The sequence below is a fragment of the Ceratotherium simum genome, chromosome 26 (assembly GCF_057802395.1).
Source record: "Ceratotherium simum simum isolate JZ-2026a chromosome 26, ASM5780239v1, whole genome shotgun sequence".
Taxonomy (NCBI): domain Eukaryota; kingdom Metazoa; phylum Chordata; class Mammalia; order Perissodactyla; family Rhinocerotidae; genus Ceratotherium; species Ceratotherium simum.
The window spans coordinates 26,293,157-26,414,958 of NC_141925.1; the positions used below are offsets into that span (position 1 = coordinate 26,293,157).

Below are 121,802 nucleotides of genomic sequence, written 5' to 3' on the forward strand. Positions count from 1 at the left end.
ATGCGAGGTGCCTGGAGGTAGTGGTGAGGAAGACCAGGTCATGGAAGCGTGGCTCTGGAGCTCTGGGCATTGGCCAGGGTTAATTTGGATTGGGTCACAAAATATCAAGTGATAATGACAAAAAAGGAAAAAAGGATGGCAATTGATCACCACCCCCAGGGGGAGGGGCCAAGGGCTTACCCAACCACACACTGTGGTATCTTTGAAATTTATTCATTGCTCCCCTGGGGCCCTCCCGCGCCACCCCGCCCCGCCCCGCCCCGCCCCCTCCCGAAGCCCCGCCCCTCCCCGTCTATGGCCCCTCCCCTCCCCGCGGCCCCGCCCTCCGCGCGCGCCGCGCCGCCTCTGTCTCCGCCTGCGGGCCCGGCCTCTCTGGCGGTTGCGCGCTCCGCCCTCTCCCTCCGCGCCCGCGCGCGCCTTCTCCGCCCTGCCGGGCTCTCTCCTTTCGGGGCGGTTGGGCCCGCGCCTGTGGGGGCGGGGCCCGGAGGAGGCGGTCGAGCCAATGGGGCGCGGCGGTGGTGGCGGTGGCGGCGGCGGAGGCGGCGGCGGTGGCGGCGGCGGCTGGGTCGGGCCCCGACGGGCGGCGGCGGCTGAGCTGGAGGCGGCGGGAGGCGGCGGCGGCGAAGGAGGCGGCAGCGGCGGCGGAGGGGGGAAGATGGCGGCGCCCGTCCTGCTGAGAGTGTCGGTGCCGCGGTGGGAGCGGGTGGCCCGGTATGCAGTGTGCGCCGCCGGGATCCTGCTCTCCATCTACGCCTACCACGTGGAGCGGGAGAAGGAGCGGGACCCCGAGTACCGGGCCCTCTGCGACCTGGGGACCTGGGTGAAGTGCTCCGCCGCCCTTTCCTCCAGGTAGCCCGGCTGGGGGGAGCGGGCCGGGAGCGGCCAAGCGGGGCGAGGGCGGAGGCTGGGGGTGGGGAGCGCGCGGCGGGCGCTCGGGCCTGGGGGGCGGCGGGGACCGGGCCGCGGAGGGACCGACGGCGCGGCGAGCCTCGCCAGGGGCCGGGGCCGGGGGGCGGTGACTGGGAGCTCCGGTCCGGGGGGCGGCCCGAGTACAGGCCGCCGGGGCGGGGGTGGCGGGGCCGCGAGACCGGCGAAGAGGGATGAGGTGGCAGAGTGCAGCCGGGAGGCCGGAGCGGACCGGGAGCAGTTGAGCAGGCTGGGGCCGGGCTGGGAAGGAGCGAGAGGGGTTCGCGGAGGGTGGGTCCCGGCCAGCTTGACGGATTTCCTAGTTCTCGCTTGGGGAGGCGGGTCGGGGTTGTGCGACCCTGCCAGAGGGAGTAGCGAGGTCAGCGTCCACCCCTTGTCCCGAATCGCTGCAGCCCGAGGCTGTGCGGCCGGCGTGGGCTCCGGGGTTGCATTTCCCACTGTCTTCCCGGTGCTAGGACAGGTGTTTCCGTGGTCGGGCCTTTTTGTACTCTACAGCGCTAATGAGAATTTGCAGACTTCTTGAAACGGTGACATTTGCGGACAAACACGAATTTGACCCTACTCTGGAAGAAGATACCAGCACTTAACATATCTGATTTTCTGGATTCCCTCACGTATATGTCAGTGTGCCTAGGAGGGGGAAATGGCCTGAGCTTGGGTCTAATTTAAGCTTAATTTGAGTAAAATATGAGTATGTCATGTGTAGTGATGATATTTTGGGCATTAGGTAACTTTTAAACGTTGTTGATTAGTATAGTGGGATACCCACTGAAGACTAAAAATACACGCATTGCTAAACTGGAGGGATTGGTTTGTTTTACTGATAATTTTAGGTTTTTAAAAATGTAGGCCATTTATCTGTTACAGTTTATTTTCTGCATTAGATTTTCTTAGGCAAGTTACTTTGAAAAAAAGAGGAATTTACATCGTAAAAGTGGCTGCTTTTTTTTGAGGAGAGTTCATTAAAGTAGCATAAGTGAAAAAAATGATTTCAAAATTGGTAGGTTACAACTTTAATAGAGACGTACTATGCGTAATATTTTGAATTTGTTAACAGTCAGATTTGAGCAGTTTCTTCTGTTGATCTGTAAATTGCTAGGTAGACAGTAATGTATAGCTCACTAGTTTATTTTGACCTACATGTTAGTGATTACATGAACAAGCTAGCACTGGAGTTTGTCTTGTTACTATTTACAAACTTCAGGCTGCCTGTCTTTTCCACTTAGCCTTTTGCATGGACCAGGTGCCCTAACTCACTTGCCCTTAAACCAAAATCTTGTAGCTTTGTAGTGGGAAAATAGTCATTATTGCTACATTAAACATAATGCGTTTAAAATGTAGGTATCAGTTAACAGTTAAAATATGTCAAAAAAACTCACATTTGTTGTTGGGTATTTTGAACCAAGTTAACAGACTTAATAGACTCTCAGATACCTTTTGAGAACCACTGAGTATTTTATGCAGACATCTTAATGTTATTTTCACTATCCATTGGACAGAACTTTTATACTTAAAAGTACCTTGTACTCAAAGTTAGTTGAATAAATGCATAGTGAAAAGACTATGCAGTATATTTCAAGTATTTAAAAAAAGAAATAAAAATAACTTTTCATAATAGATTAATAGGGAATTTAGGCAGAATTATTACCAGTTTTGGATTTTGGAAACATCGTAGTCTATAATAAATTTAACTGGACCTTTTAACATTTGGGCATGGAAGAGTGCTTTATGTTATCCAAACTGTATGTTTAAGTTCTTAAAATTAACTTTCCTTTGGAAAAGAGTGTTTTTGAACCATGTAGTAAGTATAGACTATAAATATTTGCAGTTATATATCCTGCAAGATCCAGGTTTTTGTGCTCTTTTTTTTTTTTTTAAATAAAGCACCATAGGGCCGGCCCCGTGGCTTAATGGTTAAGTGCGCTCGCTCTGCTGCTGGCGGCCCGGGGTTCGGATCCCGGGCATGCACCAACGCACCACTTCTCCGGTCGTGCTGAGGCCGTGTCCCACATACAGCAACTAGAAGGATGCACAGCTATCACATACAACTACCTACTGGGGCTTTGGGGGAAAAAAATTAATAAATAAAATTAAAAAATAAATAAAATAAATAAATAAATAAAGCACCATAACAGATGTTAGCTCAGGGACAGTCTTCCTCAAGCAAAAAGAAGATTGGCAACAGATGTTAGCCCAGGGCCAATCTTCTTCACCAAAAATAAATAAATAAATAAAGCACCATAAATAACATCAAGTAGTATATCAAAAGTATATGTAAGACTAAAAATAACTAGATCTTTATAGTTTTAAATGTGAATTTAATATGTTGTGACTGAAGCTAATGTTTAATTGTGTAGCTGTGTACTTAAAATATTTTAAATTTGATGCCCCCTAAAGGAGGATAGGTAAGAAATAAGACATGCTGATAGAAGTAAATAGCTTATTTGCCATGTACACAATAAAATTATTTTCAAGGAATTTATCCAGTTTGATCAGCCTGTTTATGAACTAATTTCAAAACCATATATATAATATATGTAATATATATATATACACACACACGTGTGTGTGTGTGTGTGTGTGTATATATTTAATGGAGATACAGAAATTTGGAAATTAAAGTGGCCTGAGTCTGATTTGTCGACCACTTTTCTTTTGGAAGTAGGTAAAATAAACATGATTAAAAGTTTTTATTTTGTCAAAGTGAAAAAGGCTTTAAATAAAAACAGATTATTGGAGACCTCTAGTTCTTTTTATTTGGTATAAGTATTGATTGCCGTTTAGTAGGATTAAAAAATGTAACTATTTTAGGAGAAGAAAGTTTGAATCCAGATTCGAGTGAGTACAACTGAAGATAAAGGATGAGAAAAGTTAACCAGTGAAAAGAATCCTGAGGAAAGTCCTCTGCCAGAATCCAGTGTTGACTCATGTGACTTTGAACTCCTGAAATTCACTTTATTCTTATTTCTCAGTCTTCAGGTGTCCTAATAGAATGGAGATTAATGAGAGAATCTTGAGGAGTGAGTGTGTGTGTTTTGGGAGGCATCGTTGTCGAAGGAAGTAGTTCCCAGACTTTTGGATTTCAAAAGAAATATTTCCCCCCAAATTGGGAGGCTGCAATAGAGTTGCCCATTTTTCTGTTTTGCCAGGTATAGTCAATAAAAACAGCAACAATAACTCACACCACTATCGACTGTCACCATCATTTCATTTAAAAAAAAGGACATTTTAACTCAAATAATTTGAAAGAACAGAATCTCAGAATAAAAGACCTTTAAGTTGAATCATTTAGCTTTATTAAAAAGTTTACTTTCTTCTCCTTATTTTTATATAAATTAGTAACAACTGCTGCAGACCTGCACCAGCCTGCCAGCCAACATTAAGTAACCCCTGTCTGGTGCACTGAGCTCAGATCCAAAGATTCTGGGTGGGCTCCTAGCTCTGCCACTTGTGGGATTGTGACCTCAAACTAGTCACTTATCTTCATGGGGCCTCAGTTGCTTTGTATGTTAAATGGGGATATTAAAACCTACTTTGCCAGATGAATGGTAGGATTAAAGATGATACATCGAATAAATACATGGATGATACCTGGAAAAAAATATGTCCTCAATTATAGCTGTTGTCATTGCTTGGAGGTGTTACTTTTTTGGCAGTGTCTGATAATAAACACCTTTAAGTAGTATAAGTTTCTTGTTTTAGGTATAGTCATTTATGTATTTTCAATGTAAATTGTTCTAGTGTACTTCATTGCTCACTCCATGGCACACTTAAAGTCCATTTCAAACAATTTCAGAAGTGTGGCAAGAGAAACAACATGCAGAATATTTTTTATAAGTATTTCCTGTAAGTTACATTAGGTGCCTTCTACGAAGGGTTTTTTGTGTAAAAATAGTACAGATGATCTTGAAAGATTAATAGACTTGACAAATCTACAGTTCTTAAAACTGTAAAAATAGTGTTTGAAAACCAAGTCCTCAAAAAGCTGCCTTATTTTGCAAAATCTTGGGCTAGTACCTGTCTCCTGTCTTAAAAAAAAATAGCACCATCTATTTTTTTTTTTTTTTTTGCTACCTCCCTCTTTGAGATCATACATTTTTATAGTTAGGATAGAACCTAGAAGTCTTTGCCACTTCTCACTTTTGTCCAGCTAGACTCGGAGGTTAAATGACTTGCCCAAGGTAATGCAGTGGCAGACTGGGACTAGAAGCCTGGCTTCCAGAGTACTTGCTTAGTGTCCCCCCCACTGCCTCCATTTTTCAAGCATTTTTTGAAAATGGTTCAAATTCAAAAGATACTAAAGCATACACAGTGACGTCTCCTTCGTACCTGTTCCGCTAGAGATGCAGTTCTCCTTCCCCGTAAGCAGCCATGAAACTTTCCAGAGCTGTTTTATGCGTATACAAGCACAAATATGACCATATTATTCTCCCCATTTTTTAACTATAAAGTTACCATATTATATATTCTGATCTCTATGTTACTTTTTGCTAGCATTCTTTCTGTCACCACCATACTTTTAAGTGCTTACATTCATATTTGGTGGAATGTTAATAACTACTAGTAAAAGAAAAAATAAGTGCTAGTAAAAAAAATTTGTTCTAGTAGTTTTAACTAAGATGAGTTTAATAAATAAAGTATAGATTCTTATGATATTGTTTCGTGGTATGGAAATTTCAGAAGTATGAGCTCAAAGAGTACAAGAGGAATAGAGAGATATCACAAAGAGGTGAATCTGGCTTGCCGTGTGATAGAGATAACCATTAATACTTAAATAATGCTTACCATGTGCTAGGCAGTGTTCTAAATGCTTTACATATATTATTTCATTCTCATAACAGTCCTATGAGGGACTTTTATCACCTTTTTCCAGATGAGAAAACTGAGGCACACAGAATGTAAGTGAAACTTGATTTAGATAATATAGTGGCAGAGGCCTGATTCTAACCCAGGCAGTGGCTAAAGAGTCCAAGCTCTTTACCACTACTTTAAATTCCATTTAGATCTAATATTGATATAGTGATAACCCTATTGGCCAAATTTTTTAAAATATGCAATCGTTGGTGCCATTATTTTTTTTACATCTGTATGCCAGAAATGCCTAGAGTTTATATTATAGCTTTTGCTTGTTTAGAGCAATCTTTTTGGAAAAGCAGAGACATTACTATGAAGGCATGTATTCAGGAAGAAGTAAGTTCCTAGAGTGTTTGCCTTCTAAGCCTAAACTTGTGAAGATAAGGCATTTGTCACACCTAGTTAGTGAACAGATATGTAGTGGGGTGAGCTATCAGGAAGACTTACCAGAATAGCCAAGGGAAGAAAGATTAAGTGGATCTAGGCACCTGGAGGTAAAGTGGGGAGCAGACAAAGAGTTAGTTTGAATTTGTACTGGGGTGGGGTAGACCTTTCTGAGAGAGGTGTTGAGTAAAATGGACCTCCTGTGCATAGAGACAGGAGAATTGAGCCTAGGGTGTGGTCCTGGCTAAATCACCACTCAGAACTAGAATTTCCTAGGGCCAGCCCGTGGCTTAGCAGTTAAGTGCGCGTGCGCTCAGCTGCTGGCGGCCCGGGTTCGGATCCCGGGTGCGCACCGACACACCGCTTCTCTGGCCATGCTGAGGCCGCGTCCCACATACAGCAACTAAGCTGCACATAGATGTGCAGCTATGACATACAATTATCTACTGGGGGCTTTGGGGGAAAAAAATAAAGAATTCATTTCCTTGATGATTCAGAAGAACTCTGGGGAACAGCGTGAGGAAAGGCAGAAAATGGTGGCCATTTGAGGGGAATAGTGAGTGGTCATATTTGAATGTAACATGGCCTCACCTGGGTTGGGAAAGGACTGGAATCGAGATTGTCCAGAAGAATGCAAAACCAGGCATTCTTGTTAACCACCTATTCTTGTAAACATAGGGGTTTCTCTTCTATGCGGTATTTGTACTAGATTTCACTAGACTTGTACTAGATTATCAGTTTTCAAAATTTGTTCCCCAGAATTCTAGTAATGTGGCAGTACAACAGGGATTTCATAAGCATTTGATTCACATTTTAAACTTTAAAACACTGTAAACATTTACATGCATTCAAATGTATATCAGGCTAGATTTTAACACAGTAAAGACCCCTGATTTGTACTGCCAGGTTATCTCAAAGGGGTTATGCTAGGTGAAAAAAAAAGAGCCAGTCTTAAAAGATTACATACCATATGATTGCATTTATATAACATTATTGAAATAAAATTATAGACACAGAAAACAGATTCGTGGTTGCCAGGAGTTAGGAATGTGGGAAGGAGTGGTGTGGTTAAGGAGGTAGCATGAGAGAGCCTTGTGGGGAGGAAACACATCTGTATCTCAAGAACTACACACACACACACTCTCTCTCACACACACACACACACACACACACACACACAAGCGAGTGCATGTAAAATGGGTGAAATCTGAATAAACACGTCTGTATCTCAAGAACTACGCGCGTGCGCGCACACACGAGTGCATGTAAAACGGGTGAAATCTGAATAAACTGGATTGTACCATTGGGGAAGGTTAGGTGAAGGGTGCTTGAGACCTTGTGCATTTTTTGCAAATTCCTGTGATTTGTAATTATTTTAAAATAAGTTAACAAAAAAGCAATGTATTTAGAATATTTGAGGGAAAAGCAGCAAAAGGAAAAAAATTAAAATTATCCATAATGCCAACACCTAGGATAACAATCTTTGTAATAGTTTCTTGCTTTCTTTGTTCATATACTTGAATTTTTAAAAGTTCTGTTGATATGAAAGATTGTGGCTTTATATTGGTATTTTAAAAATTCAGGGCAGTGCTTGTTTGCTCATGTAAAATTAAATAAGCGTATTCACTACTACAAAACTCATTGCATTATGCAATAACATGTGACTGCCTCATGCATAATATCCTGATGTCACGATTAGTATATATTTTAAGATTATTTTTTACCAAAATATTTGTGATTACCAAGTTTTCTCATTCCTTAATATTATTAGAGATTTAATTTAGAAATGTTCTACTTCTTAGACTTCTGGACAGGTGTAATAAAATCCTTACATAGCATTAATGTACTGTTTTTTTAAAAAAAGCAAAAAACTCTTTATCATTTGCAATCGCTAATCTCTGTGAATCAGGTTTTTTTTTGATACTGTGCGATCAAAACAAAACAAATTTGCCCCAGTCATCCATAATTTAAAGTTTGTGTTCATCAGAAGAGCTTTGTTGTAAATGTCATAAATTTGAGCTTTTAAAATACACTGATAGAATAAAGTACTGCTTTAACTTGTTTCTCATATTGCAGATCCACATAAAACTTCATTTAGAAAAAAGTTCTTTAGCTAAAAAAAATTTTAAAGCCATTGGATTATGATCTATATAGTTTCTTTTGTTGTTAGCATCTATAACTTAGGGGAATTTTAAGGACAGTGTTGTCACAGTTGTGTGATTTTTAGAAACGATCATTGTATATTTGAGAAGTAAAATAGTGGAAGATCCATGACAAAATAGGAATTAAAGTGGAGTATACTCAACTCCACTGTGTTTTGAGAGTTTGATTTATTTCCTCCTGTGCATTGTGCTAATAGTTAAGATCACAGACTCTAGAGCCCAAGAGTACCTGGGTTGAAATCTTGGCTCCATAACTTGATCTCTCTCTCATCTCAGTTTCCTCCCCCATATAATGAGGATAATAATAGTGTCTAATTTAGGATTATTGTGAATATGAAGTGCACCAATGCACCAATACCTGAAACTGTCTTAGCACAGTGCCTGGCACAAAAGAAACTTCTCATAAAACTTCACTATTATTTTGAAACATGGTTGAGATCATACTGTATGTATTTTATATCTTTTTTCCTCATTTAACATGTCACAATTATTTTCTCATGTCGTTAAAAATTGCACCAGTAATGTAAGAGAATGTCTGATGCCCTGTACCTGTGTACCCTTGCCAGTACTGGGTGTTCTCATTTTTTAGATGTTTATCAATTTGATATATCAAGAATGTCATCTCATTGTTTTTTTGTGTGTGTGTTTTTTTTTTGTGAGGAAGATCAGCCCTGAGCTAACATCTGTCGCCAATCCTCCTCTTTTTGCTGAGGAAGACTGGCCCTGGGCTAACATCCGTGCCCATCTTCCTCCACTATATGGGACGCCGCCACAGCATGGCTTGACAAGCAGTGCATTGGTGCGCACCTGGGATCTGAACCCCAGGCCACCGCAGCAAGGTGCGTGGACTTAACCACTACGCCACCAGGCCAGCCCCTCATCTCGTTGTTTTGATTTGCATTTTTCTGCCAAACATAAGAAAAGTTTAATGGTGTTCACATTTTTATTAAGTGTTTACGTTGCTTCTCTTGAGTCTTGCCTGTATAGATCTTAGAATTTTTTATATTGATTTAGACAAATGCTTTATATATTTAAAGGATATGAATATTTTATTATATTTGTTAATATTTTTGCCATTTTAGTTCTGTTTCATTAATTTCTATAGTACATAGGGTTTTTTTAAGTATGTGAAAAATTTAACGATTTTTCTTTATAATTTTTTTCCATAGGATTTAAGTTTAGAAGGGCATTTCTCATTCTGATATCAGATGAATGTGTAGTTATAATTTCTTTTAGTTTTGAAAAAAATTAATTCCTTCATCATTTAGAATGTAGGTTATCAGGTGTTAGATGAGTCTGTAACCTAATTTTTTACAGACATATGTTTAATAGGCATTTATATTTCTTCTGGCTATTGCCTTTTCATATCTTTGCCCATTTTTTCCCTTCTGGGTTGTTCCTGCCTTTTTTTTCTTATTGGTTAGCAGGAGTTCTTTAGATATCACAGTAGTTAAGTTTTTATTATAAGTATTACACATATTTTCTCCTAGTTTCTCACTTGTCCTTTAATTTCATTTATGGTATCTTTGTAGGTTTTGAGTTTTTTTTCTTTAATCTTGTTTAGCTAAATCTCTACCATCTCAAGTTTTTTTTTTTAACTCATATATTTTGTTTGAAATTTTTTTTTCATATTTAGCTCTTTTAGTTTGTGTGGAATTTTTGTGTTTGGTGTGAGGTAGGGATCTAACCTTTTTCTCAATAGATAGGCTTTAGCTTAACACCGTTTACTGATTTGTCCATATTTGAAATGCCACAAAAATTTCCTTATACACATAGGGCCTTTTTCTGGATCCTCATTTCTGTTCCAGTCGTGTTTGTCTGTGTTTCCACATAGTTCCATTACCACATGTCCCCTTCTCCCCTCCCCTGTGACTTCATATAGTAAATTTGATATCTGGTAGGGCAAATATACTTGTTTTCAAAATTTTCTTAGTTATTCTCATTTACTGTTTTGGGTGAATTTTAGAATTGATTTTGTTCAGCTCTAAAAAAAAAAAAAAATCCCCTTGAGATTTTGATTAGAATCGTATGAATTTATAGATGAATTTGGGAAGGAGTCAGTCTTCACTCAACTCTTCCTATCAAGGAACAAACATATGTATCTTTCTATTTATTCTGGAGTTGCTAATCTGATACCATTTTAACCTAGATGCCCATTGTGGTTTGTTTTGGTTTTGTTTTATATGTGATTTATGTGGTGCTAGAAATTGAGAAATTTTGTGATGATATTCTGGTCAGAGATCCCAGGAATATTAGAATTCTCTCCAGTCTACAGTCACTATTTTCAAGTCTATAGAGTCCCTGAGGGAGAGATTTGTATTATATATTTGTACTGGCAAATGAAAAACCAAAATGCTTTGCATTTTATTCTTAACTAGGACTTGGGCACCAAACTCCAAGACAAAAGACTGGAATGAGCCCAGCTGGTTCATGTGGGGATGCTGTTTTTTCAATCTAGATAAGCTTAATTTGTTTCAAAGTGAAACAGGCCATGAGATGGACACCTTCCCCCCTCCTCCCCCCCATCTCCCCAGTTCTCAAACATAGCTAGCTGTTTCCCTTGTGCTGTGAGCAAAGGCTGCTCTAACTCATTCCTATCAATGCTCAGGGCCATGTAACCAGAGAGAGCCCATTTGCCCTGGCTGACTGCTGATCTGGCCTTGGCCACCTGCCTCTGGCCTTTTCTGCCCAAGTAGTAGGTTTGGCCCTGGCTCCCACTTGGAGAAGAGAAAGCCGTCTCTTGAAGGCTTCTCATACCACTTCAGTCACATGGAAAAAGCAGAAAAGCGAGCCCGCACTTGTGTACTGACCTTGTAATGATGAGTCTACCCAGTAGTGCACAGACCCAGTCAGTGCTCTCAGATCTGTCTTCTTCCTTCCTGAGAGTCAGGCAGAAAGAAGAATGAGAGGGGCCTTGATTCCTCACTTCTCAAGATGACACAAAAACTTTCAGCCATTCTCAGAAGCATTGATTTTCTCTTGGGTTGCTGCTTGTCTCAAATCAACCAGAAAGAGGTGGAGTAAAAAATACTGGCTTGCTGAGTATTGCACATAATCCATATCCTTTCTCAACTATGCATCAACTCTTCCCTTGCTTAATGATTCATGGCATGTTCTTGATTTTACTCCTACTGCTTGGTTTCTTCTCAGTTTGTTTTGCTGGCTTATCCTGTACCTGCCCATTAAATGTAGGGCAAGGATCAGCCCCACACGCTCTTGTCAGTCTTCTTTCCCTAAACAATCACATCCACGTCCATGGCTTCACTTATGGATGAATCTAAAATTTATGTCTCTAGCCTGGACCTCTCTTTTGAGCTCTAGATCTGCATATGTAATTGCCTCCTGGACATCCCTATTTGGTTGTCTCAAAAGTACTATAAATTCATCATGTCCAAGATCTAATTCATATCCTTTCCCTGAGAATGCTGTTTGCTGTCTCACTGAAAGGTGTCACCACCCAAGCAGTTGTGCAAGTCAGAAGAACCTGGGAGTTGTTCTTGGTTGTTTCTCCACCCTCCCCTCCATCACCAAATCCAATCAGTCGTCAGGTCCAATTGATTTTTTTAACCTTTTTTGTTTTGATTTGTTACATACAAAAAAGTCATTGAGCTGTGTCTCTTTTTGTGATGTAATAGTTACAAAGGATAACCTTTGTAACTAACATTCAGGTCATTAAATAGATGATTGTCAGAGCTCCAAAAAGCCCTCCCTAAACTCCCTCCTTATCAACTATACTCTTCCTCTCCCTCAAGAGTAACCTCTGTCCTGACTTTTATGATAACCACTTTCTTGCTTTTCTACCTGAGGTTGTATCTGAACTTGCTGGTTTAGTTTTGCCTGCTTTTTCCACTTTATATAAATGGAACCATTTAATTTGTATTCTTTACTTTGGCTGCTTTCATTCAACATTATTTTGTGGTATTCATCCATGTTTTATGGAGTTGTAGTTTATTTGTCATCACTGAATATTCTATTACATGAATATATCACGATTTATTTACTCTTTTTGGAGGGACATTTATTATTATTTTTATTTATTTATTTATTTTTTGGTGAGGGAGATTGGCCCTGAGCTAACATCTGTGCCCATCTTCCTCTATTTTGTATATGGGATGACGCCACAGCATGGCTTGATGAGTGGTATGTAGGTCGGCGCCTGGGATCCGGGCCTGCACACCCCAGTCTGCCGAAGTGGTGCGTGCGAACTTAACCACTATGCCACCAGGCCGGCCTCTGGAGGGACATTTAAATTGTTTTCAATTTGCAGCGATTATGAATAATGCTGCTATAAAAATTTTTATGTATCTTCAATTTTAGTTGGTAATGCCCTGTTATTCCACCTCTTTGCCAAGGCTTGGAATTATCAATCTGTTAAAGTTTTTTAACTAATATAATGGATTTTTGTGTGTAATTGAGGTACGTTTCATATAGAATAAAATGCAAAAATCTTAAATGTACAGCTTGAAGAATTTTTTACATAGGTATGTACCACTACCTGGATGAAGATACAGAACATTTCTATCACCCCAGAAAGTCCTCTCATGTTCCTTTCCAGTCAGAAGCTGTTATTCTGACAATGCTGTTTTGACTTCTACCACTATAAATTCGTTTTGCCTATTGAACTTCACGTAAATGGGCTCATAACAGTATGTACTCTTTTGTGTCTGGCTTCTTTTGCCCAGCACAATAATGTTTTTTGCATTTCATCCAAGTTGTTCGTTCTATTATTCTTTTTTTATTGCTGAATTCCATTGTATGATTATCATTTTCTTATTGGTTATTGTTTCTGGGTTTTGGCTATTGTGAATAAAGCTGCTATGAACATTCTCATGCAAATCTTTCTACGTATATAAACTCATTTCTCTTGGGTGTATATTGAGGAGTGGATTTTTGGATCATAGGGTAGGTGTTTAACTTTATTAGAAACTACGGAACAGTTTCCCAAAGTGGTTGTACTATTTAACAGTCTGTTTTGGTTTTAATTTGCATTTCCCTGATTACTGATGGAGTTGAGCAGCCTTTCATATGTTTATTCCTCATTGGATATCTTCTCTTTGAAAAGCTCATTAAAGGCTCATTAAAGTCTTTTGCCCATTTTTTTAACTGGTGTTCTGTCTTTGTCTTATTCGTTTGAAGGATATATATATCCTATATATATTTATTGAGATATCAGTATTGCAAATCTCCTCTTCCTCTTCCATTCTGTGGCTTGCCTTGCCTTTTCATTTTCTTACAGATATGTTTGGTTAACAGAAATTCTTAATTTTAGTGTAGTTAAATATATCAATCTTTTCCTTTATAGTCAGAGCTTTTTGTATCCTGGTGATGAAGATATTCCGTATTATTTTCTGTTATATTTTACCTTTCACATTTAGATCAACAATCTGTGGAATTTTTTTAATGGTGTGAGATATAGGGGTCAATTTAATTTTTTTCTTATATGACTATTCAATTATTGTGGCGCCACCACTTCTTGAAAAGACCATTCTCTCCTGTTCTGTAGTCTCTCTTGTCATAAATCAGCTGATTGTATATATAAGGATTTGTTTGGGTTCTCCTATCCCATTCTTCTGTTTGTCTGTCCTTGTGCCAGTGTGCCACTGTCCTAAGTACTCTATTTCAGTAGTTATCGGGGGACCATGTGGTGTCCCTGGGACTCTTGGGACTCTTTCAGAGGGTCCTTGATGTCAAAACTATTTTCATAGTAATAAAAAGGTATTTGCCTTATTCTATCTCATTCTCTCACGACTGTACAGTGGGTTTTCCAGAGGCTGCATGACATGTAATATTGAAACAGATTGAATACAGAAGCAGATATGAGAATCCAGCTGCCTGCTATTAAGACAGATATTGAAGAGACTTACAAAAATGTAAAACAATGCCACTCTTCTTGCTAAATTTTTTTGTTTTGGAAAAAAGTTATTTTTCTTTAAAAATATTATTTCTGTTAGCATGTAATGAATGAGTTTTTTATTATTTTTAAATGAATAAATATTTCAAAATTTTTTGTTTTAATTTCAAATGTGATAAATATGCTAGGTAAACTCACGTAAACTAAAGCTCTTTAGAGTCTCAATAATTTGTAGGAGTGTAAGACCAAAAAGTTTGGGAATTGCTACTCTAGTTTTATAAATCTTGAAATCCAGTAGATAATAAGTCTTGATTATTTGTGGCCCCTTGCATTTGCATATACATTTTAAAATCAGCTTGTGAGGTTCCACAAGAATACCTGTTAGGATTTTGATTGAAATTGCATTGAATAAGTTTAGGGATAATTGAAATCTTCCAATTCATGAACATTATCTTTTCCTGTGTTTTGGTCGTCTTTAATTTTTTTCTCAATAATGTTTTATAGATTTCTAAATAAAGGTTTTGCACATCTTCCTAATGAAACTTTTGAAGAAAAAAAGATCTACATAGAAATAAATTTAACGAGAAAATGAGAGAGATCTCTGAAAAATATTGTAAAACTTTACTAAGGGACGTAAAAGAATTGAATCAATGCTGAAGCATAACTTGTTCTTGGATAGGATAACTTTCACATTGGAAAGAGGTCAGTATCCTCTCTAAATTGCAATATTTCATATTGTTAGATACACTTTTGCATTTTCTCATTTCTAAAATTGAGATATGCCTTAAAATTGATGACATCTTTCATTCACTTTTGGCCATGTAGTAGTGGTGAAGAAGTTTTAGGAACATCTTAACCAATTTATTTTACTTATTTTTCTTTCATAAGCACAACTCATATGTGATATAAAGACAAAACAGTATTTAAGTCTAAAAGAGCCCTTTAAATAGGCATAAAATTAAAGTCCTCAGTCATAAGGCAGCATATGTTATAGTGTGGCAATATCTTTTTTAGTGCTACATAAAATAATTGTACATCTTACATTGAAAGTATCTGAGAGTTGATAAAATATAGTCTGTAAATTCAATGTAATCCCAATTAATATCTCAACAGGCTTTTCAAAACTGGATTCTAAAGTTTATATGAAGGAACGAAAGTGGAATTTTTCATAAAAGTTATGAAAATCAATATTCGTGCAGGGAGGATTAGTGCTGTTCAAGTCTGTGTTAAAGCTAAAGTAATTAAGAGCACCAGAGTAGACAGGTTATCACTGGAACAGAGTTGAGAGTACTGAAGTAGCCTCATGTATAGACATGTTATATGTGATAAAGATGAAAACAATGAATTCTTCAATAAATAATATTGGGTCAACTGAGCTGTTTGGGAAAAAAGAAAGCTAGCTTGCTATCTAACCTAAAAAAAGATATAATTCGCAGATAGGAAAAGTACACTCATTTTAAGGGATCAACTCAATAAATTTTTATGTATGTGTATACAAAGTATCCACCACCTAGATCAACATACAGACTATCTCTAGCATCCCAAAGTTCTCCCTTATGCTTCTCCCAGTCAATACCACCTCCCCCAAGGGTAACCACTTTTCTGACCTCTATCTATAGATTAGGTTTGCCTGTTTTTGATCTTCAAATAAGTCGAATCATATAGTAAATCTTCCTTTTTGTCTAGTTTCTTTTCCTTAAAATTATGTCTATGAGATTTATTATGTTGCATATAGCAGTTCTTTTTTATTGTTGTATAGTATTATGTTGTGTTAGTATGCCACACTTTATTCTATTGTTGATATATTTTTGGGTTGTTGACATTTTTTGGCTAAAATGAATAAAACTACAAAGAACATTCTTGTACATGTTTCATGGGCATAAGTACTCATTCTGTCAGAATTGAGTGGAACTGCTGGGTCCTAGGGTATATGTATGTTTAATTTTAGTATATATTGCCAAACAGTTTTCCAGAGTGACTGTACCAGCTTATGTTCCCACTAGCAACTAATGAAAGTTCTAGTTGCTCTAAGTTTTACAAACCCCAGAAACCATAAAGAAAAAAAGTTGATGAATTTTCATAAAGATAGACAAAACCTATGCATGGCAAAAATTAGCATAAACAAAGTTGGAACTCCAAAGATGAACTGGGGGGAAAAAATTGCCCTGCATCGTGTTCAAGGAACTAATTTCCTTTAAAAAAAAACCCAGGAGTCCTTTTAAATAAGTACAGAAAAGACCAACAACTCAACAGACAAGTGGGCATAGGACACTGAAAGACAGTTGAAAGTAAAGACAAATAGTCCTTCAATAGGAAATGATCCTCAATTTCAGTCATAATAAGAGAAAAGCGAATTGAAACTATTAAAAGCATTTTTAATATATCAGATTGGCAAAGATCAAAAAGTTTGATTAACTTGGCTGAAATGTAGAGAAATAGCTACTTCCATATAGTAATGGTAGGATTATTCTTAACTATGGAGAGCAGGTTGATAATATCCATTAAAATTAAGAATGTGGGGCCGGCCCCGTGGCTTAGCGGTTAAGTGTGCGCGCTCCGCTACTGGCGGCCCGGGTTCGGATCCCGGGCGTGCACCCACGCACTGCTTCTCCGGCCATGCTGAGGCCATGTCCCACATACAGCAACTAGAAGGATGTACAACTATGACATACAACTATCCACTGGGGCTTTGGGGAAAAAAAGGAGGAGGATTGGCAATAGATGTTAGCTCAGAGCCAGTCTTCCTCAGCAAAAAAAAAAAAGAGGAGGATTAGCATGGATGTTAGCTCAGGGCTGATCTTCCTCACAAAAAAAAAAAAATTAAGACTGCACATACCCCAAGCGTAGTGTGGATAAATAATGATTTATTTACACAGTGGAATATTATAGAGAACAAGGATAAATTAATTACAATTCAGACACAGTATAGATGATTCTAATAAACATAATGTTGAGTGAAAGACAAAAATATGAGTTCAAAAATAGACAAAATTAATCTGTGGTATTAGAAGTCAGGGTAGTGTTACTATTGGGAGAGCTCACTGAAAAGGAACACAAGAGGGGCTTTGGGGACTTGTAATGTTCTATATCTTGATGTGGGTACTGGCTACATCGTTGTGTTTACATTGGGAAAATTCATCAAGCTATAAACTTAGAATTTGTGTACTCTTCTGAATATGTGCTATACTTCAATAACAATTTTAAATAAATAAAAATAGTGTGTATACACAGTTATAAAGAATGCACATACTCTTTATTTTAGCAATTCCCTTCTATGCTTGTAAACACACACATACCTATATGTACACAGTTGTATATATGGGGGTTTAAATAGTATGAAGACATTCATTGCTGTGTTTGTAATAGTAAAATTTTGGACAAAACTTAATTATCCATCAGTGGGGAACTGGTAAAATAACTAATGGTATAGTCATACAGTGAATTAGTAGCAGCTCTTTTTTTTTTTTTTTTTTTTTTTTTGTGAGGAGGATCAACCCTGAGCTAACATCCATGCTAGTCCTCCTCTTTTTGCTGAGGAAGACCGGCTCTGAGCTAACATCTATTGCCAATCCTCCTCCTTTTTTTCCCCCCAAAGCCCCAGTAGATAGCTGTATGTCATAGTTGCACATCCTTCTAGTTGCTGTATGTGGGACGCGGCCTCAGCATGGCCGGAGAAGCGGTGCGTCGGTGTGCGCCTGGGATCCGAACCCGGGCTGCCAGTAGCGGAGCGTGCACACTTAACCGCTAAGCCACGGGGCCAGCCCAATAGCAGCTCTTAAAAGGAGTAAGGCAGTTCTAGGTGAACTAATTTAAAAACATCTCTAAGATAAATGAAAGACCAAGGTGCATGAACAATATATGTGGTATGCTACTCTTTCTGTGGGTTTTTTTTTTAAGGCATATACATACAAGCATATGTAAACAGAATATCTCTGGAAGGATAGAAAAATATATTAACACTGGATCTTTCTGAGAAGTGGGTGGCTGGGAGCCAAAATGGGAGACATTTCCTCTGTATACTATTTTGTGACTTTAAAATTTTTAATTGTGGCAAAATATACATAACATAAAAATTTCTGTCTTAACCATTTTAAGTATACAATTCAGCACTGTTAAGTGTATTCACATTGTTGTGCAACCAATCTCCAGAACTTTTTCATACTCATTAAATAATTTCTCATTTCCTTCTCCCCCTGACCCCTGGCAACCACCATTCTGCTTTCTGTTTTTGTGAATTCAGCTGCTCTAGATACCTCATAAAAGTGGAATCATACAGTATGTGTCTTTTTATGACTGACTTATTTCCGTTAGCATAATGTCCTCAAGGTTCATCCATACTATTTCCTGATCTTTGAGTTCTGTAACTTGTTCATTTATTACCTATTTTTAAAAGAGCATTAGAATAAAAAGGTATGACCTTATCATTCAGAGCTGGTTAATTTTATGGTAAAAAGTTGCTAGTGTGTATTATTCAGCTCAACCAACATTTATTGCCAGTTTTGGTAGCAAAACAACTTTATGCCAAAATGCAATTTGCTTATTTCACTATGTATTTCTCCTTTTTTCATCTATAGGTGCCAACCAAAATACAGGCTTATCAAGTCCCCAGCCTCTTGACTCTCAGTCTGCTCAGTAGTTTTTGCCTTGGGCTAATTGTCCAACTTTGGCCCCCTCCTCAAAATCTACGTCTTTACCCTGCTGCCACAATCTGGCTCTATGCCAAGGACATTGCTTCCTTTTTGCTGATTTCTCTTGTATCTCTGACCTCGAAAAAAAAGGGGTTTTCATTCTGCTAACTATTCAGTGCTGCTTGAGATCATTATTCTAGAGCCTTCTGCAGTAATATTGTTTTCCGTAAATTGAAACTCATTGTTTCCATTAGGATTGTTGACTGAGTGTGAAGACAGAGGAACAAGTTGAAATGACTCTGAAGTTTGTGGGTGGGCTTTGTGTGGTTAACTAGAACAAAGGGGGACTGGCAGGCTCCAGGTAGAAGATATTTGGTTTTTGAAAATATTGGCTTGAGATGCTGGCCTACGAAACAGCTGGAGCTGTGAGCTAGAAATAGGAATTTAGAAAATAACTTTTTGTTACAAATTTAGTGTGTGTCTATGTGTGCGTATGTAGAAAAGACAGAAAAATATAAAGAAAAAATGATAAAACAGAGATAATCATTCTTAACATTTTAATTGAATTAACTTCTGGTTTTCTTTTTTCTGGTTACATACATATAAAAGTACATACATAAACTCACATTTTTTTTTTTTTTTTTTTTGTGAGGAAGATCAGCCCTGAGCTAACATCCATACCAGTCCTCCTCTTTTTGCTGAGGAGCATTGGCCCTGGGCTAACATCTGTGTCCATCTTCCTCTACTTTATATGGGACACCGCCACAGCATGGCTTGACAAGTGGTGCATCGGTGCGTGTCGGGATCCGAACCCAGGCCGCCAGCAGCGGAGCGCGCGCACTTAACCGCTACACCACAGGGCCGACCCCTATAAACTCACACTTTAAAATGTAGTTGAAGTTTTTCCTTTTGTATTCTGCTTTTTTTCTTTGTGTTCTATTCATGAACGAAGACGTCCAAGGCCAGTTATGTATGGTGCTTCTGTTGTGTTAAGAGTCAGCAGCAAAAGGGGTCATAAATGAAATTGTGGGGTTTGTTGAAATCACACACGGTGAGATCCTGCACAGATGGATGAGAAAATATGGCAACGACAGAACTTTGGAAACTTGCCTGTATTTGAGGATTCAAGAATAAGAAATCATAATCAGAGAAGTAGGAGAATTAAGAGTTTAGTGTCAAACTAAGAGTGGACCAAATTCCAAGAAAAAAGGAGTAGTTAGCATTGTTAGATATTTTAAAAGGATAGAGCTTGATGAAGTCTAAGACGAAGGCTTTAGATAGGAAATTGTGAAATCACTGGTTGATTTACAAAATTTATTCTGTACAGAGATGATGGAATAATAAGGACTGAATTTACCTTTCTATCTTAAACAACTAGGAAACTAGACGATATATGAAATAACAGTTTGCAGACATTGAGTAACAGGCAACCTGGGACTGTGATCACTGAAAGAAGAGAAACAAACCTACTGTGCTCTCTGGTTGCCCCAATTTATTGTCTGGAGGTAGTTTTCAGGCTGCAGAGCAGAGATGGGAAATGCATATAGAGCTAGTGATCTCATTGAGTTGAGAAGACAGGAGTTTGAGGGGACCAAGGCAGCTATATTTTGTGGGGCAGAGTACCAGAGAGGAGGAAGTTGCACAGAGAAATCCAGAGATATGCAGAGGTGTCCCCTTGAGTCTGGCTGTGTGCTGATCTGCATGTGCATGAGAAGAAACCACCTGAGGCCAGAGAAAGAACCCCACTGGAAAACAGTAGGCTGGACTCACACAAAGGTGGGAATAGCCTGTGTTCTCACTAGCCACGGTATATACAGGGTATCAAAAAGGTGTTGCCTTGGTAATAGGGCTAAATTAGCCCTGAATTAAAAGCTGCTCTGAACCTGCCCTAACAAAGCATAAAAGCAAGCCTTGGAGGATCCTGCTGATTCCAGTAAACTTAATTGTATGCCAGAACAAAATCAAGCACTACTTAAAGGAATACAGCAAAATCCAGCACCAAAACATAAAATTTACGATGTCTGGCATCCAATCAAAAATTACCAGGCATGCAAAGCACCAGGAAAATATGACCTATAGTCAGAAAAACCAGTCAATTCAAATAGACCCGGAAGTGACAGTGATGATAGAATTAACAAACAATGACGTTAGCGCAGCTATTATAAATATGCTCTATATGTTCAGGCAGGTAGAAGAAATGGTTGACATAATGGGGAGAGAAATGGAAGATATAAAAAAGACCTAGATAGAGCTTCTAGAGATGGAAATGCAATGAAAAACACACCGTCGGGATTAACAGCAGATAAGGCATAGCAGATTGGTGAACTTGAAGACTCATAATAGAAACTGTCCAAAATGAGCCAGAGAGAAAAACATCAGGAAGATTAATAGATCATCAGTGACTGTAACAGGGACAGTAGTCAGGGACAAAAACAGTGTAACATACATATATTGGAGCCCCAGAAAAGAGGGAAAAGGGAGGACAAAAAAGATTTTTAAAAACAATGACAGGAAAATTTCCAAATTTGATGAAAACTACAAACCCACAGATCCAAGAAGCTCAAGAAAGCCCAAGGAGAATAAATATAAAGAAAACCACACCAAGGCACATCATAATCCAGTTGCTGATAATCAGTGATAAAGAGAAAATTGGAAAGCAGGCAGAGAAAAGACACATTATATAAGAACATGAGCAGATTTCTCATCAGAAATTTAACAAATCAAAAGGCAGTGGAGAGACATCTTTAAGGTGCTTTTTTTAAAAAAACAACTGTATTTTTGCCTAGGAAAATACCTTTCAGAAATTGGAGTGAAGGGCCGGCCCCGTGGCTTAGCGGTTAAGTGCTCGCGCTCTGCTACTGGCAGCCCGGGTTCGGATCCCGGGCGCACACCGACGCACTGCTTCTCTGGCCATGCTGAGGCCGCGTCCCACATACAGCAACTAGAAGGATGTGCAGCTATGACATACAACTATCTACTGGGGCCTTGGGGGAAAAATAAATAAATAAAATTATTAAAAAAAAAAAAAAAAGAAATTGGAGTGAAATAAAGACTTTTTGAACAAACTAATGCTGAGAGCATTTGTTGCCAGCAGACCTGCACAACAAGAAATGTTAAAGGAAGTTATTCAGGTAGAAGGAAAATTATTTAAGATGGAAATTTGGATCTTTACAAAGTATTGAAAAGTACTAGAAATGGTAAATGTAGGGGTAAATATAAAGCATTTATTCTTATTTTTTAATCTCTTTAAAAAAATGATTGAATTGAGAGTGACTGCTAACAGGTATGGGGTTTCTTTTTGGGGTGATGGAAATGTGCTGGAATTAGATAGTGGTGATGGTTGCACAACATCGTGTATTAAATAGTAGCTTAAAAAAGATACTTGGTTGTTTAAAACAAAAACAGTAATATATTGTGGGGTTTACCACATGTAGAAGTAAAATGTATGGTGACAGCACGAAGGATGGAAGAGAGGGAAATGGAAGTATATGACGGTAAAGTTCTTACACTATACATGAAGGGCTGTACTATAGGAAAGCAGAATGATAAGTTAAAGATTTATAATGTAAAGCCTAGAGCAACTACTAGAAAAATTAAATAAGTATAGCTAATAAGCTAATTGTAGAGATATAATGGAATCCTAAGGAAATACTCACATTAATCCAAAAGATGGCAAAAAATGAGGAAAAAAGGAACATAGCACAGATGGGACAAATAGAAAACAGCAAGTGGTAGATTTAAACACATCTATCATTACATTAAATATAAATGGTCTTGAAAAATTCATTCTGGTTAAAAAGACTTTTGCAAAGTAAAGGAGAAGATAAAAATTACCTCCAGTCTCACCACTATTAACATTTTAGTGCACTTCCTTCCAGTTGATTTTTGTCTATACGTGTGTATGTGTATATATTATACATGTATATATGTATATTCATACAGTTGTATATGTATACACATAAATATATGCTGTTTTTTTAAGAAACAAAATTGAGACCATGCTCTTTGTTTTCATTTAACTTTGAATCATAAGCATTTTGACAGTAATAAAATATTCGAAAACAGATTTTAATGTCTGTATAATATTCCACTGAATGGCCAAACTATAATTTGTTTCATCCTAGATAGTTTGCAATGTAGGTTATTTTTTAATTTGCCATTTTAAATAATGCTGTGATGAGCGTCCTTGTACACTGTTATGTAAATCTTTATATCAGTGATTGTTTTCTTAGGCTGTATTTGTAAAAGTGGATTTGTTAAATTTATCTCTAGAAAATTATACCAATTTATGCCCCCTCTACAGTGTATAGGAATGCCAATTTAACCTCATCCTTGTCTACATGTGGTATTAGTTAAACATTGCAAACCAGATTTTAAAAAATTGTAGGTAACTTGATTTCCCCCCGAATGCTTGTAGGATACTTTCTTTATCTTTGAAGTTTGAAAATTCTATCAGAATCTCTTTGTATTAAATTTGGCTAGAACACAAAATGTTTTCATTTATTTTTCCTTCTCCCTCGTTCCCTCCTTCCTTCTTTCCTTCTTCAGGAGTGTAGTTTTCTTCCTTCATTTCTTTGGTTATTACTTCAGCTGCATTTGTTCTAGAATATAAACTTTTCCATGTCTATCTTGTTCCTTATTGTCTCCTCCTTGCCTGGCTATAGTATACTAGATGCTCAATAAATTTGTCAAAAGAATAAACAACTTTTTTTCTTTCTACAACTCCTATTATTGGTAAGGTTGATCTGTATAATATTTCTAACATTTTTTTCTTTCATTGTATTAATCTGTTTTGTCCCTTGGATTAGAGTTGTGGGATAATTTATCCATTTATTTTTTTATGTCACTAGTTTTTGTTTGGTAATATTTCATCTGCCATTCACTGCTTCTGTTGCTGTTTTAAATTTGGCAAATCATGTTTTTCCCTCTGAAAATCTTTTCATCTCTGTGAAATCTTTGCTCATCTTAGATTATTCCCACTTCGTGACAGTTTATGTATGCAGAATTCTCTCAGATTCTTTTTAAACATTAAGTAGTATGCATTTTATTATTTTCACCTCAATTTATACCAGGTATTTGAGACTCTCAGATTTTTATATCTATTTTTCAGCTCTAGTATTTAAACTTCAATATTTAGTACATTTTAAAACACCTTAGGGCTGCGAAATAATAAAAGAAACTGGAGTGTCCATTTGTTTATTAGTTTTGTCATTTGTTCCTATTATACTTCAGCCACCTCGACACACAATAAAAATGTGGTATCACAATTTTTTGTAGTAGAAAGGGCTCAAGAGTTTTTATTTGCAAAGATTGCCATGTGGGTGTACTCTAGACAATATTTACTACTTGAGCTACTTTTTGAGACCCCCAAAAGTGGAGAACTGGATCAAAGAAAAAAGCAAGTAATCAAAGAAAGTTTGAATACAAGCTACCTATTTTTGAGAGGACCACAGATTCAGAACTTCAAAGAATTAGAATTATTCCTTTCCTTAATTATTCACACTTTGGAATTTGGCCCTGGGGATCCAAAGATGAATGAGAGCTCCTATTATCAAGGAGTCCAGTCTAATGCCAAACACAGACAATATAAGCAAAATAAGTACAACAAAATATTGGTGGTGGTGGTGGTGTACCAAAAGGTGAAGGAGATCCATAATTCCTGGTCTATGTTTTCTACTGACGAGGCCAACAGAGGTTTATGCAGAAATGAAGGAGATTTGAGATTGCATTTTGGAGTGACAGACTTTAACCTGGGATGAGTAAAAAAATTACAAAAAAGGCATAATTAAGGGTTTTTTCCTAATTGTGAGAGTCCTTATATAGGGGTAGAAAATTAATGTATTGACTCAAGATAGGTGATTTGAAGGAAAATGGGACTGAGCAACGAAGTGCTTGACAATCAACCTCAGTTTTGTGTATATACTTGCTAGAATCCTTGTTACTTTTCACATTTAATGTGAAATTTAAATCATGAAAACCTTAAGTTAAAATTGAGGTTTAAAATTTTTTCCTCATACCTGAAAACTGTTCATGGTAGCAATATTTCTGATGGCCACAGGCATCCTCTTTCCCAGCACTGATTACTGTCTTGAAAGAGTGGTTTAGATTGCTTTCACATTCCAGAATGACCCACAGTAGACCTCCCAGTGTTCAGTTTTGATTACTGGCAATATATGCCACTGTGAATTCTGGTTTTGTTTGTTTATTTTTTTAATCATGGAGGAAAGGTCTAATATTTTCATTGATATTAGTGAGGCTAATGACTACAGATCTCTGAGCCAAGTGTTTAATTATTTTTTAAGTTCAAGTTTACTTGAACTTCAGGGGGTATGAGATTACAATCAGAACATTTTGATGTTTCCAAAGGCAATTTTGTTCAGCTTGTTAATCTAAGCTAGATAGGTTTTGTTGTTAAGAAGCTCTTCCTTCATCAGTTTTTTTTTTCTTTTATCAGAGACAACAGTTTCATTGGATAGACCACTAGATTAAATATGAAAATGTGCTCTAGTCCGGGATTTCATTATTTACTGTGAAAAACAAGCAAGCAGTGTGTCAGATCTGTTAAATCCTCTGATACATTGAGGCCACAACTATTCTGCATATGAATACCAACAACCTATTAAGACATTTTTCTATACCCTTCAGATTTCCAAATACTTAAAAATTTAAGTAAACTTTGAGTGTTCGAAAAATCTCTATTAATAGAGATTTATTCAGGATTTACATGGATTTACTATGTTGACACAAATTCAAGATACAAGTAGCTACTTAAGGCAAGTCCAGTGGTTCTCAAAACATGGTAAAGGAAGAGTTTTTAAAATTTCCCATTCATTGTGGACTCATATGTTTCGAAAATGAATTATTAAAAAATGAAAGCAATAGACATGCTAAATACAAGCTCAAATAGTTTATTCAACTGACAAAATTACATTTTAATAATGTCTGTAAGACAATAGTAGAATATGAGGAATTATAAAAACTACACGTATAGTCAATTACTGCTGCGAATTTCTTTGTTATTTTGCAGTTGTAATGAAATAGCAATTAATGCTTTAACATTGACATTGTTTTAATGTTAATTCATTAGCAGTCATTTATAATATACTTTTCTATTATTACATAATATTTTTATGTAATATTACATTTTTAATTACATTAATATTTAGCATTTACATGATTTTTTTATGACACTAAACATGCTGTTTAGGGCCGGCCCTGTGGCTTAGCGGTTAAGTGCGTGCGCTCTGCTGCTGGTGGCCCGGGTTCGGATCCAGGGCGTGCACCGACGCACCGCTTCTCCGGCCAGGCTGAGGCCGCGTCCCACATACAGCAACTAGAAGGATGTGCAGCTATGCCATACAACTATCTACTGGGGCTTTGGGGGAAAAAATAAATAAATAAAATTTAAATAAATAAATAAACATGCCGTTTAGTTCAGCTGACTTTTTTTGTATCAAGATTTTGTCAACAAAAGAAGCAATGTGTTGATTTACTTTCTGGTGCTCCTTAATCTGGGAAATTACTCCAGAAGGTTCTCATCTGTGCAGCTGTGCCATCAGAATATTCTCTACAAAACTCCAGACTACTTTTGTTGACAGTGTAATTCTTCATAGTTTTACCCAGTTCAAAGCTAGTTGTGTTTGTTGGCTGTAAAACTAAGAACAAGAATTCTTCCTTCATATCACCATCATGTTCAAATAGCACATTAGCAATATCTGTGCATTTGTCAGGTGCAATGAAAAATGATTTGCTGGTATTGTTTTATGAATTGTTCTTTCATATCATTAGTTTCTAGCTTACAGTGGTGAGCTCTGCTGTCATTGGAAAGGGCAGATTTAGCCAATATTTCCGAGCAAATATTTTTGATGTAATTGTTCACTTGTTTCTTAACAATCGTATTTAGCGTTTTAGCCTTAGCAATCCAGAGTGCTAGGATACTGGGCCGGCTCCGTGGCTTAGCGGTTAAGTGCGCGCGCTCTGATGCTGGCGGCCCGGGTTCGGATCCCGGGCAAGCCCCAAGGCGCCACTTCTCCGTCCAACGCGAGGCCAGGTCCCACGTGCAGCAACTAGAAGGATGTGAACCTATGACATACAGCTATCTACTGGGGCTTTGGGGGGAAAAAATGAATAAATAAAATCTTTAAAAAAAAAAAAAAAAACAAACAAAGTGCTAGGATAGGAAGCCTGTAAAACAAACATTTATGGATGAGATACTAAATATCTCCTCCTTTTAGCTTTTTAAATTCAGTGCTCTTTCTTTCAAAGAATTCTTTTGGTTTTGAGCTTATTTGTGTATACATTTTGTATGTAAATACTCCTTAAATTTTGATGGTTTTATTGCTCCATTAACCAGTGTATCTCTGCAGTTAATACACCGTGATGTTAGCGCTTCACCACCAATATGGCTACCAAACTGGACGCAGTATATGAAAAATCATACTCCTGAATGAAAGTAGGCCTCTTTTGGTCTTTGCCTGTTCAGGAATCACTTCCTTCACCCAGAAATTTGGTTTACTGCTACTGGTGCATTCACAAAAGGTGTGCCTTTTCCACTAAAAAGGTGCTGAAAAATCCACTGAAATTTGTTTGTCCACATGTAAATTAGATTAAAAATAATATAAATTTCACTTCTCTAATTTAGCTAATGTTAAATTATAAATTAAAAAACAGGTTTGATTAAGATTAAAATATTTGTAAAATTAACTAGTTGTAAAAATGAATAAACCGGGGCCGGCCCTGTGGCCTAGTGGTTGAATTCAGCATGCTTTGCTTCACTTGCCCAGGTTCCGTTCCCAGGTGTGGACCTATACTACTTGTCAGTGGCCATGCTGTGGTGGTGACCCACATACAAAATAGAGGAAGACTGGCACAGATGTTAGCTCAGGGCGAATCTTCCTCAGCAAAAAAAAAAAGAATAAACCTGTGCATTTTCTCAGACTTTTATACACCTTTAGGTAGTTGACAAAATAACCTTAAAATATCACATGAAACTTGATTCTGCTATGCCTGACTAGCCATATGCAACTCACCACATGAGTTTGACAACACTTGGATCTGCCTATAATCTGTTCAACAGGGAAAATCCACTAATTATGCACTTTGATGTCATGGCAATGTCAAACTTTTATAAAAGTTTCTGAGTGCTTGCTTTCAGTTTCTGAACTGATCTCATCATGGATCCATAACAGATAGTTCATAGACCACCACTGGTTTGTGATCCATGCTTTTGAATGGCAGTGGACTAGATGATTGTATCACTGCCAGTAAAGACGTAGGCTTTACATACACTAATACTTAAGTCATAGAATATAACCAATTTTACTGCATCTTTTGTTTTTTATTTACTTATTTTTAAGAAGACAGCAGAGCAGCTTCTTTCTTTCTTTCTTTCTTTCTTTTGCTGGGAAAGATTCATCCTGAGCTAACATCTGTTGCTAATCTTCCTGTTTTTTTTTTTTTCCTCCCCAAAGCCCCAGCACATAGTTGTACATTCTAGTTGTAAGTCCTTCTAGTTCTACATGAGCTGCCACTGCAGCATGGCTACTGACAGACGAGTGGTATCATTCCACACCTGGGAACTGAACCCAGGCTGCCGAAGTGGAGCGTGCCAAACTTTAACTACTAGGCCATCAGGGCTGTCTTTGCATCGTTTTTTTTTTGAAGATTGGCCCTGAGCTATCATCTGTTGCCAATCTTTCTCTTTTTGCTTGAGGAAGATTGTCCCTGAGCTAACATCTGTGCCAATCTTTTCCTATTTTGTATGTGGGATTCCGCCACAGCGTGGCTTGACGAGCAATGTGTATGTCCATGCTTGGGATCCGAACCCGCGAACCCTGGGCCACCAAAGTGGAGCGTGTGAAGTTAACTACTATGCCGCTGGGCCGGCCCCTGTCTCTGCATCTTTTAAAAGGATTTATTTGATAACTATTATATGACACAGCAGACCACATTACACACTATTGAGAATTAATTCCATAATAAGATAATATTAAGGTAAAAGAATGACTTATTAGAAACAATAAGAAATACCATAACTTATGTTTAGTCGTTATTGCCCTTTAATTTTCAGGTATTTGACAGTGCATTTGTGAAACAAACTGCAGGCATCTACTGTATTTATTTCGGAACATTTAAAGTAGATGTGAACTGTTCTTAAATGTTTATGAGGTATGAGTTTACAAATTTAACTTATTAGTGATGGATGGTAGAGTATTGTTTCTTCTCCAAGAAGCCATCAAGAACTACATATTGTGTGGTGTAACTTGTGGCTCTTTCCAAGATTATAGTGCTGACAGCTGATACTCTTCAGTGCACATGTATGCCCATGTTTCTGAACTGGCTTCATTGGGTGTCTTCTGATTTATGTAATGGATCAATGAGAATAACCCAACGTTTTATTATGAAAATTTTCCAACATACTGAAAAGTATAAACAATTTTATAGAGTGCCTGTATACCCACTACTTAGATTCTTGCATTATTTTACTGTGCTTGCATTATTATGTGCCTATACAAATATCCACCCCTCTATCCAACCATCGCTAAAAACTTTCTCCTAAATATTTTAGCATGTATATCTTTAACTGGAGTTCATTATTTGTTTACAGTTTGTTTTCTTTTGAGCTAAAAACATACAATGCAGTACATATATTTTAAGTGTGTGTTCTCGGAGTTTTGACAAATGCATACACCTGTGTAAGCCAAAACTCTGTCAAGATGTAGGGCAGTGGTACTTAATTAGGGGCAGTTTTGCCTCCCAGGGGACATTTGACAATGCCTGGAGATATTTGGTTTTTGGTTGTTGCAACTGGATGGGGTAAGGGTGGGGTAGTTCTGAGATCTGGTAGGTAGAGTTCAGTCACGATTCTTTGTGAACCATGCCACTTGTGAGAAATCTTGATATAGAGCATTACCATAACCCTAGAAAGTTTCATCGTGTCCCTCACCAGTCAATCCCCTATCCCTCACCCCATAACCTCCCAGAAGTAACCATTGGTGTGATTTTTTTTTTTTTTTTACTATAGTTTTGCTTGTTCTAGAATATCATATAAATGGGATCAAACATTATATACTTTGTGGCAGTGTTGCCTAAAAAGGCAACATTGCCTATAACTCTTCAGGGAAAGCAAAATTTTTCACCTAATTATAAAAGAAATCTCTTGTGGGGTTTCACATAAGGGACACAATGTTTTCGGCAATATTCTTATAGCAAACAAAGTAAAGGAGTTCATATGACTGTTTCCTTTAGAAATTACCAAGACATAATGCCAACATGAAACTCAGTGCAAGCAGTTTTACATAGGAGAGACAATATTGTCCAAAGGCATAGATTTCTGATGGTCCAGGTTGACTTCAAATTACAGTAAAACCCCTAGTAATGAATGGTGGGGATGATCTCCAAACACTGTCCACAAAGGGTACTTTGTTTAGCCAGGACTTGATAAAACAGGTACAGCATCCATTTCAAAGTATGTATAGAGTGCAGGTAACATGATGTGCCAGTTAAGGGGAAATCTACCAGCTTTGGAGAACAAATAAGAGGAAACTTGCCTTGCCTTAATGTTGGCTGTGGAATTTTTTTCTTGAAGGTGGTATTTGAGAATTTCTGAAGGCAAAGGAAGATTCTTTAAAAAACGAAATAAACAGGCCAGCTGGTGGCACAGCAGTTAAGTGCGAGCGCTCCACTTCGGCGGCCTGGGGTTCGCAGGTTTGGATCCTGGGCGCGCACTGACGCACCGCTTGTTGAGACATTCTGTGGCGGCGTCCCACGTAGGGTAGAGGAAGATGGGCACGGATGTTAGCCCAGGGCCAATATTCCTCAGCAAAAAAGAGGAGGGTTGGCATCGGATGTTATCTCAGGGCTAGTCTTCCTCACAAAAAAAAATAAATAAACAGCATAGTTGTGGTTTCACTCCAACAGAAGCTGAAGTCCCCAAAGTTCTATACCACCTTTTTATCCTTGAGCGCTCTGATGGCTAATGGTCATATGTTTATTAATCATTGATTGATGAATCAATTCATTTATTAAAGGTTACTTGGTAATGTCATTCAATCTCATGACTTTAAATACCACCTACATGCTGAGAACTCCCTGTTTTTGTTTTTGTTTTTTTGGTGAGGGAGATTAGCCTTAACATCTGTTGCCAGTCCTCTTTTTGCTGAGGAAAATTGGCCCTGGGCTAACATCTGTGCCCATCTTCCTCTACTTTATATGTGGGACGCCTGCCACAGCATGGCTTGATGAGCGGTGCATAGGTCCACACCCAGGATCCACACCTGTAAACCCTGGGCCACCGAAGTAGAGTGTGTGAACTTAACCACTAGCCACCAGGCCAGCCCCAACAGCTCCCCAAGTTATATCTCTAGCTTCAACTGCAAAGTCATACATCCAGTTGCCTTACCTAACATCTCCACTTGGATATTTAAAAGGCCATTCAAACTTGATGTGTCCAAAACTGAATTCTCTCTCTGATCATCTCCCCAAAGCCTTGTCTTTTCCAGCTCAGAAAATAGCAACTTTTCTTTCCAGCTGTTCAAGTCAAAACCTTGATAACAGCTTAGACCATTTTCTTTGTCTCACACTGCACATCCAATCTGTAAGCAAGTCCTGGTGGCTCTATCTTCAAAATTTATCCTGAGTCTAACTGTTTCTCACCACTTCCACTGCTGTCATCTGATCCAAGCCATCATAATCTCTTTCTGGGATTATTGCAGTAGCCTCATAACTGGACTCCTTATTTCCACCCGTCTCCCTCATAGACTGTTTTCAACACTGCAGCCAGAGTGATCCTTTTAAAATATAATCAGTGGCCAAAACCACAAATTAGTTCCCTATTTCATTGAGAATCAAAGTCAAAGTCATAATAATGGGCTAAACACCGTACATGATGTGCTGCTACCCTAGCCCTGAGGTTTTTTGACTTTGTCTCCTATTATTCTCCCCTTTCATTTGCTTACTCTGTTCCATCCATACTTCCTGATTGTTCTTTAAACCTGCCAAGTGGGCATGGTTTGCTTTCTCACCTCAGTGATGCCTTCTCTGACCACCTGACTTTAAATTTTAAATTGCAGTTCTTTCAGCCCTGTACTGACTTTTCCTTGCTTTGTTTCTGTTTATCCCCATCTGACATAGTATATATTTCACTTGTTTGCTTGTCCCTCTTTCCATGAGAATGGAAACTCCGTGAGGGCATAGAATTTTGTCTATTTTGTTTATTGTATCTGAGCACCCAAAACAGTACTAGCATATGGTGGGCACTCAGTATTGAATATATTGAGTCCCTACCCTGCTGCATGCTATGCATTGTGCTAGACCTTGGGTAATCGATAGTGAGTGAGCCCTCTCCTCGTGGAGCATAGACTAGTACTGGAGACAAGTAATTAACTAATGTAAACATATGGACAGAATATGAGATAAAAGCTCTCAAGGAAAGGAGCTTGGTTGTATGAGAGTATAAAACCTAGGAAGCTGACAGGAGGGGTGGGGAGTCTCTTCCCTGGCTAAGTGTCAGAAGCTGAGATCTGAAAGAGGAAAGTTAATATAAGTAGCTCTGTAAGTGCCGTGCCCTTTCTCATTCCTGATACAGTTTTTCTCTTTTTTTAATTAAAGATGGGTCTTTCTAGGCATGGATCCCTTTAATTAATCTTTGATTTCTGCTTTCATACTTTTGTTTCCTATTTCATTAACTATTTATCTTACATTTATTAGTTTCTTCTGCTTTGGGGAGGTTTAACTTGCTGTTATTTTTCTAACTTTTTGAGATTGATACTTAGATCACTAATGTATGCTTTTATAGGTTATAGATTCCCTCTAAACACAGTGTTAGCTACATCCCACAAGTGTTGATAGCAGTATTTTTAGTAGGTATTTTTATAGGCCTTTTACATAGTCAGTTTAATTACTGATATATTTGGATTTAAACATAACATCTAACAATTTCCATTACTCCCACCAGTTCTGTGTTCATTTTTCTTTCTTCTCTTGGATCAATCAAACATTTTTTATTATTTCATTTCTCCCCACTGTATTATCTCATTCATTTACTTACTTATATACATTCAGTAATATTCTTTTAGTCACTACTCTACATATTATACCATGCGTCCTTGGATTATTGAAGTCTAGTATAAATTAATATTTTATCACTTCTCTGTCAGTGCATGGACCTTGGAATATTCATGATTCATCTACCAGTGCCCTACCTTTTGTGTCATTATTGTCATTTATTTTAATTCTTCATATTTGTTACCGCACAAGTCATTGACACTGTTTTGTATAGTCAGTATTCATTTAGCTCTCCCTCATATTTCTCCTTTCCGTCTTCATTCCTTCCAGCTTGCAGTGCTTCTGTCTGGGATCATATTTCTTTTGCCCAAAGAACTCCTTTTAGTGTAGGTCTACTAGTGAACAAGTTCAGTTTTTATTCATCGGGAACGTATTTTACCTTCATTTTCAAATGGTATTTAGACTTGAGTATAGAATTATTGGCTGGCAGTTTGTTGTCTTTTGGCTTCCCTTCCTGTTGGCATTAGCTATCAATTTTATTATGGCTTATTTAAGAGTAATGTGTCTTTTATCCCCCTCTCTGGCTGCTTTTTAAGATGTCTAATTTTCTTTTGTTTTCTGGAGTTTTACTAGGATGTTCCAGATGTGTTTTCCTTTATATGTCCTGCTTGTTGGGGTTCAGCATTTCTTGAATCTATGCCTTCGTGTCTGTCTTCAGTTTTGGAAAATTCTTAACCATTATGTATCTTTTCAAATATTGCTTCTGTCCCATTCTCTCCTCTGTTTCTGGTGGCAACAAAGTGGAGGGTTTGATCATGGGAATGGATAACTGAGTTAGAGTTATTAATGGGATAATTGATGTTGTTGGACGGTTCATGTTTGTGATGTTGAAGTCTCTCAAAAAGATGATAGGTTTGGGGAGGAGAGAAAGACAGTGAACCAGGAGCTAAAATCTTCCTTGAGTGAAAGAGTGTGAGAATATGACTATACGTGTGATTATAAGGTTTGTAGGTGGCAACAGCAAGAGTGGTGGCTAGGACATGTATACTTATTTTGAAACACACCTGCAAGGAGCAGGGAGTTTTGCAGGAGGGAAAGAGGAGCAAAGCTCTGAAAGCAAAAATGAGAAAGAAGGAGGGCATTTTCCTTCCCGGCTCTGACAAATGAGGAGTGTGAGACAAAAAAGGGTCCCCATTTGAAAGGGCTGCAGGGGAATTTGTGTCAGGGAAGAGCTAAAGAAGGCAGAAAAGGGTTTTTTAAAAGTTAAGAGCTTATTGATCAATTCTTAGGAATTTCAGAGGACATAATAGAGAGGTTTGGGAGGTGGGGGGAGGAATGAGAAATTAGATTTTAATGGAAAGTACAGAGCAGTGTGAGATTCATGTGATAAGGGATGACTTAGGGAGTTTGACCTTCTAGCAGTAACAGGTGAAAGGGATGATATGAGACATAATGAGTTAGTTTGAGACAAGAGACATAATGATAGTTTCTAAGATAAAGATGGGCAATCAGATTTTCTACCCTGGTTACAAAGGCTTCTTCAGGTACAGGAGCGCATGAGATGGTACCTTCCTAAAGCTTTAAGGTATGGGTTCTTATGAGCCTATTGGATAGGGTGACCTAGCCTAGCAGACTTCCCAGTAGGGACTCAGTATGCTCTCATTCTTCATACATGGCTCACTAAGGCTGACCATAACAGCTTCTCAAGGCTATTCAAGGTTTTGAGATTTTAAAACCCAAAGCTGTCGATCCTGGACCATGGCGAATGCACCAAGTTAAATACCAATTTGTGAGGCGTCCGGTGGCCTCACAATTGGTAATTTTGGGGGCTAGTCTTTACCCTCTGTTAATCTGGACACTCTGTCTTTACATACTGTAACTGCATACTCTTTATCAATAGTGACATCATTCTGGTCAGATACAGGGGTTGGCTGACTGTTTCTTTAAAGAGCCAGATAGCAAATAGTTTAGGTTTTGCAGGCCATATGATTTCTGTCCCAACTAACTTGACTATACTCTTATTGTGTGAAAACAGCCAGAAACAATATGAATGAGACTGGCTGTGTTCCAATTAAACTTTATTTATAAAAACAGACAGTGGGCTGAATTTGGCCCATGGGTTAGAACTTGGCAACCTCTGGGCAAATAAAACCTCCAGGATATTTTTCTCTGGGACCATTGGCAGACTTTGACAGTGTACTTCATGGTAAACTTTTTGCATGCCACGTGGTCTTCAAATTTTGTGAAAATCTATCTAGCAATTTTGCAAATGTGGTAACAAACAAATGTTCAAATGCTTAGTTTTATTTATATGAATTTGGTGGGTGGTGATTGACAGCTATGCCTACCCATTCTTTTAAGTCATGGTTGATCACTAACTTAATCGCCAAATCTAGGAAGTACTTTTTACTCTGTATTTTACTAATCTTTTCCTCAGAATTTGATATTGAATGTTGTATTCTTCCTTAATTCTCTCACATGCCTTCCTATTATTGTACTCTCTTCTGGTTCTTCTACTGCTCTAGCCCATTTTCCCTTGTCACTCCTTCTCTATAGTCTTTTTTCTGAATACTCTCCCTAAGCTCTTATTCATGGCTGTGATTCTTAGACCACACTTCTAAATCCACGTTTTAGACCAATTTATAGACCTTCAGGTTTTTACCCTTGGCTGCTTATTGAACGTAATTATCTATGTGGTCCAGAGATCTGTGAAAACTCAATGTGTCAAAAGTAAATTCAGTCATCTGTTGTTCTTCTGTGTTCTTTGTCTCATCTCTCACCATCTACGCAGTCATCCTGGAGCCCTGGGAGTCAGTCATCCTTCTTCCACAATTCAGTCAGTTATCAAATCCTGTCAGTTTTACTTCCTAAATATCTTTTGAGTCCATCTTTAGTGCTCTTAGTCCTAGTTCAAACCTTCATGTTTCACCTAAACTATTAAAGTAGTCTCCTAATTGGTCTCACTCTCTCCAGTTCTGACCCCTCTCATCAATCTATCCTGTATACCAATGCCGCAATTACTTATTAACTCGCTCAGGCAGAGTTAAGCCCACTTCACTTAGGTACATAGGTACTTTACAGTATTTATTACTTTGCATTTTGTTTCTGAATATTATTTTTCTCTCTGTTCTTTAAGCTTCTTGAGGGTAGAGATTGTGATTCATGCGTTGATATGTCCAACTTGACAACCCCTACTGCTTCAGACACCTACCACTTGGCATATATGTATTTGATAAAATTTGAGTAAGTGAATTTTAGATTTCCAGAGAAACATAATGGATTTTATGCATGTATTTATCTCTACACCCTCAGGAAACCCCAAGGAAATGAGAGTAAAGGAATAAATTGTATAAAACCACAAGAACAAAAAGAGTGGGAAAGTAGACATAGCTCTAAGAAACACTAGCAGCCAAGCATCTTTATCCATATCTCTACCCCTAGCTATAGGAGACTGGTCGAATTGTTTTTTCCTAAAGAAACATTTTTTTCTAGAAAAAATATGTATAGATACTGACATTCAGGGACTCTTTTTTTGTCTGTATGTGAAGAAGATCAGCCCCGAGCTAACATCCGTCACCAATCCTCCTCTTTTTGCTGAGGGAGATTGGCCCTGGGCTAACATCTGTGCCCATCCTCCTCTACTTTATATGGGATGCCACCACAGCATGGCTTGACAAGCGGTGCGTCGGTATGCACCCGGGATCTGAACCTGCGAACCCTGGGCCGCTGCAGCGGAGCCTGCGCGCTTAACTGCTATGCCACCGGCCAGCCCAACATTCAGGAACTCTTAATGATGTGATTAGCTCTCTGCCTAATTACCTACCTATGGTAACATATGTTGACAAAACCATACCCAATAACAGAAATTTCGTTCTGGTTTTTTTTTTTTTTTTTTTTTTGGTGAGAAAGATTAGCCCTGAGCTAACACCTATTGCCAATCCTCCTCTTTTTTGCTGAGGAAAATTGACCCCGGGCTAACATCCGTGCCCATCTTCCTCTGCTTTATGTGGGACATCTACCACAGCATGGCTTGATAAGCGTTGCGTTGGTGTCTGCCTGGGATCCAAACCTGTGAACTCTGGGCCTCCAGAAGTGGAGCGTGTGAACTTAACCACTACGCCACAGGTCCGCCCCCCAGTTCTGCTTTTTAAACTTAATTTATTTTAAAAATTAATTTTAATTTACATACAGTGAAATTTATTATTTGGTTTACAATTTGTTGAGTTTAGAATATGCATACAGCCAAATAGCCATGAGTACTATCAATATCAGAACAGTTCCCTTTTGTAGTCAGCCCTCCTCCATCCCTAACCCCTGGCAAACATTTATCTGTTCTCTGTCTTCATAATTTTGCCTTTTCCAGAACATCATTTAAATGGAATTTTACAGTATCTAGTCTTTGAGTCTGGCTTTGTTAACTCACCATAATGTATTTGCAATTCATCCATGTTGTTGCATGTATCAGTAGTCCTTTCATTTTATTACTGAGTGATATTTCATGGTATGTACCAGTTTGTTCATCCATTTACCTGTTGAAGGATAATTGGGCTGTTTCCAATTTTTGGCAGTTATAAATAAAGTTAATATAAACATTTGCAAACATTTCTGTGTAAGCATAAATTTTCATTTCTTTCAGGTAAACTGGGGTGGAATTGCTGGGTCATATAAATGTATGTTTAACTTCATAAGAAACTGCCAATTTGTTTTCTAAAATGGCTATAACATTTTGCATGACTACCAACGATGTGTGAGAGTTCCAGTTGCTTCACATCCTCACCAGCACTTAGGTGTCTATGTTTTGTTTTGTTTATTTACCATTCTGGTAGGTGTGTAGTGGTATGTCGTTGGAGTTTTAATTTGCATTTTTCTAATGGCTGAAGATGTTGAGCATCTTTCCCTGTGCCATCTCTATATATTTGGTGATGTGTTAATTTAAATCTAATGCTTCTTTTTTTTTTTTTTATAATTTTATTTTATTTATTTTTTCCCCCAAAGCCCCAGTAGATAGTTGTATGGCATAGCTGCACATCCTTCTAGTTGCTGTATGTGGGACGCAGCCTCAGCATGGCCGGAGAAGCGGTGCCTCGGTGCGCACCCGGGATCCGAACCCGGGCCGCCAGCAGCGGAGCGCACGCACTTAACCGCTAAGCCATGGGGCCGGCCCTAATGCTTCTTTTTTTTAATTGAGTTGTTTTCTTAGTGAGTTTTTAGGGATCTTTATATATTCTGGATAAAAGTCCTTTGTCTAATAGGTAATTTCCAAGTATTTTTTCCCAGTCTCTGGCTTCTCTTTTCATTTTCTTAACAGTGTCTTTCACAAAGCAAATATTTCAAGTTTTGATGAAGTCTGCTGATTTTCTCTATTGTGAATTGTGTTTAAGGTATGAGATATGAGTTGAGGTTTTGTTTTTGGGGATTTTTTTGCATATGCATGTCTAATTATTGCAGCACCATTTGTCGAAGACTGCTTTCTCTCCATTAAGTTATCTTTGCACTTTTGTTAAAAACATCAGTTGTGTCTATTTCTGAGCTTTGTATTCTGCTCTGCTGATCTCTGTGTCTGTCCTTTGGCCATTACCACACTGTCTTCTTTACTGTAACTTTAGAATATCTTGAAATTAGTGTGTGTTCTCCAACTATATTCTTTTTCAGAAATGTTTTGGCTTTTTTAGTTCCTTTACTTTTCTATGTAAGTTTTTGTTACTATCTACAAAAAATCCCACTAGTATTTTGATTAGAGTTGCATTGAATCTATAGATCAGTCTGAGGAGAATTAATATCCTCTCTGTATTGAGTCTTCCAATCTGTGAACACAGTATCTTTCTCCATCTGTGTAGGTCTTCTTTGATTTATCAATGTTTTATAATTTTCAGCATATAGATACTACTTATATTTTGTTAGATTTATACCTATGTATTTTCTTTTTTTTTTTTAATTTTATTTATTTATTTTTTTCCCCGAAAGCCCCAGTAGATAGTTGTATGTCATAGATGCACATCCTTCTAGTTGCTGTACGTGGGACGCGGCCTCAGCATGGCCGGAGAAGCCGTGCATCGGAGCGTGCCCAGGAGCCGAACCCCAGGCCGCCAGCAGCGGAGCATGCGCACTTAACCACTAAGTCACGGGGCCGGCCCTTTTTTTTTTACTTAAATGCTGTGGAATAACTTTTATTTTTTTATTTTTTTATTTTTTTGTGAGGAGGACTAGCCCTGAGCTAACATCCGATGCCAATTCTCCCGCTTTTTCTTGAGGAAGACTGGCCCTGGGCTAACATACATGCCCATCTTCCTCTACTTTATATGGGACGCCGCCACAGCATGGCTTGACAAGCGGTGCGTCGGTGCGCGTCTGGGATCTGAACCGGCAAACCCTGGGCCGCCTCAGTGGAGCACGCGCACTTAACCGCTGCGCCACTGGGTGGTCCCAATACCTATGTATTTTCTTTATTTGTGTGTATATGCTATTATAAATGATACTTTAAAATTTTTATTTCCAATAATTCATTGCTAATATATAGAAATACAGTTGATTTTTGTATATTGACCTTGTGTTGTACAATCTTGTATACTCACCCACCTATTAATTCTAGGAGCTTTTTTGTAGATTCCTTGTATGGAAATAAATGAAACCACCCAATTGAGAACAAGTAGAGGGTCAGCCACTATTAACTTGCATTTGGCACAGACTCAAAAGGGAATCTAAAAGGAGAGTATAGAAGCTTTATAATGGAAAAAAGGGAAAGCTTTAAGTTGTCCTAATTGGAAGTCGTTGGCATGGGAAAGCTAGAAACACACCTAACTAGAAGTGGGGCATCCTATGTGATTGGTTAAGGGAGCATATTTGGCTTTCTCTGGTTGGTCCTAAATTGGAAGGGGGGCAAAAATTAGGGAAGCTGGCAGTTATTGATAAGTCCTGGCTGTTTGCAGTCAATTACTATGGAAGTTGTAGTTTGGTTTTTTGCAGTAGTTGTTGCAGAGGTTGTGGGTCAGAGTTCTGTTTTTATATATGGTCTGGCTGTTGTCTGTTGGTATATTCGGTCTGTCACTTGGGATATTCTATGTAGACAGTCATGTAGTCTGAAAATAGAGTTTTATTTCTTCCTTTCTAATCTGTATGTCTTTGATTTATTTTTTGTCCTTGTTGTGCTGGCTACGACTTCCAGTACAATGTTGAATAGGAGTGGTGAAAGCAGACATCTTTGCTTTTGTTCCTGATTTTAGGAAGAAAGAATTTAGTCTTTCACCGTTGAATGTGATGTTAGTTGTGGGATTTTTATAGATGACCTTTATCAGATCAAAGAACATCCCTTCTCTTCCTAGTTTGCTGAGCATTTTAAAAATCCTGAATGAATGTTGTATTTTGTCAAATGCATTATCTGCGTCTACTGAGATCATCATGTGGTTTTTCTGTAGTCTGTCAATGTGATGAATCACACTTTATAGATTTTTGAATGTTGAGCCAGCCTTGCATTCTCAGAATTAATCCCACTTGGTCAAAATGTATTATCCTTTATGTACGTTGCTGGATTTGATTTACAATATTTTGTTGAGGATTTTTGTGTCTATTTTCATGAGTGATATTGGTCTGTAGTGTTGTTTTGTTTCTTTTGTTTTTTCTTGTAGTGTTTTTGTCTAGTTTTGATGTCAGGGTAACGCTGGTCTCACAAATTAATGAGTTTAGAATTGTTCCATCCTCTTCTGTTTTCTGGAAGAGATTGTGTAGAATTGGTGTTATTTCTTTCCATATATTTGGTAGAATTTGCCAATGAAACCATGTAGACCTAGAGTTTTTGTTTTCTTGGAAGATTTAAACTACTAATAGGACTATTCAGATTCTCTGTTGCTTCTTGAGTGAGTTTTGGTATTTGTGAATTTCAAAGTATTGGTCTATTTCATCTCACTTCTCAAATTTATGGGTATAGAGTTGTTTGTAGTATTTCCTTATTATCCTTTTAATGTCTCTACCTGTCTGTAATGATACCCCCTCTTTCATTTCTAAACATTGATACTTTGTGTCTTCTCTCTCTCTTTTGTTTTCCCTTTGTCAAGTGTAGCTTGAGGTTTGTCAATTTTTGTATTATTTCAAAGAACCAGCTTTTGATTTCATTTATTTTCTCTATTGTTTTCCTGTTTTCAATTTCATTGATTTTTCTCTAATCTTAGTTTTTTCTCCTTCTTTTAATCCTATAAATTTCCCTCTAAGCACTACTTTAGCTGCTTGCCACTACTTTTGATACATTATTTTATTTTGTTTTTTTTTGTGAGGAACATCAGCCCTGAGCTAACATCTGCCAAGCCTCCTCTTTTTGCTGAGGAAGACTGGCCTTGGGCTAACATCCATGCCCATCTTCCTCCACTTTATATGGGACGCCACCACAGCATGGCTTGACAAGCGGTGCGTCGGTGCGCGCCCGGGATCCAAACCAGCGAACCCCGGGCCAGCGCAGCAGAGCATGCGCACTTAACCGTTGCCTGTGCCACCGGGCCGGCCCCAGATACATTATATTTTTATAATGTATAAATATATATATATATAATATGTATTATATATATTTATATTAATATTTTATAGTTATATATAAATATATTATAATGGATAAATATATAATTTATAAATATATAAATAAATTATATATTGAAATATATAATATTCAAAATATTTTCTAATTTCCTTGAGATTTCATCTTTGATCTATGGATTTTTTTTAGAAGTATGTTGTTTAATTCCAAATAGTTGGGAGCATTTTTCAGATATCGTTCTGTTACTGATTTCTAGGTTAATTCCCATTATGGTCAGAGAATATACTTTGTGTGATTTCAGTTATTTTAAATTTGTTAAGGTTTGTTTACAATATGTTTGTTTATGTTTTGTGTACAGTATGGTCTGTCTTGGTGAATATTCCATGTGTATTTGAAAAGAACATGTATTCTGCTACTGTTGGGTGGAGTTTTCTATAAATAACAGATCATATTGTTCAGATTTTCATATCCTTTTCTGATTTTCTGTCTATTTGTTCTATCAATTAATGAGAGATTTGTTGAAGTCTCTAAGTATAATTAGGGATTCATTTATTTCTCCTTTCAGTTCTATCAGTGTTTGCTTCATTTATTTTGGAGTTCTCTTGTAAGGATTGTTTTGTCTTCTTGGCTACTTGACTCTGTCTCCTTTTATTCCCTGGCAAATTCCTTTGTTCTGAAGAATACTTTTTCTTTTGCTAATACAGCCACTCGTTTTTTATTTTTGTTTTCTTATGGTAAAATTTACCGTTTTGACCATTTTCTAGCTTTCTTTTGATTAGTGTTTGTATGGTGTATCTTTTTTCATCTTTTTAGTTTTAACCTGTTATTATATTTAAAATGGCTTTCTTGTAGGCCTCGTATACTTACTCCTTTTTTCAAGTTCACTTTGACAATGTCTGTTTTTTAATTTTTTGGGGGGGTGATTTGTTTTTACTTGAGATATAATTGATATAAAACATTAGTTTCAGGCGTACAATGTAAAGATCTGTCTTTTAATTGACGTGTTCAGACTTTTTACTTTTAATGTAATTATTGATATGCTTAGATTTAAGGCTACCTTTTCATTTTTTGTTTTCTCTTTGTACCCCCTCCCTTTTTGCTCATCCATTTCCCCTTTCATACCTTCTTTTGGATATTTGAATTTTTTGTATTTCATTTTAATTTATCTGTAGACTTTTTGTTTCTATTTCTTTGAATTTTTTTTTAGTGATTGTTCTAGAGATTACAATATACATACATAACCTTTTGTGTTCTATTTAGATTTAATATTTAACAACTTCAAGGGAATGTAGAAATCTTAGAACTCTTTTTTTTTTTTTTTTTTGTGAGGAAGATCAGCCCTGAGCTAACATCCATGCCAAGCCTCCTCTTTTTGCTGAGGAAGACCGGCCCTGAGCTAACATCTATTGCCAGTCCTCCTCCTTTTTTTTATTTTTTCCCTTTTTCTCCCCAAAGCCCCAGTAGATAGTTGTATGTCATAGTTGCACATCCTTCTAGTTGCTGTAGGTGGGCCGCTGCCTCAGCATGGCCGGACAAGCAGTGCGTTAGTGCGCGCCCAGGATCCGAACCCTGGTCCGCCAGTAGCGGAGCACGTGCGCTTAACCGCTAAGCCACGGGGCCGGCCCCAGAATCTTGGAACTCTTAAAGGTCCCTTTATCCTTCTCCGTTAAGTTATAGTTGTCATGTATTTTATATCTGCATACATTTAAAACCTTGCTCAACAATGTTATAACATTTGCTTTCAACAGTCTTGCATATTTTAAAGAACTCAAAAGGAGAAAAATAGTCTATTATATTTACCCAGATATTTACCATTTCTGTTATTCTTCTTTCCCTCTGGTATCATTTTTCCTTCAGCATTTCTCTTAGTGCAGGTCTGCTGGTAATAAGTTCTTTTAGTTTTCCTGCTTCTGAAAATGTCTTTCATTATCCTTGATTCCTGGAAGATATTCTTGCTGGATATAGAATTCTTGATTGACAGTTCTTTTTGTTTCAGCATTTTAAAGATGTTGTTTCAGTGTCTTCTGGCCTCCATGGTTTCTGATGAGAAATTAATAGTCATATGAATTATTGTTCCCTAATAGATAATGTCATTTTTCTCTGGATGCTTTCAGGAGGTTTTTTTCCCTCTGTCTTTGGTTTTTAGCAGTTTATGATGTGTCTGGGTATGGTGCTGTTTGAGTTTATCAGCTGTTCATGTTCATGAGTTTCACGTTCACTGAGTTTTTTGAATCTGTAAATGTTTGTATTGACTGAATTCCAGTTATTAGCCATTATTTCTTCACGTTTTTTTTTGTGCTTAATCTATTTTTCTGTCCTCTTCTAGGACTCCAATGACATGAATGTTATACCTTTTGATATTATCCTACAAGTTCCTAAGTCTCTGTTCATTTTTTTAATCTTTTTTTTCTGTTCTTCAGATTGGATAATTTCTATTAATCAATCTTTCGGCTCACTAAATCTTCCCTTTGCCATCTCTGTTCTGCTGTTTTTAATTTCAGATATTGTTTAGTTTTATAATTTCCATTTGGTTTCTCTTTTCAAGTTACTCTTTCTTGGCTGAGAACTTCCATCTTTCCAGTCATTACTTGTTACCTTCACCTTGTGGAAGATAGATATAATGGTTTTAAGTCTTATCCTGGTAATTGCAACAATATGTAATTTTAGGATTGACGTCTATTAATTGTTTTTTTCCCTTGAGAATTGGTCACATATTTTTGGTTCTTTGTATGTTATGTAATTTTGGAGTGTATCCTCAATGAATTTTGAATGTTATGCTGTTAGACTCTGTTATTATGTTAGTTTCTCCTGTCGAAACTTCTGGAGAGTGTTGATTTTTGTTTTGTTGTAACACAGTCGACCCAGTTGTAGAGATTAAGAGATTTGTAGAGATTAAGACTACAAGTTTTGTCTCTCCCTCTGTGAGTGATGGTTTCACTGTCACTTCCATTTTCAAAGCCTTTGCCATCCTGTTTGAGTTTGCCCTCACATGCCTCACTCAGTAGTTAGTCTGCAACTTGAGTGGTGGTTTATATTTTATATTGTAGTTTCATTCTCAAAGACTTTGTTGTACTTCTTTGGGTCTGTTCCATGCATGTACAGCTCAGGGGTGAGTCTGGGACTTGTGTTAGTTCCTACACAGAATTAGGGGATCCCTTCTTCAGCTCGCTCTTTCCTGGGATTTGTTCCCAATCTCTGGCTCCCAGGGGCCCTTTTTTCAGTTCCTCTTGCTAGAAAAACAGGTTTCTCACACAGTATTTTAGCTTTCCTCACTGTCGCACAGTTCCATGAGACAGACTTCACCCCCAGGGTAAAGCAGTGAGAGAAAGGAGAAAAAAAATAACAGGATTTCCCCCACATGCTTAAGACCACAGGGGGTCCCCCTTCTCATTTCTTCTAGGCAAAGAGACAGGTTTTCCCTCAGGGTTTGAGGTGTCTGGACTGCCATCCCTGAGATGTAGTTCCAGAACTCTTGCTCACCTTTAGGCAAGGCCAGGAGAGAAAAAATAAATATGAAAACAAGCTGTGGTTACCCCCACACTCTTCAGCTCACATGGGTCCCTTTTCTTCATCCTCTGGCCAGAAAGAGGAGCTTTTTTGCTGTCTACTCCCTCTAGGCAGTTCTGCAACTTGGGCTACCCTGGGTTCAAAGCAGAAGATAAAGGAGGAAAAAAATCCCCAGGAAACTCCACTAGTACTGGTTGTTATTCAGGTTTCAACTTCTCTCCCCCATCTCTCCTGCTGTTTTACTTTTTAGAGTCCTCAGGTAGTTGCTGTTTGTATTTTGTCCAATTTTTAACTGTAATCAGTGAGAGAGAGAGGAGTGGGCATATCCCATTTTGTCCAACACTGGAATTGGCATTCATATTTTCAGTGCCTAGGTCTTACAAATGAATTGACAGTTAAGGATCCTCAGACATTTGAGAAAAGTCTCCAATATGAGAGATAGACACACAGACACACATCAAGGAACTCAGAGGAAACAGAAAATGAAGCTGCCAGAAGTAAACTTAAACATAAATGGTTTTATCTCCTTAGATCTAAGAAAAGAGTGGTTATCCTTAAATAAAGCAAGATGCTATTTATTTAAAAGGAACAATCAGAGAATCAGAAAGAACACTTAGAAATTAAATATATGGTAGCAAAGTAAGTTTAATAAATGAATTTAATAGAAGGCTTGGAAAAGAACATCATGTTAATCTCCTAGAAAATAGAGCAAAAGGAAAAAGAGATGGAAAATAGAAGAAAAGGTAAAGAAAATTAGAGATTCAGTTTAAGAGGTCCAACATTTGGCTAAGTCATAATAGGTGACAATTTTCTGGTATTGAAGAACATGACTTTCTAGATTGAGAGGGCCTACCAAGAGCCCTTCATAATGAATAACTGAAGACCCGCACCAAGGTACATCCTTTTTGAAATTTCAGATCACTAGGATTAAAAAGAAGTTTCTTTTCCTTTTTTTTTTTTTTTTTTGTGAGGAAGATCAGCCCTGAGCTAACATCCGTGCTAATCCTCCTCTTTTTTTGCTGAGGAAGACCGGCTCTGAGCTAACATCTATTGCCAATCCTCCTTTTTTTTTCCCCAAAGCCCCAGGAGATAGTTGTATGTCATAGTTGCACATCCTTCTAGTTGCTGTATGTGGGACGCGGCCTCAGCATGGCTGGAGAAGTGGTGCATCGGTGCGCGCCTGGGATCCGAACCAGGGCCGCCAGTAGCGGAGCGCACGCACTTAACCACTAAGCCATGGGGCCGGCCCAAAAAGAAGTTTCTTAAGGCTTCATGAAGGCACAAAAACAGGACATATTCAAAGGTCAGAGTGGCATCAGATTTTTCAAGGACCAACTCTGGAAGCAGGACATGAAACAATGTCTTTAAAAATTCCAAGGGAAAATTAGTTTTAATTTATAATTTATATACTCAAATAAACTTTCAATCCAGTGTGATGATAGAAGAAAGATATTTTTAGACTTTCAATATTTCAGAAATTTTACTTGCAGTATGTATTTTCTGAAAGAAGCTATTAGAAGATTGTTTCACTAAAACAAGTGATTAAACCAAGGGGAAAAGGAAGATACCAAATATAAGAAATGGAAGATTTAGTGTAGGGAAGGGATTGGAAGTCTTAGGATGACAGCTGCGCAGCAAACCTAGAGAGCAGCCAGCCTGAATCAAGTCATTCGGAGTAGATCCATCAGGAAGGTTGAAGGTTCCAGGGGGAAGAAAAAATGCAACTTATAGATTTCTTAATATGGGTAATCCTCTTGAAAATATTGCTTAGAAGGATTTTGGAAAATTAAGGATGGTGGCATAGAAAACGAAACAAACATGATTTCACTCATGTGGAATCTGAAAAACAACAAAACAAATGAACAAAATAAAACAAAAACAGGCTCATAGATGTAGAGAACAGTTGGTGGTTACCTGAGGGGAAGGGGGTTGAGGGGTGGGCGAAATGGGTGAGAGGGGTCAATTGTATGGTGATGGATGGTAACTAGACTTGTGATGATCACTTTGTAGTGTATACAGATGTCGAATTATAAAACTGTACACCTGAAACTTATACAATAAAAAAAGTGATACAAAATATGAGTTTTTAACTCCAAGAAAAGGGATTTGTATACAAAAGGAAATAAAATCATAATTACAGGCATTTCTGATATAACATGTTCCTGGAAAAACTCATTTTCTATGGAATTGAGCCTTAAAATACCAGGACTAGGAACTTATAGCTTAAAAGTGACTTAAACAACATATCAAATAAAAGAAAACTGGAGTGGGGAGAAGATTAAACTATAGTATCTGGGAATGGTCACTTGTGATAAATCCATATAGAAACTCAAGGATAAAAGTCATGATAGTTAGTGCTTTTAGAGAGAAGGGCTGTTTGATTAGGTCGGGGCACATGGAGGGGGTCATAAAGTTCCATTTCTTGACCTAGGTGGTGGCAATGAGGGTGTTCAACTTATAATAATTTGTTTTTTATAATACATTATTAAATATTTTATTTTTACTTTATATTTATCTTTAATATATTATTAAATAATTAAAATTATATTATAAATTAATTTAATATGGTATAATAATTCTATTTTTAAAAAAGATATCAGGATAGTGGTTATCCCAGGGGAGGAGGAGTAACTGTAAGAGGAGCATCAGGGAGCACTAGTATTGCTCTATGTCTTGATCTAGGTGCACAAGTATATTCAGCTCATGGAAATTCATTGAGTTTTATACACTTATGTGTACTTTTCTATATGTAAATGATGTTTCAATGAAAAGTATTTTAAAAAATACCAGGGCTTATGGGAAAACAAGGGATAGGACAGACCATTCAAAACCTATGTGACTTTGTAACCAGATGGTGAAGAGAAAGCACCAGTAAGCCTGATAAAAATATTGGCAGACTTAAAAGATACATTAAATTTTAAATAAATAATATGGTCAGTGTAGTACTTCACCTTGGGGGTGGAGGGAACAAGTATATAAGGAAGAACTGAGACAGCTGAATTATGGAGACAGCGGTAAAACAAACACTGATTGGGAAGAACCACCCACTAAGCAATTTCAAGAAAGCAGGAGGCCAGATCATGGCATGGACTGTCTTTCTCTGTGGCCTGTTGCATCCAGACTTATTCATGGACTTTGCATTCAGTTACTTTTATTCAGTGGTGGAAAACTGTAACATGCTAGGGAAAATTGTGTGTAAACCATGTAACTTTGTGTTGTGTTGATGTCATTCACCTATTTACTAATCACCTATGACTTGATTTGCTGTACAGAAACTTGTTTTAACAGAACAGACCATTCTAGCTCAGTGTCAAACAATACAGTGTAAACAGGGTATATTGATTTAACCAAAAATTGTGAGATAACTAAAAAGTGTGATATAATTGGGAGTTCAGGAAGTGGGGAGAAAGGAAAGAGTACTAAATCATAGTCTATTTACCAAATAATGAATAGATTGTCAGAAAATGATAAAGTATTTTTGTGAAAAGAAATTTGTAGGTAAATACCAAAATAAACCGCTAAAATGAGTTGAAAGTGCTTGCCTGTGAAGAGGGTGACTCAGAGATCAGAGGACTGCTATTTTTTAAGTCTTATAGTACTATCTGATTGTTTTTTTTTTTTTTTTGGTGAGGAAGATTGGCCCTGAGCTAACATTCGTTTCCAATCTTCCTCTTTTTGCTTGAGGAAGATTGTCGCTGAGCTAATATCTGTGGCAGTCTTCCTTTGTTTTGTATGTGGGATGCTGCCACAGCATGGCTTGATGAGCAGTGTGTAGGTCCACGCCTAGGATCCAAACCCACGATCCCCAGGCCACCAAAGCGGAGCGCACAAACTTAACCACTACGCCACTGGGCTGGCCCTACTATCTGATTTTTAAAACTGTGTATGTATGAGTTCAATAAAATTTAATATCATGAAAACAAAAAATCTTACCAAACGAGTATACAAGTCTTCCACCAAGTTCATCAGAAATTTTTATAATAGTAATCACAAGTATTTATTAAACATATTACCAGATACCATGCTAAGCCCAATACATGTGTTGTCCCACTTTCGTACACTTTTCAGGATCCAGTCTTCCTTTTTAGTGATTATGACTCTTTTGGGTTCTTGAGATAACTTGAAAAAACAGACCTTTTGGCTTGAAAAGTTTTTAAATTTTATTCCACACATAGCATCCACAGTAACCTGGGAATGAGGCCATTTCCTGGTACAAGCTGATCATTTCCACAGAAGAAACTGACAAAGATTTTATAAACCCAAACATTAACTTCTATGTTTCTGTGATTTTTATGTCCATTGTTATTTAACTTTACCATCTGGATCAGTGTACATATTTATATAGTAATTTGTTGTCTCTGAAAAGTTGTTACTAAATTGATGAATGAAAGAAATATGGATTATTTTTTCTTCTTCACCCAGGGCCACCTCCCTTCCGTGAACCATGCTGTTTCACAACAAAATGGTAGGAGAGGGTGTTCTAGCTCTTGTTCAAGGACCTTATCTCCTTTGATTTGCCTTGACATTGGGTTTTAACTGAAACCTTATTATCAAGGGGATTTGTTCCTGTCAGAGAAATAGGTGAAAAATTAGAAGAGCAGTTGCAACTGGTTGGAGCAACAGTAAAAAAATAGATATATGTATATCAAACAAGCTTTATATACTAAGAGGCGGAAGCAACCCAGTGTCCATGAATGGATGAATGGATAAACAAAACATGGTATATACATAAAATGGAATATTATTCAGCCTTCTATTAAAAAGGAAGGAAATCCTGTCAAATGCTACGTGTATGAACCTTGAAGGCATTATGCTAAGTGAAATAAGCCAGTCACAAAAAGACAAGTATTGTGTGATTCCGCTTATATGACATATCTGAAGTAGTCAAAATCATAGAAGTAGAAAATGAAAAGGTGATTGCCAGGGGCTGAGGGGAGGGAGAAAAGGGGAGTTGTTGTTTAATGGGTATAGAGTTTCAGTTTTGCAAGACGAAAAGTTCTGGAGATCTGTTTCACAACAATGCGAATATATTTGTACACTCCCGAACTGTACACTTAAAAATGGTTAAGATGGTAAATTTTGTTGTGTGTTTTTTACCACAATTTAAAAAAAAGAAAGTTTAATCCAGGATGCAGCTTTGTTCAGGTAGACAGATCTCAAAGAAGGAATCCAGAAGGGTCGATCCACAAATGTTCAGTTCCTTTTTGTAAATCAATCATGTAAGTTTTTGCTACTGGCCTAGCAAGGAATAAGTAAAAGGATGGGATAAGAGATAAAGGGTATTGCTCAAGTGGAGGTCTCTCCACGTGGTAATACCAAAGAAAAAAGCAAATGATTTCCAAAATATAAATAAAGCAACTAAGTAAAGGGAATCAGAAGTTTAAACTTGTGAACATAGTTTTCTATTTAAGTGTGAAGTCATGTTTACATTGCTCAGTTCTAGCTATTAAAGAAGGTGGTGGTGGGCCGGCCCCATGGCTTAGCGGTTAAGTGCGCACACTCCGCTGCTGGTGGCCCGGGTTCGGATCCCGGCTGCACACTGACGCACCGCTTCTCCGGACATGCTGAGGCCGTGTCCCACATACAGCAACTAGAAGGATGTGCAGCTATGACATACAACTATCTACTGGGGCTTTGGGGGAAGAAGAAAAAAAAAAACAAAACAAGGTGGTGGTATACTTCCACTGATGGTGGAAGTATAAATTGGTGTAACTTTTTTGCACAATGTTTTGTTCAATAACACAATAGTTTTTAAGATGCTTACGCTACTAGATCAAGTCATTTGTCTCTTTGTAGTTTATCCTATGCAAATAGTGTAATATGCAGACTGACGTTTTGTATAATATGTTCATTTAATGCTTTATAATCATGAAAAGTAGAAACAGGCTAATATTCACCAACAAGGATGTGTTCAGTTAATTATAGTATGTCTATAAAATATAAAATGTTATATAATGTTTAAGATCAAATTTAAAATGTTTTAATAAAGTGTACTGATGTGGAAGAAAAATAGTTTTATATAAATGCATGCTATTTCAAAACCGTTGGGCCTTGAAGAGAGAATTTCAGACAGCAGAATGTCTTGTGTGTGCTTCTACTTTAGTATTAAACTACTACATAGTTATTCTTAACACAATTATTTCTCACAACAGTCCTATGAATTGGCTACCATAATCATCTCCATTTTACAAATGAGGGAATTGAGAGTCCAAGGTTAAGTGACTTACCCAAAGTCACACAGCCTGTTAATAGCAGAACCAGCTTTGTCTGACTCCATAGCCCAGGCTCCTAGCACTGCAGTCTCTGTGTATCTGTCAGGAAGCTAGTCCACCGTGGGTCGATTTTTCCTTTGTGTAAATTACATTCTTAGAGTTATTTTTAAGCTGCTATAAGATAATCTTATTTTTCTTGAAGATGCCAGACTTTTTGCTATATCTATAGGTCCCTTCATACTGCTCTCACCCAACTTTGGAAGCCAGCTGGAGTTTTATTTCTGTGGGTTGCAGTTTATATAGGTTTGTTTGTTTGTTTGTTTGTTTTTTAAGTAAAATATACTTTCCAGAGTTTTATAACCATCAAACACAGTGCAATTTAAAACGTTTGAATAGATTTATTATACAAGTAGGTCATTATGAAATGCTCATATAATCTAAATTTTTTTTGTTTTCCCCCTAAAGCCCCAGGCGATAGTTGTAAGTCATAGTTGCACATTCTTCTAGTTGCTGTATGTGGGACGCGGCCCCAGCATGGCCGGAGAAGCAGTGCGTCTATGCACGCCCGGGATCCGAACCCGGGCCGCCTGCATCGGAGCGCACGCACTTAACCGCTAAGCCACAGGGCCGGCCCTCATATAATCTAAAATTAGAAAATTATAGGCAAAATATATTTCCTTGACCAAGCTTGAATTTAAGAGGGGAAAAAAAGAGAAGCAAGAATCCAGTGGTCTTACATATATTTGTAAGAGAAAGAATATCTGTAAATGGTATGTGTAAGCAAGCATCTCAACAAATTCTTCTTCAGAGTAAGGAAAATATCAGGGAAACTTTTATGTTGTTATTCACTTCCTCTCTTTACTAATTTTGTATTCCTGAATGTTTTAGTTAGGATATTAGGACCTCAGTAGATTTTTCATGAGGAAAGAATTGTTTGCAGGAAAATTTAAATTTGGTTGAGAGGGAAAGAGTTGAGTTGGAAGGACATAAAGGTTCATTATTAATTAATTTAAATGTGACTGATGAACTTGATATGGCATTCTTTTTTTGCTGCTGTCATTATAAAAGTAAAATTTGGTCATTAAATTTACAAAATATAACAAAGTAGAATCTTGGGGGAAAAGTACCCTTATTAAATTCTTCCCCAACATTCAGAAACAATTGATATTTTAAAATTTATGGTATTTATTTTCTTTTTAAAAATAGTTTATCCTTTTTTTGATTACTTAGTTATACATGTTCTTTGTAGAAAATTAGGAAAATACACAAAAATTTAATAATGAAAATAAAAATTACCTATCATCCCACTACACACGTCTTTTTTTTTTATTGAGGTGAAATTTGTTACAAAATTAACTTTAAAATATTTTTTAATTTTTTCCAGTTTTATTGAAATATAACTGACATACATCACTGTGTAAGTTTAAGGTGTACACCATAATGGTTTGACTTACATATATTGTGAAATGATTACTGCAATAAGTTTAGTTAGCATCCATCATCTCATATAGATACAATAAAAAGAAAAAAAATTTTTTTCCTTGTGATGAAAACTCTTAGGATTTACTGTTAAAAACTTTCATATATATCATACAGCAATGTTAACTGTAGTCATCAAGTTGTACATTACATACCTAGTACTTATTTATGACTACAAGTTTGTACCTTTTGACCACCTTCCTCCAATTCTCCCTCCCCCCACCTCCACCTCTGGTAACCACAAATCTGATCTCTTTTTCTATGAGTTTGGTTTGTTTTTGTTTTTGTTTTAGATTCCACATATGTGAGATCATACAGTATTTGTCTTTCTCTGTCTGCCTCATTTCACTTAGCATAATGCCCTCAAAGTCCATCCATGTTGTCGCAAATGGTAGGATTTCCTTGTTTTTTTATGGCTGAATAATATTCCATTGTATGCATATATGCCACAACTTCTTTATCCATTCATCCATTGATGGACACTTAGGTTGGTAACAGAAATGTAAGTACATCTGTGTCCTGACTATTGTAAATAATGCTGCTATGAACATGGGCGTGCAGATATCTTTTTGAGTTAGTGTTTTCATTTCCTTTGGATATATTCCCAGAAGTAGAATTGCTGGATCATAGGGTAGTTCCATTTTTGATTTTTTGAGGAACCTCCCTACTGTTTTCCGTAGTGGCTGTACCAGTTGACAATCCCACGAACAGTGCGTGAGGGTTCCCTTTTCTCCACATCCTTACCAGCATTTGTTATCTCTTATCTTTTTTTTGTAACTTTTTTTTTGTGAGGAAGATCAGCCCTGAGCTAACATCCGTTGCCAATCCTCCTCTTTTTTGCTGAGGAAGACTGGCCCTGGGCTAGCGTCCCCGCCCATCTTCCTCTACTTTATATGGGGCTCTGCCACAGCATGGCTTGACAAGTGGTGTATCGGTGTGCACCTGGGATCCGAACCTGCAAACCCCAGGCTGAAGCGGAGCATGCGCACTTACCTGCTGCGCCACCGGGCCGGCCCCCTCATTGTGGTTTTGATTTGCATTTCCCTAAGACTAGTGATGGGAAGCATCTTTTCATATACCTGTTGGCTATGTGTATATCTTCTTTGGAAAAATGTCTATTCAGGTCTTCCCCCCGCCCTTTTCTTTTTCTGCTGAGGAAGACTGGCCCTGAGCTAACATCCGTGCCAATCTTCCACTTGGTATGTGGGTCGCCACCGTAGCATGGCCGACGAGTGGTGTAGGTCCGCTCAGGGATCCGAACCCACGAATGTGGGCCACCAAAGTGGAGCACACTGAACCTTAACCACTATGCCATGAGGCCAGCCCCATTTTGCCCTTTTTTTTTTTTTTTTTTTTTTGTGAGGAAGACCAGCCCTGAGCTAACATCCGATGCCAATCTTCCTCTCTTTTGCTGAGGAAGACTGGCCCTGGGCTAACATCCGTGCCCATCTTCCTCTACTTTATATGGGACGCCACTACAGCATGGCCTAACAAGCGGTGCATCAGTGTACGCCCGGGATCTGAACCGGCGAATCCCGGGCCACCGCAGTGGAGCGCCCGCACCCAACCACTTGCGCCACAGGGCTGGCCCCGTTTTGCCCAATTTTTAATCGGATTATTTGGAGGGGTTTTTTCCCATTGAGTTTGAGTTCTTTATATATTTTGGATATGAACCCCTTATCAGACATACAGTTTGCAAATATTTTTTCCCATTCTACAGGTTGTCTTTTCACTTTGTTGATTGTATCCTTTGCTGTGCAGAAGCTTTTTAATTTGATGTAGTCCCACTTGTTTATTTTTTATTTTGTTGCTTGTACTTTAGGTGTCGTATCCAAAAAACTCATCGTCAAGACCCACGTCAAGGAAATTTCTTCCTATGTTTTCTTCTAGGAGTTTCATGGTTTCAGGTCTTACATTTAAGTCTTTAATCCATTTAGAGTTAATTTTTGTGAGTGGTGTAAGATAGTGGTCTATTTTCATTCTTTCACACTCATATATCCAGTTTTCCTAGCACAGTTTATTGAAGAGTCTGTCTTTTCTCCATTGAGTATTCTTGGCTCCTGTGTCAAATATTAGTTGACTGTTTACCCTTGGGTTTATTTCTGGGCTCTCAATTCTGTTCCATTGCTCTGTTTGTTTTTTATGCAATACCATACTGTTTTGATTACTATAGCTTAATAGTATAGCTTGAAATCAGGAAGTATGATGTCTCCTGCTTTGTTCTGCTTTCTCAGCGATTCGGGGTCATTTGTGGTTCAATATAAATTTTAGGATTGTTTTTTCTACTTCTCTAAAAAATACCATTGGAATCTTGATATGGATTGCATTGAATCTCTAGATCACTTTGGTAAGTATTGACATTTTAACAATGTTAATTCTTCCAGTCCATGAACACGGGATACTTTTCCATTTATTTGTGTCTTCAGTTTCTTTCATCAGTGTCATGTAGTTTTCAGAGTAGAGATCTTTTACCTCCTTGGTTATGTTTGTTCCTAAGGATTTTTATTGTTTTTGATGCTATTATAAGTGGGATCATTTTCTTTATTTCTTTTTCAGATAATTGGTTGTTAGTGTATAAAAAGACTACTGATTTTTGTATTTTAATTTTGTATTCTGCAACTTTACTGAAATCACTGATTAGATCTAACAGTTTTTTGGTGGAGTCTTTAGGATTTTCTATGTATAAAATCATGTCATGTGCAAATAGAGAGTTTTACTTCTTCCTGTCCAAATCCGATATCTTCTATTTCTTTTTCTTGCCTGATTGTTCTTGCAAGGATTTCCAGTACTGTGTTGAATAGGAGTGGTTAGACCAGGCACCTTTGTCTTATTGCTGATCTTAGAGGAAAAGCTGTCAACCTTTACCATTGAGTATGGTAGTAGCTGTGGGCTTATCATACATAACCTTTATTATTTGAGGTACATTTCTTCTATACCTAATTAAGTTTTTATCATGAATGGATGTTGAATTTTATCAGCTGCTTTTTCTGCATCTGTTGAGATGATGATATGATTTTTTTCTTTCATTCTATTAATGTGATGTATCACATTGGTTGATTTGCACATGTTGAACCATCCTTGCATCCCAGGTATAAATTCCACTTGATCATAGTGAATGATCCTTTTAATGTGCTGTTGAATTCAGTTTGCTAGTGTTTTATTGACAATTTTTGCATCTATATTCATCAGGGATATTAAACTGTAGTTGTCTTTTCTGGTAGTGTCCTTTTCTGGGTTTGGTATCAGAGTAATGCTGCCTTCATAAAATGAGTTTAGGAGAGTTCGCTCCTCTTTGATTTTTTGAAAGAGTTTGAGAAACATTGGTGCAGAATTAACCATTTTAAAGGGTACATTCAATGGCATTTAGTACACTTGTGGTGTTGTGCAACCATCATCTCTATCCAGTTCCAAAACATTGTCATTACCCTCAAAGAGATACCCTACCCATTAAGCAGTCACTCCTCATGGCCTCCTCTCCCAGCCCCTGGCAACCACTAATCTACTTTGTCTCTATGGATTTGCCTGTTCTGGAACTGTCGTATAAACAAAATCATACAATGTGTGTCCTTTAGTGTCTGGTTTCTTTCACTTAGCATAATGTTTTCAAGGTTCATCCATGATGTAGCGTGTATCAGATATATGTTTTTATGGCTGAATAATATTCCATTGTATGGATATACCATGTTTTGTTTATCCATTCATCAGTTGATGGGCATTGAGTTGTTTCCATCTTTCGGCTATTATGAATAGTGCTACTATGAACAAGTACTTGTACTTGCTTGAATACCTGTTTTCAGATCTTTTAAGTATGTACCTATGAGTGGAATTGCTGGGGTCATAGGTGAATTCTATGTTTAACTTTTTGAGGAACCACCAAATTGTTTTCCACAGCAGTTGCATCATTTTACCCACCAGCAGTGTACAAGGGTTCCAATATCTCCACATCCTCACCAATATTTATTTTTCTTTTTTAAAAAATATTATAGCCATGGAATCTTTTAAAAATATAATGTATTCTAAGGTATACTATTTATTTATTTGAGGTATAATTGACATATTAGTTTTAGGTGTACAATGTAATGATTCAGTATTTGTATATATTGCAAAAGGATCACCACACTAACTCTAGTTAACATCTGTCACCACACATAGTTAGGAAGAATTTTTTTCTTGTAATGAGAACTTTCAAGATACACTCTCCTAGCTACTTTCAAATATGCAATGCAGTATTATTAACTATAGTCGCCATGCTGTACATTACATCCCTATGACTTATTCACTTTGTAACTAGAAATTTGCACCATTTGACCCCCTTCACTGATTTTGCCCACCCCCATCTCAGGCACCACCAATCTGTTCTCTGTATCCATGAGCTCAATTTTTTGTTGTTGTTGTTTTTAGATCCCACATATATATGAGATAGTGTGGTATTTATCTTTTTCTGTCTTATTTCACTTAGCATAATGCCCTCGAGCTTCATCCATGTTGTCACAAATGGCAAGACTCATTCTTTTTTATAGCTGAATAATATTCCATTGTGTGTATATATATATATATACGTATATACGTATATACGTATATATGTATGTATATACGTATATACGTATATGTATATATACGTATATATATACACACACGTATATGTATATACATATATATACGTGTATATACATATATATATACATATGTGTATATATACACACATGTATATGTATATACGTATATATATAAGTGTATATACATATATATATGTATATACGTATATATATACGTGTGTGTATATATATATACGTATATATACACATACGTATATGTATATACGTATATATATACGTATATATATATATACACACACACCATATTTTCCTTATCCTTTCAACCATCAGTGGACATTTAGGTTGTTTCCATGTCTTGGCTATTGTAAACAATGCTGCAGTGAACATGGTGGTGCATATAACTGCTCAAATTAGTGTTTTCATTTTCTTCAGATAAATACCCACAAGTGGAATTGCTGGATCATATTGTAGTTCTACTTTTAATTTTTTGAGGAACCTCATATTGTTTTCCATAGTGGCTGCATCAATTTATATTTCCACCAGAAAGGCACAAGGATTCCATTTTCTCCACATCCTTGCCAACACTTATTATTTCTTGTCTTTTTGATAATAGCCATTCTAACAGATGTGAGGTGATATCTCATTGTGGTTTGATGTGCATTTCCCTGATGGCTAGTGATGTTGAACACCTTTTCATGAACCTGTTGGCCATCTTCTGTGTCTTCTTTGGAAAAATGTCTGTTCAGGTCCTCTGCCCGTTTTTTAATCAGATTGTTTGTTGTTTTCACTATTGTATTCCTTATATATTTTAGATATTAACCCCTAATCCAGGTATATGATTTGAAAATATTTTCTCCCATTCAGTAAGTTGCCTTTCATTTTGATGATGGCTTCCTTTGCTGTGGAGAAGCTTTTTAGTTTGATGCAGTCTCACTTGTTTATTTTTGCTTTTTTTGCCTTTGTTTTTGGTGTTAAATCCAAAAAATCATCACCAAGACTCATGTCAAGGAGCTTACCGCTTCTTTTTTTCTAGTTTTATGGTTTCAAGTTTTACATTCAAGTCTTTAATCCATTTTGAGTTAATTTTTGTGTATGGTGTAAGATAGTGGTCTAGTTTTGTTCTTTGCACATGGCTGTCCAGTTGTACCAATACGATTTATTGAAGAGACTATCCTTTCCCCACTGTATATTCTTGGCTTCTTTGTTGTAAATTAGTTGACCATATACGGGTGCTTTTATTTGTGGTCTCTCTTCTGTTACACTGATCTATGTGTGTGTTTTTATGCCACTACCATACTGTTTTGATTACTATGGCTTTGTAGTATTGTTTGAAATCAGGGAACATGATGCCTCCTGCTTTGTTCTTCTTTCTCAAGATTGCTTTGGCTATTCAGGGTCTTTTGTGGTTCCATACAAATTTTAGGATTGTTTTTCTATTTCTATTAATTAATTTTTTGAAGTTCTCCCTACTTAATCTCACCCCAGTGTTAAAAATTTTGTCTGAACTGTGATGTGTTTTTTTTTGGAAATTAGTCAAATTTGGGAAATTATTGTATTAGAAATTAAAAACTGAGAAATTATTTAAATACGTATTCATTCATTTAAAAATAACAATAAACCCATTACATGTTAAAATATTTTTATGAAAAGTAACTTTTCCCAAACACACACACACAATAGGTGAAAAGACTGGGGTTGTCTGTCTTGTTGCAGATCTCTTTAGTGTGTGCTGTAATAGAAGACTGTTGAATTCTCACATCAGCTCCTACATTCCATCTGTTGCAGTATCACACGTCACGCATGTAGCCTTTGGAAAACTCCCCTGTACACTTATGAGCGAATGAGAGTGAAAGAGGCAAATAATGTCTTAGATTTAACCTCAGGGACCTAGGAGACCGGAATTGGACAGCTCTTGGTTTTAAGATTTGTTGTTTCTGGCAAAATTAGGAGTGTTTAGAAACCTTTTAACAATTTCTCATTTATACCTTAGGGAAGTGGTGTTGATTGTTTATGTACCCAATACAAAATATTCAAAGGATATTTGGGTCAAAAATAAACATCTTTTAGAAAGGAAGATTGAAGAGAAATTATCTTTTGTATGATCACTTCACTGATATTACTGAAGCAAAATGAACATCTGTATAAGTGTCTATTACTTTAGGAAACATTTCTTTTTGCTCAATTGGCTAATGTTTCACCTTGTTCCAAAAATTACTCAGGGCAGCCCTGGAGATAAATATAATAGAACTTTGAATATAGATGGGACAAGGAGAAAATGGTTAGAAACTAAGCTAAAGCCAGGGATAAAGTTAGCACATAAAATGTATTTCATATAGTTCTGTATAGCTTTTAGAAGTGGGGGAAAACTACAGTATTTTCAAATGTTCCAACCTGAAAAAAGATTAACTAAAGGTTTCTAAATTATTTATACCACCTCTAGCAATTTTAAAAGGTAGTGTCCTTTATGAAAATCTACTCTTATTCTCCTTTCCGGGGAAAATAATCTTATGTAATGCCAGTCTACTTTGCTTGTGAGTTGACCAGCTAACAGTTATTACATAACTTTATCAAAGTTTATTAAACTTTGTTAATTGTATTTATCAAGGAATTAAGTGATTACTCTGTTTGGTTGAAAATGCTGGAATGGTAATTGCATTTTATAACGTAGTGTGACCTAAGGGAAAGAACATAGATAGCACTGTGATCCCGGGGACCAGAGATCTAACTTTGATTCCGAGGCTGGATTCCTACTACAAGCCTGGCCAGCTGTGTACCTCTTGCTCATGGGTGGAGAGGAGTGTGGATTGATGGGAAGGGACTAACAGTTTAACTTGGGAGATGGAAGCACTCTATATGGTGTTGGCGTGGGTTTTTTTGTTTGTTTGTTTATGAAAGGTGCTTAAATTCTCATTTCTCACTATTGGTAAGTATTTCAGAATTACTATACCAGGATTAGTATACCAGGATTACAATTAGTATACCAGGATTACTCGGGTGTATGCATTTGTCAAAATTATACAGTTAAAATTTATGCATTTAATGTATGTAAATTTTACCTTAAAACTAAATATAATCATCAAGTGTTGAGTAGGTAGAGATAGAGATAAAATAAGAAAGGCACAGTTTTCGAAGCTAGCTGATAGGTTATTATAACACTGTTCTGTTCACTTTGTTTATATACATTTGAAACTTCCCATAACAAAATGTGGTTTTTTTTTTAAAGCAACATTCTGGTCTACCGTATTAGAATGTCGAAAGATAATATTTAGAATTCGTAAATCAAGAAATAGCAATGTTAGGGTATTATTTAGAAATTTGGAAGTAAATAGGAGAGAAAAACACAAGACATCACAGTGGTTGCCTCTGGGGATCAGAACTGATTGTGGAGAGAGCTGAAGTAAGAAACATCTCTATTTTCTTTTATAAGGCTTTCTGTGTTTGATTTTTAAACCTTATGCATATATTATTTTTATAAAATGATATCTTCATTCTGTGGATTACTGCATTGTTTTCAAGGAAAATATCTACATGATCCTATGTGAGTAATTAGGCATAGACCAGTGTTTGGAAGATATAAAAATTCTGTTTACCCATTAATATTTTGGCAGTATGCCCAATTATTTCCATTGCCAAAGGTGGCGATTTACATTTGGATTCTTACATCAGATGAGTAGGGCTAAGAAGTTTGATTACATATGGTTTCTCCCTGTACTCTTACCCTCTTGAAGTGTGTTCTTTACACAATAGTCAAGTGATCATAAATAAGCTTATATTACTCTCTTATTTAATTTAATACAGCCACTGAATGTATTTCCATTGCAATTAGGATAAAATTCAAGCTCTTCATCGTGGCCTACAAACAAGGCCATAAGTAAGGTAAACGATTGGACTCATGCCTCATTCTCGTCAGTCTCCCCTCATTGCTCTGTCAGCCTTGATGGCCTTCTTTTGCAGACTCGTAGCTCATTCCTGCCTCAAGGGCTTTGTACTTGCTATTCCTCATGAGATTTACTGCTTTTCATCATTCAGTATTTAATTCCTGAAAAGGGCCGTCCCTGACCATCTAGCTAGAGTAGCTCCCTCCACCGCTTCTCCATCTAGAGCAGTGGTGCTGAGTGTGATCCTCAGACCAGAAGCAGGAGCATCACCCGGGAGCATTTTGTTTTGTTTTGCTTGGAAATGCAGAGTCTTAAGCCCCACCGCAGACCTGCTGAAGTAAAATCTGCATTTTAACAAAGTGATTGTATGCACTTTTAAATTTTCAGAAGCTCTGGCTTTCCCCTCAATTTTCCTGTGTATCTATTAATAGGCTCGTCCATTTCTGAAGGTAACTTAGTCTTTTGTTCACCTGTTTTCTTCTCCCTCGATGGAATACGAGCTCTGCAAGGACACCACCTGGTCTGACTTGTTCACTCCGGGACCCCAGCGCCTGACCCATTGTCCGCACCTAGATCATGCTCAATAAGTATTTGATGTGTAAAAGAATACACAAATATGATGGAGATTATTCTGTGTTCCTTGAAATATATAACTGTACAATAAAAATCTTCATGGCTCTCACTTGCTTGTAAAATTAGGGTTATTCTTGTCTCCCAAGATCATCATTATGAAGAGGTTTCATTCTATTTCTTGGATACTGAGTACTATTAAAGTAGTGTGACTAATTATCACTTTTTTATCCTTGTTTTCAGGTAGTTTGTCTTCAGAACCAAAGTTTAGGTTTCATTGAATGCCTCATTACAGACTTAAAAACATGACGGGTTGCTTTCCTTTTAGTATTTTAAAAGCACTCTTATTCAGAGTTAAAGTTACCTTGTAAGGTTCTTATCCGAGGGAAATGTTAGTTTGATACTTGTATCAAATTTTTTTATATCAGAATTTAATAATCTTTTTTAAAAATAAAAGATTCTGAAAATGTTAAATCAATACAAAATTTGAAGTTAAACTGCAGATAAACACTGACAGGGCAAATAATGTATCAGTTTTTTACTCTTGAGATATGATTATAGGAAAGACCTATAGTTTCTGATATTGTTCTACATTTAAAGATGTTCCCAGGATATGTTTCCTAATGCATATCCTGGTGAAATTTGTCAGGAAGCAACATTTCAGTCTACATACTTTGAATGAAGAAACAAGACAGCTTACATCAATGGCTTTCAACTGGGGGTGATTTTGCCCGCTGGGGACATTTGGCAATGGCTGAAGACACTTTTGGTAGTCACAACTGGCAGAGGGGTGCTACTAGCATCTAGTAGGTAGAAGCCAAAGATACTGCTAAACACCCTGTAATACACTGAACAGCCCCCCACCACAGAGAATTATTTAGCCCAGAATGTCAGTGGTGCTGCTGCTAAGAGACCTTGGCTTAAATTGAGAGAGCCCTTCCTCTGCAAATACTAATGCCATCAGAAAAAGAATACTTTGTCCGGCCTTTGGGAAAAGAGACTCTATATGGAAATTGGCAGCTTAGAGATTGGGATGGGTATATTGGCATAACATTCTCAGATAATTTTACATTTTAAAAATAGGAAAGCTCAAATATAGGGTTACTGGTTTTCCTTATTTTACAGATGGGGTCGAGGATTTGGTCTTTTGGGTTCCATTTTTGGAAAGGATGGTGTATTAAACCAGCCAAACAGTGTCTTTGGACTTATATTTTATATACTACAGTTATTACTTGGTAAGTATTTATCCAGCAATATAAAAATAAGTTTGTTTTGTTATATTCCATTTAGTACTTTGGGTCTTTGCCCTGAAGGGTGTCTTTATATTAAATAAAAGCATATGTTAGTGATAGAACCACTAGTTTGTAGCACAGTTTTTGTGTTATGAAAACTTGGTTCACTAAGATTTTGATGATACTAATGCTGAGCTTGGTATCTGTTGGTGTTTAATCAGAGATAGCAGCATCCTGTGATGTCCAGAAAAACCAGTCGCATTCAGGGAAATTATTACTCCAAACAGTCTTGCCTGGAAAACTTTTTCCCTATTATTTTGTATACTCTATAGCTATTTTAAAATATTATGCATTGAGTAAACATTAATGGTAAATGATATTCATAATTCCATTACCTGTACATATCCACTATTTCCATTGTCTTCTGTTTTTTCCACTTAATTTTATGTTAACTGTTGTCTATCCTCTTAAGTGTTTTGTTATTGTTAACATCAAGTTTTCAAGTTTTTTATGTTCTAAATAACACTGCGGTGATCAACTTTGTTTAAAAAGTCCCCCTCACACACACTCTTCCTTCTTTGAATTATTTCCGCAAAGTAAATTTGCAAATATGGGATGGAGTCAAAAAACATAGTTTTATGGATTTTAATAAGTGTTACCAAACTGCTTTTCCCTCAATTGTCATGTTTCCCTGAAGCTTCATCTATCTTCATTTTTAAAAAGTGTTTTCTGTAAAATTTCTGATTTAATAGTTATATATTAGTAGCCATTATTTTAATTTTACTATAATTTCTCTTTATTTTCACTTTGGTTATTGGGATCCTGATAATAGTCCATTTTCATATTTGTTACAAACATTTTACCCATTCTTTATCCCTTTCTATGTTAGTTTTGTGAATTTTGATTGTACAAAAGTTTTTATAATTTTAGAGTTAAATCCCTCCATTTTTGCCCTTGCATTCGGTTTTTAATATTTCATCCTATTATCTGCCAGCTCTTCTGTCTAGCTAGAGTTGATTTGTTGAGGCAAATTGTGAATCTAAATTTATCTCAGTATCCTATCAAGTTTGCCCAATTCCGTATCTATTCTGCAGAAATACAAAAATACACATGAGGATATTCATAGCAGTACAGTTTAAAATCGCAAAAAATTGGAAGTAGCTTAGCAAAATGTAATGGTTGAATAAATTAGGTTAAATCTATCCTAGAAAATACTATGTAGCCATTAAAGGAAAAAGTCGGTCTACATGTATATCCTGGAAAGATCAAGCTTAGTGAAAGATCACATAGCTTAGTGAAAGAAGCAAATTGTGATATAATAGGTATAGGATAACTAAATGTTTATATATATCTATATAATGCATAAAAAGGGGTCTGGTGGTTGGGGGCCAGGGGTGAGAGTCACTTTTCATTCCATTTATTTGTTTTGTTTGGATTTCTAAAGAAGAATATAAAGTATAAGCCCAAATTAAAATAGCCTAAGAAACACTTTTGGCTGTTATTGGAGATAGAGGTGGAGCAAATTTCTATTTATAATGTTTAATTTCTTAATTTCATTATTACACATATTTTAAATCATATGTATTTTTTCTAGTCACATTTTATGCATTCACATGTGTTTTTGTGTGTGTGTGTGTGTGTGTGAGAAAGATTAGCCCTGAGCCAACATCCAATGCCAATCCTCCTCTTTTTTGCTGAGGGAGATTGGCCCTGGGCTAACATCCGTGCCCATCTTCCTCTACTTTATATGGGACGCCACCACAGCATGGCTTGACAAGTGGTGCCTCGGTGCGCGCCCAGGATCCAAACCCACGAACCCTGGGCCACCAAAGTGGAGTGCTCGCACTTAACCACTACGCCACTGAGCCGGCCCTCACATGCATTTTTAATGTCAGTGTCTACCATTGGAGGCACATTTGAACTCATCTAACACAGTTTTCCAGAGCACATCATCTTCACTCCCTTCGAAGTTGTTTGAGAATACAGCATTTTTAATTTAATTTTTCCATAGGTAATACATTCACATGGTTCAAAAGTAAAAAAAATACAAAATGCTATACAGTGCAGTCTGTCTTACCCTTGTCCCCTCTGTCCACTTCCCGCTGCTTCTCATCCCCGACTGGTAGCTTGTTGTTGTTGTTGTAGAGTTTCTTTAGGCATATACAAGAAAATACAAATATATAATCTTAATTTACCTCCTTTTTTAAATATAAAAGGCAGATGCTGTATACACTGTACTACATACTTTTTTTTACTACTTACTTTTCTTTTTTTTTTTAACTTGACTGATGTATCTTGGTGATCTTTCCATACCAGTCCTTTAAGTGTCTTCATTCTTTTTTACAGCTGCAAAATATTCCATTGCTTGAATGTACCATCATTTATTTAGAATTACTGCACATTTTAAATTTCATTGGGAATTTTATCTCAAGCTACCAGTTACATTACGTTAAGACAGGTTTAGTACAATAGTATTTAACCAATAGCCAGTGATTATCGAGCATTCTGAGTGCTTTATACCTATTAGCTCTTTTAATCTGCAGTCTTAGGAGGTAGAAATGATTATTATCCCAATTTTACAGTTAAGGAAAAGAACCACATGGAGAAAATAAATAACTTGTCTGTATCATTTTGAAACCAACTTTCTTAGATAAAATTAAGGTGACAGCATTAATTTTTGAATGTTTTGAATGCATTAATTTTAGATGTTGAGCATAGGTAAGGTCAGCAAACTTTTTTAGGAAAGGACCAGATAGAAAATAATTTAGGCTTTGCTGGCTATCGCAACTACTCAACTCTACAATTCTAGTGCGAAAGCAGCCACGGACATTACATAAATGAATGAACGTGGCTGGGTTCCAATAAATCTTTACTTACAAAAGCAGGTGGCCATTCAGATTTGCCAGTGCCTGGCATAAGTAATCCAACAGCATCTTAGTCTTGAACAGCCTTGTTAAAGCATCATACTCGAGTACTGACTGGCCCCCGGGGCATGTGGCTAGGCTGCCCCTACAGGCAACTTCACATTCAACAGGCAGCAAGGATTTCAGCTCCTTAACCTCTTCAAATCTACTACCACCTATACTTATTTCTTCCTGATTCTGTTATCCTATCCATTAGTTGTTGGATAGGAGGGTAATTTAATATGCTCTGCTGTCTCCTCTGTCCTTGAAAATAAATGCACAAGTTCACAACAATACTGTTGGCTACAGGAAATTACAGAACAATACATGTGAAGTTGTCAGATAGCATCAAGAATTCAGGCAAGCTTTTGTCTTGAGAGCCCCAGTTTAGCACACATAACTGCCTTTTTTCTTATCTGGTTTGACCCACGTGTGACCAACTGGCCAAAGGTTGTTTCCCTTATCCTCCAGGGTGAGCCCATTCTGAAATGTTTATCATGATCTTTTTTTCCTTTTTCAGCAGCATATTGGTGTCATCATCTCCCATTATGGATTTTTGATAAATTTCATCTAAACGTGGGAAAACAAATTTGACTTTCCACAGATGGGGAGCCTATAGCAAAAAGGCCAGGGGAGGGTCTCACCAAATGTGTCCTTCTTGGAAGAGAAGGTTGTGGTCCTCACGTTCCTTTATTCATTAGGAGAGGTGGGGCTGTCAATTTTACAAATCACCTTCTTTGCACAATGTGATTGCAAGATTGCATATTTTCTCTGCGGGCCCTAACTAAGGCTAGTTTATGAAATAAGTAATATTTCATCTAGAATATTGACAAGTCAAAAACATTGCAGCTATAAAACTGGTATCCTATGTGCAAAGTCAACATGCATAATCTTAACAAAACAGACCAGTAGTTTTTGTTCTCAGATTTCATAGTGTTTTGTATTAAGATCAGTATTCCAACACTGCAGGAAATCACAAAATGTTATCTTTTAACTCAGAAACTCTCTCCATGTCAAGGTCCGATTGAGCCAAGCATCTCTGTCTCTTGCAGGCATGACGGCCAGTGCAGTCGCAGCTTTAATCCTCATGACGTCCTCCATCGTGTCTGTCGTCGGGTCTTTGTACCTGGCCTACATTCTGTACTTTGTGCTGAAGGAGTTTTGCATCATCTTCGTCATCACATATGTGCTGAACTTCATTCTTCTTATCGTCAACTACAAACGACTAGTTTACTTGAATGAGGCCTGGAAACGGCAACTGCAGCCCAAGCAGGACTGACAAGCTGACGAACTCTTAACTGACAGTCTCAAGTCCCTTTTTCCATTAAGTTTATTTTGCAGCAGTTTTTTTTTATTCTTCACAACAGACACTTTCCCTAAGAATCTTAAACTGATTTTTAAAAATCCTGTAAATTAGAAGGGGCCCTAGCTATTTCTTGTGTCAATCTTCATTTTAAATATGGATACAAAAAAAAGGATATGCCGAGCCAATTAAAGACAAGCTTTAACTGTACTTTGAAGATGTTTCTGAAATAATAAAATGAAGCCCTAGCCCCCTTCCCTCAACTGTAAAGTGAGCAACCATTGCTAGTAATTCTCTAATGTGTATAAATTCAATTTCAGGTATAACATATGTGATCATGACATGAAAATATTTTAGAATAGATACTGTATTGAATATTGCCATGTTTACAATATGTAATATGTTTTTAGCTGATGGATTTAAACATGTAGATTCAACTAGAATCCATTTATGTGATATTTGTAAATAAAGGTAGAAATATTGGATCCATCCCTGCAGAACTTACTGTACAGATTAGTTGAAGTGTAGCAATGAAGAATTGTCAGCTCAACATTGACTGAAGAAATAGTGACTATAGTAAGTCCACACAGAGCATCTTGTGAAAAGTGCTGACAGCTGTAGGTCCAGCATTGACAGCAAAAGTAACAGGGTGGTAGTTCCCTTTCATCTCCTTCCTCTGAAAGGAAGAAACTAAGTTTGGACATTCAAGTCAAACTTGTGTCTAGTCATAAAACTGGATCAATTGTAACCTTACAGAATGAGTCATGTGACCAGACCTTCAAGTCCAAGGCCTTCAGGACACTAAAGATGGGGAAAAGGGTAGATTTCTTTGGAGAAAAGCTGGAAATATTAATATGGTATTTTTAGGTAATGTCTCTTACAGCAGTTGAATTTTCACGCAGATATTTTTCCTTAACATTGGTGCCAGTCAACCAAACAGTATTATGACTTTGAAATAACCAGTGTACACTCAGTCACTTCAGAGTAGGATTGCTCTTGGGTAGCTCTGTAGTGTTTTCCCTGTTTCTTTCTCCACTAACTAATTGGATGTCTAGTTTAATTGTTTTAGAGTCAAATATTGGATTTGTAAACTTGAGGGCTGACACACTGCTCAGTTTGCTTAATCAAGAGGAGTACTACAGGTAGAAATATCTGAAAGTGAAATACAGTAATGGTGTCACTCCTCTAATAGCTGCACAAATGCAGAATTTTTAAAAGTGATTTGAATAAACCAAAATGAAATTCTGACAATATGTTTCTCTGGTCAGCCTCTTATATCAGAATGTTAAAAGTGCCTTCTGTCTTAAATCTCAAACCAAATATTTTGTGTGTTGAACTTGGGCAGAAGTGTCCTTCCTTCTTTTCTTACCATGAAGTAGAAAACTTGCATTCTATTAGAAAGGTTCTGTATGATCATTTTATTCCTTAGATTGAGAAATAGCAGCAATGTTTTTGCTTCCAATTGGATTAATCATTACATTAAAAATAGTCAGACTGGTAACTTTTGAGTGCTTTATTTGCCTTCTTTTTGAAGGGAGGGGCCAGGCTCTGCTCTGTAAACCATAATGTGTACAGTCAGCAACTGTTCAGCAGTTTCCAACTAACTGTCATAATTGATGCAATGTATTCTTCTGGCCCAAGGCAGGTATAAAATTTGAATTGTAATGAACTCTTAACCAGTTTTAACCAGTTTTGTAAAAGATAGCTTAATTCAATTTCAACAAAGCTTATGTTTTCCCAAGAATGTGAATATTTCAATGCCTGTTTTATTACATGTATTGTTCTCGTTTCTAAAGTTACAAGAACTCAAGAAAGCTTTGATTGGACGTCTGGTGTTCATGGAGATAGGGGTCCTAGCGTTGAAGCACTGTGCAGTGAGAGCATCTTGTCGCAGTGCTTCCACTTCTACCGAGTAGTTTACTGGTTCTTTTGTCTAAGCCAGAGTGAAAATGGCTTAACAGTTAAGACCTCTTTGGTATATATAACACTGGTTATGCTAAACAAGTTCCTTGTGTCCCAATTTAAAATGGTCTTTCATCATATTTTGTATCAATCAGCAGAGTATAGTTAAAGCTTGTCTTGATGTTGCTTTCTTGCAAATGTCTTCAACTCGTACATGAGAAAATGTAAAAATGTTCAGCCAGACCCTTCAAGTTTTTCCTTTGCTTTCCTAAGCCTTGGGGAAAACACCACTGTTTCCAGTTGTACAAAAATTTTTGCCACATTCCTATGACCCCAGTAGAATTAATATCCTTTTTCTCACTGAGTGATGAGCATGTGCTGCCTGAAATAACAGCATTGTCATACCGTATCTCGGTAAGCAACAGAACCCCGGTGGGTGTTATTTGGTATTTTTGCCCTGGGAGAATTTAGGCTCCCATCTACATCCTCTATTCTACCCCGGGGTGGGGGGTGGGGAACACCGTGTTATAAAATTTGAGGATTGTTATGACTATTTTAGACTGAATATTTAAACATTGTGACATTATTAGCCACCAATGTTGAAGAACAGATTAGGGAAAAAATTGAATTTCTGTTTTTGGCGGTAATTCCATGCTGCTTGGTTTTTGAAATGATTTGTGACAAAGCCTCTTATTTACTTGATAGTCATATCATTTGAAGAAATGAGAAGTTGTGGTTTGATGATAAATTCTGGGGAATCTAGATGGGTTGGAGGACTTCATTTGGTTTTTCCTTGCAGCTAGTTGCTGTCAGTTAGGGTAAACCTCTGGTGAAATAACTCAGGTTTAACTAGCTGTGTGCCAGGAACTACTTTTACTTGGTATATGTAGCCTCTCCTTAAATCCATTCAAGATGTTGAAAGCATTGACTATTTTCATACAAAGAGACAAAGATCTGTGATTTGGTACAAGAGATCTTTGGACCTACTAGGTAGGATATAGGATCAAGATTACAGTGAAATTAAAACTGTTTGTTGGCTTTAGTTTGCTTGTATTTCGTTTATATTTATTTTTAAGACTATCAGCAAAAGTGCAAAGTTATCTTCAGCAGTTACTTCATAACTTAGATTGGTACCACTGTTTGACACCAGTGAATAATGATCTTGTCTTGAAAATCAGTATTAGATAAATGCCAACAAGAAACCCACTATCACTTTTGGCAACCTATATGGAAAGGAATATCTAATATGCAACCTTTGTCCTCATGTGTTTTCCCCCAACACGCAAGCATTGGTGAAACATTTCTATTCAGAGATTTTAGGCAGCACTTATGATTCCTAATTTGTGAGAACTACCCTTCAATAAAACAAAAGGGGGAGAGGGTGGGAGTCCAGGCTAGTTGGTTAAACATTTTTTCGACAAATTAGCCCAGAAAAAGTGAAATGTTTTGTTATGAAACTGTATTAAGCATGGCCTAAGTATTAGGTGTATGATCTGTATAGTATGTTCCATCAAAAATATTTATTACTAGTGCTTTAAGCTCCAAAGTAAACATTCATTTAATATGGAGTTCACTGGGCAGATTTCCCCTTTAATATAGATAGAAATATTCTTTATGAGAGATTTAGGACACAGTTTTGCTAACTGGTAAAAACAAATGTAAATATGTAAGAATGTTTATTTGTTGCACATAACTTTTTTGGTATAAAATAAATGTAGAAGTTACCTGTGGAAGTTGTGCTGCCATCATTCTTATACTGCAGTATTATATTTCAGAAAACAAGCTGAAATGAATTCAGTCTCCTTATAAACTATTCTTGAAGTTGATACTGTAACCTCATTTCTACAGGTGTACTGAGTTGATTCTTTTTGTCTTAAATTATATGTAACTTATAGAAGACACAAGCAGAGTTCTTAGAGATTCTAGTTCTTGGAATTCCTGTGGGTCTATGATGTATGTGGTTGTCAAAAATTAATGAAAAAGGTGTTACTGCTAAGTTATGTGAGCACACAATGTATGAAACAGCTGTCTTTCCACCGCTTTCGCTCACCTTGAATACTCCACTCTTTAGTCTTCTCCAAAAGTAACATCTGCAAGAGATGAATCTATTTGAAATACAGTTTAGCCATATTTTATTGAATAAATGTGTTCTGTGCTAGATCCTTAGGACTTAAGAAATCGACCTTACCCCTAACTTGTAAAACATTTAAGTGTGTCTGTTATGCTTAATTTTTTTCAATGTCAACTAAAGAGTTTTATATATTACTCCTTGACAATAAACTGTAATGTGAAACTTGATTCCGTCAAGGAACTTAAGAAAAGATCAATGGTAACAAAAGAAATATGTCACTCCTAGAATTCCTAACTTATTATTTGAACTGACTACACTCTCATTTCTTAAAAATGGTGTAGATGGCCACTAAAATGAGGTTAAATTATCTTTACTGTTTCTTTCATGGAGCTTGGAACAGAAGGCTAAAAAAGGGTGTGTGTTGAGACATGGAATCAACCACAAGTGAAGTGAATCAAGTTCTGTATTAACTGTATTGGTTTATGGTCTTCCATTTGGACACCAAAAGGAGTATTTTTCCAAAGCATTCAAATTTAAACCAAGACTGATGACTACTGAAATCTTAGGAATAATGTACCTTACCTGCCTTAATGGAGCCTGTGGAAGAAGAGGAGGGAAGACTCACCCTCTGGGAGCGGGGCAGGTGGGGTCACCCGGAGGTACACAGGCCCGGAGTATTTGTCCGCAGGCTCAGGCTGTTGTTTAAAGAGGTGTTGTTACATTCAGTGGAGTCAGTTGTGAAGGGGCCAGTGGGCTTTTATGCCCATCTGTCCATTTCTGTCAAGACTAGACTATGCTGAGGTTGGAACAACGTCCTGGGGAAACTGGTAACCTCTGAGCTCCCCTCAGGTTCAGACATTCTTCAACTCTTTCTTACCTTTCTTATGCCTATTTGTCAGCTGAACTATGTGGGAACTGGTACATGGACCTTGTTCCTTATTCCAGCATGATATCACTTCCTGTAAATTTGCTGGGACTTGAGCTCATCTGTGGAGTTGCACAGCAGTTGTCTTACTCTCACTCAGTCAAGGCTGGCCTGGTTCAGTACACAAGCATGGGTGGCCCTAAGGCTGCGGGGCTGTTCCTGTGGAAGCACACAGTCTGTACCCAGCGTCTTTGAATGTGGTGTGAGTGCTGAAGCAGAGGTTTCTCAAGAAGCCATACACAGTTACCACTATGAAAACAGCCTGACACATAATAATTTCAGATGCTTTTCAGCAATACAGATTTACGGATGGTCACTTTTAAGCAAACTCTTTATTCCCATACTACAAAAGCCTTTATTTTCACTTCTTCTGTTTCCTTTTAGCAGATTACTACAAAATCCAGACCAGAAACTTTCCAGTCTGCCATGCACAGTCCAGGAAGCACTGCTCTGTTTGCTGTGGCAGTCGCCCCTTACTTGGGGAGGAGGGGGCTGACAGAGCTGGTTTCAGTAGAGAGGTAGTTCTTGTTTAAACAGTAAACGGGCTGTTTGCCACACACTGTGACTTCACAGCTGACCGGTGGTACATGGTTTCATTGGCAAGTTTCCAGTATCTCTCTCGCAGAAGGAACGCTGCACCTTTTGGTTGTCTCTGACGAGTGAAGATCCCCTTCTTATTTCCCATTGCTCTCTGCGGTGCTAGAAACAAGGCAAAAGGTATTTCAGATGACTTCTGATGGGCCCAGTCGGAACCACCTGGAGCCAAGCTGGGCAGCACTAAATAGAAATGTCCTCTTATAGTTTAGGGTTGCTTTGTCTGAAATGGTATCTGAAGTGGCCACTTAATGGGTTAAAGATTTAAATACTACCGCTCCCCCAAAACACCTCAGCTCTCTGGTGTGTTAATTTTTCGTCTGTTAGGGGAAAAAAAAATCCAAAATTGTTTATCTTTTACTTGCAAAATAAAGTTTAAAACATTATGGGTAGCAGCTGCCTCGCAACTGGAGTGGGACTGAAAGTTACCCTTGGAAAGGCTTGGGCCTTTCTGAAGAGACAATTCTCCTGGTGGCAGCTAGAGTGCTGACAAGTCAAAGGCGCCTGGGTGGGACCTACTAGAAGATATCCAAGTCCCCCCGGGCAGACTTCTGCTGGGTCCCCACCGCTGGTGTTTGGTCTGCCAGAGCTGAAGCTGGGAAGGGAGCAAAACTGGCAACAGTCATCAGAGCTGCACTCTCAGAACACTCTCCAACCCCTAGTGAAACCACAGCTTGTTAAATGGAAAGTAGGTCCTTCCCACTGAGAAGTTCAAAACAATAATTTCTTCCATGATAAGCAAATGCCAGGCATTGTGCCAAGCACTTCATCAAATGGAATCCCTCCATCAACCTGCAAGGTGGTAAGCATTATCCCCACTTCACAGGCTTATGACAAGGTTAGGTAACTTGCCCAAGGTCACACGGCTAATTTACTACACAAAGCTGGTATACCTAAAGCTGGTGTTCACAAAACTAGATTGCCATCCAGGATATTTCCAGAAGCCATTAATCTCATTTGCCAAGCAGAGTAGAGGCTCATGTTCTTATTCTTTTTTCTCTTTACCTCTTTCCATTCTAAATTTTTAATTAAACTTTAACCTTCCAAAGGCCTGCCTTTTCCCATAAGTAATGTAATTCCCACCACTACCAAATCCTTCCCCGCCTTCCCAAATTGCTATCCTAAGTTCACGGTATATCAAGAGACCAGTAACCTATAAGTGAAGAAAGAAATGGGGAACACTCATCTGGAACTTAACTGAAGTAGCCCTCATCTATCCCCCTGGAGAAAGAGTACAGATCGTATTCTCTTTGAAGACTTTTATACACTCCCACATTCAAAACGCTTTGAAACTTACCTGTATTTGATGAACCTGCCTTTTACAAGTGAATAATATAAAACAGACTGAAATATCTTAAGTTTCTTGGGCTTTGTACCCTACTCTGAAATAAAGAGTGTATCTCACAAGTAAATCCAATATGAGGTCCACTTTTTCCTTATGCTGCTGTGGAACAGAAAAAGGCAAGTTAGACTCTCCCTTTTACGTTTTTACCACAAAATGATTTGAGAAGCAGGCAAGTGATTGCTGTTTGCTAAACACAACTTACTTTTCCTAGGAAATTCTCTATGTAGCCTACATGGATTAGCTTAGCTTTCTCCCTCTTGTGTCCAGTGTTCTTACAACAAAATGTCCTGAACTGAAATGACACGTTCCATAAACCAAACTGTCACTTACACTGGTCAGTCATAAAATCAGCAAAATTCCAGATGAGCTCTCCAACCACATATTCTTTGCGTTTTTGATCCAGAACCAAATGATACTGTTCTAACAGACCTTTCTGATACTCTTCACTGAACATCAGAGGTGGATCCTAGAATTCAAGGCAAACAGAATTTAAGAATCAGAACTGGTAGAATTGTAAATATTAGATAAAAATAAATATCCACATGATGACCAAAATATCTGTCCTCACGGTGGGCTGCAGTGACTGCAGGACTCGCTGGTGCTGGTGCAGAGACACAGCTAGGGTATGATGTAAAAAAAAGATTTTTTCAAAAATCTTAATTAGTAACTGCTTTATTTATAAACAGAATTTGGTATTTGCTTTATCTTACGTTTCCATCTCTGTTTACCAGTGCAGTCTTAAAGCTGAACTCCACCGGAAGTAAAAATGCGTCTTAGAATAGTAAATTTAAGACTCAAGTTTTAAGCAGCCGCAGGTCCATAATTTAAGAACTAGCGTGACTCAGATTAACTCCCCTCAGATTCGTCTGCATCTGGTCTGGGTAAGTAGCTGTGGTTCAGCACATTCATCCGTTCAACAAATAATTATTTAGAATCTGCTTATATGGCAGGCATTGGAGATAAAGTGATAAACAAGAAAGATACGTGTCCCTGCTCTCACGGGCTTTACAATCTAGCAAGAAAGAGAAGGTAGAGGTGTGATGAGGGTGAACAGGGAGCATGCAAAGCAGGAGCTGGGGGGATGTTGAGCAGGGGGAGCCGACTGAGACAGGGGTCACAGAAAGCTCCCTGAGGAAATATGTAAGCTGAGACCTGCCAGGTGAGGAGAAGGCCATCCACGACAAAAGCAGGCCCCATCTATGGACTCACTCGCTATTTGGTGAAGAGCTCCCATGTGTCGTGTACTAAGATAGAATGATCTTTTAGATGTTCCTGGATCATCAAGTCTGAGTTTTCATCTCATGGGAATTTTGTGGGGGCTCAAGTCTTAGATGCTCAAGGATGCAGCATTTCAGTCATTTTATGAGAGAACAAACCCCTGTTGGCTTGGGCTTTCCTTTCCAAAAAGGGTTATAATGCTCTACAGGGTACACTGAAAATATGACTGTACAATCCCAAATTGAATGTGAGGACAAGGCAACATGTAGATTTTCTCACTTTGTTTTAATGGAAATGACCCTGCATTGTCTAATACTAGCCACATGTGGCTATTTAAATCTAAAACTAAATTAAACTAAATCAACTTGGTGACACTAGTCACATTTCAAGTCCTCGATAGCCAGGTGTGGCTAGTGGCCACCCTTTTGGACGGTGCAGATATAGAACATTTCCATCACTGCAAAAGGCTCTATCGGACAGCCCTGACCTAGACTCTTTCAGAGTTAAAAGTTCAAAACTGCTCACCTTTCCAAAGAGGGAGAACAAATGTGCACATACATGCTTTGTCTTCATAAGATATTTCCACCTACTTGACCAGTTTGTAGAAGTGGCATTCTGTGTAAGCAATATGAATTTAAGGGTGTAAACAGAATAATATATCCATTGTGGACAGCTGTTCAATAGACCAAGGATAAGCAAATTAAGAAATGTGTGTAGGGCCGGCTCCGTGGCTTAGCGGTTAAGTGCGCGCGCTCTGATGCTGGCGGCCCGGGTTCGGATCCCGGGAGCGCCCCGAGGCACCACTTCTCCGTCCAACGTGAGGCTGAGTCCCACGTACAGCAACTAGAAGGATGTGAACCTATGACATACAACTATCTACTGGGGCTTTGGGGGGAAAAAACTGAATAAATAAAATCTTTAAAAAAAAAAAAAAAAAAAGAAATGTGTGTCAACAAGGAATCCCAATAGTTGTGACAGAAAAGTGTGAGGTGGCTGGGGTGGCGGTAAGGGGATGGTGTGAAGAAAAATTCCCACAAGACAAAGCAGCATATCTTTGGTGAGGAAATGGACAAAATAATGAGTGATTAAACCTTGCTCCAAGATTTCACTCATTCCCTCAACAGATATTATTTGGTACCTGCTGTGTGCCAGACACTGCTGCGTGCTTGGGAAGCAATGATAAAGGATCTCCCCCCTGGAGCCCACAGCCTGGTCAAGGAGAGAGCCAAAGAAATACAACCATGTGCTGCACAACCACATTTCAGTCGATAATGGACCACATATACAATGGTGGTCCCATAGATGAGTACCATATTGCCTAGATGTGTAGTAGGCTAACCACCTAGGTTTGTGTAAGTACACTCTATGATGTTTGCACGGTGACAAAATCACTGAATGACGCATTTCTCAGAACGTATCCCCATCATTAAGCGACACGTGGCTGTAATGACAGCACACAGTGAGAAATGCTGAGACAGAGACCGAGTAGAGGGAACAGTTTCCTCTGCCTGCAGCAGGTGGGGTAAACCTCACGAAAGAGGGCACATCTAAGCTGAGACTTGAACACTGAATAAGAATCCATTAGGGGCCGGCTCCGTGGCTTAGCGGTTAAGTGCGTGCGCTCTGATGCTGGCGGCCCGGGTTCGGATCCCGGGCGCGCCCCAAGGCACCACTTCTCCGTCCAACGCGAGGCCGAGTCCCACGTACAGCAACTAGAAGGATGTGAACCTATGACATACAACTGTCTACTGGGGCTTTGGGGGGAAAAAAATGAATAAATAAAATCTTTAAAAAAAAAAAAAAAAAAAAAGAATCCATTAGTTGGCAATTGTGGTGCTAACATGGAGATTCCAGTGTCCGGGAGTGGAGGCACAGGAGGAAGAAGACCTGGGAGAGGGCAGAGAGCAAAGGACAATGACTGCCCTGACCAGGGATCAGAGCTTCGTTCTGTGGGCCCAGGGAAGCCAATGACGGGACTTGTTAGAAAGACGACTTGGGCAGCCAGTAGGAGACTGTCTGGAAACAAAGCCAAGAAGGAGGCTGCCTCTGAGGACCAAGGGAGGCAGAGGCCTGAGTCTGGACTGCTGTGAGTGCAGAGAGGCAGGCTGAGGTGAGTCTGAAGAACTGCAGGGAGATGTGAGGGACAGAGAAGGAGGCACATTTCCAACTTGGAGCAATGAGTGACATCACCGTCCAAGAGAGTGAAAAATTAAACAGAATTTAATTTAATTAATTAAAATTACACTACTTACCTGGTGAAACCCTGCAATCGTTTCTGCTCCATACTCGCTCTGAATAATCGGCTTCTGATAGGTCCTATACCACATCTCAAACTGGGTCGCCAGCTGCAGCTGAATCACTTCCATGTGCCCGTAGTCATGATACCAGGAGTAGTAACTATTCACACAGATGACATCCACATATGGCGCCTAGGACAACAGCATTAAAACTTGTTCACAAACCGGAAGACCGTATAATAGCGTTAGGATCTCATACTCGGGGGGGGCTCTTCTGGCAGAGAAGGTAAGAAGGGGATGCAGAAATTTAGATGCTCACACATGTAGGAAAGTCAGGCAGTGACCAGAATGGAGCAAGTCTGTATCTCTGGGCTGACGCTGCTGACCTGGCCGCTCTGGTGAGCTGGGCTCTGTTGAGGGCCATGAGAGGCAGAGCAGGCGCCTGACAAGCTGGCCTCAGTGGAAGCCCAGGGCATATGCCATTGGATTCTGTTCCTCCCTAGGTGGTACTCCTGTCCCTGGTCTTCCCTCATCTGGCCCTGGAGAAATGTTCCCAACTGAGGGACAGATGCAGTTTTTCTCCACATGAAGAATCTTGATTCACTATGCCATTCGTGAGCTAGTGCCGGAAAGTGGCTGGGAAATTCCCTCGTAGGAGGAGGCCGAAATGATGGGGCGTGACTGTCTCGTGCCTAAACAATGAGGTGCTCAGGACTGAGGAGCAAAGCCCAGAGAGCCCAACTGTCCAGTCTCTAATGTCACCTGAACCCATGCACATCTCCAAAGCCTGCACTGGGACTGAGGTGGTCTGTCTTCCCAAGCAACTGCAGCCCCTTTCCAGACTGTGGTGGAGAGACGCAGGAGGAGGAGAACATTGCGGGAGGGCCTTTGGGTGGACACATGGACACAGATCACACATCCCACCAGATGAGTCTGGCAACCTTCTGAGCAGGCCAGGCACAGGCTTCCCGCCCACACTAAAGACTAGAGCAGGAAGAGCTGCCACTCAGCTCCAGAAGGTCCAGGGCTGCCCGTGCCTATGGACGCTGGTGTGTTACCACAGTCTTTACGCTTCTTTGAAGCGGTGTTCTCGAGAGATGGCGAAGGAACACCAAGGCTGCAATCCTTTCCCATTCATGTTAAAATGACAGTGTTCACAATTTAGATTTCTATATAGTGTCTTCTCATTCATTCTTTCTTTAGATGATTTCTCTTTCTGTAGCACTTTTTCCTCTTAAGTACTGGCCTTCAGTTCTCTAGTGAGGAAGCATTTTCTCGCTTCCATGTTTTACAGCTTCAGTGCAAATGAGTACAGTTTCTGAGGGGCTGCTGTGCCCAGGGACGGCAAGGGAGGCCGTGTGGTCCAGCGGCTCTGTGAGCCTGTCCCTTCCATTCTCCATCCAAGGGGCTGGATCTACTCAGTGGTTCCCAAAGCTAGTTGATAACTGGAACCACTGAGGAGCTCTTTAAAAAGTCAGATTCCCACCCTGTACTTACTAAGTCAGAGTCTCAGAATTGAGATCTGCACTTTCAAAAAGCTTCCCTTAGTGGTTCTGATGATCAGCCAGGCGTGAGAAACACTGGACAATGACGACATTAAGCTCCCTTAAACCTTTACCATTTTATGAGCCTATTAAACTGAGGCACATAAAATTAAACTGAGGTGCATAAAACATTGAGTCTGAACTGAGAATGGATTAAATCTCCCTGTGCCCAGCCTCCTTGGATTTAGGAGCCACACTGCCTGGCAAAAAAGCAGGTAGTTATCTTGAATCTAAAGACCATCTATGAAAATGGCTGGACTGGCTCTCGTGGTTCTTCCCTGCAGTTCACTCGAGCAAGCATCAGGGCAGGACTAGAGGAGAGGCAGAGGAGAGGAGGAGAGGTGTGGAGACCTCCAGGCTCACCCCCAGGTCTGCTTCATAGTTAGAGTTGGTCACAAAGGTCACGGGCCGGGAGGGGTCCAAGTCTTTGGTGTGGGCAATCAGCGTCCTGTCCACGGAGGGCAGAAGACGGGCTCCGTCAGTCTAGGAAGGGCTCTCAGACACCCATCGCCCATCCTCTCCCTCCCATCTTCCCCAGCCAAAACAAAAAACAAAACCACCGCTCTCCTCCCTACCCTGGAGTGTATTTTGGGTAAGCAAACATGTTCCTCTGGTCTTAGATCACGTTCCCTGACATCATTCTTTCTCCCTCCCTAAACCCTACCCCGCACAGTAGAGGCCATCCTTGCGGGGACAAGCAGGCATGCAGAGCTGAGGTCCTTGGGCTGGGCGCTGCCATCAACTAGGTTCTGAATCTTTGAAAAAGCTATTGAAAATAGGCATGGATGGAGTGCGGATTAGGATGGATACTAATTTAACAAATCACTAGGGAGTGTGTGCGAGGAGGCAGCTGTGTGCTGGGCACTCAGAGCGTCATGGAGCAGTAAGCATAGAGACACTGGCACAGATAAATGTTACAAGTTGAATTACAGGTGGTAGCAGGAATTAGTGTTCTATGAGACAACAACAGGGCACATAATCGAGATTGGAGAGCCAGCGACAGCCCCTCTGAAGAAATGGCATTTATGCTGAATCGCCTTAACCAAGGAGGGAGAGCAAGAAGAGGGACGAGTCCATGGTCAGGCTCGGCCCAGGGACCTGTCAGAGGCCCCCACCGTGCAGGTCACCCTCATGCACTGTTTAAGCCTACTTTTCTCTTCTCTTTCCTCACAGCTAGTTTTCTTTTCTTTACACCCTCTCCCCATCATTGCTCTTCTCATTTCAAGGCTGCAGTTTCTACAGGCCTAAACAGTGCCCCTTGCCCTCAAGTCCCAAACCCACACTGGGCAACAGCCTGTTTGTCAAATGGGAAGCCTCACAGCCAAGCTGAGCTCCTCGGCCTGGGCAGTTCTCTCCATACCCTGCCCCCATCCCTGCTGCTCCAAAAATCATGCATCTCCCTGTCTCCACCTCCCCAAAAAGCCCATCTGGAACCTTGGTCCTGGGAGCCTCTATACACTCCTTTCACCCTCACACCAAAAATTCTGTCCCAGTCCCGGCTCAACACACCCTGTGCCCCACACACTCCGGGCCACGTGTTCAGAGCTGTCCTTTGCCCAGGTGGGTCACTCCCCAGAGCCTTCCGTCCTCTACAGACGGGGCTCAGCTCAAAGCACTCCATGAAACTGGATGCAGTGCCTGCCTCGGGAGTGTTTCAGTGGCCTCTGCAGCCTCTGCAGCAAGTGAAATAACTCCCCTCTGCAGGCTAAGCCACAACTGCACAACTGTAGGAGGAGGAAACACAGAACACCCGGGTGGCCAGCCTCTCTCAGAGTGAACCCTCCCGTTGTGGGAAGACTGCCCCCAAGTGGTGTTTCTGTCCATTGCAATGGGGGGGAGCAGGAAAGGAGGAGCTATCCGCATTTAGTGAAGGGGACCATGAACTTTAGATGGCCTGGTCCTGTCAACAATGTAACTTTAGAATAGTTGGAATATGCATGTCATTAAAAACCTGTTTATAATTATGTGCCTAGAGAAGCTGGTTTTATAAAGCCTAACTCCTTTACAGATGAAACCGAAGCATCACAAAGTTTTTTGGAGTTTTTAACACACACTAAATTTCCCAGGAATGGAGACACCATAAAAAGTGAGGGAAGATTATACTTGGTTTTGTTTGGAACTTTACTATTTTAGAAATGTGCAGCCTGGAAGGAAATGCCGCCTATGGTGTCAGAGTCACCACCAAGGCAGCCCTGCCATCAGCTTCTGTAGCTGTGCGTCCAGGGTATTCCACACGGAGGTGCAAGCATCTGACCCCTTCACTGGCTCTTCTGGGGAGTCAGGCCCATGATTCATGTATTATTTTATAAACAACTCTCCCTTATATCACAGTTAGGCCATGCTACTATTTTTGTTTTTTTAATTTGAAGTTACGTGTATAAGTAGGTTAGATTAACTGCGGATTTCATTTCAGGTGTGAAAAGGGGACACTGGGCCTCACTGGGTTGAAATCACAATTTGGGTGGGTAGGTGTTTGGTCCCCTGAACTGACCAAGCATATGGTCAGTCTGGGCCGGGGGCGGATGCTGACTCTCTCACAGCACATGCCCACACCAGGGCCAACCTCAGCTCTCCCAGGGCTGCCAAGCCAAGGCTGCCCAGGCCAAAGGGCTGAGGTCTCATGCCCGGCCCAGCCGGGGCAGGCGGGGGCACTCACTTGAAGTAGTAAGCGGCAGGTTTCAGGACGGAAGCGGGCTCATTGGCCACAGACCACATCACAACCGCTGGGTGATTCTTGTCCCTGCGCACCAGCTCCTCCATCACCACCAGGTGGTGCTGCAGAGACACGTTGCTGTAGCTCTGCCTGTGGGGCGGGGGGGGGAAGGGAGCGGGTCATTGCCGCGCAAGCTGCGCAGGCTCAGCAGCGTGGGAGGTGGGCACTCACACTAGCACGATGCCCACGCCCGGGCTCTCGTCAATGACCACGATCCCGTAGCGGTCGCAGAGCTGCATCGTCTCCTCCGCGTAGGGGTAGTGGCTGGTGCGGAGGGAGTTGGCACCAAGCCAGCGAAGCAGGTTGAAGTCCTTCACCAGCAGTGCCCAGTCAAAGCCCTTCCCTCGGATCTAGGGGACAGCAGAGGAGAGTGACCCCATGTCCTCTGTCCCTGTCCAAGATGCACTTCCTTCTAGAGCTGGACCCTCAGGAATAACCCCATTCGCCCTCTATCCAGCCCAAGCACACGCCCCATCAGGCAGTGGCTTTTTTTTTTTTTTTGGTGAGGAAGATCAGCCGTGAGCTAACACCCGATGCCAAGCCTCCTCGCTTTTTTTTGTTTTTTGCTGAGAAAGACTGGCGCTGGGCTAACATCCATGCCCCTCTTCTTCTACTTTATATGGGACACCACCACAGCACGGCTTGACAAGAGGTTCCTCAGTGCGCACCCGGGATCCAAACCTGCGAACCCCGGGCCGCCGAAGCGGAGCATACACACTTAACCGCTGCGCCACCAGGCTGGCCCCCAGACAGTGGTTTTGAGCAGTTTGCTCAACTGCCTTGAGCTGCCCTCAACCACTTCAGGGAGAATGGGGAAGGCAAAGATGAGAAACGGCCCCCACAGGGACCCAGGAGTCTCAACTCACGTCGGCATCCTCATGCTTGTTGACCCCATGGAAATAAAAAGGCTTCCCGTTGATGAGGAACTGCTTCTCTGTGACAGCCACCGTGCGAATCCCCACGGGGAGAGTGTAGAAGTCAGACACAGGCCCAGCTGCTGTCTGTGCAGTCAGACTCACCTATGAAAGCCAAGCACTGGGTGTGAGGCCTCCTTGATGGCCTGAGCCCCATGCAGCCCGCCCTTCAGCAGGAAGGCCCCTCATAAACCACAGCGGCCTGCCTGTGGGACTGTAAGCAGAGAGACGCAGAAATTACAGGCTTCCACCATTAGCAAGAAGAAATCTTTGCCCACTCCGCCCCTGGGGCCTGCTCTTCAACGCTGGACCTCCCTATCAAGGGTTGAAAAAATCGGGCTGGGAACATGTCAATCCAATTGACTAGGAAGCTCAGAGGACCATGCCTGCCTGTCCACCTGTCCTGCACCCCTGCTGAAGCCAGGCAGGGCTGCTGGATGGGGGCAAAATGCCTCCCATAGCCCCAGTCCTAACCACCATTACCTCCAACGAGTACAGGTAGGCAGGGTGCTCATGCATCAGGTACGGCCACCAGAGGTGGGCACCGGGCACCTGCAGCTGGCCCCGGCCCCCTGTCCCCTGAGCCACGACTTTGCCTTCCTCATCCAGAAGACGCACTTCCAGCTGGAAGTGTTCACTGCCCTGGACGAAAATCTGGTAACTCACCAGCCCTGCAAGAGACAAGAGAGATCAGACAAGAGAGAGGAGGAAGGGAAACAACCTGGGTTGTACAGAGGAGAGCACGCTGCAGCCACCACTCTGAGGAGTCCGCTTAGGCCCTGAGACTCCACCAACAACCATTTATTTCTTGAGCTCAATCTGCAGAGAGGAGAGATTAAATGAGGGTGGTACAACGGGGACGGGACATGGGATTCCCATGAATCCTGAGCTATTCATCCTGAACCATGTGATTTTAAGCAAGCCCCACTTCTCACTGGGCCTTATTTCCTCAAAAAATGAGGTTAGACCACATGGGTATTTCTGAAGCCTTTGCCAGCTCGGACAGGCTGGATTTTAGCTTCGTAGGTGGGATGGGAACGTGTGAGGATTAAGAGATGCTGGGAGAGCCTTTCTCCTGGGGGATCTTTCCAAACAGGGAACAGAGCCACTTTGGGCCTGGCCGAGGCGGATCCTGCCAGGAGCCCTCACCAGTGTCTTGGTCCACATCGGTGGTGACAGTGATGTCGTCAATGTAGGTGGTGGGCGTGGTGTAGAGGAGCACGGGCCGATGCAGTCCCGCGTAGTTGAAGAAGTCAAAGTGTGTGTTCTGGACAAAGTAACCCTTGGGGTACCTAGGGCGGAAGGACAGTGGAAAACTGGGGCCTTGCTCTGGGGCCTTCAACCTCAACTCTGCTAAGGCGATCTGCCCCTAGTGGGAAGACCACTGGGCAGGGTGGGGAGGGGGAGAGGAGGGAGCAGGTGCTGCTCACTTGGAGGTGTCCGTCTGGTAGAGGATGGTCCCTGGTGGCAGGGTGTGGGGGGTGAGCGTGTTGTTGATGGCGATGGTAATGCGGCAGGAGGACAGGGGCCCACTCTGGACCAGCTTGCTGATGTCAGCCTCGAAGGGGAGATGGCCCCCCTCATGCTCTGCCACATGGACCCCATTCACCCACTGCAGACAAGGAGATAAGGGGAGGGGCAGCAGGCAGAGCATGAGGCGGGGGCCCTGCCATCTCAGGCACTCCCTCACATAGAGGTGCAGTATGTGGGGGCTGAGGCCCTGCCAGCTGCCACCTTCCTAGGAATGGAGGAATGGAGCCCCAAAGGAGCAGATTAGGCAACCCACCCCCACCCAGGGCATAGACCGCAGTATAGGGCATGAGCATGCTCTACCATCCACCCCAGGAGGCATGCTGTCAGGTGACAGCTGGGAGCCAGGCACCCCCAGGCAGCTGCGTGCGTGCTCAGCAGCCGCACCTGCCCACTCGCCCTGCCTGCTGCTTGCTGCACTGACCACAATGGCGTAGTAGTGGGCACTGCCAATCCTCAGCACCACTCTTGTGCCCAGGTCCTGGGTCCATCGCTGGGGCAGGGTCGCCTCCCGTTCATACCACACCCAGCCAACAAAGCTACGCAGCCGCCCATCCTGGCCGACATCATTGAAGCTGGAGGGAACCGGCATGTCCAGGATGGGGCCCGACTGGGGAAAGAAGGGCCGGGATCAGGTCCAGACCACCTAGGAATCGAAGACCAGGGCCCAGGCAACCCCCTGCCCCAAGGGCCAGGTCCCCCAGCAACCCTGCCTGCAGGAAGAAGGCTGGACAAGACGACTTCTCCCAGACTCTGGGATTCCCGGCCACCCACCATTGTTATTCTTTGCCAGCAACTGACCAATGTCTTTTATGGAGCTCATTTAAATCTCATAACTCCACACAGAACACACCAGTCACTCACTCCTTCAATTGACAGTGTACACTGAACACCTACAACACTGTTCTAGGTGCTAGGAATAAAACTGTGAACAAGGCCTCTGCGGTCAGGCGATCAGTGCTACGAAGAAAATAATGCGGGTCAGGGTGTGTCGAGAGTGGCAGGGGACCATCTTAGGGGTCAGGGAACACCTTTGGGGCCAGGGCCCACAGGATATTGCCTCTGGACATCCTTGCAGAACTGGGTGACCCTGAGCCCTGCGGGGAATCCCTTGAACCTCTAGACCCTTGAACCCATCAGGGAGAAGGCAAGGCAGGGGCGGGGCAGATAGCTCAGTGAGTGTAGAAGCAGTGTGGGGAAGAGCTTCCTGAAGACATCTTGTAGGCATGACCTGTGACCTCCAAGGAGGCAGGGGTTGCCTCTGTCCTTCACAGCTGTATCCCCAGTGTCTGGCACAAGCTTTGCCATATAGTAGGGACTCGATAAATATTGGTTGAATGGACAGACAACTTGCTGATGAGAGACCAACTGCTAGGACGTGTGTTTGTGTCTGAGGGCGGGTGGGGCCAGAAGTTCTTTCTCAGGGCAGACGGAACCAGAGGCTCCATGGAAAGGCCTGAGCCCAGGGCCACAACCCAGCTTGAGGCCAAAAGGATCCGCAGAGACCAGACTGTCTAAGAGGAAGATGATCAGATGACAGCCCCAGGGAGGAAGGCTGGCAGGGGCAGATGCTGCTTTGCTGAGGAAACTGTGAGTGGGGCACACGCCTGGCACCCAGCCCCCCCTTTTTTCCTCCCTTGCTTAAGGCTGAGCGGCAAAGATCAAAAAAAGAGGATCTAAGAGAGGCGAGTACCGGATGGGCACACAGGCCTGCTCCAGCCCCAGGCCTTCTCAGCCGATCTGACTCAAGTCAGAGGGGAGACCTGGAGTGGGGCCCCTGGCTGGCTGGGTGCCAAGCCCCATCCTCCACCTGAGCCTGGCAACCTCAGGTCCTTCCTGCCAGGGCAGAGCCGGCCCCAAAATGTCAAAGCCTCGGCTCCTGCTGCCCGGCCGCTCGGGCACTGCTCTGGCTTGGCCTCTCGCGCTGCGCGGGGGTCCAGCGGGGGTCCCTCCCCTCGGCCCCACAGACGCCAGGCCCTGGCCCTCCGCGCATTTCCTCCTCGGTCGGCCGGCCCCAGCCTCCAAGCCCATTCATCGTTAACCTCCTCCTCGCCGGCAGCTCTGAGGGCACAGGAGTAGCTCCCCACGCCCACCACCTAGCTTCTAGGAGCTTCCCTGCCCAGGCCCCACGCCCCGTCCCACGGAGCCCGCACCTCCCGCAGCGGCGTGCGGTACCACTGCTGCTCGAAGCCCTGGCGCCGGTTGTCGGAGAAGTCGGCGCGGAAGCTCCAGAGGCCGTCGAGCTCCTTGCGCTCCCGCGACGGGCTCTCCCGGGGGTACAGCATCCCGCCCTGCAGCGCCAGCGCGCAGCCCCAGAGCAGCGGGCCGAGCACGGCCCAGGCCCCCACCGGCCCCGGGGCCATGGTTCCCGCGCGGCCGCTCGCCGCCAGCCGCCGGGCAGGGAGCTGCGCCGGGGGCGGGCCCGGGGCGGTGCCGAGGTCACGTGACCCGGCCGAGTCCTCCCGCGCCATTTTGGTTGAGGGCGAGCGCCCGGCCTGGGATCCGCGAGGACCTCCGCTCCGGAGCGCGCGCCCGTTTGTCTGGCTGCCCGCCCGCCCGAGGGCGGCGGCGGCGGCAGCGGCGGGCCCGAGGAGAGCCCGCAGTAGGCCTCTGGGGGAGGGGGCCCCGAGCCCCCGCCCAGCCCCGGAGGCCGGAGGTCGCCGGCGCCGCGCCATCCCCGCCCCACCGCGCCGTCAGTGCTCGCTCCCCGCCTCCCCAGGGCGGCCGGTCCAAGGCCGCAGGCCGCAATGGGCCCCCGGGGGATGGCCGGGTTCCCCGCGTTTCTTCGAGGAGGCCGGCCTGAGCCGCTTTCACTCCCTTATGCCTGCCCGACACCCGCTGAGCCCAGGCGAAGCCTCCGCCGCGCTAGTGGCGTCCGCCCCGCAGGAATGCCTGTCCCGGGGACTGGCCATAGCCTTGACCCTGGGCCTCCACCCAGGGCCCGGGCGCCCTTCCGGCATTGCAGGCACAAAAAGATGCGAGTAATCTGGCCTGGATACAATTGTTGGTACAATTGCCCGATTTTTAAATTACTATTTTTTGCTCTGATTTCATGCTTACCAAAGCAAGCTTCTGATAATGGGCCTTGATACTGTAAACGGAGGCCCCAGGATAATAAAAATAAGTATATTCTACAAACTGAGAAGGTCAAAAGGTTTTTTTCCCAAATGCTTACAATATAAAAGTAAGAAAAAGTAGGATGTAAAAGTATATACAGTATGACCCCAATATTGTTAAAATAATATCCACACAGGTATAATAGATAGATAGACGTCAAGTGTTATTGCTGTTGTAGGTGATTTCCATTTTGTTCTTAATACTTATCTGATTTTTCGAAATTTTCTATTATGAACATGCATTATTTTTATAATCAGAATCCAACCAATAAGTGTTTTTCAAAAACAGCACACAGGCAAATAAATAAATAAACCTTTATATATTTAGTTAGTACAAGTTGATTTTCTACCATCTACTGGGGAGGAGGGGGATAGAGAAGGAATAAAACTTAGTTTATGAATTTGTGAACCTGAGAACCAGACCCTGGTGGGTAAAGCCCATCAGCCATTTTCCTTTCCCCCCTAATTTTGCAGTCTTGTACAAATATATGAATCTGGAGATGTAAATTTGGGAGTTGTCAGCAGTGAGAATGGATGAGGTCCCCAAAGAAATGAGTGCAGGTAGAGAAGGGATCCAAAGATGAGCCCTGAGACACCTCCACATTATGTACAGGAATACAGGGGATGAAGAGGAGGAAGGAGAAGGTCCCCACCTCCTTGAGGATAGATCCAAACTCCTTAGCATGGTCTGTCATGATCTGGCTGCTTGCTGGCTCTCCATTCCTGAACACACCATGTTCCTGCATGCCTCTGTGCCCTGACTTATGCTCTTCCCTCTGCCTGGAAGCCCTTCCTCCCTGAGTAGTGAGCACTTCTTCATCATTCTCATTCTTCAGTACTCAGTTCAGACATCTTTGTTTTCACATCGTTGGCGTCCAGGTTGCTCCCCCCCCAACACATACACACCCCAAATTCACTGAGGAATTTGCCCCTTGGTCCAGGCCCCTTCTCTATCCCATTTGGTGTTCCTGTGAGTGGCCTTCCCACACTTGGCCTTAGTTCTGTGACCTCCTTGACTTTAGTTACCTTTCCATTACTGATGGTTGCTCATTTATTGGACCATACTCTAGATTCCTTCATTTTCCAAAACCCTGCTACTTCTGGGAATCCTCTTAGCCTACAATCTCCTCTTATTTTCACCATCCCTGTTTACTCTAAACTTGCTCCGTTACCAGACTGAAGCTCCATTTCTTCTATCCCCACCCCCGCCCCGCCCCCCCATTTTTCTGAATGGAGCTGTCCGCTCCTGGTTTTTCAGCCTGGAAGCCACCCTTCCACCTGCCTCTCCCTTGGGTCACCCACTACTCCATAGCTTTTCTTCTGGAGCATCTCCACCCTGCTTCTCCTTTTCTTTTCCTCACTTGCTGCCACCACCCACCTCACCCTCGGAGGATCTTTTCCTCCCCAGCCCCCACACCTGACTTGGGAATGAGACCAGCTCCCTCTTTGCTGCTCCCAAATATAGGTGCACAAACTCTTTCTAGTCTAAGAATTCATCTGCCAGTAACTGCAGAAGGAGAAAGGGGAAACCAAGCTAACAGACGTGGGGTTACTGAGTCCCAACTCTCATGGGCACTGGTCTTTAGTTTCTGCTTTTATTTGGAGCCTTTTCTCCAAATATCTGTCAGAGGACTTGCTTGAATTAGCCAGCAAATGATGTGTCCCCTCGACCTCCAGTGAACAACTTGAAAATCTGAAGTGGCCTTGAGGGGCTAATTCCTCCCTGACCTGGAATAAGCCCCCCAGGGCACTTCCTCCTGTCTGTAAATCCAGCCTTTTTCATCTTCATTCTAAATTTACCTCAAAGAGGCAACTGACACTTGAAGAGGCCCTTCTTAAAACTCAGCAACATCCTAATAAAGCCCATGACAAGACTGGCGCTTCCAGACTGCCGTCCACCCCACCCGTGGGATTCCGGCCAGAGGAGCGGGCAGGACGTGCCTGAGAAAGACGCTGAGACTCAGGAGCAGCAGGGGACCAGGGAAGGAGGACAAACTCTTGTGTGGAGAGAGCTGACTTGAGTAAAACATTCCTTCCTCCTCAGTCATTTCCTCTAGGACAAATATGAGTCCCTTACAGAGGCAGATTAACCCTGAAGCTAAAAGTTTAAGCTTTAGGGCCTCTTACTTGTCAGAGCCCCTTCTAAGGCCCTAAGAGAGGGCCGGCCCCGTGGCTTGGCGGTTAAGTGCGCGCGCTCCGCTGTTGGCGGCCCGGGTTCGGATCCCGGGCCAGCACCGACGCACCGCTTCTCCGGCCATGCTGAGGCCGCGTCCCACATACAGCAACTAGAAGGATGTGCAGCTACGACATACAACTATCTGCTGGGGCTTTGGGGGAAAAAATAAATAAATAAAATCTTTAAAAAAAAATAAGGCCCTAAGAGGGTTGCTAGCAATTGTTCACATGGTGGAGCAGATGCCTCTGGTGCCCCATGTCCCAACCCCTCAGCCGCCTCTGATTGCTGCCAGAGCTGCATTCCCTGAAAGCTCCGTTACCAATGAGCAATTCCCTGAAAGCCCAGGCTCCCCTCTGGGGTCAGCGTCCCACCCCAAGCAGGCTCTCAATTGCTAAATTCTGCTGCTTCAAGGTGGTTGAGAGGTGGGAGTGAAATGGATGTTAATAACCTGGAGACACCCTCCTCCGAAGGGAGACAGGGACCAATGGATGAGTGTTTGAGCCTTTCCTCCTCTAGGAAGGCAACTCTGGGAGACATTCCCTATGGTCAAGGTGTGACCTTGATAATGCACTTTGATATTGGCTTTTCCTTCTTTTCTGTCTTACTCTTCCTGCTGCCTTACTCCTGGGATCACTTCCCAAATAAATGCCTGCATCTGCTAGGTCTTTGTCTTAGGCTCTGCTTTCAAGAGAACCCGACTGGAAGCGGCTCTAGAAAGCCAACACTCAGGATGGGATTCTGGAACTAGACAACCTTTCCAGTCATTCAGCAAGAGGATTCCATTTGTTGCTCTACTAAATAGAGTGTGATAGCTCCTGGGTATCACATGATTATAATACTACAGACTGTAGTATTATAATACTAAGACTCTTACCTGTTGTAAATTGAGATAAGGAACAGTGGAAGGGGAAACACTAGGTCATGCAATATATCAAATGAAATGTGAGTAAGGGTAATTATAAGAATTGTGGAGTTAGCAGCTTTTGCTAAGTGCCCAGGGAACCTTGAAAAAAAAGAATGACAGTCTCCATTCAGCTAACTAGCAGTACAGGACATAGTGTGAAAGCCAGAAGGCCTCCTTGGCACTGTTTAAAGAGATCTTCATCTCCTGCAGTTGTAGGAAGACTGTATTGAAAATTGGGCCTAGTATTTAACCAGCAAGTGCCAGAGCTGCTAGCGTCAGGGCCCTGATAGGGAAGGAGTGAGACCCTAGGATCTAGGATGTGGACATTTGAGTGGTTGTACCTGAAAATCTTGAACCCCCAGATTCACCTGAATCCTCTAACCAGTTAAAGAAACCCTACCCCCTTGAAAGTAGCCTCCTTTTGACAGAAACCACAGGTGAAGATCTTGCGTGAGGAGGATGCCTCACAAGATGTCCTCCTCCAGATCCAAACTGTCCTCCGCTCCTTGCCTCCAGACCAGTAACTGGGGTCAGGTCTCAGCACAACATGAACAGGGAAATACAGGCCATGCTCCAGGAAATAGCTGACTCAATGAAAGAGTTGCAGGACCTGGCTAATACATACTATAGAAAGAGGGGAACATGTGAGGGAATGGACTCGAGTCTGTCTGACCAGGATGTGGAACATAATGCTAGATGGGGACTTGGGGTTTAATGTCCTGGAAAGGATATCTGGATGCCCTAGTAAGGTATATGCACACCACAGGGTGAGAAATAAATCCCACAAAAATTCAGGGGCCTGCCACATCAATGAAGTTACCAGAGGTGCAATGGTCTGGGCCATGCCAGTGTGTTCTCTCTAAGGTAAAGGGCAAGTTATTACACCTTGTTCTTCCTATCACCAAGAAAAAGACACAGCACTTGGCGGGTCCTTTTAGATCCCGGAATCAGCATATCTCACATCTGTAATTGCTGCTTCTTCCACCCAGGAGGGACCAGTAGTTTGAAATTACCGTTACTGATACCTACTCTGATATGGGTGTGCTTCCCTGCCCACCGTACTTCTACCAGCATCACTTACTGAGGGCTTACTGAGTCTGATTTACCAAAATAAGATCTGGCATTGTAGCACCCCCAGATCAAAGGACCCATTTTCCAGGGAAAGAGGTGTGACAATGGGCACATGACCACAGAATCCATTGGTCCCTCCATATACAGCATCACCCAGAAGTGGGCAGCCTATTAGGAAGATGGAGTGGCCTTGAAAGGTTCAGCAAAGGCAATAGCAGGTCTGGGGTGCTACCCTCCAGGATGTGGGATATGCTGATATCTGGTGTTCACTGGTAGCTGGATTACACAGTCCAGGAATCAAAGGGAGTAGAAATAGAAACGGCCCCTCTCATCATCTCTTCCAGTGTCCCATCTTCAGAGTTTGTGTCTCCCATCTTTATAGCATTAGGTGTGATGGATTTAGAGGTCCTGGTTCCCAGGATCAGGAGAAGGGGAATGCTTCCACCAGAGGATACATGAACACATGAAGATTCAGTGAACTACAGCTTTGGACTCCTCAGCCAAGGGACTGTCAGGCAAAGAAAAGTTTTCTATACTAGCCAGAGCAATTGACCCTAACTATCATGAGGTTCCCTAAAAGGGGCAGTGGGGAGCATGTCTACAACTCAGGGGACTTACTAGGCCACTTCTCGGTGCTTCTATGGCCAGAGTTAACAATAAGCAGGCAATTGTAGCAACCATGAACTTTCAAAGGCAAGACAACCAAGGGCCTCAGAGCAGGCAAGCAACCAAGACGAGTGGAAGTGCTGGCCAAGGGTGAAGGGAATTTAGAACGGGTGGTGGAGGAAGGAGATGATGAACATAGTTACAAGCCTCAGGACCAGCCACAGCAACAGGGACCTTTGTTTTGTTCCACTGACCCTCTCATACTGTCTTTTTTACAGATTGCAGATGGCTGCCACATTCAAGGTTCAGTTCCAGGGTGGAGTTTATGAGGGCCATAAGCAGATCTGAGAGTCAAAGGGGTGAACCAAAGCAGACACCTTTGGTGGCCCATTTCACATACCTTAACCCTCCTCTGATTTCAGCCTCAGCTGTGAGGGACAGTTTCATGAGAATTCAAATCTCACACAGGGCTGTACCCATATCTGCACAGGTCTCCAAGGTGAACAGCGTCTGGCATGTTGGAACAATTAGGTAAGGGAAGTCGGCAAGCCAGATCTGCAACTTCAGGGTAAGTTTGGCTTTAAGGGCTGGGTAGTTGGGCTGGGGTGTGAAGCAAGGCTGGGTGTGGGCCTCGGCTGGACAAGGTTCTGCTGCCCCCCCCACATGCCTGGAGTACCCTTGCCCAGGCTTGCCCCTGCGGTCTTCTTCTGCCCCACCCCTGGTGGCTCCCTCCATTCTCCTGTCCCTCTTCCCTTGAACTGACAGTGTCCCAGAACTGAAATGTGCACACACTGCACACTTTCCTTTTCTGCCCGAAGGCCTTCTCAATACCCTGGGAGGCCACTTAGCCCCCATGCAAGCACAGACTAGAAGTGAGGGGGGGTGAAATAGCCCAGGGACAGCTCCCACCAGTAGGAGATGGGAGCCAATGGATAAATGCTCCCAGCTCCTTTCCTATAGTTGGCAATTCTAGGAGATGTTCTGTCTGCTTCTCTGAGTCCCCAGTGGAATCAAGCCCACATTTCCCACAGCACTGACTTCAATAACCCACCTCATCTTGATTTTTCCCTTTCCCTGTCTCACTCTCCCTGCGTCCCAGGATCACCTCCCAAATAAACTAGCAGCATCCAAGCCCTTGTCTCAACCTCTGCTTTGGGGGAACCCAAAATAAAACAGATAAATTCATGTTTTTGTAAAACATGAATTTTTTCAAAAAGTAAGATATTTTTACCTCACTTGGTTAAGACCACTCTCTTTCCTCTCTGATTTTCCTCCTGTCTTCATGTCTGATGACAGTGGAATGGACTCTGGCATCTCCAGGATCTGGTTTAGGGGAAGTTGAGCTTTAGTTTGGGATCAATTATGTGACTGAGTCACTTCCTTGTACAGTCATTGCTAGTGGGCCCAGTGTCAGGAGGCTTCCAGGATGGCTCTTACTACCCACTGTGCTAACCTGCTTACCTGACACCATGACACCCAGGTGCAGAGCTGGAGATGAGCGTTTGCTATGTTGCCCCTGGAAGTATATTGGCAGTGGAGGAGAAACAAGGCTTTAAATGTATGGACCCAGAAGTTAACGTGTGTAAAATTCTTCCAATCATCAGATAAGTACAACTGTAAGCAATTACATTCTTGTCGATACCTAGTCATAATGTAAGATCATTCCTTACAGAATAGCCTCCATACACACTGTTTGCTTTTTTATGAGATTTGCATCAAGCAGAATTTATTACAATTCTTCTGTTGGTAGGGCACAAATCTGTACCAGTACCATAAACAGTAGTTATGTCTTTTTGTGAACCCACACCCCAGTGTATCAGCTCACATCTTAGCATAGCTGATGCATTTTGTCCTGGAAAGCCTGATGGTTCCAAACAAACTAGTGTGCAAAACTGCCATCAATGCAGCAAAATGGCCTGAGGAAACAAATGCTCCAGTGACCAAACTCCCACGCACACTGTCAATAAATCAATATCTGTTGACAAGACTAATTTGATTGCATAATGATGTGGCTCCGTACCAATGTAGCAACTATTGTTAAATTCATTTGAATTGCTCTTGTGTATGCCGTAATTTCAGATTGATTTTGTGGGGGTTTTTTTTTTCAGTATTACTAATTATATCAATTTTCAAATAAGATGGTATCTTAGTGTGCTCAGGCTGCCATAACAAAATACCACAGACTGGGTGGCTTAAATAACAGAAATTTATTCTATTTTCTCTAGTTCTGGAGGCTAGAAGTCCAAGATCAAGGCTTGAGCTGATTTGGTTTCTGGTGAGAGCTCTCTTCCTGGATTGCAGACAGCGAACTTCTGGCTGTGTCCTTACATGGCCTTTTCTCAGTGTGTGCACACACAGAGGGACAGAGAGCTCTGGTGACTCTTCTTATAAGGACACTAATCATATCAGATCAAGATCACAGTCACCCTAATGACCTCATTTAACCTTAATTACTTCCCTACCCCAGATATAGATGCAATGGGGATTAGGGCTTCAACATATGAATCTTGGAGGGGATGCACACATTCATTCCATAACAGATGGGAAGAAAGTGTCCTAGGAGAAGCTAAAATTGCAAACTGGAAAAAAAAATATATTGGCACAAGCTTCAAAATGTCAAAACTTTCTTATGATATCACAATGGAAACTAAAACTCTAATGGTCTATATGTTACTGTGAAGCCTCACCTTGTATTTCATTAAGAAAATGGGAGAAGAAGAGATTGGAGTGATGAGTCTACAAGCCAAGGAATGCCAAGGATTGCTGGCAGCTACCAGAAGCTAAGAGAGAAGCATGGAACAGATACTCCATTCAGAGCCTCCAGAAGGAACCAACCCTGCCAGAACCTTGATTTCAGACTTCTGACCTCCAGATCTGTGACAGAATAAATTTCTGTTGTTTTAAGCCAAAAAAAGAAAAGAAAATAGAACCTCTAAGATGGGAACATCCTCATCTTCCTTCGACCACCAAATCTATCCACCCCTTGCATCTGCTCCCACATTCTCTGCCTGCCTTCCTATTACCCTGGATGAATTGCCCCTGTTCCCATCCAAGTCCAGGCCCTCCACATGGGCTCAGAAGTCCATCTCCTCATGCCTTCTCAAGGACTTCCTCTCATAGTGACCCCACTTTCTCTGGCATTGCCAGTATTTGCCCTGCTATTGGATCATTGCTATGTAGCCTTCAAACATGTTTTAGGGTCTTCCATCATGCAAAATGTTCTCCCTTGATCCCAAGTTCCCTTCCACAGCAAAATTTATCAGAATAATTTTTTATGCTCAATGTCATCATATTCTTCCATTCTATTTACTCTCAACCTACTCCAGTCAGGTTTAACACTCCATGGAGACTGCTCTTGGCATGATCACCAATTCTGCATTGTTAGATCCAAACTACTCTGCAGTCTTCTTACTCTGGGTAACCTTTAACTTGGTTATTCAAGCCAACACTCCCCTAGGCTTCCATGAAGTTACATGCTGTTGGTTTGCCTCCTACCTCACTCGCCACTTCTTCTCAGCCTCCTCTGCTGACTCCTTCTCTTCTGTCTGATCTTTAAATGTTGGAGTGTCCTAGAGTTCTCTATCTATATTCTCCCCCCACCAAATTATCACATCCATTCCCATGGCTTTATATACTATCTACATGCTGATAGAATCTCCTGAGATTCACATCTTTCTGTAACCCCTCCCACATCATATCAGGGTTGGTCTGTGTGATCAAGAGAAGACAGCAGAAGTGATGGTATGTTGCTTCCAAGACTAAGTCATAGTGTGGTTTCTGCCTCTTGCTCTCTCTTGGGTCACTTGCTCTAGGAGAACTAGCTGCCATGTCCTGAGGACATTCAAGCAGCCTATGGAGTGGCATGGGGTGAGAAACTGAGGCCTCTTGCCAATAGCCAGCAAGGAACTCAGTCCTCCTGCCACAGTCATGAGGGTGAGCCATCTTGGAAGTGGATCCTCCAGCCCCAGTCAAGCTTTGAGGTGACTGCAGCCCCAGCTGACATCGTGATTGCAATTTTGTGAGAGATCCAGAACCTGAACTACCCAGCTAAGCTGCTCTCAAATTCCTGACTAAGAAAACTGTGAGATAATGTGTTTGTTGTTTTAGGCTGCTAGGTGCAGGGGTAATTTGTTATGCAGCAATACAACTCCCAAGTTTAATCTGCAGCCTTGTCCACTCCACAGATCTTCAAATTCATATATGGAAGTACTACCTGATATCAACCCTGAAATATCCAAAAGCATCTCGAAATTAATACAGATGAACCAAAACTCTTGATTCAGAGAATTTCACTACCACCCAGTTTCCACTCTGGGAGAAATCTCCATCTCAATAACCACTCAGCTTCTCAGGACAGAAACTTAGAAGTCATTATTGATTCCTTCCTTCCCCTCACCCTCCACACCCAATCCATCAGCTCTACTTCCAGAATTAGTCTTGACTAAGTCTACTGCTTTCCACCGCTATTTCTACTACCTTGGTCCAGGCCACCATTATCTCTTACCTGGACTATTGACTCTTAACTAATCTCCCTTCTTCCACACTTGCCCATCCCACAGGAGCAACCAGAGTGAATGGCCTTAGTAAAAATTATACCATGTTACCTGGTTAAAAGCCTCCAGTGGCTTCCCAGTACACTTGGGATAAAATTCAAACTCCTTATCATGGCCTACAAGGCCTTGTATGACCCCACCCTGCTAGCTCTCATTCATTCATTCTCCAAACGTTGGAGCCATTTTTCTGTTCCTCAAATGCTTCAAGCCCATTTCTGCCTTAGGGACTTTTCACACATTGCTCCTGCAGTTTCCCCTTCTTTGTCATTTAGGCCTAGCTCAAATGTCACCTCCTCATTGAGTTCTCCTCTACCCACTTTAAAATTCAACTATAATAGCTAACCATGGTAGTCGTTAGCGCTGTTCACCAAATATGTCTGGTTCTCCCACATTTTAGACACAAGGCAGAACTGCAGGGTCCTTGCCCCTCCAAAGTTAGGTGTGACTACATGACTATTTTGGCCAAATGAAATGTAAATAGCAGAAATTTTAAGAGCCAGTGCCTGATCTGCCATATCCTCTTTTCCTGCCTCGGAGATCACGGAATCATGTGTCAAAATGGAGCTTCCATCAGCCTGAGTCCTTGTGTGATTTAGGTTTATCAATGCCCCCTCCCAACCTGTGATGGAGGTGTGGCATGAGTGAAAGATAACCCTTTACTGTTTCAAACAACGGAGATTCTGGGGTTGTTTTTACTACGGCATAACTAGCCTATCCTGACTGATACACTCTGTGCCAGGAACTCATCTGGGGGCTTTCCATGTATTAACTCATTCGCTTCTCACAACAACACTATGAAGAAGGTACTCTTATTATTCCCATGGTATAAAGGCAGTGACTGAGGCACAGCAAAGTTAAGTAATTTTTCTGATACCACAGAGCTAGTAAGGGGCAGAGCTGGAATTTGAACCTAACCAATCTGGTTCTAGATTTATGCTCTTAATCACTCTGCTGTACTGTCTCTCAAAGACTTTCAAACTCATGTTTGAATAAGGAATTGACAGAGTCATGGGTTTTATTATACATTCATACATCTACAGAGAAAAGGGAACTGCCAATTTTCATCCTCAGGACTGATTATTTATATATACACACACGTATTGTTATCTTTTAGGAATACAGTGATGTCACTTGATATTTTAATTGATATTTTAATATCAATACCAGGGCAACAATTATCAAGTACAACAACCAATTAGAATAACAGATGTTCTAGAAGTTAAAAGTTATTTTTACCAAATCGAAAAATAATCTCTAAAGTTTGAGTGTCTTAAAAGATCCTCCCCCTTCTTGTAGAAATACTTCCAAGGATAGTTTTTTTTTTTTAATTGTTTAAAACAAACTCTATCGAGGTATAGTTTACATATATAAAATGCCCACCCATTCTAAGTGTAGTTTGATAAGGCTTGGCAAATGCATACACCCGAGTACTCACCCCCACTATCAAAATACGGAATTTTCCATTGCTCCAGGCAGTCCCCTCCTGATCCTTCCCAGGCCATCCTGCTCCCACCCCTGGCACCATGCAACCACTGATCTGCTTTGTGTCACTATAGATTAGATTTGGCTTTTCTAGAGTGCCACATAAATAGAATGATACAGGATGCTTTTTTGTGTCTGGTTTCTTTCATTAAGCATAATGTTTTTGAGATTCTCCATGTTGCTGTGTGCATCGGTGTCTCACTCCCAGGGACAGTTTTTAGTAACAGAAAATAGAACAAGCTCCAATTCTGCACAGAACTTTCACAAATATTCTCAATTCCACACTTTATTCAGATGAGATTCTTTGAGCCAATTTTACGACGTGGAATGGTGTCTACCCCTCTGCAGCTGCTGGACAGAGGAGACAAACCCTTCTTGAAATTCCTTCTCTTCTGCAACATCCTCAAGACTCAATTTCATACACCTAAAACTAATACAATGTTATACATCAATTATATCTCAATTTTTTAAAAAATGACTCAAAGTCAGCTTTCCATTAGCACCTAGAGAAAAGAACAGGCCTGAGCAACTCAAAACCTACCACAGGGAAAGGGAAAAAGCAGAAGAGAATTTTAAATGAGAGGACTAAGGGGCGTGTAATGTTCGTCTCTGATGCGCCTGATATAAATTAGCTCCCCCTGCAGTCCCCCTCGCACATCTCGCTGATTTACCCCTGACACCACAATCGGAAATGCCCGTGTTCCTTACTTGTTCTGAATGCCTATGGTAGACTGAATAACCATTCACTGACACCAGCGTCCCTCCTAAGGAGAGGATTCTACTCTCCCACCCTTAGGAAGCTAGGCATGGACATGTGACATGCTTTGGCTGGATCTATCACTGATGATACATGTAGCTCTAGTTCATCCATTCTGATTGCTGGAGAGTATTCCATTGTGTGAATACACCACTATTGATTTTACCCTTTTCCTGTTCCAGCCACCAGCTCTTCCCTTGACCCAGCGCAGGCCAGCGTGTCTCCCCATTCACCACTTCTGCTTATTCCTGGCTCACAAAGAGGTCTCACTTTTATCTTGACTGGACCTTTTTGGGTCTTTTCTATTTTTGTATTTTATTCATCATTATTATGTATCTGAGGCATGGGGTCACTACGCTGCTATTTGACTGTAAGTAAGTCTTTTTTTTTTTTTTTTTTTTTTTAATGAGCAAGATTCACCCTGAGCTAACATCTGTGCCAGTCTTCCTCTGTTTTGTATGTGGGATGCCACCACAGCATGGCTTGATGAGCGGTATGTAGGTCTGTGCCCGGGATCCAAACTCACGAAACCCAGGCCACCAAAGCAGAGTGTGTGAACTTAACCACTATGCCACCAGGCCAGCCCCAGTAAGTCTGCCTTAAACTACTTTTCTCTACATCTCCCCCATCCCCCAGTGTATTTCTTCTCACAGGCCTGCTCTTTGGGCCCAGGAATACCTTTCCAGGTTTGTCTTGGAGGCTGCAGTGTCCTTTCTCCTATTCTCCTGGTCATCTTTCTAAGCTTGACTCAGATGCCACCTCTCTTGTTTCCTCAGTCGGAAGGCACATCTCCTTTCTCCTGAGACAGCAGCTGTCACTGCATTTGTAGTCAGGGGCCTGAACTGGAGTCCCCGCTGTTGCGCCTTAGCCAAACTGTGATTCTCTGGCAACCGATTCTCCTCCTTATTCCCTAACCACAATGACGTGGACCCCACCCCCCAAGCAAGAGCATACAGAGTATCACTCGGCTAAAGGTGACCTGGGGCCTGTGGGGGTGCCCCCTGGATTCCTACTGCTCGATGACAATAATAACAGCAGCCTCCCCGAGCAGGCAGTCTGCTAAGGGGTGTTTACAGTTCCAGAAGATCGAAAATGGAATTAGTCTCTCTTTGTTACAGATGAGGAAGTTGAGGCTCAGAAAGGTGAAATGATTTGCTGAAGGTAACACACCCAGAACTACACTTACCAGTGTTGATGGCACATTGACTCCTCTTCTTCCCCCAAATTACTCTGCATCCAAAGGACTTTCTGCTCTCCAGGACAGAAAATAATAGAATATGCTCCCCTAAGTGGTGGGCTGCAACAACACAAAATGTCCCTACAAGGGTGTGAGCATAACAAGCAAGCCACAGGACACTCCACTGATTAGAACACAAGTTTGAGACTTCCCCTTATGTTTTTTTCCAATAGATAAATTTAATTGCATTTTCCAAGGTCTTGGGAGGATCTGGCAGGACAAATACGCCTTGGGAATTATCTGGCATCTCCTTGTTTCCATAGCTGGAAAACTCTTAGGTCTTACTCATCAGCACGCTGATCACTTCCTTTTTCAGAGACATAGATAACATCCAAAATTTTTCTGATATTCTTGTATTTAATTGTTGTGGCTTGCTGAATCAAAGCAGGTGAATTTGATACAAGTTGAATGCCAGTAACTTTCTGGACTTGAGATACTAAACAAGCAATGCCTGGTCTCATATGAATGCTGCAGATAGATTTTCATCCAAGAAATGTCAGATTTCAACAAGAGCTCCGCTCTCCTGAATAAAGACGTTGATGGGGAAGTGAGCATACACAGACCTCATCTTGTAATGGAAACCCAGCGGAACACCCTTGATCATGTGCTTTGACTAGACTGCATGAACTGTAGCCAGTTCCCTTCTACTCCTCACTGTCAGCCTGGAGCCTCTTCCTTTTCTTTCCAAGGAGGCTGAGTTCTGCACTGATAACATCCCTCCGCAAGATTCCTCTGGGGCCCTTCACAATAACTGTGTGTCCCTTCAGGGTGATGTCCACATTTTCTGGAATGTCGACAGTCTGGTTGCTGAAAATGTTCTTCATTCTCACAGTGGATTCAGCAAAGAGAGCACCCTAATGTTTATCTTTTAAAAAGATTTATTGAGATATAATTCACATACCGTATAATTCATCCACTTAAAATGTACAATTCAGTGGTTTTTTATATATTCATGGATATAAGTGACCATCATTACAATCAGTTTTAGAACATTTTCATCACCTCAAAAAGAAACTCTATACCCTTCAGCTATCTATCCTTCTATCCGTCTCACCCAGCCCTAAGCAACCACCAATCTATTTTTTATCTCCATAGATTTGGCTATTGCAGGTGTTTTACATAAACAGCATTATATAAGATATGGTCTTTTGCCTCTTATTGTTTCAAAACTAAATGTGTTTACACTGTAATTCTGCTTTGTGCCAGAATTAATCAGAATCAGTGTTTTTAGCTCTGTGGTTTTATACATGTTTTTCTAGATTAGCAGAATGTTATAGCAAATCCAGAAGTTAAATTTTCATCTCCTTTCCCTGAAGAAAAGCACAGAGGCTGTTTTTCCTTTAAGAATTTGCTCCAGGGAAAACAAAATGAAAAGGAGGAAAAATAACCACCTAGGGAATTAGGACGTTTTGAACTTTTATTGAAGTTCTCACCATCCAGGCCCCTGATATCCAGGCCCTGCCTGCTCTGGGGTCTGAGCCCACCTTTGAGGTGCAAAAGGCTGGGAGATGGACCAGGGCTGCCTCTCCTCCCCTATTTCCAGACTGCAGAGCTGCCCTGCCAGTAGGAAGGATGCCTGAGGACGCCCCAGAGGTGGACACTCAGAAGGGCGAGAGTGGAGAAAGAGATGAATGTCCCAGCCACTGGAGGAGGCAGCATTTATCTGAGCAAGGGCTGAAGATGAAGCAGTTGCCATCAGGCCAGGACAGCTCTCAAGCCTGCCTAGGGGAGCCATAGGGTACTGCAGGAGGGTAGAGGTGTTCTTTAAGGTTAGCCACAGGACAGGCATCTGGCAATGTGGCACGTGGAAGCTCTTCTTGGGTCCTGACCCTAAGGAGGGAGCTCGTCCAACTGATCTACTTCTTCTGACCTCACCTTTAGGGAAGGTCAACCAGGCCCCTGCTCCCACAATAGTCCCTTTCTCCAGCAAAAATGACAATCCTTTGTCTTAAATATTGGGCCGGAATCATACAACTCTAGAACATGACCCGGAAGTAAGCAATGTTGCAGTGCCAACTTGTCAAGTGAAGTAGATACTCTAAGGAGGAGTATGGCTCTGGAAACCTCAAAATCCAAATTCTACCTGGACAATCTCAAGTGAGCTGGGGGGGAACAAAAGGAATTGTTCTGTCTGAACTGGAGTAGAGAGGAGGCAGAAACAAAGGTCCAGCGCCAAATGGAGACCTGGCTTGTAGTAAGAGGACAAGAGGGGGAAAACACAAAAAGGGGCTAAAATGATAACAGAGGTTCTGAAGTTGTGTTTGGAACAAGAACACAGAGACCAGCTGCCTACAGCTTGTTTTATTTCCATCTCATCTGTCTGGGAGAATAAACTTCAGATTAGAAATGGAAGAATAAATGTTGGTAAAGGAATCTGAAAGCCCAGTTTAGTAGGTTGAATAGTGTCCCCCCCCAAAATTCACGTCCACCCAGAACTTCAGAATGTGACTGTATTAGTTTTCTAGGGCTGCTCTAACAAAGTACCACTCTAGTAGTTTTCTTGTGGATTCTTTGGGATTTTCTAAATGTAGAATCTGTGAATATAGTTTTACCTCTTTCCGATTTGGATACCTTTTATTTCTTTTTCTTGTCTAATTCCTCCGGCTAGAACTTTCAGTACAATGTTGAAGAGCAACAGCAAAAGCAGGCATCCTAGTCTTGCTCCTGATCTTAAGGGGAAAGCTTTCAGTCTTTCAGTATGATGTTAGCTGTGGGTTTTTCATAAATAGCCTTTACCATGTTGAGGAATTTTCCTTTTATTCCTATTTTTCTGAGGATTTTTATTATAAAAGGGAGTTGGATTTTGTCAAGTGCCTTTCCTACGCCAATTAAGATGATCATGTGGTTTTATTTCCTTCATTCTATTAATGTGATGTATTACATTGATTGATTTTCTTATGTTGAACCACTCTTGCATTCCTGGAATAAATCTCACTTGGTCATGGTGAGTAATTCTTTTAAAATGTTGCTGAATTCAATTTGCTAATATCATGTCTAGGATTTGTGCATCTAATATAAGGGATATTGGTCTGCAATCTTCTTTTCTTGTGATTTCTTTATCTGGCTTTGGTATCAGGGCAATGCTGGCCTTATAGGATGAGTTAGGAAGTGCTTGCTCCTCTTCAACTTTTTGGAAGAGTTTGAGAAGGATCAGTGTTAATTCTTCTTTAAATGCATGGTAGAATTCACGTGTGAATCTATCTGGGCCAGGACTTTTCTTTGTTGGGAGGTTTTTGATTACTGATTCAATCTTTTTATTTGTTATAGGTCTGTTGAGATTTTCTGTTTATTCTTGAGTCTAGGTAATTCGTGTTTAGGTAATTTGTGTATTTCAAGGAATTTGTCCATTCCTTCTAGGTTATCTAATTAGTTGATGTACAGTTGTTCACAGTATTCTCTTATAATCCTTTTTATCTCAATAAACTTGGTAATAATGTCCCCATTATCACTTCTGATTTTAGTCATTTGCACCTTCCCTCTTTGATCTTTTTAAGTCTATGCTATGGTCTGAATGTCTGTGTCCCCTAAAAATTCATTTGTTATATTCTAATGCCAAATGTGAGGGTATTAGGAGGTGGGGCCTTTGGGAGGTGATTAGCTCTGCCCTCATGAATGGAATTTGTGCCCCGATAAAAGAGGCTCCAGAGAGATCCCTGGCCCCTTGTGGATGTGATGATATAACAAGAAGTCTGTGAACCAGAGGAGGGCCCTCACCTGACCATGAAGGCACCCTCATCTTGGACTTCCAGCCTCTAGAACTGTGAGAAATAGATTTCTGTTGTTTATAAGCTACCCAGTCTGTGGTATTTTGTCATAGCAGCCCAAACGGACTAAGACAGTCTAACTAAAACTTTGTCAACATTGTTGATCTTTTCAAAGAACCAACTCATTGTTTCATTGATTTTTTTCTTTTTTCTTCTAATATCTTTCTTGGGTGACACAATTTAATCCATAACAGTGACCTTATTTGGAAATAAGATCTTTGTAGATGTAATTAGTTAAGATGAAGTCATACTGGATTAGGATGGGCCTTAAATCCAATGACAGGTGTCCTTATATATTCCCACTAGTAGTACATAAGGGCTCCAATTTCTCTACATCTTTGTCAACACTAGCTATTTTCTGTTCTTTGATAGTAGTCATCCTACTAGGTATGAAGTGGTATCTCATTGTAGTTTTGATTTGCATTTCCCTATTGATTAGTGATGTCGAGCATCTTTTCACGTGCATATTGCCCATTTGTATATCTTCTTTGGAGAAATGTCTATTCAAGTCCTTTGCCCATTTTTGAATCAGGTTGTTTGTTTTTTGTAGTTAAGTTGTAGGAGTTCTTTATATATTCTGGATATTAATCCCTTATCAGATATATGATTTGCAAATATTTTCTTCCATTCTGTGGGTTGCCTTTTTATTCTGTTGCTAGTGTCTTTTTTTTGTGAAGAAGATTGGCGCTGAGCTAACATCTGCCAATCCTCCTCTTTTTGCTGAGGAAGACTGGCCCTGGGCCAACACCCATGCCCATCTTCTTCCACTCTACACAGGACGCCGCCGCAGCATGGCCTGACAAGCGGTGCGTCGCGGCACGCCCGGGATCTGAACCGGCAAACCCTGGGCCACCGCAGCGGAGTGCGCACACCCAACCGCTTGCACCACTGGGCCAGCCCCGCTAGTGTCTTTTGATGCACAAAATTTTTAAATTTTCATCAAGTCCGACTTGTCTATTTTTTCCTTTGTTGCCTATGCCTTTGGTGTCATATCCAAGAAATCACCGTCAAATCCCACGTCATGCAGCTTTTCCCCTGTGTTTCCTTCTAAGAGTTTTATAGTTTTAGGTCTTACATTTAGGTCATGGATCCATTTTAGTTCATTTTTGTACAAGGTGCTAAGTAAGGATCCAACTTCATTCTTTCACATATGGATATCCAGTTTTCCAGCACCATTTATTAAAGACTGTCTTTTCCCATTGAATGGTCTTGGCACCCTGGTCAAAAATCATTGGACCATATACACACGCATTTACTTCTGGGCTTTCTATTCCATTAGTCTATATGTCTGTCTTTATGCCAGTACCACACTGTTTTGATTACTGTAGCTTTGCAGTAAGTTTTGAAATTAGGAAGTGTGAGACCTCCAACTTTGTTCTTTTTCAGAATTGTTTTGGCTATTCAGGATCCCTTGGGATTCCATATGAATTTCAGAGTGAGTTTTTCTATTTCTGCTAAAAACATCATGGGGATTTTGATAGGGATTGCATTACACTTGTAGATCATTTAGGGTCCATGAACACAGGATGCCTTTCCATTTATTTATATCTTTAACTTCTTTCAGCAATGTTTTGTAGTTTTCATTGTACAAATCTTTCACCTCTTTGGTTAAGCTAATTCCTAAGTATTTTATTATTTTTGATGCTATTGTAAATAGAATTGTTTTTTGCATTGTTCATTTTTAGTGCATAGAAATGCAACTGATTTTTTGTGTGGGTTGCTTCATATCTTGCTACTTTGCTGAATTTGTTCATTAGTTGTAACAATTTTTTGTGGAAACTTTAGGGTTTTCTACATATATGATCATATCATCTGTGAACACATAATTTTACTTCTTCTTTTCCAATTTGGATGCCTTTTATTTCTTTTTCCTGCCTGATTGCTCTGGTTAAGACATCCAGTACTATGTTGAATAGAAGTGGCAAGAGTAGGCATCCTTATCTTATTCCTGATCTTAGAGGAAAAACTTTGTCTTTCACCATTGAGTATAATGTTCACTGTGGGTTTTTCATATGTGGCTTTTATTATGTTGAGTTAGTTTCCTTCTATTCCTAGTTTGTTGAGTGTTTTTGTCATAAAAGAGTGTTGAATTTTGCCAAATGCTTTTCCTGCATCAATTGAGATATTCATATGATTTTTTCCTTCCCCCTGTTAATGTGGTATATTACATTGATTGATTTTCACATGTTGAACCAACCTTGCATTCTAAGGGAAAATCCCACTTGGTCATGATATACAATCCTTTTAATATGCTATTATTATTTTTTAAACTATGGCATATTATGCTTTAACTTTTTTTTTTTTAAGAAAAGAAAGGATTTCTTGAAGGAATAGTCAGCAGTGCCAGGAACTTTAGAGAAGTCAAGTAGGTAAAGAACTGAAGGGGATTTAGTTATTAAGAGGTTTTTGTTAAATTTGTACATGACTGTTCTTAGCAGCATTATTTACAGTAGCCAAAAAGTGGAAACAACCCTAATGCCCATCAAGTTATGAATGGTTAAACCAAATGTGCTATATCCATACAATGGAGTATTATTCAGCCATAAAGAAGAATGAAATTCTGATACAACATGGATGAACCTTGAAAACACACTAAGTGAAAGAAGCCAGACACAAAAGGCCACATATTACATGATTCCACTTACATGAAATGTCAATTAGACAAGTCCACAGAGACAGAAAGTAGATTAGTGATTTCTAGGGACTTGGGGGAGATGTTCAGATAAGGTTGGAAGCTTAAAGAAGTTGTGAAATCTTTGAGTTAGCTGCTCAGAAGAGGGCAAGGAAAGCTGAGCAAGAATAAGTGAAAAAAATGAATGTTTGGCTGAGCTTATGGGCCCAAACTTGCACAGAATGGGAGAAAATATTTGTACATCATACACCTGATAAGAGTCTAGTATCTGGACTCCCATTCAGATGGCCACAGGAGTTGGTAAGAGATTGAGGTAACTGAGAACAAGTTGATGAGTTTACAGAATTACTGTGGGCAATGTAGCGGCTGCTGGTGAGCCAGGGAAGGCTGGAAGAACAAGAAAGTTTTCAAGAAAAGTAAGAAGATGAATTCTACAAACTATAGGTAGACTAGTGAGCATTCAGCACAGCATCTAGCACATGTAGAAAATACTTATTTGTTAAAAATAAAATAGTCAATTGATTTTTGGGGAAAGTATCAGCTTTATTGAGTTATAATTCAGATACTATACAATTCACCCATTTATGCTGGTCAATTGATTTTTGACAAGGGTGCCAAGGCAATTCAACTGGATATGAATAGGCTTTTCAACAAGTGGTGATGAGACAAATGAGCTCCCACACAGAAAGGAATGAAGTTGGACCCTTTCCTCACACTATATACAAAAACTAACTCACATCCCAGTGGGTATGAAGTGTTATCTCATTTTTATTTTGACTTGCGTTTCCCTAGTCATGAATAGTATTGAACATATTTTCATGTGCTTATTGGCCATTTGTATATCTTCTCTGGAGAAACATCTATCCAGATACTTTGCCCATTTTTAATTGGGTTGTCTTTTTATTGTTGAGATGTAAGAGTTCTTTTTATATTATGGATACTAGAATCTTATCAGGTGTATGATTTACAAATATTTTTTCCCATTCTGTGGAAGACTTTTCACTTCCTTTGAAGCATAAAAGTTTCTTATGGGCTTCTTTTTGGGATGATGAAACGTTCTAAAATTGATTGTAGTGATAATTGCACGACTCTGTGAACATACTAAAAACCATTAAACTGAACACTTTAAAAGAGTGTGTTTTATGGCATATACATTATAGCTCAATAAAGCTGTTATAAAAAATTAAGAATGAATGAATAAAAGGAATGGATAATATGCACTTAGAAAATGAATTGGTAGATACTACGACTCAGTATAGTTTCACCTAAATATAAATTCTATAAATATAACTTCATTCCCTTTTTTTTTTTTTTTTGTGAGGAAGATCAGCCCTGAGCTAACATCCATGCCAATCCTCCTCTTTTTGCTGAGGAAGACTGGCCCTGAGCTAACATCTGTGCCCATCTTCCTCCACTTTATGTGGGACACCGCCACAGCATGGCCTGACAAGAGGTGTGTCAGTGCGTGCCCAGGATTGGAACCTAGGCCGCCAGCAGTGGAGCGCGTGCCCTTAAGCACTACGCCACGTGGCTGGCCCCATCATTCCCCTTTTTGAAAACATCCTTGATCCCTTTTAGATTTGGGTGAGGGAATGCTCTAACAGAAGCTGTCTGGATTTCAGCCAGATACTTGAAAAACTCTTTTATGACCTATTTTTGGAAAAGTATAGAGCGGATGACAGCATTACTGAGTATGATCATAATTGGTTGAGCAAACATGTCCCAAAAATGCCAATTAAAGGTAAACTGGGAGAGGTCCCATATTGTATGCCACAGGGCTTCAGCCACAGCCCTCATCATTTTTATTGGAGATTTCAGACGAGAAAAGTAGATGAAATCCTGATCAAATGTGCAGGAGTCAGAGAACCAAGTCAACTTTCACCGGATGAATTCTACAAGGGAAAATTTTAGTTTGCACTTTTTCAGATAACTACAGATTATAGGATGAGATAGTTCCATAGTACTCATGGGGAACAAACCTCTGGAGCTTTGTTGACTTGGAGTCTTCCAACTTGGTGGCTGTCAAACATGTCAATGTGATCTCGGGGATTCAATAGTAGGACAGTAATCACTTGTGGACACCATTGGCTACTAAACCAACAGCCATTGCCCCCTCTCTTCTTCCTTAGTTATAGACCCTGATTCTGTTCAGAAGACAACAGGCTCAGTGAAGCGGGCCCTGCCCCAATCCCCAAGGGATGATTAAAGTTCAGTACAAGAACCAATAAGACAACCTCATTCCCTTTTGCCAGGCACTTGCTTTCTCAGTATCCCTTGCAGCTAAGGGTATAAAATGCAGGAAGAAAGATAAATTGAGGTAAGAACTGGTAAGTAAAAAGAAACCAGGACTTGATGATTTGGGAAATTCTCAGCCTATCTAGATTGCAAAAGATGCTAAGGTTAGGAGACTCACTGTCAGAAAACATGCTTTAGACAGAAAGCCCGGGGTCTGTTTGGACAACCTTTTGCTAGTGCCTGCAAAGGATTAAAAAGCCAGAGTGTTCTGTCATTGAGTGTTCTTTGAAGAGATCTGGCATGTGACTCATGGATCCCCTCAGAGATCTCAGCAGAGGCCAGAAATAGAGATGGGATTATCCAGGGAAGATCTATGGAGAAATATCTTGTCTAATGAAGTAAACACCTGTGACATACACAGGAGACCCGCAAAGTTCTTGAGGACATTATATCAGCAAAAACACGGCCAGCAAGGACTAAAAGGAACAGAGAGAGGAAAAAATTAAAGAAGGCTCTTAAAGTTCTCAAAATTTTGCAGGCAGGAAACAGGTTGATATGCTTATGTGTTACTCAGCTACAAACATGTGCTACTCTTCAAAAAAAGGAATGATGACTCTGAGAGTGGTGGTACAGGCCCAGAGGAGACAGCTGAAAGCCATGGAGAATTATTCCCAGGCCTTGAAACCTAATAGAGATTACTAGGTTGAATTTAAAAATTGCTTGGAACCAGTGACTCCTTTTTTCCTCCATTTTTTCCTTTTTAAATTGAAATGTCCATAACTGTTATCCTCTGCCTAAACCAGAATTGTATTTTGGGAGTAGATAATTTGTTTCTTGAGTTTATATGTGTGAACTCATTTAATCCTCACCAATCATATGAGTTTCACAGGTTCATGGATAGAGAAGAATTTTGCCCCGGGATGGATCACATCCAGAGTCTCACTCATACCTAATTTAGATGATTTAGATGATGAGATATGGGCCTTTGAGTTGATGAGATTTTTTAACTTGATGCTATAGCAGGTTGAGTCTTTGAGGGACCTTGGGATGGAGTGAATGTATTTTGCATGTGGGATGGACATGAATCTTTGAGAGCCAGAGAGCAAAATGTAGTAGGCTGAATAATGATCCCCCAAAGACATGTCATAATCCCCAGAACTTGTGAATATGTTACCTAACACGGTAAAAGGGACTTTGCAGGTGTGATTAAGTTAACTATTATGAGATGAGGAGAGTATCTTGGTTTATCCAGGTGGATCCAATGTAATCACAGGGAAGGGTCCTTATAAGAGAAAGGTTAGTCAGAAAATGGAGATATGGCAACAGAAGCAGAGGGTCAGAGTCAGAGAGAGATCTGAAGATGTTACACTGCTGGTCTTGAAGATGGAGGAAGGGGCCATAAGCCAAGGAATGTAGGTGGCCTCTAGAAACTGGAAAAGGCAAGGAAACAGATTCTCCTCTAGAGTGTCTGGAAAAAGTATGGCCCTGCTGACACTTGATTTCATCTCAGTAAAACCTATTTCAGACTTCTGACTTCATGAATTATAAGATAATGTTTATGTTGTTTTAAGCCACTAAGTTTGGGTAATTTGTTACAGCAGCAATAGGAAACCAGTGCAAGTTCACACTGAGCTTTGGTGTAAATAGCCACTGAGATTAAAAACCAAAAGTAGACAATAGGAAAAAATTAAGCCAGTTGGTAGCAGAACAGAAAGAGGCAGACATGAGGAGTAGCTCAGTCATGTACGGGCAGAGTCTGGAGAAAAGCTATACAAACTCTTGCTCTCCCTGAGCTAGGAGAGGCTCATTCCTTCTGGTCAGGTCAGACTATACATGGCCAGCTCATGGGTGGGAAGCACTGGAAGGCTGATTCTAGTTTAGTTAAGGAAGAACCTTTAACAGGATTGTCTGAAAACAAAGTTCTCACTTAACATTGGGGTGTGCCCATTGATGGAAGTGCTAGAGGAGGCACTCACAGCACCTTCTTTCTTTCCTTTATTCCAGTTCTCCCTGTGTCATATGTATGACAATCACTATTTTAATCCTATTTGCTGTTTGATGGACATAAGGCCCTCCCTCATTTCTGAGACCAGATTTTAGGCATTCTCTGGATCAGCACTTTTTTTTTTTTAAACAATGCTTTTATTTATTTATTTATTTATTTTTGTGAGGAAGATCAGCCCTGAGCTAACATCCAAAGCCGATCCTCCTCTTTTTGCTGAGGAAGACTGGCCCTGAGCTAACATCTGTGCACATCTTCCTCCACTTTATGTGGGACGCCACCACAGCATGGCCCGACAAGTGGTGCGTCGGTGCGCGCCCGGGGTCCGAACCTGGGCTGCCAGCAGCGGAGCGCGCGCACTTAACCACTACGCCACGGGGCTGGCCCCTGGATCAGCACTTCGGTCGGACTCGAATGTGCACAAGAAGCACCTCAGGAGTTTGCTAAACTGCAAATTCCGAATCAGTAAGTCAGGGTGGGACCCAGGTGAGGCTGATGTTGCTGCTCTGCAGCAACTTTGTGTAAGAAGGTTCTAGAGACCAGTGATTCTCAAACTTGAGTGCACGTCAGAATCACCCAAAGGACTTGTTAAAACAGATCGCTGGCCCCCCTCACCCCCGAATCTGATTTAGTAGGCCCTATTGGGGCCCAAAAGTTTGCATTTTTATGAGTTCCCAGATGATGATGATGATGATAATGGCCAAGAACCACACTCTGAGCGCCACTACTCTAGAAGATTCTGTCTGTGACCCATAGTTTTGACCCTTTTTGAAATTTGGGGTCGTGTCCCCACTGCTGGAGTTTTGGTTCTTTCGTTCACAAAGTCTTTTCATTGCTCCTAGAATCCCTTGGGAATGGTTATTCATTCTTCCTTGAATTTAGCTTATTTATCTTTGTTGTTAATAAAATGTAAATTTCAGACATTTCTTATCAGGATTGTGGTGAGATTTGTGTAGAAGGGTTCTCCACTGGCTTACTGCTATTGAACACTTACCATGTATCAGGCCTGGCCTCAGGCCCATTGCATACTCAGTGTAACCAACCCTCCCTTGATTGCAGCACAGGGCAGGCCCCCTCCAGGCACCACCTGTCTGTGGCCCTCACCTCATGGTTAGCACCTGGGAATTTAACTGTACATTACTCCATTGGGTGGAGGAGGCGTCTTCTTCACCTGTGTATGACGCTCACCTAGTGCCCGGCATCACACACTAGCTGGATGACTGACTTTACTACCAAATAGCTCATCCCCTTTGTGAGGGCACAGGATACACTGTAATGGTGCCTGATGGTCCAGGGACGGGAGGGCTAAGCAAGAGGAGAATGTAAGCAGAGAGAGCCTAGGGGACACTGGAAGGAAGGGGGATGGACAGGGACTGATTGGGTTAACCAAGCCCATCAGGTCACACCAGGGCTCCAAGGGGGCCAGTCCTGCCAAGATACCCAAGGCAGGAGGCCACTGTGATGGCTCGAAGGGGGTGGGGCCTGCATGGGGCAGAGGCTCTGATGAGACACAATCTCCTCCTCCCCTCCCCATCAGCAACTCTCACCATCACTGCCCAGTTCCTCCACTTCCTTCATGCCCCCACTGCCTGCTCAACAGACCCCGGAAAGCCCACAGCTGAGGGAGACAGGCTGGGCAGGAAACACATAGCAGCCTCTCCTGGACCCACTTTATTCGGGCGCGGGGTGGGGAAGGCTCTAGGCCTGCTGTGCCCGCAGCAGTGCTCGCACCTGGCCGATCTGCCAGTCGACACTGGAGCGCGCCGTGCCACCCAGGGCCGCGTACTGCTCCACGCTGTGCCCGTAGTCCCACACGCGGCTCACGTCGCCCGAGAACAGGGGGCTGGGGGGAAAGGAGGAGATGGGCCAGGGCAGCAGGGCCACCCCGGCCTCAGGAGCCGGGGCTCGCCTCCTGGGAGGCGGCAGAGGGAGGGGAGGGGCCGCACCTGATGGTCTGCAGCTCCTGCAGCGACAGCTGGTTGAGGGCGACCCCCTTGGTCTCGGCCATGAACACGGCTTTCCCGGAGGCCTCGTGGGCCTGGCGGAACGGCATCTGCGGGCGCCGGGGCGGAGGCGGCGCTGATGCCGGCTTCCTCTGCTCCCTGTTCTGCCCACACCCTCCCTGACACCCCCACCCCCGGCCTGGGGGACATCCTCCTCCCCTGGCCTCTCCGCCCCAGCCGCCCCACACTTACCCCTTTGCGGACCAGGTAGTAGGCAAGGTCAGTGGCCAGCATGTCAGGACTGAGAGCCCGCGCCATGTTCTCACGGTTAATCTGGGGGACGCAGGCCAGGGGCGCGATGGGTCCTGGGGACTCTGGGGCCTGAAGCCGCCAGCCCCAGGCACAAGGCCTACCCTTCAGCCAGGATGTCCCCTGCCTTGGGCAGATCCGCTCTTACCCACCCTGTTCTGCTTTCTCTGCTTGAGCCATCTTTTTACAAATATTGATAATTTTTAGGTGTGCTACTGGGGTTGCCTTTACTTTTTCAGAGTCCTTATCTTTAGCACACATCAGAACCACCTGGAGGGTTTATTACAAATACAAATCACTGGGCCCCTAGAGTCTCTGATTCAGTAGTCCTGGAGTGGGGCCCAAGATTGCATTTCTATCAAGTTCTCAGGTGATGCTGGTGCTGCTGGTCCTGGGACCACACTTTGAGAACCACTGCTTTAGAGACACATCCTAAACTATATGGGAATGACATGACATGATGATGGGGATTTGCTCAAAAATAACGGGGGGAGGGAGGAGGGGAGTGGGTAAAGATAGCCAAAGTAAGAATGGCCATGACTTAATTATTGCTGAAGCTGGCTTCAACTTATGAACATGCGGGTTCATTATACATTCTCCTGACTGTTTTATACTGAAATTTCCCAAAATAAATGTTTAAAAAAGAAATCTGATGGGACTCCTTGAGTCTAATCCACTTCCATTCTACTGAAGCAGCTTAAGTTTTGTCCCGTCACTGTTCCCAGGGGCAGGAACCAGCACATCCCTCCCTCCCCCTGCCCCAGGTCTTCTGGATCGCCCACCCTCGCTTCCTCACAAGATCACCCTCCTGGCACGCCCACTCCAGAGTTTAGTGGCCTGGGGAGAAGGGGAATGTCTTGCCTGCAGCGTAGAGATGACGCCAGTGGCCACTTGGAGGACGGCGCTCATGGTGTCTGACACTTCAAACACGGCTTCCTTGTCCTCCTAGGAGGCACAGGGCAAGAGGTGAGGGCCCAGCAGCCCCGCCCCCCCTGAGGCATCCCCACTGCCTTCCAATGGGACCACTCAGCACCTCGCACACCCTGCACCGAGGGAGAGGCGAGAGCTCTCAGGGCTGTCAAGGGCAGGGTGTACAGGAAGGGAGGTGGCAATTCCGTGGGCCCCTGCTTGGGCATACCAGGGCCCTGAGAACTGGTATGTGGCGTATATGCAGGTGGGTCCACCACCCCCAGCCTCACACCTGTAAGTCCTTGTTGTAGGTGCTCGGAAGTCCCTTCAGTGTCATCAGGAGCCCGGCACACTGAGGGAAGAGTGAAGCTCAGGAGGCTGGACTTCGGATCCTGTCCTGGAAGTTCTCTCAAGACCCTCCAGGTCAGCCCAGAGGTCTTGCCCCCACTCCCTGCCCTGCTCACCTGCCCAAACACTCGCCCCGCCTTGCTCCGGATCAGCTCCAGGCTGTCTGGGTTTTTCTTCTGGGGCATCAGGCTGCTTCCGGTGCTGGGAGGAGAGAGGCTGGGGCTGAAGGGGCTCCCCTGCCCCTTGGCTGGTCTGCAGGCGAGGGCAGGGCAGGTCCAGCAGCACACAGTCCAGGTCTGCCCAGGGAGTGGGGCGAGGAGGAAGGAAGCCATGCTGGTGGGTGCAGAGCTGGGGCAGGGCAGGACGCAGCCTTACCTGTAGGCGTCCGAGAGCTGCACGAAGCTGAATTCCTTGGTGCCGTAGAGGATGAGATCCTCAGCCATCCTGCTGAGATGGGTCATGCACAATGAAGCCCAGAACAGGAACTCAGCTTGTGGGAGGGAAGGGAGAGCAGGCTGTCTGGTCACCAGGCCTCTCTTCCTCCTCATTCAGCCTGGAGAAGCTCCAGGTGGACCATAAAGGGGTGCGAGGAGGCTGGAGAGGAGCCAGGGCTGGGGGACAAAGATGAGAGACAGTGCAGGGGCCTGGAGGATGAGCGGGCTGGCCCCAGGACTCACCCACAAAGTCTCGCTCACTGGTAGCATCCATGCTGTTGAGACTGATGGCCCCAAAGTTCAGTTCTGGACCAGGGAGAAAAGGGGAAGGCAGCAGGGCTGGGCTGGAGGTCAAGCAGGGGCCTCTTCTACCCAAACCAGGGGCCCAGCCACCCCCTAAGCCCCTTTTCAGGGAGGAGCAGTAGGGAGTGGCAGAGGTGGGGGGAGGTCTCTTGGACAGGTCCCAGGAGGGCAGTGGGAGCCCTGAGTCTCTCCAGCACCATGCTCCCCTCCACAGGCCTTCCCTTGCCTCTAGCCTCAGTGTCCGTAATAAACGAGGGTTTCACCCAGACCCCTGCCCTCTCTAAGTGTGTTATCTGCAGGACATGGCGAGTGCCGAGGGTGATCTCCCTGGGGAGGAAGGGCAAGGCGCCTCACCTGCTCGGAGCAGCTCCCGGTCCACACCCAGAGGATTGCCCGCAATGGCCCCGCTGCAGGGATAGGGGATTCTGAGTGACGAGGGCTCCCAGCAGGCCGGGCCTGGCACATACACACATGTACACCCAGAGCTGGGCCCTGGTTGCCAGGGCTGCGGCCCAGTCAGCGTGGGCGCCAGACACTTGTCCCCGTGCAGGGGATATGGCAGGCTATGGGCAGCTGGCTGGCCTCTCCGGAGCCTCTCTGGAGAGCTCTGGCCCTGCCCTGACATACTCACTAGCTTGGTTGTCCCCATCTTAGAGCTGGGGGTCCAGGCGGGGTCCCCCTCCCACCCATGTGGGAGGCTCTGGACAGGCAGGCCCGTTACCTGGTTTTCTGTCCCCCTGTCCTTCCTGGCTCCCCCACTTCTGTTGATCCCCAAGGGCCATGCTAACTATGTGGCAGCAACCCCCTGCCTCCCACCCTTGGAGCACTGGGGCCTCACTCACCTCCCCAGGGGCAGGACATTGATCCGCTTTTGCACCTCCAGCAGCCTCTCCGAGTCTCTGGTCAGTGCCACGGCATGGCTGTGGGAAGCCAGGGGCAGGAGGATCAGGGCAGCCTGGGACCCTCCCTTCCATCACGCCCCCTGCATCTCACCTCACTCACCTCAGGATCCAGTGGCTCCAGAGGATGGGCTGAGCCCTCTGCAGGTGTGTGTACCCCGGGAAGAGGATGTCACGTTCCCTGCGGGGGAAGAGTAGGGTCAGGGGGCCTGAGGGGCTCAAGAGGTTCAGGTGAGGCCTGCCTGTGACACCTGGGACCCTGCAGGCCTGGACCCCTCCAGGAAAGAGCAGGGCAGGCTCTACCAAGGATCTTCCTGCATGGGGGACCATGTGATCTCCTGGGGACAAACACATCATAGGGAAAAGAGACCAGAAGTGGGCAGTGTGATCCCAGGACTGGGCCAGGGCCGTGGGGCCTCCAGGGCGCGAGCTTCGTCCAGGACCCAGCAAGGTTACACCCTCAGCTTGGGCCTCTGCACCTCAGCAGCTGATCTGAGCAGGGCCAGAGCAGGGGAGGAAGACTGGGAGGCCGAATTTGCAAGCACACGAGAAGCTCCTGAGGACCCCAGAATAGTTGGGGGCACTTTAAAGTAGGCGGGGCAGAGGTGCTGTGGGTGATGGTTCTGGTTTGTTTGTTTTTAATAAACAGCTTTATTGAAATACAATTCACATACAATTCACCCATTTAAAGTATACATTTTAGTGTACAACCATCACCACATCAAGTTGAGAACATTTTCATCACCCTAAAAAAGAAACTCAGTGCTCATTAGCGTCACTTCTACTCCTCCCAGCCCCCCCGGGTGACAGTGCTTGTGCCCTTGTTTTCCCCCAGATGGTGAGGGCCCTGAAACAGGGGTCACGGGGCGTTGGGGAAGAGGAGGGGTCAACCCTGTCTCTGACACCAAATAGGGACTTCTCAGCAGCCAGGTCACGGAAGCCAAGGCTTGGGGTGATGCCGGTGGAGCAGCCTTTGGCTCTATCCTTTGCCAGCCATGCTGGGTGGGGAAGGGGGACCTGGGGCACAGGCAGGCTGAGGAGTGACTCTGGTGCCGCAGGCACAGCCAGCCCCTTTCTTCAGGCTTCAGGGCATCTGCCTAGGGCCTTAGCCTCCTGCCCATGAATCCCCAGAGTGACCTCGCCCTGCCTGCTGAGCTATGCTGGCATGGGGGGTGGGGGGTGCTGCAAAAAATGCCCCACTCCTGGCTGCTCTGCTTCACTCAGTGCAGGAGTTCTAGGACCCCCACCCCCACCCCCCATACCCCAGGGCCTGACTCTTCAACCCTCATCACCCCTGTCACCTAGGTCTGTGTTCAGGCTGCCTGTCTCAGGGGTGAGGAGATCCTGGCTACCGTCATGCCCCTCTCTGCCACTGGGGTGTCCCCAGGGGACTCACGCCTCTGCCCGGTCCACCATGGTTCTGATGAGCTCCCAGAGGAGAGCAGAGAGTGTTGAGCAGCTGTGCCGCATCCACAGCCTGAGGTCTGTGACCACCTATGGGGAGGAGGAAGTGGCACTCAGGGGATGCAGATGTATTGCTTCCCTGGGGAGCCAGGACTGCTGCTGAGCCCTAACTCCACCGCCTGGGATCCCCAAGGTTGGCAAGGCACAGGGTGGGGGCAGAGGGGCTGGTGGCACCTGGTCATTTCGACTCCGTCCTGTATGCAGCTTCCCTGCGGTTTCTCCAATGAGCTCCTGGGGGTGGAGGGTGGGGTCAGCCCAGGCAGGTCAGCCCTGAGGCCCTCCCTCCCTACCCTAGGGCCCCCTGGTCCTGCCCAAGTCTCTGCCATCTCTGCTGAGGCCTCCTGTTCTGAGGTCTCGCCTGCACTCTGCCAATGAGGAAGGGAACAGAAGGATGGTGCTTATGTTCAAAGTGGCCCAGGACGAGGCAGAGAGCAGAGGCCAGGGGCGCAGGCAGAGGTCGTACCTTCAGACGCCGCTCGTTGGCCGTGTGGATGTCCTCATCATTGGGGTTTAGTTTGAAGGTGCCCTGGGCCCACTCCTCAGCCACCTGTAGCAGATGGCATCAACCCCGGGGGTCAGGAGGGCAGGCATCGGCAGCAAGAGGGCCCTGGCCCTAGTCCCACCCTCACCTGATCACTGACTGTCCCTGTACGAGAGCTGAGTCGTGGGACTGCTCCACAGAGGGGGCCTGTGTAGCCCCCACCCCTGAGGGAGCATCTCAAGCCCAGTGCACCTTTGCCCATGAGCCATGGGGCCATGGGGACACTAAGGATGGAGAGAGACGGTGAGCACAGCACATGGTTAAAGGGCACCTCTCTAGGTGTATAATCACCACGAAGGGAAATGACCGGCTTGGGATGACACTGAAACTTGCACTCGGGGATTTGGTGGGAGCCAGGGCCAGAGGGCGGGGCCCTAGGGTGGGCCTTAGGGTGTGGGAGTACCTTGTCCAGGCCGTGGAGTATCTGGTCCATCTCAGCCTTGGTGAGGAGCCCCGCCTTCTCCAGGCCCCGGCTGTAGGCCTTGCTGCCCTGCACGTCTGCCTCCCACAGGTGCCGGTCATAAGTAATGGACGAGTTGAACTTCTCCATGATGGGGTCCACTGCACCCACAAACCGGCCACCCCACAGCTTCCCACTCTGGCCAGGAAAGCAGGAACAATTAATCTCCTCCCCACCTCGAGAACAGTACCTCTCACAAAGGGCCCTCAGGAGAGTTATCAAGTCTGATGGCAGTGGGCAGGATTATGTTCACTGGCTAGATAAGGCAACTGAGGCTCAGAGAGGGTCAGGAACTTGCCCAAAGTCACTCAGGGAGTGTCTGTGGGAACAAGGCTGGACACTGAAGTTAGGATTCTTGCCCACCATGTGACAGCACTCCAGGGAGATAGTGGCAGGGTACAAGGCACCCCTGAGACCAAAGCAGAATTTCTGGTACCTTTCTTGCCACTGACCAAGGTGAGGAGCCACTCTGGAATCCAGAGTTTGAATCCAGCTCTGATGTACCAATGATAATGCTAATAATCCTGGCTAACATATATTGCATTCTCACTGTGTGCCAGGCACCATTCTAACTGCTCGGCGTGCACCGACAGCAACCCTCTGAAGTAGGGACCGATCCTATTGCACTACAGAGAGGGGAAGCTGAGAGGCACAGAGCAGTTATGTAGCTTGCCCTCGCTGGGTGTGGGAAGCCAGGACTGTAGCCTAGCGGTCTGAAGTCAGAACCCACACCCTAAACCCCACATTCCACTGGGGCCTCTCTGCCAGCTCTGCTGTCCTGAATTTTTGCTGTAGGGACAGGCAAGGAGGCACCTAAGGGCCCCATCAGGCTCAAGTTACCTGCATCTCCCTCCCATAGCTTGGAGTGGGGCCTAAAGTTCCAACCCCTCCACTCCTTGGGAGAGCACCTCTGACATCCCTTATTACTGGCCTTCTAGGAGGTCACTAGGTGACCCTCTGCCCCCCAGGAGCCAAGGGCGGAGGGATGACGCAGACACCTCTGTTGTGAAAGAGGGCATAAGCCAGGGCATGGGACAGATGGGGCAGGGGGTGCTGAACCCCTGAGGAGCAGCCCAGGCGCCCAGAGAGCCAAGGACTGGGAGGAGAGTGTGCCGGGGTAGAGGTGGGCATGTTACTTCACTGGCATCTTTTCTGTGGAGAGGGGGTTTATAATGGCCACTGGGGACATATATCCTCCTCTGTCCCCCTGCAATGTCCCGGACCACACTGTTAGCCACCTGACTGTAGGCATGTTATATAACCTCTCTAAGCCTTAGGGTTGCCTCTCCATAAGACAGGGATAATAACAGTACCCATCTAATAGCATTCAATTAGACAAAATTTGCTAAGTACATACACAGCACAGTGCCTGGCACTCAACAAGGACTCAGTAAATTCTAGGTGTTACTAAGGAAGGGGCAGAGGACTGCTGGGGCCAGGGTGTGTCTTAGCTTGGTTCCTGTGTGCACCACAGGGGGCTGCCACCATGCTCTGGCCCCAGGCTGTGAGCTGACCCCTCAGTGCCCAATAGCCTTGGCTCCCAGAGGACTCTGCCCTGCAGATGCAGCCTCCACTCCCCTCAGCCTTTTGAGCTGGACCTGCCCCTCTGCTGCCCCACCCAGCCTAGATCTGCAGCAAAACCCCACGTGGGGCCCCGGTCCTGACCACTGGGGCCAGAGGGCTAGGGCCAGCCAGTCAGGATGGGGAGGGGCCTGGCACCGCCTCCTGCAACAGGCCCCTGGACTCCCTGTCTGGGTTGTTAGTAATAACAACAACTACTTAAGAAGCTGGGCTGCAGCCAAACCAATTAGTGCCAACCCACAGAATGGCCTGGGGCAAGCAGAGGTCACCTGGCGACCTGGTCTCCTGAAAGCAAATCACTCTGCCTTGGGGCCTAGCTCCCACGCCACTGGCAGGCTTAAAAGGACCCCAGGAGGATGTCAGAGTGAGGTGCCACCACCTGGACACTGAGGAGAGGGGGAGGCCCAGAATGAGCCCTTTGGGGCAAGGGGGCACCGGCCTTGGCTTGGGCTGGGATGAAGGAGCAACAGCCAATTTAGAATGCACAAGGGAAATGCCAGTGTTGATACTGCTAGTATCATTAGCCATTTCTTGAGAACCTACTGTTGCTTGGCCCTGTGTGAGGCATTCTACATACGCTATTACACTCTCCTATGAGGTGGGCACTGTCACCCCTACTTTACGAATGAGGAAAGAGGTTTAGGGAGGTCGAGTGACTGCTTCAGAAACCAAGCCTGTTTGGATCCAAAGTCCAGGCCCTGCCCCAGCCCTCCGCCGGGACCCAGAAGCTGGCAGAGCAAGCATTCTGATCTTGTTTATTCAGATGAACAAACTGAGGCCCAGAGAGAGGAAGTGACTTGCGAGCTAAGGAGGGCCAGAAGGGACTGGAACCCAGACCTCCTGCTTCCCAGGCCCAGGGTTCCTTCGCTGGCATCAAGCCCACAGCCCCTTTTACCTGAGGGGTTCAAAGCAATGACCTCATGATCCAGCACCTTACAGAGGGAAGCAGACAGCTATTACTATCCCCATTTGCCAGATAAATCAACTGAGGCCCAAGGATAGGAACCTGTGCCTTGGACTCCTGCCACTCAGTAGTCAGGAAGAGAACCAGGACTCCTCTGGCTCTAAGGAAGAGAGGCCAGTGAGACAGGAAGCCACCGGGCACTGGGGCCACTGTGGCACTGTCCCCTACCTCCTAGCTCTTTCCACACAGAGTCGTGTGGACTCTGCTGCACAGGTACAATTGCTACAACAGGAGAGGGGCAGGGGGTGGGGACTGAGGGGAGGACACAGGGGAAGAAGGAAGGAAGAGGTCAGGGGCCTGAATGCGTGGCCAGCACCCTTCTCACCCCACCCGGGAGCACTGTCAGGTCAGGCCAGGTCAGGGCCACCTACGCCAGCAGTGTGGGTTGGTGAGTTTGCCACACAGGCCACCTGGGGAGGGGTTGAGGGGGGAAAGCAGACGATGATGGGGACACCGGGAAGCCTGGGCAAAGATCTCTTCCGGGCTCTGGCAGGTGCGCCAGGGGGTACCCACGGCCGGGAGCCAGCGAGGACAATCGCCAGGAGGGCTGCGGCGACAGGTCTGGCACGGGGAAATCCCGGAGCAGGTCACCGCCCTGGCTGGCCCCAGGGCGCCCCTCCCCCTTGTCTGGAGTCTCGGAAGACCCCGAGGTCCCACTCACCTCTGATGCCATGTTGGTCGGTTCCTCGTCTTCCGGGAGCCTCGGTCCTCCGCGTCTGGAAGACAGGACGGGAATGACAACCTTCTGGGCCCCGGGCGGGGTCCCCCGGGCGGGTGTGCTCCGGGTTGGGGCACGGCGCTTGGCCGAGCGCAGCCCGTGGGGAGGCCGACGTGGGCAGCGCCCAGCGCGCGCGCCTCGGTCCTCGGCGTCCTCCGCTGCCCCGCGTCCCGCCCGTCCCGCTGTCGCACGCTTACCACCGCCCGGCCGCGCGGCCCGTCTCCCGCCAGCCACCCGGCGGGGCGTGTCTGGCCCGGAGAGCGTCAGCAGCGGCCCGGCCCTGCCCCCGCCTCCTGGCGGCGGCCGCACCAATCCCAGGCGGCCGGCGAGGTGGGCGTTGCCTCCGCCGTCCAACCCCGGCTCTGGGCGGGGCCGTCTCCGGCCGGGCTTCGGGCCGAGCCGCTCCCGGGCGGGAGTAGGGGACAGTGAGGGC

The 121,802-nt window shown here is 42.1% G+C and overlaps 3 protein-coding genes and 1 pseudogene across 4 annotated transcripts; 1 reads left to right on the forward strand and 3 right to left on the reverse strand.

Moving 5' to 3' along the window:
- Window positions 1–502: 502 nt before the first annotated feature.
- VKORC1L1 (vitamin K epoxide reductase complex subunit 1L1) lies at window positions 503–70,603 on the forward strand. Its single transcript, XM_087417394.1, has 3 exons — window positions 503–849; window positions 62,656–62,765; window positions 66,718–70,603. Exons 1-3 carry the CDS (start codon window positions 503–505, stop codon window positions 66,942–66,944), a joined length of 684 nt encoding a protein of 227 aa, XP_087273520.1. The 3' UTR covers window positions 66,945–70,603.
- Window positions 70,604–72,179: 1,576 nt separating this feature from the next.
- Window positions 72,180–86,344, reverse strand: GUSB (glucuronidase beta). Of its 2 annotated transcripts, XM_004439495.3 has the most exons (12): window positions 86,115–86,343; window positions 84,386–84,571; window positions 83,862–84,043; window positions 83,581–83,723; window positions 82,915–83,102; window positions 82,384–82,536; window positions 81,689–81,867; window positions 81,461–81,607; window positions 79,168–79,252; window positions 77,276–77,452; window positions 74,136–74,271; window positions 72,180–72,565 (listed from the first exon to the last, which is right to left on the reverse strand). In XM_004439495.3, the coding sequence occupies exons 1-12, from the start codon at window positions 86,322–86,324 to the stop codon at window positions 72,396–72,398; spliced, it is 1,956 nt and encodes a 651-aa protein (XP_004439552.2). In that variant the 5' UTR covers window positions 86,325–86,343; the 3' UTR covers window positions 72,180–72,395. The 2 variants fall into 2 exon arrangements, with proteins under 2 accessions (XP_004439552.2, XP_087273519.1); XM_087417393.1 differs by lacking the exon at window positions 81,461–81,607 and having other exon boundaries at window positions 86,115–86,344.
- A 13,742-nt stretch (window positions 86,345–100,086) lies between these two features.
- LOC101391112 (large ribosomal subunit protein uL6 pseudogene) lies at window positions 100,087–100,761 on the reverse strand (annotated as a pseudogene).
- An 11,391-nt stretch (window positions 100,762–112,152) lies between these two features.
- ASL (argininosuccinate lyase) lies at window positions 112,153–121,491 on the reverse strand. The gene is made up of 16 exons (XM_087417395.1): window positions 121,313–121,491; window positions 118,050–118,244; window positions 117,569–117,652; window positions 117,280–117,336; window positions 117,038–117,135; window positions 115,745–115,822; window positions 115,585–115,662; window positions 115,097–115,149; window positions 114,683–114,745; window positions 114,381–114,495; window positions 114,122–114,206; window positions 113,950–114,009; window positions 113,610–113,693; window positions 112,692–112,772; window positions 112,443–112,549; window positions 112,153–112,339 (listed from the first exon to the last, which is right to left on the reverse strand). Exons 1-16 carry the CDS (start codon window positions 121,322–121,324, stop codon window positions 112,195–112,197), a joined length of 1,395 nt encoding a protein of 464 aa, XP_087273521.1. The 5' UTR covers window positions 121,325–121,491; the 3' UTR covers window positions 112,153–112,194.
- Between the last annotated feature and the right edge of the window lie 311 nt (window positions 121,492–121,802).

Bases quoted from the DNA above. Each gene is read 5' to 3' on its own strand.
- ASL (XM_087417395.1), bottom strand. The intron at 117,653-118,049 runs GTACTCCCACAC...CATCTGCTACAG, and splicing joins TACTCCACGGCCTGGACAAG to GTGGCTGAGGAGTGGGCCCA. The intron at 114,746-115,096 runs GTGAGGCGCCTT...TCCCTGGTCCAG, and splicing joins CCGGGAGCTGCTCCGAGCAG to AACTGAACTTTGGGGCCATC.
- VKORC1L1 (XM_087417394.1), top strand. From the start codon at position 503: ATGGGGCGCGGCGGTGGTGGCGGTGGCGGCGGCGGAGGCGGCGGCGGT. The intron at 850-62,655 runs GTAGCCCGGCTG...CTTATTTTACAG, and splicing joins TCCGCCGCCCTTTCCTCCAG to ATGGGGTCGAGGATTTGGTC. The intron at 62,766-66,717 runs GTAAGTATTTAT...TGTCTCTTGCAG, and splicing joins TATACTACAGTTATTACTTG to GCATGACGGCCAGTGCAGTC.
- GUSB (XM_004439495.3), bottom strand. From the start codon at position 86,324: ATGGCCCCGGGGCCGGTGGGGGCCTGGGCCGTGCTCGGCCCGCTGCTC. The intron at 81,868-82,383 runs GTGAGTTGAGAC...GCTGTCCCCTAG, and splicing joins ACAAGCATGAGGATGCCGAC to ATCCGAGGGAAGGGCTTTGA. The intron at 74,272-77,275 runs GTAAGTAGTGTA...CTTGAATTCTAG, and splicing joins CGATTGCAGGGTTTCACCAG to GATCCACCTCTGATGTTCAG.